Raw genomic sequence first — 144,179 nt, forward strand, 5'->3', positions numbered from 1 at the left:
ATTCTGTAGAATTGTGCTCAGTGCCAATTTGGTTTTGGCAAATATTAATGGAAAATAAAGCACTAATGAACCCTTTGCCTAGAATAATATTTGATGTTTATATAGTTTCTCTCATCAAAAGACATCAAACATACAACAAGCGAAAATCTCATTAACCTTCACAAAATCCCGGTGAGAAAAGTAGAGGTCATGGATTTCTATTCCAATTTCATGCATTTTCCATTCTACCTTTCTGGGGACAGAGGTAAAGATTTTACATAATGACATGCACAAAGCTGGAAAAGAAGCTCTCCCTCATCCACAGAAAAATTATTTAAACCAGATTTGGTCAAACATTGGATTCAAATTAAATTTTGATAGGGTTCTTTAGAGCATTTCACACATGAAGACAGATGTTGATGATTATACAAGTCTTTGAAATGTATTGGAAATTGATTAAATCTAATTTTGGTGAGGAAGTATTTTGTTACACATTTTACAGTCAAATACACTGTAGTTCCTTGAGTATATGTGTGTGTGTGTGTGTGTGTGTGTGTGTGTGTTTGTATAATCTCAAATCATTTACTTTCACAAAAAATAATTGTTTTAAAAATTCATAAATAAGAATTTTAGTTAAAAATTTATCTTAGACCTTGGAATCCTCTGCCCTTTTGCCTCCTCAGTTGCCAGTCACGGGCTTCCTCCTGGTCCCCATTGTGCCTCCTGTATCGCAGTACTCACTGTGTGGTCTATAGACCAGCAGCACCAGCATCCACTTGGCACTGGTTACAAAAGCACATATCAGGCCCCATAATGAATAAGAATCTCTGGAAATTAACTCAGAAACCAGTGTTTTGGATTGTGATTCTGATCCATGCAAATGTTTGAGGGTTATTGCTTTATATGATTTTTCTTACCAAACCCATGAAAGTCTTATGCTGGAAGCTTAGATGTATAAAATATACAGAACATATGGCATTCTATCCAATGCAGTGTTTAATGTAGCTATTTTCCTTAATTTTGAAATTTGTCTAGGTGTTGTTTAATTTCTTAATTGACATTTTTTCAAGTGATTGTATAGCCTGACTTGAGAACCAATATTCAAAAGAAGACAAATTAAATTATTCCTTAACTTAGGAAAAATCTTATTATATAATATTGATCTTAGAATATTTGTGACAATATTAAATTTATAGTTTTATTTTTAATTTCCATTACTGAAATATGGTAGAAGTAAACTAATAGAACATAGAAAGATTATAACAGAGTGTGATGTGGACAAGAACTGGGATGCTGATGTCAGGATAACGTCTCAAAGAATGCAGCATTAAATCAAGACTGGAAAAAAGAGAAGAAATCAGGCATGCACAGAACAATCAATACCATTGTTTATTTTTTCAAATTTATGTACATATTTTTCTGAACCACTTGAGAAGAGTTATACACATTATGCCTCTTTTCCTGATAATACTTTCTAAGAACAGAATATTCTCACATGTATCCACAGTATAGATATCAAATTGAGGGCATTTATTGTTCACACAGCACTTTAATATACAATCTACTGCTATTAAAATTCAGTATTGTCAATTATCACAACAATTTCCTTCACAGCAATTTTTCCTCCAGTACAATATGCCACTAGGAATCACTTGTTTTAGTTGTGATATTTCTTTAGTTGTTTTCCTTTGCTTTTGTGTCATTAATATATTTTAAAGACAATAGGCCACTAAAGTTAATATATTTTTTGTCCTTTTTATCGAATTTATTGGAGTGACACTAGTTAACAAAATTATACATGTTTCAGGTATGGAATTCCACAACACATCATCTGTACACTGTATTGTGTGTTCATCACCTTAAGTAAAATCTCCTTCTATCACCATTAATTCCCCCTACACCCTTCTCCACCTTTCCACATCCTACCCCCAACAATTACCATACTATTGTCCATGAGTTTTTTCTCTTTTTTTCAATCCCTCCAGCACCCCTCCAACACTGAAACTGTAATAGTTCAGGTGCATGAACCAGCATGTTGTATATAAGCAATGTAACAGATGCCAATGGGTGCTCAGCACACTGAACCAATAGGACAGATGAAAGAGATGAGAGAATAGGTGTGTAGGAGCCAGATCTGGCTCTTTTCATTTGGAATAAAACATACGAAATTCAGAAATGTTACATGGATTGATAGTTTGTCTTTCCTCTTACTTAACTGTCGTTCATTGTACCAATGTAGTGTGTGGTTTCTTTATGTAGGCCCAGAAGTCCAAAGAAAGGAGTTTAGATTTTATTGTAATAGATGAGAAAGGTCTTTGTTGGTGGCAAGTACAGGGGTGACATTATCAGCTGGTGTCTGTAACAGGTAGGGTGTTTGCACCATTATTAATATAGGGTTTTTTAACTTTTTTATTGTTGTTCAAGTACGATGGTCTCCATTTTCCCGCCACCACTTCCCCCCATTATTAATATTGTTTTGAATGTTCTATAATGTAACATGGCACAACAGGAGCAGGAAATTTGTTTAATAAAATACAAAATTTGCTAACACCTTCACTGTATCACAGAATTACCATTTCTTTTTTACGGTCAGAATATTCAAAATCTACTGTCTTAGTAATTTTCAAGTACAAAATATAATACCGGTAACTCTAAATCATGACGCTGTGCTTTAGAGCCCAGAACTATAATGCACCCCTCATGTTGCAATAAATAGGTGTATAAAATGTCATTTATATCTTAATAAAGCTAAAAAAATAACTACTTTCACATTAATAGTTTATGTAAGTATCTTTTCTTTGGGTCATGTTTCTCTATATTTAAAAAATCCTTCATTTAAAGAGTTAAATGTGAAAATAAAATGCATTTTTAAAATTTAATTTAATTCCTTAGGGTAATGCATTATAATAAAGAAAAATGTAAAAATAAAAAATAATAAATTTTATTACAACTCAGAAAATGTTTAAAACCTCAAGCAAATAGCACCTGGAATATGTATAGGTAATAATAACATTGTGATTGGAAAGAAAAATAATGCTCTGAAGCAGATAGTCCTGAATCCTGTCTGAGTGGCATCATTTGCAGATAGCACTTTTGACAGTTACTTAGTTTCAGTGGGCATCTGCTTTCTCTCCTGTTGAGAAGGGGAAATAACATGTATTTTTCAGGTTTGCACTGAAGATTAAAAATGACAGTACAGTAGTCTCGCCTTATTCACAGGGGATATGTTCCCAGACACCATGCATGGCACCAGATCTATATGTATTATTATTTTTCTATACATAGGTACCTGTGAAAAGGTTTAATTTATAAATTAGGTACAGATATTGATAACAATAATTAACAATAAAATAGAACTATTATAACAATATACTGTAATAAAGTTATGTTAGTGTTTTCTCAAAATATCTTATTGTACTTCACTTACCTTTTCAATAAAAGGAAACCCTTTATAGCTTCTCTTTGGCATATCCAAGTCACCAGCATCTCTACTATTGTGTTTTGGGGACTTTATTAAATAAAATAAGGGTGACTTGAATGCAAGCACTGCAATGACATGATAGTCAATTTGATAACAGAGCCAGCTCTTAGTGACTGACAAGCAAGGAGCATGGGCAGCATGAAGAAGCTGGACAAAGGGATGCTTGTCATGATGCTAATCAGAGGGCATACAGTTTAAAATTTGTGAACTATTTCTTTCTAGAATTTCCCATTATTATTTTCATACCACTATTGATCTCTGGTAACTGTGACCATGGAAAGTGAAAACATGGATAAAATGCAGGCTATGTGCAATTGAACAGCTTAATAGATAGCAAGCATCTCCAACTTAGCTACTAAAATTCTCAACAGAGTGAGAATCTTAATATTCTCACTCTGCAAAGATATGTGAGTGCTTAAGTATAGCAATTCTCCTGTACAACAGCAATAACCAATCAAAAAATACAACGGAAATGATAAGAAAGAACCCTATCACTTAATAAGAATATTAAAGTGTAAACTGTGGAGAAATCAAAGCATTTTAAAGAGTAGAAGAAAATATTCCATTATGTATACTAAGTATGTATTATATCTTTGAATAAGGTATGTTTTCTATATTTAAAAAAACAATCCTTTAATTAAAGGGTTAATTAAAAAGTTAATACTTGCCCTGGCTGGCATGGCTCAGTGGATTGAGTGCAGGCTGAGAACCAGGCATTGCGGGTTCGATTCCCAGTCAGGGCACATGCCTGGGTTGCAGGCCACAGGCCCCAGCAACCACACAATGATGTTTCTCACTCTCTTTCTCCCTCCCTTCCCTCTCTAAAAGTAAATAAATAAAAATCTTTTAAAAAAAGTTAATACTTTAATCCTTTAAGTAAAGAATTAACATAAAAAATAAAATTTAAATTTTAAAATTTGTTCCATAGACTAAAAATGAATTTTTAAATAAAAACCAAATGTAAAAGTAAAAAATGATAAATTTTATCACATTTTACTTAAAAAATTCTGTGAGGGAATGAAAAAATTTTTTAAATGTATTTGTAAATTCACATATGTTAAAATTCACTCTTTTTGATATATAATTCTATAAGTATTGACAAATGATAAAGTCATGTAACCACCACAACTGAGATAGAGGACAGTTATATCAGCCCCCAGGTACATTCAAGATATTTATTTATATTAGTAGCCATAGGAGTCCCCTTTTTCAGCCCTAATTACAAGTGATCTGTTTGTTCCTATAAATGTCATATAAATAGAATCATCCAATATACAGCTTTCAGCATCTGGCTTCTTTCATTTAACCTAACACATTCGCAATTCAGACATATTGTTCTGTGAATCCATAGTTTGTCATTTTCCATTGTTTAATAACAGTCCATTGTGTGGATAGAGCACAGTTTTTGGTTTTTGTTTTAAATCAAACACTATTGAAGTGGATTGTTTCTAGGTTTGGAGCAATTATAATAAAACCATTATAAACATTCACATGCAAGTTTTCATATAAGCATCAGTTTTTGTTTCTCTTGAATAGGTCTCTAGGTATGAGATAATTGGATCATGCAGTAAGTTCACATTTCAGTACATAAGACACTGCAACACTTCACAGTTTTGTATTTCTACCAGAAATGTATGAATTCCAACTGTTTCATGTTCATATCAGCACTTGGTATGGTATTCTCAGGATGTTTCTTTCTTTGTGTTTTTTTTTAACATAGCTATTTTAATAGATATAAATAGTATTTCATTGTGGTTTACAATTTCATAATAACTAATAATGAATCTATGTTATGTATGTAACTGCGGTCCATATTTTTTGGTAAACTACTCAGTACTATCATCTGCTTTTTAGTATTTGCTTTTTTTCTCATTATCATGTCTTAAGAATTCATTATGTACTCTGAATAAAAATCCATTATTTTGAATAAGTTTTTCTTGTCTGTGAGTTTTCATTCTCTAAATATTGTTTTCAAATAACAGAAATTTGAAATTGTGATTAAGTTCAATTAACCTTTTTCTTTTTTTTTCCAAGTCATGCTTTTGGTGCTGTACCAAACAAATTTTTGCCTAACCCAAGATCACAATAACTTGTTATCTCATACATTTTTGGTAGAAAACATATTGGTGGAAAAATGCTCTGGAAAACAGATTGACAGTGTTTTAAAAGTTAAATGCACCTTTTACATGATCTGGTGACTTGACTCAAGAAAAATGAAATCATATGTTCATAAAATGGCCTGTGCATAAATGTCCATATCAACATTATCTGTAGTAACCAAAAACTAGAAACAACCTGAATGTCTGTCAAATATAAATGTATATAAAATTTGTGTTCTTTCTACATATGGAACATTAACAATACACAGAACTTATTAAGTGACGTCAGAGGAATAGTGGCATGAGGGATCTCCTTGGTCTCTCACCTTGAAGTTTCAGCAATTTGCACAGCTATCTATATAACTCAACAAATGATGCCCTGCTCAGTGCACAAACACACCTGAGAGATGCACATATTGAAACATCTAAAAGTGAGCAAGTGATAGTGAATGGGAAAGGCAAAAGAGGGAGAAAAGCTGAGATAAGCCATCGCACAGCTCTACAGCCTAGAGCTCACAGTGGGGAAGAGAACTTAGGTTATGGCTGGCACTCCCTTCAGCTGAAAGTAGCAAAGAGATTCAATGAGTGAGCATTCCTGCAGGAGGGGACAGTATGAGCAGCAGCTGGGACCTGGGTAGTGACAGAAGAGGTGCAGCTGGGTTGTCTAGCTGTCAGCATTGCTGACAGAGGAGAAAACCCTTGGAGCTTGGATGTGCTATAACCTCCCAAGGCTTGCCTCCCTTCAACCTTGGTGTTGTGTTGCTGAACACATTATATGTAAACCTGAGAACTGGTACTAAATCTGAGAACAAAGGAAAAAAAAAGTATTTTACCAAAGAGATTGAAATGAAAACAGAATAAAATCACTTCAGCAGTTGAGGAACTCAGTAGAAGAATGAACTAGTGAACATAGACAATAGAGCTAGCAGGTGAAAGAAATGACTAGTGATATGAAAGATAAAAATTCAGAAATAATGCAGTAAAGAAGACAGAGCATAAAGAACATGAAAGAATTTACAATCTCACTCCAACAGAAAGAACAAGTTGGAATAGTAGATATACCAGAAGAATGTGAGAAGAAGCAGGTATCAGACAGCTTATTCAAGCAAATAGTTGATGGGAACTCCCCAAACCAAAGAAAGAGCTAGATCCTTGAATACGAGAAGCAAACATCACCTAATTATGTCAATCCATAAAAGCCTTCTTTAAGGCACAATGCATTAAAATGGTCACAAATTAATGACAAAGAAAGAATTCTAAAGGCAGCGAGGTAAAAGAAGAAAGTGACCTATAAATAAAAGCCTGTTAATTTATCATTGGACTTCTAAGCAGAAACTCTAAAAGCTAGAAGAGAGTGGACCCAAATATTCAGCTACTAAGAAAGAGAAATCACCAGCCAAAAATTAAATATCTAGCAAGGCTATTCTTTAAATATGAAGGAGATAACCTAGAATAAATGGATAAATTCCTAAAAATATGTAAACTTACTCAATTAAATCATGAAAAACTGGAAAACCTAAATAGACTAATAAACAGTTTGGAGATTGAAACAGCCATCAAAAACATCCCACAGAAATAAAAGTCCAGGACCAGATGACTTCACTAGTGAATTCTACTGAACAAAGACTTTATACCTATCCTTCTCAAACTCTTCCAAAAAAATGAAGATGAGGCAATATATCCTAATATATTTTATGATCTCAGTGTAACCTTGATACCAAAATCTGGCAAGGATGATACAAAAAATAAAACTATAGACCAATATCTCTGATGAATACACATGCAAAAACTCTAAATAAAATACTGGAAAATCAAATACAATACATTAAAAAAAACAACACATTATGATCAAGTGAGGCTTATTCCCGGGGCATAGAAATGGTTCAACAAATGCAAATCAAGCAATGTAATAGAACATATTCATAAAACAGGATAAAAATCATGTGATCTTATTAATATATGTAGAAAAAGCATTTGATAACATACAATATCCTCAATTAAATACTCATGATTAAATAGTCAATAAAATGAGTATAAAAGTATTATATTGAATATCTCAACATAATAAAAGTCATATATAATAAGCTCTCAGCCAATATCATACTCAGTGTTGAAATATTTAAAGCTTTTCCTCTAAAATCAGGAAGAAGACAAGGATGACCATTCTCACCACTCTTATTCAACATACTTGTGAAAGTCCTAGCCAGAGCAATCAGGCAAGAGAAAGAAATAAAAGGCATCCAAATTGGGGATAAAGAAGTGAAAGTGTCACTTTTTGCAGAAGACATGGTTTTGTATATAGAAAACCCTAAAGACTGCACAAAATAGAATTAAAAACAATAAATAAATACAGTAAATTTGCAGGATACAAAGTCAATGTACAAAATGCACTGCTATTGAATTTTTAAGTTCTTTATAAATTTTGGATATTAACCCCTTATCAGATATATTAGCAAATATGTTCTCTCATTCAATGGGTTGTCTTTTTATTCTGTTGATGTATTCCTTTACTGTGCAAAAACTTTTTAATTTGACGTCCTCCCATCTCCTTTATTCCTTTCATTTCCCTTGCCTGAGGAGGTAGATAAAATATTGCTTCAAGCAGTGTCTAAGATTTTATTGTCTATGTTTTCTTCCAGGATTTTTATGGCTTCAGGTATAATATTTAAGCCTTTAATTCATTTGGAATTTATTCTTGTGTGTGGTGTAATAAAGTAACCTAGTTTCATTTTTCTGCACATTTTACCAATTTTCCCAACACCATTTATTGAATAAACTATCTTTAGGTGTTGTATGTGCTTGTATCCTCATTTGAATATCAATTGGCTACTGGTATTGATATTGAATATTGATATCAAAAGGTGTGGGTTAATCCTGGGTTCTCATTTCTGTTCCATTGATCTATGTGTTTGTTTTTATGCCACTAACATGCTGTTTTGATTATTATGGCTTTGTAATAGTTTGATATTATGTAACACGATTCCTCCAAATTTGTTCTTCTTTCTCAGGGTTGCTGTTGCGATGCAAGGCCTTTTGTGGTCCCGTATAAATTTTGGAAATATTTTCCTAGTTCTGTGAAATATGCCAGCAAAATATTGATAGGAATTGTGTTGACTTTATTGATTACTTTGAGTAGCCTGGACATTTTAATGATGCTAATTTTTCCTAACTATGGAAAGGGTATGTGCTTCCACTTATTTGTAGAGTCTTCAATTTCTTTCTTTGGTGTCTTATAATTTTCTGAGTCATGTCTTTTATACCCTTGGTTAGATTTATTCCTAGGTATTTTATTCATTTTGAAGCAACTGTGAGTGTGATTGTATAATCCAATTTAAAAAATGGTCAAAGGACCTGAATAGACAGCTCTGCAAAGAGGACGTGCAGATGGCCAGTAGACACAGGAAAAGATGCTCAACATCACTAATTATCAGAGAAATGCAACTTAAAACCACAAAGAGATATCACCTCACATCTATCAGAATGGCTATCATTAATATATTAAGAAAAAACAAGTGCTGGCAAGGATGAGGAGAAAGGGGAAGCCTTACACACTGTTGGCAGGAATGCAGATTGCTGCAACCACTGTTAAATGTTAAATGTTAAAATTTTGGGGCTTTGAACATAAGGGAAAGAAAATCATTAAGGGGAGTACAAAACTTCAGCATTGATCTTTATCCTTTATGTCAACATTATTACTGAAATATTTAAGTTTTATATCTAGGTTGATAATAAATGTAAATTTCTTGACACTATTTAACATATCTTCTTAAAAAGTTAAAGTATAGGCATTTGTTTGTAAATATTCACCATCAATTTTCCTCTATATAGAAAAATTATAACATTTGCAATTTTCTGTACATTTATCTACATGTTAAGATTTTTTTATTTCTTCAATTCTAGCTTAGAAATGTAAATTTTTGGAAGAGCTAAAAATGCCTGAGGTGTGATTTTTTATTAGAAAGAAAGAAAGCCTGAATCTAGAAGCAGATTTTAGTTTGAGTTAAAAACGAAACATTGGAATGAAATTTGTTTTAGCATGATTCCTCTTGAAAAAATAATGTCTCATAAATAAAAATCCATGTATTACCTCTTGGAAAAAAACAAAGATGTAGACAAGTTACCTGGGGATATTTGTGATGCATGGCATCAAAATTAATACAACTAGAGACAATTGCCTTTTCCCACAAATCCCTTAAAAATGTTCTCTTTTACACTTCGGCTTTCAGTGGTATAACATCTGAATAAACAACCACATCAAGCTTTAAAATAAGCATGCTTAATCTGTCGGTGTACCTTTAAAAGTTCTAAATGTTGGTGCTTATTATTGATTGTTCTTAGTTCCCTAGTAATCAAGGGGATGGATGACTGATCATGGAAAGCAAGTGCCAATTCTGTCTCAGTAGTCAAAGTGTAGTTTGGAGCACAACATTGTGAGAGAGAATATGGTAGTAATAAGCAGGCCAAGAGCTGGACACCTTGTTTCTCAGGACATTCAATATATGACATTAGTATCCCAGTATACTTTCCCTCTGATTATATCTTCATTACTTTAAAAGTCCTATTCGTGGCTAAGGACCAATTCTTAAGCTTACTTATTGAACTCTAGATCTTTCTCAGGGTCACCAGGCATAACACTTGGAATTGTAATGTTCTTGCTTTCCCATCACTATTAGTATATTTGTTTATGTAATTTTAGAGTATTTGCCATTTTTTCTTGTCCCTGACACCTGTCTTGACTTCATGTAACTAGAATTTTCTTTTATCTATTGAGTATTTAAAAGATTTAATATTTTGATGTTATTTTGGATCCTCTGTTTTTTTAGTTTTCCAATATTATGTTGTCAATGTTATGTTTGTTGATTTCATTATCATTGGCCAATGTTGTTAAGCATTCATCATTAATTTTTTAGCATTATTCATCTTTCCTTGGATCATTTGATACTAGTAGAACCAGTAATAACAAAGGTTTCTGGATAAAAAGTATTTTCCAAAAATGCATTCTTGCTCAATTTTTAACATATTGTTACTTTTAAGAGTCAGGGCTAATTTAAGTGACAAAATGCAGAGTGTCATCCTCTTCACATCTTATCTTTCCCTCAGATCTTGAAGCATTTTTCTCAGTCTTTTAGTATCCTTGAGCCACACCCTGTGGACTTGTAGGTGATTGCATATGTTAATTTTTTATTTCAGTTATTCTTCAGAACATACTGCCACAAAATACCAATGGGAAATCATAAGGTATTTCTCACTCCCCCATGTAAGAGATGCCTATAGTAACTCTGCCCCATGTGTTTTGTTCTAGGACCAAGGATGAAGGGACAGGGGCTATTCAAGTTGTGGATTCCTATGACAACGGCAAACACCTAGGGAAGCAAGAACAACAGCACAGACACATTTAAAGCTCTGTGTGAACTGCATCTGCTGACCCCAGCTCAAGGCAAGAGGTGAGGAACTATACTCTTTCCATGGATAGGGTGAGGGTTGGGGGCTACATAGTGAGTATTTGCTGAAAAATAATCAGCCATACCCATAGAATGTTTGCAAACCCTTTCAACAGTCAAAAGTCTAAAGAAGTAAAACAATAACTAGTATGACACTAGTGCTTCTGTGAGAAAGACATATTGATTTATTTTTCCATAAAAATGTAGTTATATATGGAGATTAGAATCAAATTTTAAATTACATTTTGGGTTAAGTGAATTTGAAGACTTGCCTGAAATAAACCACCATGCATAACATTATTTGTGTTCCAAGACATAAAAGTTCAATTCATCTATGTATTTTTATGGGGAAAATGGTAATTTGGGAATGAACTTCATATGCCACTCTTTTATACCTCCCACAGAAGACCTAGATTTTTATTTTTGATTCAAATGATGGAAGTTTAGAATATAATTTGAGTTTATTCAAATGTGCATTTCCATAAAGTCTGCATAAAAACATAGACCAAAGCATATACTATATTCTGATACATTAATAAAAATATTATCTAAGAGTATCCTCTGTACTATCTGTTATTGGGTGTGAATGTGTAATATTGACTATATGGTTATCTTTTAAAACTACAATTCTCTACTTATGTTATATAATAGAACTTGGCAAAATAAATGGTGGTTAATTATACCTTAATAAACAAAAGCTCAAGTAGGACATGTAACTTTATACTTCTACAATAGCCAGGAGATTTATACTCATCTCACTATTCTCCCTCTGAGGCACCCAGGTGACCTAACTGCACACTTTTAAAAGGATGAGTAGGTGAGAAGAACATAGAAGCCCTACACGGACACACGCACAAGAGGCACACACACAGGATAAGCTCATATATGTATGAGTTTCCAAATCTGCCTTGGTATTTAATCAGTCTCTAGTCTGTACATGAACTAATTTGTTGTTTAGAAATTCCATTTATATATGTTTACTATTAATTAAGATTAAGATAGTAAAAATCAATATAGTTTGAATATTCAAAAATCTTAGAAAAGCTAATTAAAATACCTATTTTTCATATTTTGAGGTATAAATGGCATACAACATTGTATTTGAGTGTACAACACAATTCTATATTTTTAAATATTGTGAATGACTACCAGAATAGCTTCAGTTAACATGCATACAATATATAAATATTTTTGTGTGTGTACATTTATTTATTTATTTTTCTCATTGACTTCATCATTTTCTTTTTTTTTCAGTTGTTGATCAAGTACAGTTGTCCCCATTTTCATCAACCACTATGGAAAACAGTATGGAATTTCCTCAGAAAACTAAAATGGAACTGCCTTTTGACCCAGCAATGCCACTGCTGGGATTATGCCCTAAGGATCCTGAAACAACAATTCAAAACAACCTATGCACCCTAATGTTTACAGCAGCCCAATTTACAATATCCAAGTGCTGGAAGCAACCTAAGTGCCCATCAGTAAATGAGTGGATCAAAAAACTGTGGTATAATTACAAAATATATAAATGTTTTATTTATATATTTTATGCATTATATATATGTGTGTGTGTGTATATTCCTCAATATATAAATAGCCCTTTCAGAGTTTGTAATAGAAGTAGAGAGTTTATTCTCACTATAATAAAAGCTAATATTGTGCTTATTATTTCTTACTGACCTATCTTTCTTCAAGTAGATTGAGCTAATTTTAACATTGATATTCATGACAAAGAAAAATATGTTTAAAATTCCATGCTATCTTTCATCATCAGATTTTATTCTAAGTTACTACTTAATAACTAAGTAATTATAAAGTAACATTTTATAAACAGTCCATGGCATGGATAGAGGCTGAATTCCATGGAATTCATTTTGATATTTGATGCAAGATAAGTTAATGTAAGGTACTTTGGCACAAACTAAGTGTTGCTAAAACATACTGCATTACTTGGTTCCTAACATATTTTTATTATTCCAGCACATTGACACCTGTGGCAGACAATAATAGAGACATAAGGATGTATCAATAGTGTGGTATCTGATCGTGGCTACCTTCAAACTACACCATATTTACATCCACCCTAAGTTCCGTAGCGTCAGCATTTGGGGACCTCTGAAGCCTAGGCAGTGTGTTTTTATGTGGCTGTCAGTCATAATAGTAATTTTCATACTAAAAGTTATTACCTTGCAAAATGGAAGCAAACATTGATTGACCTGCTCAGGTTTTATAAATCCTGCAGTGTTTAATCTGGTCAGTTTTCTGGTCATGTCAAATGTGGTATTTTTTTACAAATCAGCAGTTGTGTAACTAGAACATAGGAGGCATGTCTTAAGTAAAAGGCAAAATTTGAAATATGCATCTTTTTCTCCATATCTCCAACTGTTAGCTGCTGGTGTGTAAGATTCCCAGTAGGTCAAATGTGGAATACATAGAAGGCAATGAAGATGGTAGAGGGCTTTAAATTAACGTATGGCCTTTGACCTGCATCAAAGACCTGTTTTCATCTATGTCAGTATCTAATATTCTGTGAAATCAAAATTATCCCAATTGTTGCTTATTTGTCCTCTAATTGAAGAGATTTCACCTCTATTTCTTTAATATAGTGGTACTATCAGAAGCACAGGAGGGAGATGAGTCTGTATGATCTGATCCAAGGTTTTCATTGCCCCACAGTGCCTTTCTGTAAGCATACATGTAGATCTCACTGCCCTGGGCACAAACGGTACACCCTGGCATGTTCACATCCCTCTCCTCTCAAAATGCAGCTCTCAAAAATAATTTATTGTGAAGTACAACCTCACCTCAGGACAAGAATGCACGCATCAGACAAAAGCTTTAAACTCGTGAGGCTGCCCCTTGGTACATTTCCAACCAATAGGATTGTACTTCTGATTCACATGCATTGACTAGGGATGAAAACAAATTATTTATCTATTAATAGAAAGATACACATACTACATTATAAAAATGAATATGACATAATGTTTTAACATTTTTGGAATTATCTCTCAACTTTCATATGTCTGTTAACTCATACTTAGAGTAGCACTGACCATGCACATTCACTAAGATACAGAACCTGGAGGAGGGGTGGTGCATTTGCTAGAATTAGATTCAGCAGATTCACCTGAAAGTCTCAGAAAACTGTTTTTTAAAAGTATCTCAAACAAGACAGAGTATTTCTTTGTCACAGAAATGAAGTAAAAAGTTCACTGATCCTGGGTTAGTACTCCCAACTGTGCAAGAAAGGAATTCTTAGGCTGCTACATATTCACTTATACCTTCTTGGTGAAAATTTAGTCACATGTTACTTATAACAACAAGGGAACACTGGAAATGTCATATTTATTCTGGGGAGCAAACAAAGATTTCTGAAAGAAGTACTTAAATACTTTAACAAAAGAAGATAAAGTCAAATCTGGAGCCCAGTTTTGAGAGAACAATAGAAAACTTAAAACAAACACTAAACAAACTAAAAAAAAATAAGAATACTTCATTGATCAAATAAGTATATTTGATTGCCTATTACACACCAGCATATTCCATGCACTGGGATTTATAAGTGAAAAAACACATGTGCACACAATCTGTGCCACTGTGTGGCTTACGACATTTTAGTAGAAGAAGACAGTTTTTTGTTTGTTTCTTTTGTTTTGTTTTGCTACACTGCCATAGGTAGGCTGATTTTGCTAAAATTGAGTAATCATCCAAAAACAAAAACCTCTAAGAAATCTAGAATTTTAATTTCCTAATTCTCTTCCTTTCTTTTACAAACATGAGATATTTACAAAATGCTGTACCTCTCTCACAATCAAATCCAACATTAGATTCTCAATTTTACTGAGATGAATTTGTTTGTTTAATTTTAGTGTGTGGCAAGGTTTTCTCTTTTATCTGTTTATTCAGTTTCCATAACCTATTTTAAATATCAATATGACATATTTTCCCAGCAGTGAGTCTTTTGAAAGTCAAGTGTCACTGTGCCCTTTAAGTGCACTTAAAAAAATTGAAATAACTCAAGAAAACCAGCTTTATTAAATTGTAAAGACTACCCAGGATGGTGCTTTGAAGAGTTAAATAAGCTACTACATAGCGGTGGTGGAAGTGTTTAAGATGCTATACTTTACTTTTAACACTTGTTTAAGGCATGTGAAATAAAGCATGTTCTACCTGATATGTTTTAGGAAATTCTTATGTTAAAATAATTAGTAAGGATGCCTTTACAGACAAGAAAAAAGAAGAAAGGATGCATTTTTCTATAAATATGGATTTTCAAGAGCAAGTAGAATAAACATATGTGTGTATTTCTGTGTGTATTTGTGTGTATCTGCATGTGTGTATATATACATATATACTATATATAGATGTATTGTGTTTATGTAACAGGGTGCAGCCAAGAGGGGGGCCCCAAATAGGGGTTTGAAATGGGGTCCAGAACTCAAAGTGTTCAGGAAATATTAGGATGTCCTCACCCCCTTCCCAACAGGTGTGGGTTGGGGGAAAGGGACAAATGCAGCAGGGCCATTGAGAGCTGTTTTGCATAGCAACAGCTTTGCAGCTAACCTCTGGTGTGGTCATTTAACATATCTATAACCTTTGGCTGGTTGCTTAGACATGTTAAATAGCTATGGCCAGTGCTCGGGAGGGGGGGCGGGAAATGGAAGTAACTTCCCCACCAAGACATAACTGGGGGGCAGGTCCTCCGAGTTACAGAGCCTGCAGAGCTTACAGAGCTTGGAGAAGACTGGCTCCATGATATGGGGCCACACCTGCCCAGACCCACATTGGTAGCCCAGTGAAGCTGGAAGGATATGAGAGTGCTGAGAGAACCACTCAGTCTTTACCAGAGTGGCGACTCCCGCAGCCCTGCAAGAGAAAATCACAATGCAGCTTTAGCAGAGAACCGCCACTCTGCTTCAGCAGAACGGCAAATCCCCTCCTTGCAGCCCGTGGACAGAGGACCACGTGGTTTTGCCAGAGTAGGGACTCCCTCGGCCCTGGGAGAGAGAACCTTGCAGCTGGGGCAGTGAAAGGAGAACCTCGTGGCTCTGGCAGAGTGGAGACTCCCGCAGCCATTGTGCAAAGAGGACTGCACAGCTGGGGCAATGGAGAGAGAACATCAAAGCTTTGCCAGAGTGGGGACCCCCACAGCTTTAGAAGGGGGAACCACCACCCGGCTTTAGCAGAGATCCTGGTGACACAGCTGATGGTGCTGGGAACCAAGGGAGGCCTACCAGCCGAGACAGATTACTGAGAAGAACTGGGGACTGTGTGAGCCAGTAATTTCTATTTCTTTTCCTGAGATATGGTACCCCAGACTGGGCAAAGAGGGGAAGGAAGGACTGTGTGTGTTTGTGGGTGTTTTAAGGGACTTTGGGATTTTGATGAAGACATTAGTTCACTACTTTAAGTCTATATAGCATTAAATAAACATTTCCTTTCCTTTCCATGAATCTCTGGCATTGAGAAATGTCTTTTCTCTGGCGGTGGACATAACGAACCTGGGGGGTTCCTTTTGGCTAATAGTATATTGTCCCAGGCCCCACCTTGTTGTTCTGTAACATTTATATATAAAATTTGTGAATATAGATGGAAGAAATAATAGAATTTTATTTATATCAATTAACTTATAAACATATCCTTTACATATTAAGTTGGTAATACATTGTTAAGTTCAGACTTGTTTATAAAGTATTAACATATTTATATAAAACAAAAATTCAAACTTCATGTGTATGTATATGCATGTATATATGTGTGTGTAAACAAGAAGAATTTGGTAAAAGTATGAAATAATGGGCACCAAGTGTCCTAATACTTATTAACAGTTAAGAGCACATTATGAAAAAAAAATAAATGCTGTTACTCATAAATTGCATTGTTTTATCTTTGATAACTTGTGATAGAAAGAAAAAAACTAACATTTTGAATTAGTATTTGACTGCTTCCTTTTTTAAGATTTTATTTATTTATTTTAAAGAGAGAAAGGGAGGCAGAAAGAGAGGGAAAGAAACACCATTGTGTGGTTGCCTCTTGCACATCCCCTGCTGGGGACCTGGCCCGCAACCCAGGCATGTGCCCTCACTGGGAATCCAACCAGAGACCTTTTGATTCCCAGGCCCATACTCAACCCACTGAGCCACACCAGCTAGGGCTGACTAATTTTTATTTGCATAAAATGATAGAAAATCATTTAGAGGCATAACTGCTTAGGCTCTGGTATATATTGAGATTAAATATGTTTCAAACATGTTCTTTCAGATTTCAATGTAACAAAATGTTTTGTACTATTGGGTAGTTCTTATCTTTTTCAGTTTTTGCTTTCTGAACTTGGCAATATTCTTGAGGAATATTAATTTATACAAAATTTTATTTTATAAAATAAGTCACCTATTAACCATAAATAACATTATGCCAGGCATTTTAAATTCAATTTCAGAATTTCAGCTGGCTGTGTCTGCCAAGATCATACTACAGCCAGGCTTGTTTCTGAGTTAGTGATGTGGCTTATTAGTTATAACACTCAAAATGAAGACATGATCCCCCACATACTGAGAGTTATTGGTCTTCACCAAGTTTTAAATTGCTACTGCAATTAGAGCAGAAAAGGCTTACTTTTTTGCCAGCTATGTTAATATGTGCGTATGAGAGACTCTATTAACTGGCTTCATATTTGAAGCATGTTACAATGATGGCTTGTAGACTCATGCCAGGCATCTGCCCAGCTGGCCCAGGCCTTAATAAAACACTACACTCAACTGCAGCAGGCAGTGCATGGACAGCTCAGGGTTGTGTCCACATGCTCACACACACTTCCTCCAAGGTGCTTCCTGTCTGCAATTCAGCATCTGTGGGACATCTCAGTCTCTAGCTTTGATTTTGATTTTCCCATATCACTCTTAAGTCTATGTGCATAAATAATCTCATTTCCACCAAATTCTGTATTATGATCTGCAAATCTTTCAAACAAGATATGCATGAAAATAGTCTTTGGACATTTCAATTCATTTCACAACATTGGATTAATAGCTGCATTTACCCACAACCTACCCTCATTTCAACAAGTTCCCCCTCCCAGTATTACTAAGATATCATTGACATAAAACACTGTCATTTAAAGTGTACAGCTTTTACTTATATTGATCATATATAAATATATACATATATAAATACATATACATATATGTAAATACATATATACATGCATATATATGTATATATATGACCAATATAACCATTTTATGAATGTGTGGTGAAGACGTTAAAGATTTACTTTTTCAGCAAGTTGCAAGTATACAATAAGGTACTGTTAACTATAGCCACCATGCCTTACATTAGATCCCCTGAACTTACTCATAACTGGAAGTTTGTTCCCTTTGACCACCTTCACCCTCCTCCCCATCTTCTCTCTCTTTCTATGAGATCAGCTTCTTTTAGATTCTACATATAAGTGACATCATACAGTATTTGTCTCTTTCTGTTTGACCTGTTTAAAGTTTTTAATATGGTTTAACATTTTGTTTTTTCTTTTTTAAATATATTGTATTGATTATGCTATTACAGTTGTCCTATTTTTTTCTCCCCTTTATTCCCCTCCCGCTATCATTCCCACAGCTTAGTTCATGTTCATGGCTCACATATGTAAGTTATTTTGCTTCTCCATTTTCTATACTATTCTTAACCTCCATTTGTCTATTTTGTACCTAACATTTATGCTTCTTATTCCTTGTACTTTTCCCCATGCTCCCCCTCCCTTTCCCTACTGATAACCTTTCATGTGATCTCTATTTCTATTAATGTTCCTGTTCTAGTTGTTTACTTAGTCCTTTTTATGTTTTGTTTTGTTTTTGTTTTTTAGATTTTATTTATTTATTTTTAGATAAGGGAGGGAAGGCAGTAAGAGAGGGAGAGAAACATCAATGTGTGGTTGCCTCTCACATGGCCCTCACTGGAGACCTGGGCCACAACCCAGACATGTGCCTTGACTGGGAATCTAACTGGTGCCCCTTTGGTTCTCAGCCCATGCTCAACCCACTGAGCTACACCAGCCAAGTCTTGTTTTTGTTTTTTTAGGTTCAGTTGTTGATAGTTGTGAGTTTTTTGTCATTTTATTGTTCATAGTTCTGATCATCTTCTTTTTCTTAGATAAGTCCCTTTAACATTTCATATCATAAGGGCTTGGTGATGATGAACTCCTTTATCTTGACATTATCTGGGAAGCACTTTATCTGCCCTTCCATTCTAAATGATAGCTTTGCTGGATAGAGTAATCTTGAATGCAGGTCAACCTTTCATGACTTGGAATACATCTTTCCAGCCCCTTCTTGCCTGAAAGGTTTCTTTTAGGAAATCAGCTGATAGTCTAATGGGAACTCCTTTGTAGGTAACTGTCTCATTTTCTCTTGCAGCTTTTAAGTTTCTCTTCTTCTCTTTAATCTTGGGTAATGTAACTATGATGTGCCTTTGTGTGTGCTTCCTTGGGTCCAACTTCTTTGGGATTCTCTGAGCTTCCTGGACTTCCTGGAAGTCTATTTCCTTCACCAGATTGGAGAAGTTCATCATTATGTTTTCAAATGAGTTTTCCATTTCTTGCTCTTCTTCTCTTTCTGGCACCCCTATGATTAAGATATTGAAGTATTTAAAGTTGCCCCAGAGGTTCTTAAGCCTCTCCTCATTTTTTGGAGTTCTTGTTTCTTCATTGTGTTCTGGTTGAATGTTTATTTCTTCATTGTCCTGGTTGATTTGAGTACTAGTTTCCTTCCCTTTATTGTTGGTTCCCAGTACATTCCTCTTCATTTCACTTTGCATAGCCTTCACTTTTTCCTCCATTTTGCAATCATATTCAATAATTTTCTGTGAGCATCCTGATTACCAGTGTTTTGAACTCCACATCTGATAAGCTGGCTGTCTCTTCATTGCTTAGTTCTATTTTTGGTCCTGCAAATGTGGGTCTGACTGCTCCACCAGCAACAGCCTTCCTCTCCACCCCTGCTGCCCACCTCTGCCCCTCCTACCAGTCTGGATGAACGTCTCTTCTTAACTCCTCAGTTGTAGGACTTCTACACAATTTGATTTTCTGTCAGGTCTGGTTATTTTTTGCTTTTAAATTTCTTGTTATCCTCCTTTTGGTTGTGTGAGGAGGCAAAGTGTATCTACCTATGCCTCCATCTTGCACGGAAGTCCTCCTTCACTAACATTTCATTTTGAAAGAGTCATAGTGTTCTGGGCTAGTCTCAGCCTATGGATAGTGATTTAATCAGCTAGAAATGCCTGGGGGCACTTTCCTGGGCATGAGGGAGCCCCCTCAGATTTTCAGTATAACAAAATATTTTGTATAATTTTTAAAAAATTTTTGTATTGTGTAGTTCCTTATTTTTTCAAGTTTTGTTTTCTGAAATTGGCAATATTTTTTGAGGAATATTAATTTGTATAAAATTTTATTTTATGGAATAAGTCACCCACTAATGATAAATAATATGCCATTCATTTTAAATTCAATTTCAGACATGTCCCTTTTAAGAGCCAATGTGGCTGCACTGGCCCTCATAGTTCTTATTACAATTGCAAGATGCACCTCAGTAACAACTATGGAAGATTTTTTGGGAAAAGTAAAAGATTTTTTACTCACATGTCCAGGAGGGATTCATAGCATGCTGGAGGCCACACAGCAAGGTTGGTAAGGTTGCAAGTAGAGATCGAATGAGCAGGCTCCAGGTTCTGCTTTTACTAAAGTGGAGGATGGGGGCAATGGTTTTCTTGGGTTCACTCATTATTGGTGAATTTAAAACATAAAAGCAGGATGTAAAGCCCCAGAATTAAATCAGGAAGGAGAAAAGAAGCAATCATACGTAAGTGGTGAGTATTCTCCACTATGTCGACCAGAGATCTCTAAAACAAAGGAGACCTCATGGGTGGAACACCCTGTCTCTTTATACAGTCCTGGAGCTGACAATTTGTTACTTCCAGTTATTCATGTTATAGAACACAAAGTGTCAACCCACTCCAGCTATCAGAGCACTAAACACCAAGCAGTGAGATAGGAGAAATACTAGCTATTTTATCATGAGTAGTGCCATCCAGGAGTAAAGGAAGCTAATCCTCAAAAGCCCAAATTCAGGATGGCATGTAGGTTACAGATTACAAAGGGCAAAATCACAAGGCACTAAGGGTTGTGCTGGGAGCTGATTGGTTACAGGGTGAGGGAAGGGTGTTGAATCTTTTCTTTAGATCTGGAGGACAGCTCTGAAGTTTTTTCTGGTGTCCCTCTGTTTGGTCATAGGAAGGTAGCCAGGGGGTCATTCCACCTTAGGACTCAGAACCTGAAACATAACTTAAATCAACATAGCCTGCCAGAGGTCAGACCCTGTGACAGTCAGTCAGATTCAGACTACTGTCTCCTATTGCCTGGGCAGGGTAGGGGTGGGGGTTTTGCTGATTATTGGTAGGCCATGCTAGATTTTATTTAATCAAAGTCATAAGGACACCTGATTCAGTAGTGTTTGAAAAGCCTAATATCAGGCACTTGCATTACAATAAAAAAAAGCTGTGTCATGTTCTTATACCACAGGTACTTTTACAGAGAATTCATTACAGGAAGGCCTCATTTAAAGTCTTGGATATCTTCTAGGACTTTAAGCTAAATGATGTGTAACAAATCTAGTTTTACTATAGGCTTATTGATATAAACAAGAGTTAAATTTTATGACATTTTACTAAAGTTATAACCTATAACCAAATGGAGTTGAATGAAATATTATTCAAGGACCTGCTGTACAAAAGCAATACAGAGAGATTCAGATACCCTCTCCCAGTTTGCCCTAACGGTCACCACCCACATAGCCATAGTACAAAATCAAAACCAGGAATTTGTCATTATTACAAAGTGCATGTACAGTTTTATTCTGTGCTGACCCATGTGTAAATTTGTGTAATCCCCAATTCAGTCATAAAACAGAACTATTTCATCATCACAAATCCCTCCTTTATTCTACCCTTTATAGGTACACCTGTCATCCTTCCCCACACCACCCTAACCCATGGCAACCACTAAATTGTTTTCCATGTCTATAATTTTGTCATTTCAAAAATGTTATGTAAATTGAACCAGAGAGTATGCAATATTTTAGACTGATCTTTTTTTACTCAGCATAATGCCCTAGGGGCATATCCAAGTCATGCTTATCAATAGTTCAGTCCTTTTTACTACTGAGTAATATTTCTTAGCATGGGATTACTATAGTTTGTTTAACCATTCGCTAGTAAGAGGATATTTTAGTTGTGTCCAGGTTTTAGTTATTTGCTGACATTAATATTCATATACATATTTTTGTGTTAATATAAGCTTTATTTCTCTGAGATAATGTCCAGAAGTACAATTTCTAGGTCATATAGTAAATATATGTTTATTCTTTGTTTTTTTAAGATATTACTACAATATTTTTCAGAGTGGACATAACATTTTACATTCATACCAGCAGTAGATGAGTGATCCAGTTTCTCAGTATCTTCACCAGCAATTCGTTCTCTCACTTAAAAAAATGTTAGCTGGTCTAATAGATATATAATGATATTGTAGACATGATTTCAACTTCCCTAGCCTAGTTATGTTGAATGCAGTTTCATATGCTTATTGCTGTTTTTTTTTTGTCTTCTACAGTGTAATGTCTCTTCATGACTTTTGTCCACTTTCTACTTGGACTGTTTGTTTTTAACTGCTGAGTTTTGAGAGTTCTTTATATATTCTAGATATGATTCCTTATCAGATATGCAATTTGCAAATATTTTTTCTCAGTATGCAGCCTGTCTTTTCATTTTATGATAGGGTCTTTAACTTTTGACGAAGTCTAAGTTACTTTTTTTCTTTTATGGATCATATTCTTTGTGTCAAGTCTAAAAACTCTTTGTCTACTGCTTGGTCCTGAAGAACTTCTGCTTCTTCTAAAAGTTTTAGTTTTACACTAAGTGTGCAATCTATTTTGAGTTGATTTGTGTAAATATAAGTTTTTATAAGTTTTAAATATAAGAGGTAAGGTTTAGGAGGTTCAATTTCTTTCTTTTTTAAATTTACTTCCACATTTTTATTCTAATTTTATTTTAACCATTGTTCAAGTACAGTTTTCTGTCCTTTACTCCCATCCTAGCACACCCACCCATACCTCCCCACCTCCCTCCCATTTCCACCGCCCTCTAGTTTTTGCCCATGTGTCCTTTATAATTGTTCCTATAAACCCTTCCCATTCTCCCCTGAAATTCCTCTGAAATTCCCTCCCCTCCCCCATCTGGTTACTGTCAGCCTGTTCTCTATTTCAGTGTCTTTGGCTATATTTTGCTTGTTTGTTTTGTTGTTTAGGTTCCTGTCAAGTGCTGGAAGCAACCTAGGTGCCCATCAGTAAATTAATGGATCAAAAATCTATGGTTCATTTACACAATGGAATTTTATGCAGCAGAAAGAGAGAAGGAGCTTCTACTCTTTGCAACAGCATGGATGGAGCTGGAAAGCATTACGCTAAGCAAAATAAACCAGGCAGGAGGTTCAATTTCTCTTGCTCAAACATTTCCAATTGTTCCCATACCATTTGCATTAAAGGGCTAATTTTGAATTACAATTATATCTTCATAAAAAATACCATCCAGCCATACTGTGGTGTGACACTATTTCTGGTTTCTCTCTTCTCTTCCATTGATCTCGGTATACACAGTCTTGGCTACTGTAGTTGTGTAATGTACCCTGAGATCAGATATGTATTATAGTATTTTTCTTTTTTAAATGTTTTTAAAAATTTTAGAAAAATTTTTGCCTCTAAACACAAAAACAATGCTGAAATTTTTATAGGACTTGGTGGGAGTGAAAGTTCAGACTCCTTGTGGTCACTACTTAGGCTATGAAGGATGGGGGCATCTTATGTACAGTGGGATGAAAGTCCCTCCTGCCCACTAATCCTTCTCTGAAAACACTGTGTGAAGAGTGGGGGATTGGGTTACCTCATTACCACCTGACAAAGGTGGGTAACTAGACTATCTATTTGGTCATTGCTGGCAAATTCAAAAGTAAGGACATAGATTTTTTTGTGGAGTTACCTTCAGTAGAGCAGTACTGTCCAAATGTTTTCTATCTTGCAAAGCTCCTTCCCTGGTTCTTTGGCCAGAGAGACCAGGTTTACAAGATTTTGTCACAATGCTTTTTATTTGTCATCTGGATTCATTCATTGGTGGTGTGGGGTTGCCAGCTCATCCAGCTGCGTGTCTGAGATATATGAGGCCAAAAGGTAACCCAACACAGTCACCACTCTGTTGTTCTTTGGGTACCCATTGTATTTCTCCTCTCCACCTTGCAGAGACTTCTTATGATTGTCTTATATATGATGTTCCAAAGTCATAGCTGTACCTAACAGTATGATTAAGGAAAGGTATATCTATTCCAATTTCCTGGAAGACACTGTCATAAATTTATAATTTAATTAATATTTTGCATGCCCTATACTGTGCTATGCAAGGAAAATTTAGATATCAAGGAAATTATTTTCTGCTAGAGAAGGAACAAGCCTAGTCAGACTATTTCTAAATGACATAAGTGGATATGCACACCTGTGCAGGAGAGCTCAGAGGAAGATTACACAGCTAAAACTAGAAGTTCAGGGACTAATTCCTATACGACATGGTGCCTGAAGTGAGTCTTAAAGTATAAGCAAAATTCACCAGATAAAAAAAAATACAAGCAAAAAAGTCCAACAAAAAGTATATTTACTTGAAAAACCATAATTTGCCATAATTTATATACTAAAAACTATTTTATGACATGAGGATAAAGAAATAGGAAGAGATCAGGCCTTAAAAGTCTTAGAGTTCTGTCATAAAGAATATAAATATTGCTTCTCTGAAAGAAAAGTGGAATTATATAAGTGCTTTATAAAAACTTAAGATAGAGGTAATTTTACCTCAAAAACTTAAGGCTTTGAGGTAGAATTGTCAAAAAATTAGTTAAAAAGTAAGTTGAAAGGAAATCATATTAATGGCAAGATGAAGCATAAAATCATTGCAATATCTCAAGATACAGATAATCATGGTCTTAAATATAGAAATGGAAGTAAGGATTGATTACTAAGGGAGAATAAAAATATTCTATAAATAAATTTATCAGTATTAATTATTGATTATTACCCATTCATTACTATAAAAAGTGTGATACAAAATGTGAAGCTCAGAGAGAGATCAAAATTTTGCAGGCTTTGATAATTTCAAAATATAATTACAGGGCAACACACATTTTTAAGGGGAATAAAACCCAGGCATCGTAGAATGAAAGAGTAAGCCAGGACAGAGAACTATGAGAGAATATTATCTCTGTGCTTGTGGATGTGCAGGTATTCCACATGGCAGTCAATATCTGCAACAGTTATGAAAGTAGAAGTCCAGTAGGAAACCTTAAAAACTATGTGTGCTTTTTTCTTCAGCATAAGGTAGTTATTGGTGTTCCTGATAAGAGAAATTTCTCTGGCATGTGTGTGCATATATGTGTGGGTGTTGCAGTGGGATTTACTTTCCTTTGAGAAGTATTAGGCATTTAGAAGACAATAATTTTGAATTTATGAAAATTGACTGATGAGGGACAAAAAGAGTCTAATAGTGTATGGGTAACCTGATTAAAATGTATGTTAAATCATGGGAAAAATAGGCTTATTTATAGGCTAATAACCAAAAAAGTAGAGGAATACTTAATGCTGAAGGCAGTGGGGAAAAGGCAATCGAGAGAATATAGTGGTAGCATGGCTTTAAACAGTGTTTCTCATTATGCTTGGCATGGAGCGAGCACTTTTAAATTTTTTATTCACTAATGGGAAGAAGTTCAGGCCTATGAAATGATAGGATAGAAAGTGTTTAAGTCAAGTGTCAAATACACATGTAAAGGTGAGCAGTGTGACCGGGAAGTTAAGGTTGTCATTATCTAGTAGTCTCAATTTCAGTGGACATCTTACTCATCTGTTAAAAGAGGCTTGGTCTTGGATGCTAGTCTTAAAGAAAGAGATTACATTTTATGAAAACTGAAAGGAGATTGAATGAAAAAATAATTAAAAAGCAGAAAAAAACTATACTAAATAACACTATTTTGTATAGCCATGTACAGAATCAGTTGAAATTGAGAATGTCCATTTGTAAGTAAACAATTCCACAGTATAATTTGTCTTTCCTTTATTCTACATTTTAACTAACCGAGACAAAATTTTGATAAAGTATAACCCTAAAGACACTGTCTTTAAGCAGAAACCTAAATTGTTGTTTTTTTAATTCCAAATATTCTCTATCACAAAAAACATTTTATTAAAAATTACCAGCACCTATCAACTGTCAAAGCATATTAATTATAGCCAATTAATATTTACTGAGGAAATGAGCCACTGAGTGAATGGGTTTTTGACATTGTGAAATGAACACAAATACCTGTCACACCAAAATACAGGATTTTCATCATGTTAATAGTTTCAAGTACTGTGCAAGCCTCCTTTTATCTATGTGATCTCTTCCTACTGTGCTCATTTTCCAGTGCCCCATTATCTTCTTCAGGATGACAACTTGCTACTGAATTATTACATTTATCAAAAGAGGCAAATATAAGAAGTCACCTCACCCATCAACCTGTCTCCTGATTAGATTACGTCTAAAATAATTCTAATTATAATACCTACAAAACAGGAGATTCCACAACTTTTCTTGACAGCCATTTAATAATTTATTCTTCTTTGCTATTAGAAATAGTTTGCTTAGATTTTCTTCAAATGCCTCATGCGCATGAAGGAGCCCCCTCTCTCTTACTCTCTGCTGAGTTTAAAAGACCAGGCCACAATTGTTACATACAAATCTTGAGTTTGTTCTCAGATATTTCTGATAACTGAAACATGAGCAGTCAAGCCAGGATCATCTTGACTAATACACAGCTGAATGAACACGTCTCAAGGACATATTTTTTATCATTGACATTCAATATTTTATTAATAGAGTTTGTATTTTTAAATATTTTAGGTCTACATAAAAATTGACCAGATACTACAGAGTTTCCTGTGTATCCCCTACATCCAATTTCCTTTATTATTAATATCTTACATTTGTATGTTACATTTGTTACATTAATGAGTGAATTTCAATCATTATTATTAAAGTTCCTTTCCTTTAAGTCCCCAATTCTCCTTTCTGTTCTAGGATTCCAACCAAAATACCATATTATATTTTATATTCATGTCATTTTAGGCATCTCTTGACTATGATGTGGTCTCAATTTTTCTTGTTGTTGATGATCTTGATAATGTAGGGGAGTAGCAGTCATATATATTGTAGACCCTTTTATTTAAATTTGTCTGATGTTTATCTCATGATTATACCAAATTATGTGTACCTGGAAGAACGATCACATAGAATGACATTTTCATTACATCATATCAAGTGTACATATTATCAGTAAAATTTATGACTGTTGATATTGTTAGAGAACAGAGACAAGCTGTAAGAGAGTGATCCTCTCTAGCCCTGATAATATCCTTTGTTCTGAAGTTGGCTTTATCTGAAATTAATGTAGTTATTTTCTCTTCTTTCTGAATGGTGTTAGCATACTGAATATTTCTTCATTTCTTTACTTGTAATCTATCTGTGCTTTTATATTTAAAATTGGTTTCTTGAAAATAATATATATTTGAGTCTTGCTGTTTTAGGCACTCTGCTAGTCTCTGTCTTTCAATTGGTGTTTTTACACCATTCACATTTAAGGTAATTATCCACACAATCATTGGCTCTGAGACTTGTCAGCTTTACCTTACCCTAGTACTACAATCCCAGAGCAGATTCAGAGGTCCACTGTAGCCCTTTACAACCTAAGGATCACTGACATGAACCCAGTTATTTTGCTTTTTAATGCCTTAAACCCAATGAAAGTGCACAAAAGTTAAAACCATTATCTTTCAGCAAAAAAGCTTTGTGCTCCCCTGAGAGTAAAGATCACCAGTACCTTGAAAATGCACAAGCCTGCTCATTCTCCTGTACATTGTGTTTGGCTGATACCTAGAGAAACCAATGACATGAACAACTCTATCCCAACTTAGGCAGTAGAACTTTCTAGAGTCTTTTAACTAAAGCAGTGAGAAAAAAAAATTAAATCATCTCTGAACTAATTTAGGGCTTCTGCCATCAAGGCATTGCCTGTGGTTAAACAGCACAACTTTAGTGATGCAGCTCTCTCCCTCACATTATTGCATACTTGTTTCTCAAGCTATTTTGCAAAAATATGACATTTAGAATTGCTTCTGCCTGGGCACAAGCACAAAAATCTCCTGCTACTATGTAAAACCTAACCTTATTTTCTTAAGGAGTTGGTTTAATTTCTCACTTTCTATTACTGAGTTAAAACTATCTATCATATTTTGCTCCTTAGCCAATCTCACAACAGAGCAGGTACAAAATGTAATTTGGCAGTAAGTGTAAACTTTTGCTTACTTCATATGTACTTCATATATTGTCTAACAAGCTAAGCAGCATATTTATTCAGTTTTATTAGTACAACTCTTCTATGACCTTTATGAAAAAATTATGTGCCTAACTTATATAGTAGGAACAAGCATGCTGTTCTTGACCATGCTACAAAAGCAGTGTTCTGCTATAAAATGAGAAGGAAATAAGAGAAAAGAAAGAAAGAAAGAAAGAAAGAAAGAAAGAAAGAAAGAAAGAAAGAAAGAAAGAAAGAAAGAAAGAAAGAAAGAAAGAAAGAAAGAAAAGAAAGGAAGGAAGGAAGGAAGGAAGGAAGGAAGGAAGGAAGGAAGGAAGGAAGGAAGGAAGGAAGGAAGGAAGGAAGGAAAGGAAGGAAGGAAGGAAGGAAGGAACAAAGATATATTTTGAAAGGCAAAAGGATACTTACTTCTAGGAAGAAGGGAAGCTAAGTCAAGTATGTATATACTGAAGAATGCTCTTGGATTTATCAACAAAGGTAAGGCCTAGAAAAGGTAGATTCAATATAGAAGTAGAGCAAGGGCAGATTATAGTAGAGAAATGAACATTCAATGAAGCAGTGAAGACATTGAATTTAGAGTTAGAAGTTTTAGTTTATAAGGATATTTCAAGAAGGTTATACATATTTAGGAACATCTCTCTATTTCTTCATGTTTCCATTTACTGTAGTCTCCATCATCTGTAGCTTTGATTTCTGAGGTTTCAGTTACCTGTGGTTAACCATGGTCAAAAATATTAAATGGAAAATTACAGAAATAAACTTTTTTTTGCATACCACTCTGAGTAGAATGATGACATCTCATGCTGTCCTTCATTCCACTTGGGATGTGGATTATCTGTTTTTCCAGGTTACCCATGCTGGACATGCTACCCACCAGTTAGTTACTAGTAGCCATCTTGGTTATCAGACTGGCCTCATCTCACAGTGCTTGTGTCCAAGTAATCCTTATAGTAGCCTAATGCTATGTCACCATGCCTATGTCATTCACCTCCCCTCATCTCATCACATATGCATTGTATCATATCATATCATCACAAGAAAAGTGAGTGGGGCGGAGGGTCTGCAGGCAGAGCTCTGGGTGCCACAGATGAGAATAATTCTACCAAGGCATGATCTGCTTGGGGAGGAAAGGTGGCCGATCTCTCAAAAGAGAAGGGCCAGGAGCCTGTTCTTCAATGAGCTTTTACTGGGTTTAATTTGCACAGAAACACAGGTAAAGCTCATCAATCATTGTCATTGTCAGGATCAAATAATAGATAACATACAAAGAACTATGAGGGCTTGTTTTGAGTCAGAGTCAGTTAACTAAAGGGCTATAAAACTTTGGGAAACAAACTCATTTCATGCTTTGACTCTTATCAGAAAATTGAGGGCATTCTTAGCAAAGCTGGTTTCACTGGATTTTATGTATTCTTTCTTAGGCCTGATTGCCCCAGGGAGCTGCCCTTTCCTGCCCAGGGCTGTACCGCCCTCCAGCATTGTTTCTGGCTTAAGTCAGGCAGGGGAAGTAAGGCAGCCAAGAGATTAAGAGATTTCTCACAGACAGAATGAGGACTCAGGCTATGTCAAGTCAAGGAGTTGAGGGTCCATCACCCCCTTTTTCTATAGCCTCCCAAGTCCTTCCCTGAGGGCCCCTTTGTGACCATGCCTGTCTTAGGTCATCCCTCCCTTGAGGAATCTTACCCATCTTTGGCTAACTGGTCATCTGCCAGGAGCCAAGCAGGGTGAAGTAAAGGGGGCAGAGGTGGCACCCCTGCCAGGAAGATAAGCTTTGTCTCCTTAGTGGCTTATGGTCCCAAGGTCTCTTCACTCAGCTTAGCCATGGGGGTTTGCAACTTATGAAAGTAGGCACAGCAGTTCCCAGCAAATGAGTATAGTATAATAAAACATTTTGAGAGAGAGAAATCACCGTTCTACAAATTTATTACAGTATGTTATAATAATTGTTTTATTTTATTATTAGATGTTGTTAAACTCTTACTCTACCTAATTATAAATTAAACTTTATCATACTAATGTATGTATTAGAGAAAACATTGTGTGTGTGTGTGTATATATATATACACACACACACACACTATATATATATATATAGTTTGGTATTAAACAAGGTTTCAGGCATCTACAGGGGTCTTGGAACATATGAGAGGATACCTTACCAAAAAAACACAGAATTTATTTATAAAAAATTGTGTATTTATTCTTACATGGTTAAATTTCAGTTACCTTTAAGGTACTCAAGACATTTGTTCTACTGCTCAAAACAGTTTTGAACTTGTCCATTTTTATGCCTTCTAGAACTTCTACTATTTTTTGTTTCACCTCTTCCACATCAGCAAAACATTCCCCTTTGAGGACTTTTTTTATCTGGGGAAACAAACAAAAAATGTCACTCAGGACAAGATAAGGTAAATAGGGAGGGTGGGGTATGGGGGCCATGCCCCCTTTTGGCCAAAAACTGCTGAACACTCAGCATGGTGTGGGCAGGTGTACTTGTAAATCACCCATCTTGAAGCAGACAAAGGTGTCGAAAGAATCTTCAAAACAAATTGGCTGAAGCTGCAGGCAACCTCTCACAATGATACCAGCTAGTACACTGATACAGATGGGTTCCTAGAATGCTCACCTAAAAGGGGAAGCCTGGACTACAAGGGGCTTGCCCTCTAGAAGATAATTCCACTTTGGGAGTCCCCTTTGTATACCCCTACAGATAACAGGAGAGTACTATATTGGTTATTTCCTTCAAAAACTGCACCATATATCTTTGAATACAGTCTGTCCCCAATTCTTTTCCACAATAAGCCCAGCATAACATATGAAAAAATATATGAGTTGAAATTGCCATTTAGTGAAAGTTGTAGTAACTGTAATGCTTCAAGTATTTTCTTCTTAAAATCTCTTGTCCATTCTCTTTATCTTTGAAGCTCAGCTCATACCTGTCTACATTAAGAGTATCAGAAATTCTTGAGCCCTGGCTGGCGTAGCTCAGTGGATTGAGCGTGGGCTGCAAATCAAAGTGTCGCAGGTTCGATTCCCAGTCAGGGCACATGCTTGGGTTGCAGGCCATGGCCCCCAGAAACCGCGAATTGATATCTCTCTCTCTCTCTCTTTCTCCCTCCCTTCCCTTAAAAATAAATAAATAAAATATTTTTTAAAAGTATCAGAAATTATTAATAACATCACATCACAATTTTATAATTATATCCTCTGGAGGATTTCTCTTGGGATGTCTAAATGACTTGTTTCACTCTCTAGGTCTGATTGATTCAACTGGAAATATGAAACAGACCTCATTTCATTAAGGCTAGAAACCAAACACCTCCCCTCTTAGCTACCTGAACATAGAAGCATAAATAAAGAATTTTTATTAAAATATTTGAAACTTTATTAATTGCTAAACTACTTTTGAGTGGTAATACATTACTCAAACATTCATGATATGATCAATGTCTGAAAGTTCGACTCACCACTGGTAGGGCATTTGGAATTATTTCCTCAGACAGAGTTTGTTGGCATGGGTTAAATTTCTTATTTCAATTAGTATTCAAATTGATTTTCTATCATTATTATTCAAATTGCTCTCACTAGTATGAGAGAAAGAAAAAGAGAAGTTGAAAAGATTTCTAATTCCTACTGTTACATATTTAAATAGATTTTACATATATAAAAGAGTTAAATATTTTACTTATTACTTATTAAACCAAAATTACTTTGTGCCAGTTACTAAATATATTTAGCAGAATTGGATGAACAGAAGAGTTTAACGTAATCGGAGTAACATTTATTAATTAAATAAATAACAGATTTTATTTCTTCCTGCATATTGAAGAACATAGGCAAAATCTGTTCCATGCAATTTGCATGATTTTGAATTAAAATTCAATCCTTAGAGCAATTAGATTCTAATTGTGTGAAGGCTCATTCTAAAGTCTATACAACTGAAGTTGTCAAGTACAGCTTTGTATTCTTAAATGCATAGTTTTTTTTAAGGAACAATGTGTGGATTTTGTATATTATCAAGGATTCATTTATTATAATTCACCTATTTGCATGAGCATTAAGATAATTAATGTATTCAAATGCTTGAGTTAATGGAATTCTTTACTTATCTTATTTTGCATTCTTTACCCAGAGTTTTCTCTAGGCATGCATTCTTTGTCAAATGAAGTGCTTGTTTTCTAAACGTGGAACTAACTGCCCTTGTCGTTTTATTTACTGCCTGACACTAATTCTGCAAATTATATATATTTACATATATATTTATATATAAATAAACATATAAACATTTATATATTTATTAATTATATATACACATTATTAATTTCATACAGGAGGGACTACTTTGAGAACTAAAATATAGAACTAATGGCATCTACATCAAACATAATTTAATAGTGTGCAAATAATACGTATTTGTTCTACTTTTACCCATTACTTGGCATTTATAAAGTAAAGGTATATGAATCAAAATTTGTAATTTGAGAGGTTGTAATAAATACACATTGCTTTAATTTAATAACAAAAGACATACAAGAGACCAAATGGTGATTAAAATTGTGAGGATCATTTTGTAAAGTATGTGATTGTCTAGCCACTATGCTATACACCTGAAACTAATAAAAATAATAATGAATATGAACTGTAATTGAAAAATAAAATTAAAAAAAGAAATGTGCACAGAAAAAATATTTCATTAAAAGTTCAATATAAAAGGTTAGTATATCATGATTACATAGTTTAGAGTTATTAGTTAGTTTTTCTCATTTTGTTTCAGTGATCTTTAACCATGTAAGTGTGATATTTCTACAGTACTCAAAACTCAAGTTCATGATTGTTTTGGGAATTTTCAGGCTGTATTTTTTTTTGCATTAAAAACCTGAAGTTCTCTCAGTGATTGGAAGAAAGGATATTCTGCTTTTTATTTTTTTATTTTCCAAGAGTAGCCAAAACATCCAAGTGCTCACCTTTCTACAGTCTGAGGATTTCATGAAGACACTAAAGAGTCACAGGAATCATAAGTGAGGCCTGGTCTTAAACAGCATGCATGCTCGCATCAAAATATCTGTATGAACACCAAAGTTCTCATAGGTGACTGAATAACTCTGAGGCCAATAATAGGTAGGTAGATATTGCCACTGAGAAAAAGTAAAGAGCAGCTTAAGAGACTAAAGTAATTTTTATTTTGTGCTGGTTGAGAATTCTCCCAATGGACTATTATTTAACTTGGTACTATGATCATATTTGGCATTCTATCCAGCCTTGTTCCACACAGCTTTTGACTAATAACATCCTGAGTTTGTCCAGACATTCATGCCCACTCTTGTAGGTAATGCTTGGTATTAATAGTGTGTGTGTGTGTGTGTGTGTGTGTGTATATATATATATATTTAACAAGTGCTATTGAATTTTAGAAAGGAGAGAATATTTCTAATAGGAAGAATTTAAGCAAGTATTATAAGGGACATGATATTTAATCTGAATGCTAAATAACTTATTAGACTTTTGATGGGAGGTTAAAGCGATTTCCTCTTAAAGGGGAGAATGCTGACCAAGGTATAATGCAATAAAAATATGAGCCTTCACCAGGAAATAGTAGATAGTCTAGTTTGTTTACATTAAATATGTCCAAAGAAAATACCTAGAGATAAGACAGATATTTAATTGCCCTTGGATAATTATCAAGGAAATTTGAATTTTGTGTAGTAAGCAGGAGCCATGTATTAAAAATATAAATATACCCTAAAGCAGTAGTATGAGACATGTTAACAATGAATTATTTTCTGAGGTTGGATTCTAGTCTGTCATCAATAAAGAGGTATACATGAGAAGTGCTGCTCTAAAAGTCTCTTTAACAAAATTCTATAAAATCATTCTGTCATTCCCTTGCTGCTAAAATGGTATATCTTTTGCATTGTATTCTTATAAGTACTTTTCCCTGAAATCAAATTTTAAGACTTAAGGATTGTTTTTTTGTTAAATATTTCTTTTTCATTTTAAACTGTCTTTAACACAATCATATATATATATATATATATATATATATGTGTGTGTGTGTATATATGACTTTCTCAATAATGGGATAAAATTGTCTCTGATTTATATTAATATCCAACTATGCATCACTCTACTTAAGGGTACAACTATTAGACAATGTTTTAAACATAGTACATGATCAGTAAGTACTTTCTAACAAGCTAAAGAAAGGCTCGAGGATTGTACTGGCCGTCCTTTATTTCACCTCTACAGAGATTAAATTTGAGTGAAAGGAGAAAGCTAAACAACCCGATTATATAAAATAACCCAAATATATAACTTAAAAGAGAAAAAGAACTTTTTTGGTGGGTAATTTAAGAGAGGAAAATAAAAACTCCCATGTTTATAACATGTTAGTAATAAAAATGAAAAAGTTGGTAACATTAGCTGTCTGGTTTGTTTTAGCACTCATTAAATTATACAGTCCTGTATCTATAAAAAGACATTTGAAATTGAATCAAACATCAATATTTTAGCTTTTAATATAGCTACATCATTATTCTTACTTATGATGAAAAGATATCTATATTTTCTTTGTCTACTGTACACTCAGCTCAACGTCATGCCCTTCACTTTATACACATTCAGTGTGTTTGAAATCTGCAAGCAACTAATCTGGTATCTATTGTGAAGAATTTGGCTTTTTCTAAGTTCTGTCCATCAGAACTACATCAGGCACAAGAAAAATAGCATGCCATTGAAGAGGCTAAATAGGATGCTCTGCCATGAAATTATAACCCGTGTTCAGCCACTGGACTTTAAATGATATTTGGTAAAGACAGGTTTCAACCATCTCCCATTTCACATGTCAAAATAATATTACACAGTTTCACAGCATTTTATTATGAGTGTTGTGATGTGGTAGATTTGATTTGCTAGAACAATCAAAATTTTAAAAAGACTACTTCTGATAACACATTTTAGCTTTTGGAAGAAAGTTATAGTCAAACCATTTGCTGGCCTTATGCCAAAAATTGATGCCATGAAAAAGGAGGGAATCTACTTCAAAGAATACAGGCATTTTTATTATAAATATTAAATACTTGGTGCAAATTATAAACAAAGATCTTTAGGATAATCATTCAACTCCAAATATGTATATAAACTTAGGAAATACTTATAAACAGTTATCCTCCAATTCTTTCTATAGATCAGCCTAGAGCTATCAAACTAATCACATTTCTCCCAAATTAAAATAAAAATTCATCTCTCATAAACTTGTAAGTACCAGCCTTTGCATCTATTACTTCTGCCAAATCAAATGTTTTGGCTGGATAAGTAATATATTGTGCTGATATGAACCTAATAAATAACCCAGCTAAAAGATCAGTCTCACCACCTTTGACAGCTAAGTCAATCAGCTGGATTCTCTCACTCCAAAAAGGAAATGCAAGAGCAAGATTATTAATTCCATGTTAATTTATATTTTTGTTGAACTGAAAGTATAATTTAGTTTATGTCTATTCCTTCTAGAAAATACTGACAAATAAGACAATATTTCTATAGAGTTTTTTAGGTCAAATATTTTAATAATTCAGTGATAAATGAGTATGTTTATTCAGGTAATAAAGATTGTGTTCTTTAATCTGATCATAAAGTAATTAGTAATGATCAGATGTTTGTATAGCATTGTGCATGAATAATGCATTCAACACCTTTATCAAGTCAGCAAATTAATAACTTTACAGTTAAGGATGTTGTCACATAAAGAAAAAATGTGTTTATTATTAAAGAATACATTAACATTTTTAGCTTACCAAGTCAATATCACATTTTAATATAGAATGATTATTTTCTTGAACTGCCTACTTTCAGAGTACCTGTGCATATTATTTATTATTGCGATATATAGCAGCAAATTCATGTTGGAAATACAGAAGTATAGTAAATACTGCTCATCATGGTTTCATAAGAAGATAGTTTTCCCTGTAGAGGGAAAGTAATCCCTGTAGAGCTATGGACAGATATGAAGAAACATGTGTGTGTCACTCACACATGCATGCACTCAAGCACAGGCGGTAATAAGTAGGAAATTTACTATTTTCTAGAGTGAAGGTAGATATTATAATGAACATGTTCTGAAATGAAGCATCTTACCATATTGAAGCTAGATAGTTTGGTATGAAATAAGAAAGTACAGTATGTTTAATACGGCATAGTAGAATTGAATAAGATATAGGATAAAATAAAATGGATAGGTAGAATAGGATGGTACAGTATAGCATAACATAGTATAGTATAGAAGAGCAAAATAAAGCATAATTAGAGCATAGCATTAAATTTCATATCAAAAATTTATATACAAACACAAAATCCAGAATATTATGATTGTGTTATATTGGGCAGATCACTTAATTATATTGAGTTTCAGGTTTCTTGTTTGTAGAATGAGAATTCAGAATAGTTTCTACACCATAACTTTTTTGTGGGGAATAAATGAAGCATAGAATATGACATGTTTAACATGACATCTGGTATAATGGATGTACAAGTATTATTTGTCCTGCTTTTCTATCATTTTCCTCTCCCTTAATTGATTTGATTCAGCTCACATATAAGAAAAAGAGATTATTTATGTCACATATATTGAAAAATTTTTCTAGTTTGTAGTTTTTCTTTTAAATTTTTAGGGTATTTACTGCTATACATATGTTTTTTTATTTGTACATTGTCAATTGTGCCCAAGTTTTTCTATAGAGCGTCTGTGGTTTTTTTGTCACAATTAGAGATGGTTTTCATCCAATTTTATAAAAATATCCTTCTCTATCTTCTTGTAGTTTTTAATTTTAAACATACAATCTTTAATCCACCTGAGATATAGAAATGATGTCAGGCAACTGTATAATTTATTTTTCTAAATCGTGAGTCAATTGTTCTAAGCCACTGAAGGGTTAATTTGTATGTCTTCACAGACCTGAATTGTCATTCTTATAATACACCAAATTACTCTAAATAACAGATTATCTTCCTGTACTTTGTATTCTAATTGTTCACATCTTCTTCTCCACAAGCGACCCATCAAAAATTACTACCAACACTACTTCTAAAATAGAGCTGGGCCCTGGCTGGGTAGCTCAGTTTCTTGGAGCATCATCCCCATATGCCAAGGTCACAGGTATGATTCCAGGTCAGGGCACAAGCAAAAATCAGTCAATAAATGCACAGATAAATAAAACAGTAAATTGATGTTTCACTTTCTCTGTCTCTTTTTTCTTCTCTCTTATTTTCTCTCTCTTTCTAAAATCAATAAATTAAAAAATTAATAAATAAATAAAGCTGGAATTCATCTAGATATTCACTGTTACCACTCTAGTTCTAACTACTATCTTCTTTTAAGTTAGAGTTCCCATTCCACTCTTGTCGCCTTCCCTCATGTCTATTTTTCACAATGAATACTATGTAGTTTTAAAAGGGGAAAAGTTAGATCCTTTGCTTACATTACTTCAGCGGTATATCATTACAAGCATAAGAAGATTCAAACTCTTTTACATGACCTGCAATGCAGGCCCTAAAGTTGAAACCCAGAATCACTCTTTGAATTTGTCTGGGGCTATTGCTTTGTCATTAAACTGGTCCTTTCATTGGTCCTTCATTGACTGTGTCCTGCTTATAGTTCTGGTTTTATTTCAGAGGCTCTTTTCTAACTCGTCCCTTCAAATCTAAATTAACATATGCCTTGTATACAGATCCTATTGGTAAATTTTTCCCTAAATGCCCAAGACATTTTAGTTAATTTTAAAAGTGTACTTGTTCTTTCTTTGTAGCTGAATATTTTGTTTTATGAGTATATTTTCCCTACATTTCCCTGAAAATACTTCTTATGATATGTTCAAAGTACTGGCTTATTTCCTGAGTTGTTTCTGCTTCAGTGACAACCATTTTTCTCTGAAGATTTCTTCTCCTTTTTTGGGGAGTTAATTTTCCTTAATTGTTATTTTCTCATAATCAAAAATTCAGGTTTAGATTAAAGACTAATATTAACAGAAATGGGCTTCCTCAATATTTATACAGCTCACCTTTTCAATTTCCCCAGCGGAATTCCTCAAAGCACTTCAGCTGCCCAGAGAGGACCACAGAAGGAACCTGCCCAAAGGGCTCTGCTTTCAGAAGTTGTGGTTCTCCTCCATATGGGTCACCCATGTGGGGTTTACCCATGCTCTCACTTCTATTATGGATCTAACAAAGGTTTGTTGAATTTCAGTTTCTTCGGCTTTTTACTTCGTTACGATGGAGTGGTGATTTGCTTTTATGAAATTTTGCTCCTGATAATCTGTGTGATTTGAGATTTCAGAGTTAGAATCCCCTATTATAAGTTTATTAAGCAAACAAATAGTCCTTAAGATAAAAAGAAATAGAGAAGTAGATCATCAAAGTATTATCGCTCCCTGAGGAGGGAGGGTGATGAGATGAATTTCCTGACAGAAGAAGCCATAAAACAATAAGAGAGCTTGAAACGCTTTTTATCACCTCTGTGGAAGCAGTCTCTGCAATGACAGGAGGACTGCCTTGGAAGAGCAGCAGTGACAGGCCGGGGAGCAATGCTTCTGTGACAATGAAAGGAGACCTACATGCAGGCAACAATGTCAAGCATGAATCGTGAGGCGGAACTTGTAACAGCTGGTGAAGGCCTAGGGGCAGACCTATGTAAATAAACAACGTGGATTGATAATTTTAATTGCTGTCAAGGAAAAATGTAGGTGTTCTGTTGTTTCTGTTTGTTTGTTTTTAGTTTCTTACAGAGGCAGAAAAATAAATTTGGATTTGAAATCTTACCAATTCTAAGTGGCATGGATTCAAAATAAGATTAGTAATAGTAGTAATATTACCAAAAGGAATATTCCCTACATATGAAGACTGGAATCAAAGGTTACGAAGGTGATAGGGAATGGGATGTGGAGAAAGGACGTTAGGGAAAACGTTCTGGCATTCAAACTATGCTGCAGCTCAATTTGGTTGTTTCAATACATTTTGTGGCAGCATAACTCAGTGAAATTTTTGGTATGATCTACTTTTCCTCAGCAAGAAGGAAAATTGAGCTTTTTCCTTGCAAGAAGGAAAATTAAGCTTTAAATGAAAAAAAGATAGGGTTCCTTTGTACTGAGAAGAAAGGTAAGAGGGTCTTGTTCTCCCATGACTCTGATCTGAAGGGCAAATAGTTTACTGTCCTAATTAAATAGGACTGTCCAACTAGCCAAGGATTCTGGATCATGAGAAACAGAAGGCCTTATTCCTTAGGGAGGGAAAACAAAAGCTCCAGGGTTTTTCTTTTGCGACAGAGACAAGGATACAACAAATCATAAACTGATTATTTTTGGATGTTGATAGGAAAAGCATCATGGACTTACTGATGTCGTTATGTCATTAAAGACAAGGACAGAGGGAGATTTTTGTAGTTCCTTAAACTTACACAAATTACAAGGGAAAACTTTAAAAATGGAAAATTATGAATAGAGTGCTAAAGACATGTTATTTAACAGAAAATCACAAATTATAAATTTTAAATAGCTAATAAATAACATGGTAAAAATTCAAAATAATAAAATAACATATTATTACCTATTCTGCCATATCTTTGTAATACATTTTGATCTTTATTTTTTGTTTTATATTCTGTAGACATATATTCTCCTTTTATTAAGCTATTTTGTAATATAAAGAAGAAAGTGAAAAGTTAATCTCTTTCCAAGATTATTAGCCAAAATTTATTTATTTTTTGTCATTGGTAGTCTAGAAAAGTCTTGAAAACTTGTTGGTGGTAATATCATGTGTACTTTTAGGATTATTGTCAAATTTGGGAGTCTTTTCTCAAGAAGTAACATATTCTTATATTTTAAGTTCATTTTGACAGTGACTAATTCTAAGTTGTCAATTTGGTAACATTCATTAACCTGTTTATCAAAGATATCTTTGTCATAGTCCCATTTTGTACTTTTTAATAATCTACATGTTACCATTTTATGCCAAATAATTAAGGATTTACATTTTTAATGTGTCTATGTGATTCACTCTTTAATATTAATTATATTATCAGATCTCCTATGACTTTATATTTTGCTTCAACTTGAAGTCAATTTCTCTTAGTTAATTATTATTTACCATGTGATATATGCTTTATCACAAGTCAATTCTTAGTATCTGTATGAATTTCCTAGGGCTACCATAACAAATTGCCACAAATTTGGTGACTTAATACAAATTTATTCTCTCATAGTCCTAGAGGCAGGAAGTCTAAAATCAAGTTTTCTGGAGGGTACTCCCTTTGAGAGACTTTAAGGGAGAATCTACTCCATGCTTATTTAGCTTCTGGTGGTTGGCAGCTTCCTTAGCCTGTAACCACATCACTCCAATCTATTTGTCCTCTCATTACCTTCTTCTCCTTGTCTGTCTTCCTGTGTCTCTTAAGAAAACTTGCCATTGGATTTAGGGTTCACATGGATCAAACAAGATGATCTCTTCACTTAAAAATCCTTAATTTAATTACACCTGCAAAGACTTTTTATTTTCCCAAATAAGGTAACATTCACCAGTTTCCAAGATTACAATGCAGACATATCTTTTGGGGGTAACAGGCAATGTGCAGGCAATGTAGTATCTGGATAATTTCAATTAATTTTATTGCTCATGTTGTTATGTTTCTTATATTTTACTAATTCTTATCTATATTCTCTTTTAGTTCTTTCACTAATAAAAATAAAAACAAGTAATGCACCCTCTGTGTCAGGCATTTATTATCATAACAGGCACAATAAACCCACCACAAAACATAGGTTGGATTATAAAAACAAAAACATAATTTCCTTTCTCACAAGTCTCTGCTTTAGCTACTTGTTTGTGTCGGTACAGGATGGGTTCTGCTGATCACTGTTGGACTCTCTCAGGTGTTTCCATTCAGCTGGTTTATCCACTGGGAGCTGGTTGGTCTGGAATATTTCCTAAAGGGAATGATGCGTATCGACTCCACATGGTTTCTTATTCTTCAACAGGCTTCAGAGGTATGTTTTCATGACAATGACAGAAGTCAAATAGATTCTGTAAGCACACAGAGCCTCTTGAGACTTGGAGTCAGAGTTGGCACACTGAAACACTTGCCCATTCTATTGTTCAAATCCACTCACAAGTCCAGTCCTCTTTCAAAGGGCTGACTCAGCAGACACTGCAGGTCACATGGCAAAGTGCACAAAAGCAGAGGGGTATGGAATATTGGAGCCTTCATGCTACCTACCTACTACAACTTCCTACCTTCAAGCCAGGTATCTGCAACTTCTAACATGGTCTATTGAAATTGTTCCAAATGTCATTCTAACTATATTTAAAAGAACATTCAAGCTTTATTAACTTTTTAAATATATAGTTTGCATTTCATTTATGAATGGACTCCTGTCTGATTCTGCAAAAATATATTTTAGAGTGTCACTTTACATGATTTGAACAGCTTTATCATGAATATTTAAATGATAAAAAATCAATATGCTGTGTTCAAAGCATTTTGCATAAGACACAAATTCTAAGACAAAATGTAAAATACTGCACATTACTGAAATAGTCAACACCATAATATACTGTGGTGGAAGCCTTTTCTTTAATGACAAAAAAAATTGAGCTACATTGGATTTAAATTTTGTGCCATTTGATGTCACAATAATGCAGAATAAAGCAGCACAGTGAAAAGGAGAATTTCTATAGCAGTTCTAAATAACTTAATACAGATGTGACTACAAACCACAAAAATAAATGCTTTAACCAAACATAATTATAACCTAAGTCAAGCTTTTATGCTAAAGTCATCTAATACAAGACAACATGTGAGGTAGGGAAAGTTGAAATGATAGATACAGAAGTCCAGCAACTGCACTTTTTAAAGTATTTGCAAAATTTAAAACAGAAAATGCCTATGACCAGGTAAACAAATTGCTAGAATCCACCCCAAAGCCCTTAAGAGGTGCATGCAAGTGTGGAGCCCTGAAGCTTGACCTTCATTAGCTCCATGAAAAATGCTTATGGTGATGGTTTATATGGGTTAATCTGCAGTCAGAGGGACTAGTCACTAAAGAGAATATTTCTGAAGTTTCCTGAAGTAGAAGACCACGTCTGTACCTCACTGTAACATAGCTATAGATAGAAGAGTCAATAGTAACAATAACGAACCTTATGGGTAAATGCCACATACCCCTCAGTCTTTCTCAACATCGTGAAAAGATCCTTTGAGTAGGCAAGACTCAAACTCCAGATCTCTGAGGTTAAATGTTTCACTGAATGATACAAGAGGGTTTAGAAAACAGTTTTATGATTTAGATACAGAATAAATAAGTGTAGAATATCTTACATACAAGTTTTTAAGCAAGCATTTATTTTATCTATAATCATTCTTATTATTAATGATCAGCAAATTTCATTTTTAATTAAATTTCAGAAATACTGTATATCCTCTTTGGAGATCTGTAGCATATAGTAACATAGTTACTATATGTGTTTAACTTGTTTAAATCTGTCCTACTAAAATTATTTGATACCGAACCATTACATGCCCTTGCAGGGAATCAAATCCTCAACCTTTTTGGTGTATGGGACAAGAATCCAACCAAGTCACTGGCTAGGGCTACATCACAGTCTTTAATGAGTTCATTGAAATTGCTTTTAAGCATTATCTTTTATAATGAATGTGGGGGATCCTCAAATTTTATAATTGTAATATTATGACTAGCAAAGGATTCACTTACTTATTTTAATTATTTTTCTAATATTTTGAACTTTAAAATTATTGCAAGTAAGTAAATCTAGCAAATTAATCATTCTTAAGTTTTGGAAAGGATATAAAATAAAGATTCTCTGAGTGCACTTATATTTTCCTTTACTATGAGAAGTAACTCAACATTGATTTTTTCATGTGCATGTGATTGGATGGTTTATTGTTGGTTTTTATTGTATATACTGCTGTATGTTTAACTACTAAATTAAAAATTATGATTCTTTTGAATACTTTTATTGTTTTATAATATAGTCCTATTTTAAATTGACTTAGTGACTGTTTTTAATATAATATTCACTTTTGTACAGTTTTTGAGATATAACTTACATATCATAAAATTCATCAATTGCAAGTATTTAATTTAATGATTTTTAATTTATAGAGTTGTGTAGCCATACTCAAAATTCAGTTTTAGAAGTTTTCCATCACACTCAAATTTTCCTCAATCTCCTTTGTAGGCAATTTCTGCCCAGGTCCTAATACCAGGTAAATATTAATCGGTTTTTGGTCTCACTAAATTTGCTTTTCTTTTCTAGATATTTCATGCAAATCAAATAATATTATAAATAGCATTTTTATCTGACCTATTTCTGTCACATAAATTTTTTGAGATATGTCTATGTTGTAGCACAGGTCACTATTTCACTCATTTTTACTGGTGAATAATACTTCATTAAGTAGATATACCACCTTTATCTGTTAATGGTTGAGGAATGTTTGAATTTCCCCAGTTTTAGCTATTATTCATTATATCAATATATGAACATTCATATGCAAGTCTTAGTATAAATATTTCTTTCTGTTTACCTTGGGCAGATTCCTACAAATGACATTGCTAGTAAGTCACATGAGACCCTTCCAGCAATATCAAAGAGGCTTCTGGTTTTCACAGCCTTCCCTGCCTCATTTAAACTGGCTACCAGCCACTCTAGGGAAACAAAAGCTGCTTCAGGCAAGAATGCCATACACTTCAAACTATTCTGATGCGAAGGTCAGTAGTTCACATGAATAGAGACTTCCCAACATGCTCAATGTCACCGATCAATTTCTAGGCCATCAAAATGGCTGATTTAACTGTTTTCTCCAGCAGTTGTTTTTTGGGGAGAGCATTTACTAACCTCTTCAGTCATTCTGTCAAAAACAATCTCCAACATTTATTTATCAATTTTCTATGTATTTTCCAGTGTTTCTAAAATCTTTTCTGATGCTCAGTATAACAGAGAGAGTTGTTATTTTGTTTAGTTTTTCAAGGACATAGATGTCCTAGGTCAAAAATTACATTTTTATTCTTTCAAATGGATAATTTAAGATTAAAATATATGCAAATGATTATTTACATTCTATAAAGTATTTCTTTATTATTTTAAAATAGGGTTGCTTATGTTCTTTCAAATTAGTGTTTTGGTTTTCTTTGTATATATTCCAAAAAGTGGGATCACTGGGTCAAAAGGCAGATCTGTTTTTAATATTTTGAGGTATCTCTATACTGCTTTCCACAGTGACTGCACCAGTCTGCATTCCCACTAATGATGCAAAAGGGTTCTTCTCTCTCCACATCCTCACCAGCACTTGTTGATTGTTGATTTATTGATGATCATCATTCTGAAAACTGTGAGATGATATCTCATTGTGGCTTTAATTTGCATTTCTATATTCTATATTCTAATTCTATAATATATCACCTGTATGTTGCATTTGGTGTTTACCATGTCAAGTTAAGACTCCTTCTATCAACATTTATCCCCCCTTTACCCACTTATACCTCCCTCACATCATTCCCTCTGGTAATCACCATACTGTTACATGTCCAAGAGTCTTTTATTCTTTGCTTAATCCCTTAACCCTTCTCACCCAGCCCCCAATCCCCTCCCTTCTGATAGCTGTCGGTCTGTTCTCTGTATCCATGAATATATGCACCCACTCTTATGTTCATAGCAGCACAATTTACAATAGCCAAGATCTGGAAGCAGCACAAGTGCCCATCAGTAGATTACAGATTAGTGAATAAAACAACTATGGAACATTTACACAATGGAATACTACTAGACTGTAAATAAAGAAGAAAACTTTACCATTTGTGACAGAATGGATGGACTTGGAGAACATAATACTAAATGAAATAAGCCAGTCAGAGAAAGACAAATACCAAATGATTTCACTCACACGTGAAATCCAATGATCAAATTAATTAACAAGGAAAATGGGGACAGACTCATAGACAAAGAACAGGATGACAGCTATTGGAGGAAGGGAAATTAGGAGGTGGAGGGATCAGGCAAAAAAGAAAAAGGACTCATGGACAGGGCCAACAGTGCAATGCTTACAGGAGAGAAGGGGGTAAGAGTGTTAAATGGTAATGGAAAAAATACAATACTTTTTTTAAATATGTATGACCATAAAGTATCAGTAGGTCCCCAGTTAGTTAAGTCATTAACCAATATCATCAAAATAAAATTTTATAATTTTTTGTTGATATAGTAGCTTCCTATCTCTGAACGCTTCTATCACTTTGCAGTTCAATTACAGATTTTAACTGGTCTCTAAATCATGTTATTTATGGAAAGCTGTGAGTTAGCAGATAATTTCCTTGAGTCTGAGGGCTATATCACTTATTTTTATCCTTGAAACACCTATTTTGTATCTTTATCAGGTATTACTAATTATTTTTTGACACATTAAGTATTCTGGGGCTGTGTATAATGTTACACATAAAATTAACCTGAAGAGAAATTTGTTGGGTTCATTGGTATGATTTATTAGTTTTTTAGCAAGTAGGTATTCAGCAAATAGTTTTCTTGCTATTATTTGTGATTCCTTGCTTACTGTGAAGTATTGCTGAGGGTCTTATAAATGACACTAGTACAACAATATCTAACAACATATTAGACTTACTGAAGTCTGGGACTTGATCTCAAACTTTATTAGCATACTTACTTTAGACATTAAAGGAATTCTAACAAAATTAGTAAATTGAAATGGAAACCTTCCGCATGTTACAACTTCTTTACATTTAATTCAAGGAAATTCAGGGGAGTCAATACCATAGATGCAATATATCTGATCTGATGAAGCACAAGAAGCCTGGATTATTGAATTCCAAGGAATTGCTCCCTTTCAAAGATTAGGTAAATCAGTGATGTGGGAAATAAATTTATAGCCCTTATTACCTCTACTGTTCAGTTTTCTGGTCCCTAACCCTAGGCTATGATAATAGAATAATACTGTATCCTTGAAAGAACACTAAATCAGGATTTGAAAAGTTCTAATGCAAGGTAATTCTAGCTAATCCAGAGATGAGAAAGTAAATACATTTAATAAGCATAAAAAAATTCAAAGGAAAGTAAAAGTACTTCCTTCCCGTCTTGTAAACATGATTGACATACACGAAAGTGTGGATTACAACTACCTGTGCTACATTGTGTAATGTTTTTTTTTCTGAAGGTTCATAAAACTCTGCTGTTTGGGTCAAAGTGAACAGTGTGAAATAAATCATATTTAATAAAATAAATTATTTAAGTGACCCCCTTCCATCCTTGTGTTAAACAACAACAACAATAAATGGTTTCCACAAGAGTTTCTCAAAAAATACAAAAGAAAATAAACAAGGTCTATCCTTAGTTTTGTTGATACCTTCTCTGTGTGAAAGAGAATCTTAATGCTAGACCACCATCAGTCAGCAATGCAAATTAACAGATTTTTGTAAGGATTTGAAAAACATAGTAAAAGAACTGTTAATGACAGGTATATACTCCTATATGTTTCTTTTGCAGTGAATGAAGTAAATAACGTTCCTCTCTAAATTATAAAAATCTGCCACAATGTCAAGTGCTCTCAGGAAACATGTCTTTATTTCTAAATATTTACTTTTTCAAGTCCCATGCAGTCAAGTTGTTTCTTCCTATTTACCAGTTTGCTTATTTTGTGATAACCTGACCATGCAAACTTAGCTAATTGGAAATGGATTGGAAATATTTTTGTGTTCATTGAGTGTCTGTTGTCTTTTTGTGAAGTTTTATTACCCTTTTGAGAATTTGATGAAAGCTGTGTACTGTGCCTTCTCAGAACAAGGCACTAAGGCTCCCATCTGCAAACTTCTGAACACAGTTTCAAGGGGTTTAGGACCTCTGATTTTGTTTATTCCCCTCTCTGATATACAAAGAAAAATAGTTTTCTACCATGTTCCTAAAACACTTGGGAAAAGATGTTTCATAACACTACTTAGTAATGTGTTCCAAACCTTTCTTAATCAGTTTCGTGTCTCGGAAGAGGTCAGACCTCATAAGTCAATGGAGGCAAAAACAAATGTCTTCCTTTTGACTGCCTCTGAGATAAGTTGGGGATACAATGATGGAAAATAACTAAAAGTAAAAATCCCCAAATCCACATTTTTGTGCCATTTCTAGTTGAATAAAATTTTCCATCTGAATTGTTGACAAACTTAGAAACATGGAAATTACATGATGAACTGTTTTTACAAAACAAATATCTGTATTCAAAATTTCTTTTAGTACATTTAGGAAAATCTGGAGGCATTGCCCAAGACTCCAGATCAGAAAGAACTGAAGGTTGAAAGCAAGGATACTCTCAACAGATTTGAACCTATGCTCACTGTTAATATTCTCATTCTCTCTGCTCTGAATTTCTGTTTTTCTTGGTTTTAGCTGATATGCGGATGGAGAGCAGCCTTGATTCATCATGTATTCTTCATTTTGTCTTTACACTTAGAAGCATTTTCAGCAACAGAAGTCAAACAAATGATAATTGTGTTTACATGTAAACTTAATACATTCTTGACCCCATGAATAAACAATAATTTCTTTTGTTTTTCCTAGTCTCTTAATCTTTTAATCACTGGTTCAAAAAGTCACAAATTATCCTAGATTCCCAACATTATTCTACAGAAGACAGTAAGAAAAGATAAAAATTCCATTACTATTATGGGCAGATACATTACAAATGAGGGTAAAATGATGGTGTAAAAAAGTGAAATATGTACATTACCATATGTTATTGAAATAGTTTGTACTATTGCTACCTTTACTTAAGACAAAATGAAGTATTCTAGAATGTTACATCGCATTCTTACCATTTCACCTATATTCTGTGTGATTCTATTAAATCATATTTTAAGCACAGTCAAAATACTTGTGTAATTATAATAAAGTTTAATTCACATACTAAATATGTATCTGAGAGTGGAGTAGAACATGATGCATAGCCAATGTGACAAACAGAAGCTGGTAATTCATGAGCTGTATCCAAAGGATTTATGCATAAAGGGATAAAATGGGATTAAAATCTATAAGGAAAATGAGTTTTCTTCCTCTTTTGAAGGCTGAAATATGAAAGATTTTTAGTTTCTGGAACAACAAAATCTACCAATAAATTATATTAAACCCTTTAAAAAAAGTAAATATAGAGCTTTGTTGAAAGTACAAGGAATCCTCTGGATCTCAAGGGATCTGAAAAGTAGAACGGGAAGCATTGGGTCCTAGACTGTGGCTGCTGAGCAGGGATGTCAGAGGAAACTAGACATTGGGAAAACTTGTTTCTACCACCGTTAGCTTGACATTGCCTCAATAGTTAAAGACACCTCTGGTAATATTAATAGTGATGTTTATATGATATTTTAAAAATTCATAATGAAATGTAGAAATATTTAGAAGAGGTACATAGTTCAGTACCAACATATTCTAAAGTCATACAAGGGTAAAGAATTAATTCAAAGAGCAACATGACCAATGGATTTTAATAAAACAGAGTAAGAAATGTTTCTTGATATAGTTTCCACATTGCAACTAACCATTCAGAAACAATGCATACTGAGTTAAGGTTTAGTATCAAAGAGGAAAATCCAAAATGATCTGATAATTATATGTCTGTGAGAATCTGAATATATTTCATACACTTAAAGCAAAATGATATTTTAACACAATAAAGCTAAAAACAAGTATGAAAATATATTAAACATTAAAGTAATTTGGTCAAAATAAAATGCTATGCCACCTTTCCCATTAAATATTTCTGGGTTTGGGAGAAGTAATTATGGTTCAACAAAGGTACTTATGTTAAAAGGTAATGGGTTTATTATGGTCATTTAAAATGAATTAACATATAAATATGTTAAACATGTATCTGTTTTAATTTCATTATAACTATCAGCATATGTACTCCACATGAACAAAAACTCTTTGGGGCTTTCGATAATTTTAATAGTATAAAAGAGCCTTGAGGGCAAAATTTGTGAACTCATGAAATAGAACAGCTAAGTGACTTATGCAATGACCTACAGAAACTAAAATTCATCTGCCCCTTCAACACTTTGATTTTCCTTTCTCTACCAAGCCATTCTCCCTCAACTCCTATTACTGCCCAGATGTTCTCAGGTTCAGACATCAATCAAAAAGAAAACTATTAATGTGTATATATTAATGTGGATACAATATTTTCTGTGTATGCCATGTGTGTTTATGTAGTTTGTGTGTGAGAACTAATAGGTGTTGATGAAGGTTCATGACTACTCAACTATTCTTATATCAGCAGATTATTCTGAGAAATCAATAAAATGTACGCATTCCATTGAAATGCCAATAATAAGTATAGAAAGTGAGATATTTGAAGATATATCTCAGAAGCTGTATACTATTTTCTTTGTTTATGCATAATGTAAGTTCCCTGAGTGTCAATTTCTGCCAAATTGTTTACTACCTTATTTCAGGTACCTAGAAAAATGCCTGGTAACAATCACTTTTTAATAAATGAACTAATGCTAAAAATATATACCAGATAAATTATAAAAGGTGACATTGACCATCCTCACAGTTAAGCATTTCTCCCTACTCTTTTCTTTCTAAAAATTTTATTTCCTTATTTAGGCCCTTTTCTCTTGCAACTCAACTCTATTCTCTCTTGATTATTTTCTTTTTCTCCATTTCCAGGCTCCCAAGCCTTGCTAATACAGCTTCTAAGGGGATAATCAAAATTCATACCCTAAATTACTATAGTACCAGTGAAATTTTCCTTTGTTTGTCTATGCCTCTCCAGTCTGGGCTTGCCTTTCATGACCAAAGACACTTTATAAAAGCGTTTTTTCTTCCCAGTGAAAAGAATAATTATCATTTCTCATATTGTAAAATACAGGATTTTATCTACAAGAAATGGAGAATCTCTTGAGAGTTTTAAGAAAAGATATGACATCACATGATATATCCTTTCAAAAGACAATCAGCAGCATTTGGAAGAGAGACAAACTGGAGACAAAGCCTTGTTAGTAAGTTATGGCCATCAACAGAGTAATAATATGAATGAAAACCAAAGCAATCAGCTAGGAGGAAAGGAGATAGAGCTAGAAATAAGCAAGAGAAGAAATACCATATTTACTTTAGGTAATTATGTGTGAGGTAAAGAAAAACTCATGGATGGCTAACAATATCATGCTCATTTTCTGGGAAAATGAAATGCATTATACTTGAGATAATGCCTATGAGGAAAAAAAAACATGTTTGCAGAAAGTAAATATTTGTTTGAAAATCTTGACTGAAGTGCCTGTTAAATGAGATGAAAATGTCTGTGTAGCATTCAGAATGATCTAGTGGTGATGTTTAAGAGAAAGAGCAGAGCTGAGGCACAGATTTGACAATCATAGCACAGGTGAGAGCAGGAGTTGATGAAAAGGATGAAATCAGTGAGGGAAACAGAGAATGAGTCATGAAAAGGCACCTAAGGGTAGAAGCCTATAGCTCAATGTTCTCAAGTATTTTGGGAAAGTTAAATAAGATAAAGAAATATATTTAAAAGAACAAAACTGCAACATGGTTTTTTTAATGTTTCCTATCCAATTGTCTACATTAATGTCCACCAAAAAAAATTAAGAAAATTGTGGTCAAAGATCATAATTGAATCATACAATGACTGATACTGTATATTCATAAGAAAATATTTTAATACTAGACTAGATATAAAAGTAAAATCATAAAACAATACATGCTATATAGTATATAATACTGACTAAACCAATATAAAAATGTTAGCATATAACTACTGGTTTAAGCAAGAGAAGAGCATTTAAATATGGGCTGAGTGATCAGATTGCCTGAATTTTAATCCAAGTTGTGAAAGTAGTTTTTGACTTTTGCAGGTTTTTTCCATAATTTTCCAAGTCTCATGTTCCTCACTTGTAAATTGGGAATAATAATAGTGCTTCCTTCTGCTTGTGGAGAGGATTAAATGTGATAACTCATGCTTAGAAAATGACTAAAACTTGATAACTGTTAGATATAATTTTAATTATTGGATAAAAATAAAGAAAGCAAAATAAATTTCCATCTTCAGATGGTTATTTTCTTCTAATAGAGACTGAAGTAGTGGACAATGTGGTCAGTCTCTGTTCGTTCAATTTTGGCAACATGAACAAGTTATTTAGTTTCTGTGCATAAATAACAATAGCACTCGCCCAACAGATTTGTTGTGGAAATTGAACTAGATAAAACCTAGAACAGTGCTTGCAAAAATTTAGACTGGAAACTTCTTTGTTAATATTCACAATATTAATTATTATTGTAAAATGCTCAGTTTATTCAGGTCTTTGAAATTTTTTTACTTAAAATATAGACGTTTAAAAAAATTCTCACCTGGAGATAGGTTTATTGATTTTAGGGAGAGGTGAAGGGAGGGAGAGAGCGAGGCAGAAAAACATTAATGTGAGAAACATTGATTGGTTGCCTCTCGTTTGCACACTGACTGCAGAACTGAACCCACATCTGAGGCATGTGCCCTGACCAGGAATCAAACCTGAGACCTTTTTGTTTGCAGGATGATGCTATAACTAACTGAGCCTCACAAGCCAGGGCTAGACTGTTACTGAAACACAAATTCAACACAGAAAAATATCCAGTGAAAATAAGATTGACATGGGCTATCTTGATCTGCAAAGTTAGACCATTTCTTTTCCCAATTGCATTAATCACCCATAAAAATAGTATGTAGCCATTGTATTGTACAATATTATGATATGATATTTAAGTTTATTTTCTGTATGTATTAAATATAAGCACTCTTCAATTTGGAAGATCACTGACCATTAATTTTCATATTCTTGACATTTTGTGCATTATATTTTGATCAATATTTATGAGTTCTATGATAGAAAGTAAACACACACCATCTTTAAAATGAGAAAGAATACTCAAGAAAAACACAGACTTGTATTTATATAATCTTAAGGTCAAACAATATAAATGCCTCATAACTTTCATAGTTGAATAAAAAATAAAATGAGAAATGTCAAGGGGAACTTCAGGTTTATTCACAGCTACTTGTAATAAACAAGATTCTTCAGGAATTGGAGATAATGAGGAAAACAATGACAAGTAAAAATATATCTGTGAATGCACAAAAAGCTCTATAAAACAAAAATAAGGCACTTTGTATCTCACATACTTAGGCTTTTCTTCACAGTAACAAGAATTCAATCATTTCATGACTGAATTATACAAAGAAACATTATTGTATTAGAGGATAATTTCCCATGTATGTCTTAAGAATTCCAAGTCAAAATTGGATATATTCATTAGTATTCTTTACAACTACTAAAATATTTATTGTGGTTATAATTTAAGTGTGGTTATAATTTATTGTGGTTTATTTAAGTAGTTATTGTGACAAATTTATAAATTCTATAATATAGTCAAACCTCAGTTATTATATGCCTTGGTTCTTGAACAATTCAGTTCTCTACCAAGGTGTTTATGAAAATATGTCTCAATTATCAAATAAAGTTTCTGTCTTTATTCTCTACCCAACAACCCTCTCATTACGAAACCTGTGTGATCAGTCACGTGCTTCTCATGCAACAAACAAGGGAGATTTGGCTTTTGAAAAAATTACTTCTTGAACAGTTTCCCAGAATGACTTAAGTTAAAGACGAAGGTTCCACTGTAATAGAATCTACTTTTCTCTTTGATGAGCAAGAAACCAAACAATAAGCACTGTGTAGTGCTTAAGAGTACGGACCCAAAGCTTGAGTAGTGTCTTCAATTTAACTCTGCCACTTATTATTGAATAGTTATGTAATCTTAGACAAATATTCTAGTCTAAAGAAAATTTAGTTTTCTCACTTATAAATTAAAATAATTATAATGACCTGTAACAGTAATGTGACTCTTGAGCCTGTTTTGAGTATTGAATGAATCAATGCACATGTAGCACTTAGAATAGTGGCTAGCAAACAGTAGCACACACTAAGCATTACCTACTATTAATATATAAATGTATGTCTTTATAGGCCTTAAATCTGTAAATGTTTCAGGTAATTTTTGTGATGATGAATCAATTATCCTCTCTTAATAAAATTTCCTCATCACATTTTAAATTGTCAACATTCAATATCAAATTTGTTATTCAGACCCAAATTCCAATTGTCTTCATTTACTCTTCTTTTTCCCAGGGCTGATATTTTTTGGATCTACCTTCAAAACATGTCTTAAACTCTACTTTCTATCACCATTTCTACTTTAACACCTTAGTTCAAGGTTTCCACCCCTTTAAGCTTGACTGCCTGCAAAGTTGTCCTTATAGGTCTTCTGGTCTCACTTCTTCACCCACCCAGCCCCTTCACAAACACTTCTCCACACACTAGTCAGAAAATGTTTTGTACCTGTAAGTTAAGTCACACAACTCCACATCTACTCACTCCCACAACTACTCATACACTCCAGTGCTTCTTCACTTCATTTGGAATAACATAGAAAATCTTGAACGATATGAGTCCTCTTCCACTTTTTCATGACAAACCATTACCTTTATCTTCTTGCTGTCTTGAATAAGTCAAACAAATTTCCTCCTCATGACCTCTGCACTTGCCACTTTTGGCTTGGTCAATTATTGCCTGGACATAATACATGCTGCAGTTCATTTAGGTCCTCACTGAAAATTCATTCACTCTCTATTCCTTTAGATTATCTGTCATCCTATTTCTATGTCATTACTTGACAACTAGCTTTACTCTGTTTTATTTAAACTTGTATCCCAGAGCCTAGAACAATGTCTGTGTGCAGTAAATACCAATATTAGTTAATTAATTTGATTACTATCATAATTATCAAAATAAGTTCCAAAGTACATACATTTCTTTTTTATTATTGCATATAACTGCTTATAAATTTATAAATTTCAGAAAATAAAATATTTGGCAAAATTTATATCAGTAAGAATCACCATTATCCACACTTACTTCAAGAGAAAATATCATTGGAACCTTTTGACATATTTTCTTTCATAGTATTTTTAGTACATTTCTGTTTTAAAGAATTGAGATGGAGAAAAAGTCAAGGTTGTATTAGTAAAACAGAAATGATTACAGAAATAGGTTTAACATGATACTTAGATGCTTATGAAATCATTGAGTAATGAATACATAAAGGTTCGAAAAGTCAGCATTGGCTCCCCATTTGCTGCCTCCTCCCAAGTTGTCAGGCATTTGCAAGAATCCCAGGGAACTTCAGAGTATGATCTTAACCATTTACAGCAGGAAGGTAGGTTGGTTATTCATAGGAAAACGCCTGGAGACATTACAAAAGTCACATCTGCCAAAGTCCATGCTTGTCCACTAATTCCTTGTCCACTAAGGAATATAACATGCCCCAAAGCGTTTCTCTCATTCTCTTCCATCTCAATAAATATTATCCACTTTTCCCAGTAGTTTACAGCAATAATCTAGATGATAATACTAACCTTTAATCTCTCTTCTCCCCAGATTTCAGTCCCACTAGGAGTACTGTGGGAGTACATTCTAATTCAAAATTATCTTAGATTGCCCCCTTCTTTTCATCTTTACTTTCAGCAACTTATATCATTCCTTGATTGCTATATTGTTGCTCCCCTCTGGCTGTTCTCCATATGGGAGTCAAAACTTCTTGTGTTATCTTAAACTAGAAGCACTTCCCTCACACTTAGGGTAAGGTTAAAATTTGGTTTGTGAGACATAAGATATAGCAACTGACTGCATACATGAAGTGAGTAAAAGTTTAAAAAGAGATGTGTGGCTTTATGCACTTTAGAGGGGGACTGGGTAGAGATGTCAAGCAAGCATTTGAGCTGTGTGTCTGGGTTTGGTCAGGAATTGAAAATAATTATTTAAACAATGGGAACACAAAATTATTTCTCTAAGAAGTCTATCTCACGATGATAGTTTTTCCAACACACTAAGTTCTTAAATAAATTTTGTGCATTGAAGAGAAAAAAAGATTCAATGATTAATTCACAAGATGGAACACAGAAAAACTATCTAAAAATGAAGAAAACAGAGCAACAGGAAAAAAAATTGTGAAAATTAAAAATAAGATTCAATGGTAGGCCTCTTTTTCAAATTAATTTAGGTACTAGAGAAAAATCCAAAACTTCATTCAGTGATTCTAGTCCTGAGCACTTCTCCATGCAGATAAATCCTCAAGGTTCTTAGATTCTTATTATTTACCAGTTGGATGTTGGGAATCTGCTATCACACAACACAGTTACACCACACACACACACTCACACACAGTCTGTTGTTACACAATGAATTCTAAAATCCTAAGACATCCTTAGATATTCAATCAGGAGTTTTAACACTCTGATTAAGTAACATGTAATTTTAATAACATGTCCATAAAATAATACATAAAAATTCAAGGTGATATGAAGTATACATTTGTTTACAAAAATATACTGACATAAATATAATTGCATTAAAATATTTTTCCTTCTTCAAACCAGCCCTTTTACATTTTTATTTTACAGAAGCAGTTTTTAAAATTCATCTGCTAATGCCTATAAGGTCAAACCAGTATTTTTTCCTCAACCCTTTGGCTTTAATATGTTATTTAAAGGAATCAGACATCAGCTTTAACATGTCAAATGAAGTCAACTGTGACCCACGTTTAGGTTCACTCTTTCATAGTCCCCAGTACTCCTATTTTATTTAGCTAGGAACATTCATCCACACATAATAACAGAAAACTGACAAATGTTAACTGATGAGCAACTGGTACTTATTAAACAGAATCTATAATTAATCATAGACTATGTTTCTTTCTTAGCAATAAAACTCAATACAAACAAACTCACTGAAGCACTTTTCAAATATATAAAATATTTATTATGATGGAAATATAATTAAATAACTCCATGATTGTTTTAAAATATAATTTAACAATGCTTATGTATTCCTCTTTTTAGCATAGGAACCATGTCTTAATTTCATCAGGAACATCACTGTCTTTAGTTCAAGATGGCAAATTCTTCAGCAACACATTGCAACCAACCACTATCCAACCAACCTAATCTAGTAATAAATCAATTACATGCTGAGATGGAAATCATCATCGCTGAGTGCTTAATTTTTCTTTTCTCTAATATGAAACAACCAAATTGAGATGAACATGCATTTTAAAAGTCGATTTCCTAATCAGAGACTTACCCTTTTAGTAAGTTGCATGCAGTTAAACAATAGCTTGATCTAACAGATTTAGGAGTAATGAGTACTAGAAAAAGAAAGGAGCAGAGAGTGGAAGTAGAACATAAATTTGCCAATGGCATCTAATTTACACATTTACGGAACATCTGCTGTCTGAGAGTTCTGCTCTTGCAAATGAACCCATGACTTCTGCTGAATTTTTTCAGATTGATTTTTTTTTTGTCAGTGGTGCAGCAGAAATGCAATCAGAAGATTTTAAAATGTATGCAGCAATCTGAATTGAGCCAGATTCCAGCAAATGTCATCCAGTGAGGGAAGGGGAACAGGGGAAGGACAATATATATTTTGTGCCCTGAATATTCCTGTGCAAAAATATTCCTATATATGGTACTTTTAAGATATTTTTGTTGCCTTCTATGTGATGACATTGTATTCAGTTACATATCATGTTTAGAAATTGGCCAGCTAACAGTTAAGACTTCTTTATAGTTACTGGTCAGTTCTAAGGTCCACATACATAAAGCTAACCATTTAAATAATCATAATTAGGTTTCTGTATAATCCATTCTCCCTCAATATTATTCAGTATTGGTGAACAGCTGACACCCTAACTCAGTGCCCTAATCTCAATGAAATATTGCTTTGGGAGGGTTTTTCTAAACATATTAACTTCAGAAAAACCCCAAGAAAAATACTGCATTAGTCAGCACAGGCTGCCATGACAAAATACCACAAGCTGGGTGGCTTAAACAGCAGAAGGTATTTCCTCACAATTCTGAAAACTGAAATTCAAAGATCAAGGTGCCAGTATAGCTGATTATTTGATGAGCCTTCTTTGGACTTGTAGGTAGTTGATATCTCCTTTTGTGCTCACACATACTCACTCTTCTTGTGGAGAAGTCAGTAAGATCTCTGGTTTCCCTTCTTAGAAGAACGTTAATTCTATGAGACAAGAGTCTCTCCTTTATGACCTCGCTTAACCTTAGCTACTTCCTCAGAGGCCCCAACTCCAAATATAGCCACTTTGGAGGTTACGATTTCAACCTATGAATTTTGGGGGCACACAAACCATTGGTCCATAACATGTATGTTACAAAATATGAAAGAAATGAGAGAAAAAATTCTGCAGTTCTGATTAATAATCCTTTTAAATAGTGCATACTTTCAAATGTAAGTATAGTACATTCCATTGTTAACACAAGAAGTGGAAAATAACATGTAAGCTTTGAATATGGAAACATTTTTACTCTATTAAATCTTGCCTCCTAACATATGTACTAGAATGAATTTCAGCACTAATAGACACTTTTGAATTTAAACATAGATATGCAGCATTTGTAATTTTTGAATTTTGTACTAGTTGTTTAAGTAACACAAGTCACCAAACTAAAATCATAATAAAACAAAAGCATGGATTTTTAGTTTATTATACAGCAAACTCAGTAAAAGTCCAGTTCGTGCTAAGGTCAGGTACAGGTTATTATGAACCATGCTGGTGCAGTTTTATTCATAAAATGACCTTCGACCTTCACATTTCCAGATGTTACTGTTTTGCTGTTTAATAGTCTAACCCACATAAGAACTGGCAGGAATAGTACAGTATTTTGGGCTATTGATTTTACATATGAACAGAGTTTGGGCGTGTCCCAGTCAGTATATTCTCATAAATCACTATTATACATGTTTTCTAAGGATTCTTTGAATTAATGAATGCTCGTTCCCTTTTTCTCTCTTCCTCTTTCACTGTGAGTAAATTGTTTTCAATGCTGTAGCAGAGAATGCAATTTCATTCCATTTATTTCAGAAAGACAGAAAAACAGTTACAATTAATACCTGTTCTTTGCTGTGTATTATAAGAAAAGTTCTAAGCACTCCACAAATGCAGATATAAAAAATTTAGAAGTGGTGCTAAGTGAATGTGACATAATACATATCATTTTATTTAGGAAATGGGTTTGAGATAAAATTATTATCATTTGCCTATTTAATGAAAAAAAATGCCTAAGAAATAGTTTTAAGGTTATCATTGACAGTCTTTAAATTGGTTTTAAAGATAGTCATATAGAAAATAAATTTGTTTAATCACTGATCTGTCTGTATTTAGGTATTTTTTTCTTTTTAACAATTAGCCATATCTTCTATATTCAATAACCTTAGACTGAAATCTCAAAATCCTGAAATATCAAGAAAGAAATGACTACTACATATTAACATGTAATATGTATACAATATATAAACCAAAAAAAATATTTTCACAATTTTTCCATACTTACAATTTATAACATTTTTATCTCAGTATACAAGGACATATTTACTTAGTATTTGATTTGTTTTAAATAACATATGCAATGTATTTGTTAGTTAAAATAAAAATGTTTAATCATTAAATATACTGTTATAAAAAAAGCTTTTATAATTTTATTAATACTATCATTTATTTTTAGAGTGAAAAACTGGATAAGAAATAATGAAAGTATTTCGTAGTATCTATTAAAGTTATTATATAACTTTGCAGTTACATGTGGCACATTGAATGTCATTCTTCCTGAAGCTCTATCCCCTTCCTCTTTTTTCCTTTCATGTTCTTTTTCTTTTTTCTATTCCTTTTGCTCTTTATCTTCTTACTAGTGATGGATTTTTACTCTGTTAGTAAACCTTATCACATGTACAAACTCTAACAATTCAGATGTGTTATCTTTCTTTTCTTATTGAGAAGGAGATCAAAATTTAGGGAGCCATTTGAATAGATATCAATTATAAATAAACTCAACTTTTGAGCCACATTGCCTCATAGGTGTTAACAACCTCCCCTTTGTAGAAGTTCAGATTATAAATTCTATGAGTAAAATATTCCAATAAAAAGACAAAAAAAAGAATGAATTATTGTGGTTCATATTTAGTGTTAGTAATTAATTATTTTTCTTGCTTAACTGATTCTCTAGATTCAGTTTTTTCTTCAGTATGTTTTTTTTGTTCCTTCCTGGAATTTCCTTTAATGGTGACCTATTGATGGTAAACATTTTTAGCTTTTAAAAAGCAATAATAAATAATGAAATAACCACTCTCAACTTCAGTAAATTAGCTCTTTGACACATAATGTTTTTCAGTACTTTGCATAGTATGTTTCCACACATGATGGATATTGTTGTTATAATGGAGAATCTGCTATTACTGTAATTTCTAATATGTCTTTTCTTAGTTTTCTTTTTCATTGATTTGAGAGAGAAAGAGAAACATTGATTTGTTGCTCCACTTTGATCAATGGTTTTTAAGATTATGTTAGAACTTTTAAAATCTTTAGCTTCACAGGTTTGTAAATATAAAGTTCTTATTACCTGTTTGGGATACATTGTGTTTCCTTAATATGATTCTTTCATCAGACCTGTTTCATGTGCTGTAAAATTGTGCCTCTCCTTTTCTCCCTCTCTCATCTTATTTAAGAGTTCCTATAAGAAGTATTTTGGAGCCCTGGCTGGCGTAGCTCAGTGGATTGAGCACGGGCTGGGAACCAAAGTGTCTCAGGTTCCATTCCCAGCCAGGGTACATTCCTGGGTTGTAGGCCATAACCCCCAGCAACTACACATTGATGTTTCTCTCTCTCTCTCTCTCTCTCTCTCTCTCTCTCTCTCTCTCTCTCTCTCTCTCCCCCCCCCTCCCTTCCCTCTCTAAAAAAAAAAATAAAATAAATAAAATCTTTAAAAAAAAAGAAGTATTTTGGCATTTCTCCATGTCTCTTTTTGTTTCCCTCTTAGCAGGTTTTTAATTATTTTTTTTATATTTTACAATTTAGAGCACATTTTTTATTGTTGTTAAAGTACAATTGTCTCCATTTTCAACCCACCATGCCCCCTCTTCACACCCATCCCTGCCTCCTACCTTCAAAGCCACCCCCTTTGGCTTTGTCCATGTGTCCTTCATACATGTTCCTTGATGCCCCCACATCATCCCCTATTATCCCTCTCCCCCTCCTTCTCTGATTACTGTCGTATTGTTGTTTATTTCAATGTCTCTAGTTGTATTTTGATTGCTTGTTTTTTGTTGTTGATTAAGTTCCACTTATAGGTGAGATCATATGGTATTTCTATTTCACTGGTTGGCTTGTTTCACTTAGCATAATGCTCTCCAGGTGCATCCATGCTGTCACGAAGGGTAGGAGCTCTTTCTTTCTTTCTGCTGCTTAGTATTCCACTGTGTAAATGTACCACAGTTTTTTGATCCACTCATTTACTGATGGGCACTTAGGTTGCTTCTAACACTTGGTTATTGTAAATTGCGCTGCTATAAATATTGGGGTGCATAAGCTCTTTTGAATTGGTGTTTCAGGATTCTTAGGGTATAATCCCAGCAGTGGAATTGCTGGGTCAAAAGGCAGTTCCATTTTTAGTTTTCTGAGGAAATTCCATACTGTTTTCCATAGTGGCTGCACCAATCTGCATTTCCACCAATAGTGCACTAGGGTTCCCTTTTCTGCACATCCTCAGTAGCACTTGGTTTTTGTTGAATTGTTTATGATAGCCATTCTGACTGGCATGAAATCATATCTCACCGTGGTTTTAATTTGCATCTCTCTGATGACTAGTGATACTGAGCATCTTTTCACATGTCTCTGGGCCCTCTGTATGTCCTCCTTGAGAAATGCCTGTTCAAGTCTTTTGCCTATTTTTTAATTGGGTTGTTTGTCTTCCTGGAGTGGATTCATCTGAGTTCTTTATATATTTTGGAGATCAAACCCTTGTCCAAGGTATCATTGGCAAATATGTTTTCCCATACAGTTGGCTGTCTTTTGATTTTAATGCTATTTCTTTAGCTGTGCAGAGCTTTTTATTTTGATGAGATCCCATTTGTTTATTTTTTTCTTTATGTCCCTTGCTCTAGGGGACATATCAGTGAAAATATTGCTGCATGTAATATCTGAGATTTTCCTGCCTATATTCTCCTTGTCTCTTAATCTTTCACTTTTCCACAACTTTATCTCTTTGTGCTCCATTCTGCATAATTTTTATTCTGGATAATTCTGCCAGTTTACTCTTAACTTCAACTTCAATTAATTTGAATAAAAAATAATTAAGTGCTGGATTTAATTATAATATCTAAAAGTTTAATTTATAGGTATACTCTTTGATTTTTTTCCAAATCTGTGTGTTCGTTACTGAAATAACTTTTCTTCACTTTAATTTTTTATTTAATCACTCATGCACATTTCTATGGTTTATTAATTTGTTTACTGCTAACTGTTTCTGTGAACACACAACCAATCTCTGTGTTGCATATTCCTTGCAAATGTAAATAAATAACATCAGTCTGGTGTTTGGGGCTGAGTGTTCTTGTCTATTCGAGTTTATAATCTCCTTCAGCATCTTGAGTCCCCTTCCTCCAAATGCATTCTGTCCTCTCTATTCTACAAGAATATGATAAAAAAAAAAAAAAAGAAAGAGTGGAAGGTGGCATGTTGGAAGTTGATATCAACTAGGCCTAGAAATGACATACATCATTTGTAAACACATTTCATAGACCAGAACTTTGTTATATGGCCATAGTCAACCACAAGGGAAACTTGGGCATGTGATCAATCTATTGCTAAATCAAAGAGGAAGATAAACTAATTTGGGAGAGCAACCAACCAGTCTATACCACATAACCTCCATTCAATAATTCTGTTCTGTATTAGTTTTGGAAGATTACAAAAAAATTTATCGTTGGCACTTTTACAGATGTCCTTATCCAACCACCTACCCCTCAGTTCTCAACAGATTAATCATGCTATTTGTTTCTCTCTGATGCTGATATTATGGTAGCTTGCTTCTTCTTGTACTTTATTAATTTCTATTAAAAGTTCATATTTGGTCAGACTTTTCCTCAGAAATTGTGTGTTGTCTGACTTCTTAAACATCACATGTAAAATAGTATAAATATTAATACAAAACCCATGTGACCTGAAACGTGGTAAAAAAAAATATCAGGGATACTTTTTTCTACCTTATCCACAACAAAACTGAAAAGGACAATAATTTCTTTTATTTTTCCATTGAAGATGGCATTTCCTTCTTTGGTCTACATTTATACAAAGGACAGAGACCCTGTCTTTATGCCAGAATTCATTTCTCGAATTCCTAATTGCTACCTTCACCCTGTACCTTCATGGCCATTAAAACTCAAGATCTTTGACTATCACTATCAACTAATGTCACTGAGCACAACTGAAGCATCAATAAACAGTTTTTGCCCAAGTTTGTAGCTTACACTTTGCCTTTTGGACCATTATCAGACAAAACTTTGGTTACCACTATCAAGGCATATCTCCTAACTCAGCTTCTACAGCTCTCCACACCTTCTCCTCTAGTGTTTGATTTACCCTTTGTTTTTTGAACCAAGATGTAGCACTCTGCATCCTGAGAACATGTCACACATTTGTAATGATGTTTGCTATATTCTATTCAACTTTCTGTTTTGTCTTCTGCATTTCTAAAATAAAGTTTCTTTCCCTGTTTTATTTTTTCTCTTATTTTCATGATATTTTAGCCACTTTAATAAGCATAAGTTAATACAGTGTAAAGTTAGTTGTTATGATTATTCTTCTACAAGGATATATACAATATGCTTATTATCCACTACCTTAAACTATTCCATTCCTTCCTGTCTTATACAACTTTCTTGTACATTATTTTATTTTATTTTATTTTTTAAAGATTTTAATTTAATGATTTAGAGGGGAAGGGAAGGAGAAAAAGAAGAAGAGAAACATCAGTGTGTGGTTGACTCTCACACAGCCCCCACTGGGGACCTGACCCACAACCCAGGTATGTGCTCTGACTGGGAATCAAACCCTTTGGTTCACAGCCCATGCTCAATCCACTGAGCCACACCTGCCAGAGCTTTTGTACATTATTTTATATATCCAAAATTTAGTAAGCCTTAATTGGATTTATACATATGTTTAACAGATTATTTGATCATGATATCATCTAGTATTCTACTCCATTCAAGTATGTGGAGATTTCTTTCTCCTAAATGATGTCATAAGATTTTTTAAAATTCTTTTTTATCTTCACCCAAGCACATTGTTTTCCATTACTTTTCAGAGAGAGGAAGGGAGAGAAAGAAACATAGATGTGAGAGACAAACACTGATTGGCCACCTCCAACCCCCCCCACCCCCATATGCACCCTGACCCAGGAATGTTCCCACTGGAGCCAGGGATCTTACCCAAAACTTAGGTATGTTTCTTGAGTGGGAATCAAAATCTACAACTTTTAGGTTATGGGAAAACACTCCAACCAGCTGAGCCATACTGGCCACAGCATCCTTAGTAAGATATTTTATGAATATCTATGAATGTGGACTCTTATTCATTGTTTCTTTAGAAAATGTCTATTTCATGCCCATTCCTAATGGTAGTGCACCTGAATTGTAAATCTATACTAATAATTATTTTCTCTAAAAACTGAATATTTTTTATTATGTGTTGATCTTGTGCTGATGACACATTTACAGTTTTTATAGTTATTTTGCTTTTTTCAGGCTGCTTATAAGATCCCTCAAACTCTGAAATTTCCTTTAGAATAGTTCTTGATATAAATATATTGTTATTTATCCTCACTGGGAACTGATTATATTTTTAGAATTCAAAGATTTAAGATAACTCTGGAATATTTTCAATCATTTTCACATTACATATTGCCCCTTTTCTCAAGGGGACTCCATTAGAATACATTATACCACATAATTTTGTCCCACAAGACTTTTAAAACTCACATATTTTTTACACTAATCTCCTTCAGTCTCCTTAGTTATTTCTTCAAGTTAACTAATTGCTTTCAATTTTATCTTAAACTGCTATTTTACCCATAAAATGCATTTTAAATTTTAATAATTTATTCCTAAAATTCTGTAGTTTTAAACCTCCATCCACTGCCTCATAGTACCTCATTTTTAAGATTTTAATTTATAATATATCTTAATCTTTTAAATATTAATTTTACTATTTATCATAACATAGATTCTTGACATTCTAAACCTACTTTTAGTTGAGATTTCATTATATTCAATCATTTTAGATTATTTCCTAATAGGCCTTCTAATTTTCTATTTTGAGGTCATAATTTGTAAGTGGGTGTGTCTATAGCAGGTATCCAATGCCTGTCTCATTGTAGGTGTTGCATATGTTTGAGAGAAGGGTTTGGACATAAGGGGCAGAAAAATGGTTTTTGTTTCACAGGTCTTCCTATCAGTAGTAAGGGAACTACTATCCCTGAGTAAGTTCATCCGACCTGGATGTGGTGTACAGCATGGGATCCTGAGCCTAATGCTCCAATGAAAGAAAACTTAGGAGGGATCTTAGAAGGTATGTTTTGCAAGTGGAAGGAATACAGGACATAATTTTTAGCCAAAATGCAGACCATGGTGGTTTTAACCTATGTCCACCAATTCTTTAACAATCTTTCTTATTAAGGTGGTTCCTCTTCTTCCTTTGACTCTTGCCTGATACAAATAACTCACATTTAACAAATATAATAGAATATAGCAGAAGTAATGGTTCAGGACTTCTGAAGCTACATCATAAAAGCCATGTTGATTCTGACTTGTTTACTGAGACACTTCACTTTGGAACCTTGGGGCCTCCATTCAGTGGAGAAGCCCAAATCACATGTAGATGCCACATTGTAGTGTTCCTGTGAGCTCTCTCTGAGTTCCCACACAGCATCTAATGTCAACTCACAGACATGTGAAGGCTCCTCTGGTTGATTTTAGCCCCCAGGCCTGGAATCATCTCTATTTGTCATTTTTTTCCTTTAAAAAATCTTCACCCAAAGATGTTTATTATTTTTATATAGAGAGGAAGGGAGAAAGAAAGAGAGAAACATTGATTAGTTGCCTTCCATACACACACCAACCGGGGATCAAATCCACAAACTAGATAGGTACCCTGGCCTAGGATCAAACCCACAACCCTTTGATATATGGAATGATGCTCCAACCAACTGAGCTACCTGACCATGGCTTATTTGTCAATTCTTCACAAGCATATGCCCAAGACATCATACAACAAATAAAACAGTCACACTATTCTCTTTCTGAAGTCTAAACCATAGCACCCAAGAATATGAGGTTGTTTTAAGCTGGCAGTTTTGTAAGGATTTGTTATTCATCAATAGTAATCCTAATAGGCTTTGTAAATTTATGAGCTAAAAATTTGAAATACTTTATCCTGAAACTCTTGTGAATCCTAGGTTTAGAGTTTATCTTGCCATACAAATGCAATTTGTTTAGAATATAATTTTATATTTATTTGTCAGCTAAAACCCAATCTTCTAGGTTATAAAACAGCTCCCATCCATCCTCACATACCCATCAACTTACAGAAGCCTCACTGTCAGAGGTTTGCTGAGCTTGTTTCACACTTTTCTTTAAGTTTAGAAATCCATATATTACATTATGGAAGTCAGACATCCATATATTACATTTTAATTTGATCTATAGCTTTTCAATTTTTTATTATACATATATGTTCAAATAATTATATTTTCTTTTAGCAAAATGAAGTCATACCAGATATAATGTTTTGTGGCTTATTTTACACAAATATACACCATGAAATATGTGGGCAATCAGAGGTGACCAAATTTATCCAGGCCGATGGGAGAGGCAAAAGCTCACCAGATACCTGCTCATGAGCAAGTTTTTATCCCAGTGTTACAAAGAAATCCAGCGGCCCCTCCAGGATGACCTCCAACAACCTGAAACCATTTACTGATAGAGCTGTGTTAAGTTTTCATAAGATTTGCTGTGGATGTTATGAAAGTAACATCCTGGGACTGATTGTTGATGCTACTTTCTATCATCTAAAAAGCCACCTCCTGGGAATCCAAAGTAGGGCTGGAGTGCTCTTCTTCCTGACCCAAAAAATCCAATGTTTTAGTTGCATAGCATGCCTGGAGCTACTTGTGGTAGAGCAGGAGCTCTTTATAAATGTATGTATCTGTGGGTACTACAGAGTGTCATTTTATTTCTCTGGGAAACTGTTATCTAATTTATAAACCAGGAGAACATTAGTATTTCCTTGTATAACATACTTCTTTCTAGAATTGAAACTAGTGGTGGAGGCCTTCATCATATTTACTCTTATGATGATGGCTTATTTGGCCAATTTTAAGCCACCAACCACACACAGCAACAGGTCAGACTGTGGTATCCATAGCAACACTTCTCATGAATATCTTACCTTTACATTGATACCTTTATTTTGAGGATGACTTTTTCAGGGCAGTTGGTCAATCTCATGCACCAAGGCTCTAGTATTTCATCACTCCACAATGTGGTTATATGCCTTTGCAACATAACGAATTTTAGGGACAAAACATCTCTCTGGGACTCACTATAACAGCAGACAATACCTGCAGCTTTGCAATATGTACTGGCAAATAATTTTTAAAAAAAATAGGGCATTGATCTCTCAACTTTAGGGCCTATGGAAGAATGGCAAGCCTTGTTATTCATGACTATTACCTTCCACAATTGCCTACCTATAATTATTACTTCTTTAAAATTATTCTTAAATCCCTCTCTAGCTTATATGACTTATGTACACTTTGAAAAGGGAGCATCTTGGTGAAAGTATTTTAAAATATTTCATAGATATCATATTCATGTTATTAAATATATATTGTATACCTATTTTATTGCTTCTATAAAGTTCTACTGTTGGATTGCATAAAAATTTTTTTGTTCTCTAATGTTTGATGTTATATTTCAAATATTTCAAATTAAAAGCAGACTTGTGATGATTATCTAAATATTTTCTTACGTGTGGTCTATATTTTGGTTTAACATGCATGCTTGATTTATCTCCAAGTACAAATGGTTATGTATTTTATTTAGCCATGCATCTTTATTACACATCTCAAATTATATAAAACCATTTTAACTGTGCACTTATCTTGACAGGGAAGATTGAAGTGTTTCTTTAGTCAACCTGAGACAGGATGGCAGCATCCCAGACTGAAGCTGGACTATCCAGTAGAGTAGCTACTAGCCACTATCATTTTTGAGCACTTTAACTACAGCTAGTCTCAACTGAAATCTACTCTAAAAGATAGATTTTGAAAACTTAATACAAAAAAAGTTTCATTGATAGGTTTACACTAAGCTCAGTGAAATGACAATAGTTTGGAACATTGGGTTAAACAAAATATATTGTTAAAGTAATTTTCACCTCTTTCATTTTATTTTATTTTTAATGTTTATTACCAGCATTATATAATAATCTTTAATACTGCAAGGTCCTGATTTATTTTATTTTATTTTATTTTACTCTATTAATTGTTGTTCAAGTATAGTATTCTGCCTTTTACTCCCATCCCAGCCCTCCCCCGAGCACTCCCTATCTCTCTCCCATTTTCACCCCTCAACCAAGTTTTTGTCCATGTGTCCTTTATACTTGTTCCTGTAAACCCTTCCCCTCCTCCCTTGAAATTCCCTATCCTCTCTTCTCTGGTCCCTGTCAGCCTGTTCTCTATTTCAGTGTGTTTGGTTATATTTTGCTTGTTTTTTTTTTGTTTAGGTTCCTGTTAAAGGTGAGATCATATGGTATTTGTCTTTCACAGCCTGGCTTATTTTGCCTAGCATAATGTTCTCCAGTTCCATCCATGCTGTAACAAAGGATAGGAGCTCCTCCTTTCTTTCTGCTGCATAGCATTCCATTGTGTAAATGTACCGTAGTTTTTTGATACATTCATTTACTGATGGGATTCTTGGTTGCTTCCAGCATCTAGCTATCATAAATTGTGCTGCTATGAACACTGGGATGCATAGGTTCTTTTGAATTGGTGTTTTAGTATTCTTAGGATAGAGTCCCAGCAGTGGAATTGCTGGGTCAAAAGACAGATCCATTTTTAATTTTTTGAGAAAAATTCCATACTGTTTTCCATACTGGTTGTACCAGTCTGCAATCCCACCAACAGTGCACTAAAGTCCCCTTTTTTCCACAACCTCTCCAACACTTGTTTGTTGCTTTGTTTATGATGGCCATTCTGACCAGCGTGAGGTGGTATCTCATTGTGGTTTTAATTTGCATCTCTCTGATAGCTAGCGATACTGTGCATCTTTTCATGTGTTTCTGGGTCCTCTGTATGCCCTCCTTGGAGAAGTGTCTGTTCAAGTCCTTTGCCCATTTTTTAATTGGGTTGCTTGTCTCCTTAGAATGGAGTCACGTAAGTTCTTTATATATTTTGGAGATTAAACCCTTGTCTGAGGTATCATTGGCAAATATGTTTTCCCCTACAGTTGGTTCTCTTTTTATTTTAATACTGTTTTCTTTAGCTGTGCAGAGCTTTTTATTTTGATGAGATCCCATTTGTTTATTCTTTCCTTTATATCCCTTGGGGGCATATCAGTAAAACTGTTGCTGCATGAAATATCTGAGATTCTCCTGCCTATGTTCTCCTCTACAACTTTAATGGTATTATGGCTTATATTTAAATCTTTTACCCACTTTGAATTTATTTTTGTGTATGCTATAAGTTGGTGCTTGAGTTTCATTTTGTTGCACATAGCTATCCAGTTACATTCTCCCAACACCGCTTGTTGAAGAGGCTATTTTTACTCCATTTTATGTTGCTGTCCCCTTTGTCAAATATTAATTGACCATAGAGACTTGGGTTCATTTCTGGGCTCTCTGTTCTGTTCCACTGGTCCATGTGCCTGTTTTTATGTCAGCACCAGGCTATTTTGATTACAGTGGCCTTGTAATACAATTTGATATCAGGTATTGTGATGCCTTCTCCTTTGCTCTTCTTTCTCAAAATTGCAGCAGCTATTTGGGGTTATTTATGGCTCCATATAAGTTTTTGAAGTGTTTTTTCTACGTCTGTGAAATATGCCATTGGTACTTTAATAGGTACTACACTGAATGTGTAAATTGCTTTGGGTAGTATGGACATTTTGATGATGTTAATTCTTTCAATCCATGAACACGGTATATGTTTCCATTTGTTTGTGCCTTCCTTGATTTCTTTCTTCAGTATTGTGTAGTTTTCAGAAAACTACAGGCCTTTTATCTCCTTGATTAGGTTTATTCCTAGGTATTTTATTTTTCTTTTTGCTATTTCAAATGGGATTTTTCCCTTGATTTCTGCTTCTACTGTTTCATTGTTGGTATACAAAAATGTCTTCAATTTCTGGATATTGACTTTGTATCCCACAGTTTTGCCAAATTCATTTATTAGGTCGAGCAGTTTTTTGGCAGAGTCTATAGGATTTTCTATGTACACTATCATGTCATCTGCAAACAGTGACAGTTTTGTTTCCTCCTTTCCTATTTGGATGGCTTTTATTTCCTTTTCTTGTCTGATTGCTGTGGCTAAAACTTCCAATACTATATTGAATAGAAGTGGTAAAAATGGACAACCTTGTCTTGTCCCTGATCTTAGTGGAAAAGATTTTAGTTTTTGCCTATTGAGTATGATGTTGGCTGTAGGTCTCTCATATATGGCCTTTATTATGTTGAGGAATGCTCCCTCTATTCCCACTTTGCTGAGTGTTTTTATCATAAATGGGTGCTGTACCTTATCAAATGTTTTTTTCTGCATCTATTGATATGATCATGTGATTTTTGTCTTTGCTTTTGTTTATGTGATGTATTACATTTACTGATTTGCTAAAGGTCCTGATTCTTGGAAGAATTTGGAGATCACTGAAGGGCCCAATGATGGATGCAAAGTCACACTTGATAGTGAAAGTGTACAACATTATATCAAAGGGAGGTAAAGATAGGGATTATAAACTAATCAGATTAAGTTTGGTCAAATTTGTCTTTCTCCTTGACATTGGGAATGGTTCACCAGAAAAGAGGTAATAGTTTGACCTAAGTATTTTAGCAATTATGAGCTCCTTTTTAAAATAAATGTATATCTGGCCAAGAAACTGCTTCTTTTTTATTACTATTTCATGGATATGTCTGGTGGATAAAATTAATAATAAAATGGTACATTAATTATACAGTGTTGTAGACATTCAAAATACACATGTAAAAAACTTACTAAAACACATTTAAGCCCCCTTTTTAAATAAAAGATCCAAAATTTGCTTTTTGCAAATTCAAAATAATACATTTACCTTAAATAATTTTATATTATTATTGATATCAGAGCAGAAAACCACATATCTTAAGTATAATAATAAACAATTATCTTAAATATATCAAACAGTTTTGATAGTATAATATGGTAATATTAATATAATTTACTTATATCTTTCAGTATTATATAGCTAGTTCACAATTAAATTTTCTGTTTTCCACTGCACAATGTTTTTTCACAGAACAAAAATTCATTATTATCACTTATCTAAAGTCTATTTTACTAACTTAGCAAAAAAAAAATTTAGTGTCAGTAGCAAAGATCAACAATAAAAGTTATAAAAATAGTAATGCTTGATAGCACATTAAACTCTTTGTCCTAAGCATTATGGGTGTACTAGTCCTTTTATGGTCTTAAAGAAACATTTTTAGACTTACAAATTTTCTATGAATATGTCTAGGCTGCAATACCTGCTTTCATAATATTTTCCAGAATGCCCAGGTATAGTTTTGGAAAGCACATTTTAAAATATGTACATTGCAAACTTTTATTAGAATCCCTTTTTGAAGTGGTGCTCCTTTAAAAGGCATTTTTAATTATTTTGTATTTATAAGATTAGTTACATCTCACTGTCTCAGCCTCATTGTCCTTAGAAGAGGTCACATGATATAGTTCTGGACCATGAGGTATATTTAAAAGCCTACAAGTGTTGCTCATGAGAAAGCATTTGCTTCCTTATAATAAGGAACATTAGAGCCTAAACCACTCTTACATTCTCTTTCTGCCATTTAAGGTTATTTCTATTGTAGGAACTTAGGGCAAGGCTGTTGAACTTGCTCATACAAAAGAATGAAAGATTATTGAACTATTGTAACTATGACCATCACCACCTCTTTTTGTAACTGATGAAAAGAAGAAAAAACTGATTTGTTTAAGCCATTGCTAAACAGAGTTTATATGATAATGATCACTATAATAAATAATATGGCCAAGAGAACAGTAATATAATAAAAGATTTGAAAGCCAGGTTGCAGAAATTACTCAAATGCAGTGACTGCACCAGTCACCTCGTATTGCCTCTTCTAATCCTCTGGTCTGGACCTCCCTCAAAGGAAATAAGAAGTAAATAACTGTGAGACATCTATGGTCACAAGTGTTGCTTACTTTTATACATTGAGCAACATATGCAATTTTAGCCCCATATATAAAAATATGTATGGCAAAGAGCTAAATCTATTGGATGCTTAGAGAAACACTTTGTTAATATAATTTGAACACATGCTCTAATCCACTTAACTCATAGTCTTCAGATGGTGTGATTTTTATTTTTAGGAATGGTGAGAGAAATGTAATCCAATAATTTGATATTTTTATCACTCACTTTTTGTCTCTATTACAAAAGAACTGCACTAAGAAATGGAACATGAGTAATGTTCTAGAAACCAATCGCGTTCATAATTTCAGTAATAATTATGCTTTAATTTTTGTCAAGGTCTTTCTTATGTGTTTCTTTCTAGGGCATGATAGCTAAGGTGTCTGAGATATATTGTGCAATGTTTAAAATATAATTTGTGGACACTGACACTTTTTCCCATGTACAGCTGCCAGCTGAGTGGTTTACCCCCAAGATGGATTTCCCAGACCTCTTGTAGGCCTATGCATTATAAATTGGTCTCCTCCAGGTATTTTAGCAAATTCAGGAAACAATTTTGCCACCATTAGTTTCACCATGTTGGGTCAGAGGCGCTTCATAAACCTTTGCATGGTCATTTTAATTTTATGGTTTTTATTGAGAAAAAGTCATAAAGTCGTCAAAATCATAAAAAGAATCAAGGACTAACATGCCTGTGCTTTACAAAGGCATATTTTCCATTATTTGAATGTTTCAGGGTCTGAACAAATTTATTGAATATGTCATAACTCCTTTTAAATTTTGGAATCATTAAGACAAGGCAGAACAATAAAAAATGCCCACTAAATAAATAGGAAATTGCCTGAGCAAAGTGAAGAAATATTAAGTAATATTAATATTAAATATTGAAGTATGGTTATTTTATTTTATATCAAATTATTATTGGATATTTATATAAAATATCTTTATAAAATATGATTTGATATTTAGGTGGGTAAAAGTTTATGTTTTCATTAAATTAATCTCTTTTTTTTAGTAAAGAAAAGTTGTATGATAGAATACTTGTAGATAAATGAGGACAAATAAATGATAAAGATAAAGATATCCTCCTCCTAGATAAAGGAGGACAAACTCCTTCCATCATAATGCCTGCATAAGAAGACTTGAACAGCTAGGGGTTAGAACAGCTGGGCATCCTCAGTGAGCTCTTTGTGTATGTATGTATGGTTTTTTCCCAGCTAAAAGTTGTGATATTCATATTTCTTATATTGCAGCACAGAGCTCCAAAGGCATTTGTTGTAAGCAAGAGAGAACTAGGTACTACCTTTTATGACTTCCCCTCAAAAGTCACATAGTCATTTCTGTCATGCCTTATGGCATGAAGTTTAAGACATATACCCAGGTTTAAGAGGAGGAAGCTTTTTTAGAAGAGGATGTGACACAAGATATATAAAATTAGCCAAAGTTTACAGTTGTGAGTACATTAAACAGAATTTAGTCTTGTATTATTTATTAATTATTTTATTACTTTCCACATGAACAATTGTAAACCTAATTTTGATCACCCTGGTGTATTGGTGAGGTCACATTTGGAAATTACAGTTCTGCTACAGGATACAAACCCCCTGATAACTCCAGAAAACATTCTTGGCTTTAGCTTATTTGGAAAATTATGTAACATGGATATGAACTCTGAACCCTCATGAGGGGTACTTATGATTTCAAATTTTCAAACAAGTCTCATTCTTAGTTCAAAACCAGGACACATAAGTTTCCTTGGTGGATTGGACCTTGTGGCAGTGGTCAAATTTATCACTTCATTGAGCAAGCAGTCCTTGAGATGAGGTCACCTACTTCAACTCTCCGCCCCTTCACTCACCAAACTGTAGACTGAAGGCCCTGCTTTTCATCCTTTTCTTCCTTCTGTAACCTAAACCTGGTAGATTTTACCCTTGGAGAGCAGTGGAGTAGGAAAAAGACGTGGTAAAGAAGCTTCTAGGGTTTTATAAATGTTACATTTCTGGTTATGGGTACTGATTAAATAGCTAAGTTCACTTTATAAAGATTGATGAGTACATCTGTAATTTGTACATGTATGTCTTATGATATATATCAAGAGAATGTAAAACAAAAACAATGAACAAAAATCTGTGGGAAACAAGAAAGTTACAAATGATCTCTTACAGCTATCTCCTGTTTCACATTTTAATCCTTTGTGGTTTTAATATTTTCATTTTATAATCTGCTCTATGCTAACAATGCAAGAATGGAAGTATAGAATCTCATACTATTTTTTTAAATATACCATTGTTTTCAATTTAACCAAGTCCATCACAATTTAAATTAGTGCATCATCTGTGTAAGAAGAAATAAAAAATTCATAGAAAGTTTGCAGGCTATCAAGTGTGGTGACTGACAGAGGGAGGTGGGTATACGGAGAATAAATGATAATGGAAGAAATATAATAAAAATGTAAAAAATGAATAAGCCAAACAACCAAACAGCATTGTAGTTTAAACTGCAACATTCTTGTATCAATGATAGAAGCAAGACTCATCACATTAAAATCAAAGCATGGATCACTTATTTAAAAAAAGAAAGGAGAAATTTGGTCTCTCAAAAATATGACACAAAAATGACTGCATTCTTATGGATAAAATTTACAAAACAATTTCAAACAATGTATTTGATTTTAAACTATCATGCAAAAGTGTACAATATAGATCTTTTTAAAATTTTTTTAATCTTCCCCTGAGGACATGCTTATTTATTTTAAAGGGAGAGAGAAGGATAGAAACATTGATGAGAGAGAGAAACAGCAGTTGGTTGCCTTTTTTACATGCCTCTGCTGAGGAACAAACCCCCAAGCTAAACATGTGCCCTGACTGGGGATCGAACTCATGACTTCAGGTTTACAGGACAATGCACTGGCCAAGGCTAGACATTTTTTCCTAAATCTTTACTTTATATATTTTAAACTTTAAATATTTTTTAATTTTTTAAATTACAGGTGGTGTACAATATTACATTAGTTTCCGGTGCACAACCCAGTGATTAGACACTATATAACTTACTAAGTGACCACTTCTATAAGCTAACTACATACCTGACATCTGTTATTGACAACATTCCCTGTGCTATACTTTCCATCCCCACGATTGTTCTGTAACTGCCAATCTGCACTTCCTAATTCCTTTGTTTTTTCACTCATCCCCTCAAACATCCTCCCCTCTGGCAACTGTCAGCCATTCTCTGTATCTATGAGTGGTTTTTTTTTTAGGTTTTTATTTATTTGTTTTTAGAGAGGGAAGGGAGGGAGAAAGAGAGAGAGGGAGAGAAACACCAATGTGCGGTTGCTGGTGGGGCCATGGCCTGCAACCCAGGCATGTGCCCTGACTGGGGATCGAACCTGGGATACTTTGGTTCCCAGCCCGCACCCAATCCACTGAGCTACACCAGCCAGGGCTCTATGAGTGTTTTTTATCTGCTTGTTTGTTTATTTTGTTTTGTAGATTATACATATAAGTAAAGTCATATGACATTTGTTTTCCTCTAGGTCCATATTTGTTGCAGATGGCAAGATTTTATTCTTTTTTCTATGGCTGAGTCATATTCCATCATATATATATATATATATATATATATATATATATATGTGTGTGTGTGTGTGTGTGTGTGTGTGTGTGTATAAATGTACAAAGGTATATATGTATATGTATGTATATAAATATACATATGTATATATGTATATAAATATACATATGTATATATGTATATGTGTGTATAGTACAAGTATATATGTGTATATATTTGAGGGGGAACTCCTCAAAAACAGAATTTATTTATAAATATTTGTGTATTCTTCTATGTTTAAACTTCAATCACCTTCAAAGTACTCTTCATTTGATGCAATACACTTATTGAGATGTTTTTTCCACTGCTCAAAACACTTTTTGAATTCATTGATTTTGGTGCCTTCCAGTGCTTTAGACATTTTTTGTTTCACCTCTTCCACATCAGGAAAACATTTCTGTTTAAGGACTTTTTTCATCCAAGGAAATAAAAAAATAAGTCTCTTGGGGCAAGATTGGATGAATAGGGAGGGTGGGGGTTGTCATGTCATTTTTTATTAAAAACTGCAGAACACTCAGCGCAGTCTGGGCAAGTGTACTCATAAATAAAATGGGCAAATGTGTAGAGTCTTCACAAAACTTCACTGAAGACAAATGCCACCTCTGACAACAATGCCAACTGGCATACTGACAGAGACGGGCTCCTAGAACACTCACCTAGCAGGGGAAGCCTGTACTACAGAGGGCCCACCCTCCAGAAGATACAGAAGATAATTCCATTTTTTGGAAGGTCCTCTCATTATATATATAATATATATCATTTCTTTATCATATATATCATATGTATATGCATATATCATTTCTTGATCCATTCATTTACTGAGAAACACTTAGGTTGCTTCTCTGTGGTGTACATGACTTTTCAATTTAGTGTTTTGGGTTTCTTAAAATAAATACCCAGAAGTGGAATTGCTGGGTCTTTCTTTGGCTTTTATTATATAGCCTTTGTTTTAAATTCTATTTTTTCTGGTATAAGTATTACTATCTCAACTTTTTATTTGTTTATTTGTATTCATTTTCATAAAATATCTTTTTCTACCTTTTAAGTCTGTGCATGTCTTTTAATCTTGAAATGAGTCTCCTACAGACAGCATATGTAAGGTCTTATTTGTTATCTATTCAGCCTCCATATATTTTTTGATTGGGGCATTTAACCATTTTCATTTAAAATAATTTTTGAAAGATATGCATATACTACCATTTTATTATGTACCTTTTTGTCTTTTTCTTTTATTCTTCTTAAAGCAAGCCCTATAATACTTCATGTAATACTGGTTTGGTGGTGATGTATCCCTTTAGCTTTTTCTTGTCTGGGAAGTTCTTTATCCTTTGATTCTAAATGATAGTTTTGCTGAATAAAGCAAACTTAGTTATAGGTCCTTATTTTTCATCACTTTGAATATTTGTTGTCCATCTATTTTGACATGCAAAATTTCTGTTGAGAAATCAGCCGACAGTTTTCTGGGTGCTCCCTTGTAGATAACTAACTGCTTTTTTCTTTCTACTTTTAAGATTTTTTCTTTGAGATATGCTTTTGCCTCCTTGCACAACCAAAAGAAGGACAACAACAAATTCAAAAACAAAAAACAACCAGAACTGCCAGAAAATCGAAGTGTATGGATCTGACAACCAAGAAGTTAAGGAAGAAACATTCATTCAGACTGACAGGAGGGGTGGAGACAGGCAGCTGGGGCAGAGTGGAAGCATAGCAAGGCGGTGGCTGGAAGGGTGGGTGGTCCCACATTTGGGTGCAGATAACCAGGAAGAACAACTGGGGAGCGAGGGTTCCAGCATAGGGAAATAAAGCCTCAAAATCTGTGACAGTAAAAACCTGTGGTTGTTGCAGCACTGGGAGAAACTCCCAATCTCACAGGAGAGTTTATTAGAAGGACCCAAAAGGTCCTAGAATGTTCACAAACCCACCCACCAAGGAATCAGAACCAGAAAGGCCCAATTTGCTTTTGGGTAGCAGGGGAAGTGACTGAAAGCAAGGTGAGAACAGAGCATGCAGAATTGTTGCCTCTCAGACCCTTCCCCCACATATGGCAACACAACACAGAGATGTGAGTTATTCCACTCTGACAAATACCTAAGACTCTTCCCCTTACAATATAGCAGCTGTGCTGAGACAAATATATATACATATATATATATAGCCCTAATGAAAGAACAGATCAAAGCTCCAAAAATAGAGCAAAGCAATGAAGAGATAGCCAACCTATCAGATGCAGAGTTCAAAACACTGGTAATCAGGATGCTCACGGAAAATGATTGAGTATGGTTGCAAAATGGCAGAAAAAGTGAAGGCTATTCAAAGTGAAATAAAGAAAAATGTACAGAGAACCAACAGCGAAGGAAAGGAAACTGGGACTCAAATCAACCATTTGGAGAGGAAGGAAGAAATAAAAATTCAACCAGAACAGAATGAAGAAATAATTCAAAAAAAATGAGGAGAGGCTTAGGAACCTCTGGGACAACTTTAAATATTCCAACATCACAATCATAGGACTGCCAGAAGGAGAAGAGGAAGAGCAAGAAATTGAAAACTTATTTGAAAACATAATGAAGGAGAACTTCCCCAATCTGGCAAAGGAAATAGACTTCCAGGAAGTCCAGGGAGCTCAAAGAATCCCAAAGAAGTTGGACCCAAGGAAGCACACACCAAGGTACATCATAATTACATTACCCAAAATTAAAGATAAGGAGAGAATCTTTACAAGCAGCAAGAGAAAAGGAGAGTCTTACCTACAAAGCAGTTCCAAAAAGACTACCAGCTGATTTCTCGATACCTTGCAGGCAAGAAGGAACTGGAAAGAAGTATTCAAAGTCATGAAAGACAAGAACATCCGAGATGACTCTATCCAACAAAGCTATCATTTATAATGGAAGGGCAGATAAAGTGCTTCCCAGATAAGGTCAAGTTAAAGGAGTTCATCATCACCAAACCCTTATTATATGAAATGTTAAAGGTACTTATCCAAGAAAAAGATGATCAAAACTATGACCAGTAAAATGACAACAAACTCACAGCTATCAACAACTGAACCTAAATCAAAAACAAAAACAAAAACAAACTTAGCAAACAATTAGACCAGGAACAGAATCCCAGAAATGGAGATCACAGGGAGGGCTATCAATGGGAAGAGGGTGGGGGAGAATGGAGGAAAAGGTACATGGAAAAAACAAAATTTTTCCTCTCTTGTTTATAATTTATTTATTCATAATCAACATCAGAAAATCTCCTGAAGTTTGTGAATGAATTTTGAGGAGTACTTACTTGCTTTGTGGTACCCTTTTTTTTCTCCTTTATTCTTCTTTCTGAATCAGTGAGTGTTTTTGTGATTCATATCTAGGAGGATCTCATTACTCTGTGATTTCCCTTAATGTTGCCATACTCAAGAGTCTCTTGGGCCATGTAAATTATTTCAAAAACACATATAGAAGTGTTTCTATTGTTAATGGGTACCTGGTGCTTCCAGATTCTACAACCTATGTAATTTATATATGTTATTATTACCTATGTAATAAAACCATGTTTTCCTTCTCCTAAAAGAAAATTACCAATGGTCTTCAATGTGACCTCATTTGAATGGCTCTAGAGATTCATGTGTTCCATGAATAAAACCTAGGAAAACATAATCTTACTATTCCCTACTGGATATCATAGACACAACATTTTAAAATCAAATGTTTCCTGGAATTAAATATTTGGGAAAGACTCTGAAATATTTCATTGATTTTTAAAAATTCAAATTAATTATGCAACTGCTGAGTTGTTTTATTCAGCTTCCTATTTTATGTCCCAGCTTTTTTAAGTGATAAAATTTACTAAGATTTTATAAAATGTGAAATGTTCTTATTTGAATCTGCATATTTCCTTTTGTACTTAAAAAGCAAAACACCATCATAAAAATACATAAATGAAGGTAAAAGGAAAACACTAACATTATACTGAATGCTGGAAACTAGCATCTATGTTCCATCATGGCATGTCCTCCTCGAGAGAAACCATTCAGTAATGGAGAGAGTGGAGTAACAGAGGGGTTTAGAGATGAAAGTTCCAGAGTCAACTTGCTGTGTTGAAAGGATCCAAAGTTCATGGGACTTGGTGTCTTTTTATTTTATTTTATTTTATTTTATTTTATTTTATTTTATTTTATTATTTTATTTTATTTTATTTTATTTTATTTCAATCCTCACCCAAGGACATCTTTTTCATTGTTTTTTTTTTTTTTTAAGAGGAAGAGAGAGGTGGGGAGAAACGTCAATGGGACAGAGAAACATCAATCAGCTGCCTTATGCACATTCCCCACCAGGATTAAAACCATGACCTAGGTATGTGCCCTAACCAGGAATTGAATCTGCAACCTTTCAGTGTATGGGATGATGCTCCAACCAACTGAGCCACACTGGCCAGTGTAGACTTGGTGTCTTTAAATATTGGCTTGAACTTCCTGATATTCAAAGTGTCACAGTCATGAAACAGATAATTAGCTATTTACTTAACTAAAACATCAATTTTTAGCCCTGGCTGGTGTAGCTCAGTGGATTAAGCATGGGCTGGGAACCAAAGTGTCCCAGGTTCGATCCCAGCCAGGGTACATGCCTGGGTTGCAGGCCATAACCCCCAGCAACCACACATTGATGTTTCTCTCTCTCTCTCTTCCTCTCTTCCCTCTCTAAAAATAAATAAATAAAATCTTTAAAAAAAACATCAATTTTTATATTGACATCCATAGTTTGTCTACAATGAAGTAACTTATATAAAAACCTTTTTTTAGGCAATGTGCCTATTACAGAAAGCCAGTGCATCTTCTCATCACCCTGCAAACTTTCTATTTTTCCTTAATAGTTTGGCAGATACTTGGAAACATTTTTAATATAATAGATAATTTCATCTGTAAATATTCACATGCAAAAGCAATTAATGCCTCTATTTCTCAAATGTTCCATTTAGCCATTCTTTCCTCAACTATTAGTTACTTGTTGGTGGAAACTTATATTTTTTCTTTATCTATTTTAGTTTTCTAGAGCAGCAATTTTCAACCTTTTTCATCTCATGGCACATGTAAACTAGTTACTGAAATTCTGCAGCATGCCAAATTATATATATTTGACAACCTGACAAAAAAATAGGTATAAATTTAATTCATTCACACTGGACACTGGATAGCTATTGCTGTGTTGGCTGTTGTCATTTTAATTTTATTTGACAATCTAAGAGAAAAGAGGTCAGTGCCCCTGAAAAATAGTCAGGTATTACATGTTCTAAAAATTCTTGCTCTGGAAAATTAAAAAACATAATCAAACAAAAGAGAAAAATATTTCTGATAACCAAACACTGAATGTATGATAAATATTTTAATATATTTTATCAGGCATTTTCTTGGTACTAATATTACATTATAGGATTAAAATAATAGGAAGGAAAGAAAACCTTTGTACTCTGATTTTGGTGGTGGTGGAGTGGTGGGGAAATAGGTTGATAAGAGGTGTGAAGCTTTGTTTTACAAGTTATTTAATCTTATACAGACTCTTGTCTTCTTGCTTGAAAAACTGAAAGGATAAAATATATTATAGATGTTTCTTAACTTACTGTGGGGTTATGTCTTGATAAACATCTTGTAATTTGAAAATATTGCAAGCTGAAAATGCCTTTAATATACCTAAACTACCTAATGATATAGCATCATCTAGCCTGCTTTGACATGTTTAGAACAGTTATATTAGCCTACATTTGGGCAAAATTATCTTGCTGCTGCTGCCCAGCATCAGAGGACAATATCATACTATGTATTACTAGTCTAGGAAAACCTCAAAATTCAAAATTTAAAGTGCGGTTTCTATTGAATGCCTATCACTTCACACCATTGTAAAGTCAACAAACATAAACCAAACCATCATAAGCCAGACACTGTCTGACTATATAAGTCTATGAGAATGACTCTATACACAAATATCATGAATGTAGATACATGTAAAACTGTTGGCATAATAACTACTCTAAGTATAAGATAATTATTACTATTGTTTTTCACCAATATTACACTATAACATGTCTATGTTGTTAAATACACTTTGAAACATGCATAAAACCTATAGCTTACTTTATTAAGTGGTTAAAGATACTTTACCAAATCTCTGAAATGCATCCATGTAGACTCGGCATTATTATACTGACTCATATTCACCTTTAATTATCACCTCAGAAAAATTGCTGAGCTGTAACTGTATAATTTCTGTCTATTCTGTTCCACATTTTTATTGATGAGTTTTGGTTTAAAACATGCATCCTTTTAATTACTATAAAGCATTAAATGATTTTAAAATATATGTGTCAAATCAGATTTCCTATCTTTACTCTGATTTTCCAAATATTTCTTGGCAATCTCCCTGTGAGATTTTCCTAATGTGTTCTTAAAATTATTTTATGTCCTCTATACATAATAATCCTGATTTCTAATTATCTTCATATTTTATCACTTTTTAAATTATTTTTATGACAATTTGTTGAGAACATATTAACTGATCATTAGAAAACAATATGCTATGCATCTTATATCCTATTTTGATAGCTTTTATGTTATACAAACATTTTACTAGACTGCAGTTATGGCTAGAAAATTTGTTAATGGTTTTGATTTTATTGTGACCTATTATAACTTTTTAATTTCTTTTTTTCTTTTTCTTCAAGTACAGTTGTTTGATAACTTTTTAAAATTTCAAATAGTGAGAAATAGCAACTTAGAAATTTCCTGCAAAGTGACTGATTCTCAAACTGAACAGATCCCTTACACACGTCATCTGTCCCATGTCCTACAGGCATGTGCCTGCTGCACCCTCTCTCACAGCACTCAACCCAGCCATGAGGTGATAGTAAAGCAGCCTGCTTCCAACCTCGCCCCTTGTTCTCATTCAGGCAGCCATAGTGGTTGTTTTAAGATATAAAATAAGTTAACCTACTCCTTTGTTCAGTCTCTAGTGCCATTTACCATTTCACACTAAGTAAAATCCAAAATTACTGCTTGAATCATCTGTCCCCCAATGACTTCATTGATGTGATAATCTATTATCCTCAATTTTCCTCCTCAGTTGAAGCCTTCCAATTCATCAGACAGGTAAAGGACTTTGTTTTCTTGGAAATCTTTACTAGCTTTTCCCAGTGTCCAAGTTGTGATTCCTTCATATAACCACATACTTACTTCTTCACATCCATGAAATTTTCCCTGACCACCCATCATAAAATAACACCCCATTCACCAGCACCTTATATATCTTTTATTTTGATCTGTAAAATTTATTGCCATCTAAATATATTTGTTTGTATTTTTAACAGAAATTAAATATTCATTTAATTTTTTTGTTTCTAAAAAATTATAACCTGAAATAATGATTTTTATGAGAAAAATAGTGTTAGGAGCAGATACTCAAAATCTATACAACTTTTTAACTAAAGCACTAACAAAAATTATTAATAGCAAAATGCAAGAAGTGTTTTAAAATATATTTGAAAGTTTAAAAAGTAAAATGAATATTAATAAAGCTTTTGCTATAAAAAGTGAAGACAACTTGATGGCAGGGAGTATAAAGGAGACTCAGAGCTCCAACTTATAAACACACAAAAAATGCACAAATATTCTCAGGAAATGAAAAATAAGTTTTTCAAAGAGTGTATGTGGCCAGACTAAACTAAAAGAAATAAAATGAGAAAATGAGCACTCATGGCATACTGAATTTGGCTATATTAGTGTGTTTTCATTTTGCACCTATAACTTAGTTGAATGGTTTATAAAGTTATTGTTTCTTGATGCTATTTCCATCTTTCCATAATCAGCTCAGTAATGCAGATGCTGGGCCTCTGACAACTGCAGTTCTCCTTTGCCACCTGACTTCTTGCTATGTTCACAGAATAGGGAGCACAAAAATGAGGCTTGAAGGTAGGAAGGGAAAGAGTACTTGCTTCTTCCTCTGTGTTTGCTGATTCTTCCTAGCTAAGGCAGTATACTTTGACAAAGTCAGTTGGCTCCAGCTTGGAGCTTTTAGTAACATTCACAGAACCAACTGGTTGAGGCACCAGTAAGATACTGGAACCTTTGGCCATATCATCTCCCCATTGGGATCCATGGTGCCTATTCCCTGAGTTCTTGAGATAATAGCAGTAAGTAGCAGAACATATTTAGTAAGTGTATGCTTATTTACTTGTTTTTTACTTGCTAGAATTAGGAAGAAAAGAATATATATAAGAATATATAGTGTCGCAGGTTCGATTCCAAGTCAGGGTATATGCCTGGGTTGTAGGCCATGACCCCCAGCAGCCGCACATTGATGTTTCTTTCTCTCTCTCTTTCTCCCTCCCTTCCCTCTCTAAAAACTAAGTAAATAAAATCTTTTTTAAAAAAGAATATATGCTTATTAGAATATATGCCAAGAAGAAGATATGTTTTTCCTATTGTTTTCCACTCTTGAAATCTAGAGCATAGACAAGATATTACAATGAAGTCCAAAAGATGCTCAATAAATATGCATCAAATAAGAAAAAACTGACTGATTATTATTAAAGAAAACTTCTAACCCCCTCCACATATTCACCTGTATACTCAATGCTCACAACAGTTCCATTAGCTACTCTCTTCTTAAGGAATACAAAATCAAAGATAAAAATAGCTGACATATAATCAATTGGGGAAGGTAAATCCACTGAGAGAAAAATAGAAAGTAATATTTTCAAAGCCAAGTCAAGTAATTTGTTTCATTGTAATGTTGTTTGGGATTTTCTGTCTCTTTTTATTGCACAGATAATAAAAGCTGTGTATTTAATTGGTTTACTTGGGAAAGGATCAAAGAAAATGAATTGCTTTTGTAAACTAAAATCAACATTTATGTAATGTTAAATATTGAATAGTTTTAAAGAATCTTATTAAATCTCCTTATAGAATTTTTATTCCTATTAGAACAATTCTTAAATTAAATTATTCTCCATAAATATTATTGAACCATTTGACTTTATAGTAAGAGAACATACACATATAGAAATATATATTCACTATTCACCCTGAGAAAAAGGAAAATGTGAGGGGAGAAGAATAAGTGAGTTTCGAGCTGAAAATTTCAAATGGTGTATTTCATGATCACTTCAGAGTACACATAAAGATGAGATAGATGAAACTGAAGAAAATAATCTTAGTTTAAATTGATAGTTGTATATCAAAACAAGCCATGATTTTTACTTTTAAACTAAGGTGGGACAATGCATATCATATTAACTTAACAGATGAGACATTAACTCATCAAGAAACCATACTAAATATAGTCTGGATACTTAATAAAAATCTAATATCCCAGTCCACTCTGACTTGTTTTAAATATTTTAGTCAAAAACATATGTACTGATTTCATTTTGGAGAAAAATTGTATCTACACATCCTGATAAATATATGTTTATCATAAAACTAGGCAAACTGCAAAAAAAAAATAAATAAATAAAAATCTTTTTTAAAATGCCACATTATATATAGAAAACCTAAATACAAATTAAGGCTGACATCTTTTCAAAAAACAGTAGGGTCTGAAAGACAATACAATGTGATCTTTAAATGTCTGAAATAAAACAAAAATTATCTACTTAAAATACTATATTGAGCAAAATAATCTATCAAAAATAAAGGCAAAGCACAGGCATTCTCACATATACACAAACAGAGAATTTATGCCATCAGAGGCATTTGCTGAAGGCAAATAACAGTAGAAATTTGATATATAAGAAACACAAACAATAAAGTGGTGATTTAACTACTATATTTCTTTAAAATTTTTATTTATTTATTTTTAGAGAGGGGAAGAGAGAGAGAAAGAGAGGGAAACATCAGTGTGTGGTTGCCTCTCATACGCCCTCTACTGGGGACCTGGCCCAAAACCCAGGCATATGCCCTGACAAGGAATTGAACCGTTGATCTTTTGGTTTGCAGGCTGGTGCTCAACCATTGAGTTACACCAGCCAGGGCTTAACTACTGTTTTAACTAATATGAATGACATGACTGGTCAAAGCAAAACTGCACAGTGTACATTATGTGTATAGATTTTTGTATACTTTATATAGAGTTTTGAAGGCAGTAGAAAGGGGAGAGGAGTAAATGGAACTTTATTATTGAAAGTTTTCTATATGTTACTCTCAGAAGTACCATATGAACTACAAAGAGAATATAAGGAGAGAACTACAAAGAGAAAAGACATGACTATTGCAATACCAAGAAGTTCTAAAACATAATGCACAAGGTAATATCTAAAATTTCAATATACATTTTAAAACTAATTATTTTACACAATGGAATTCTATGCAGCAGAAAGAAAAAAGGAACTCCTACCCTTTGCGACAGCATGGATGCAACTGGAGAGCATTATGCTAAGCAAAATAAGCCAGGCAGTAAAAGACAAATACCATATGATCTCACCTTTAACAAAAACCTAATCAACAAAACAAACAAACAAGCAAAATATAGAGAGACACTGAAATAAAGAACAGGCTGACAGTGACCAGAGGGGACAGGGGAGGGAATTTCAGGGGAAAAGGGGAAGGGTTTGCAGGAACAAGTATAAACGACACATGGACAAAAACAAGGGGGGAGGTGGAAATGGGAGGGAGGTGGGGAGGGCTGAGGGGGTGGGCTGGGATGGGAGTAAAAGGCAGAAAATTATACTTGAACAACAATTAAAATTAAAAATATATATAAATAAATAAACAAAAAGTAATTATTATAACATATTTCATTACCCAAAAGGAAATTAAACAAAAGGGGACAAATAAAAACAACAACAACAAAATTGTAAGAAAAAATCTAAAGCAGTGTAATATATTAAATCCCACACTATCAATATGTACATTAAATGTATATAATATAGATTACATATTCCATCTAACGTGAGAAATATGAGACTCAAAAAGGGTAACACTTAACTAAATGTTATTGTGATGGTTAATTATATGTGCCAATTTGACTGGGCCACAAAGTGCCCAGAAATCTGGTTAAACCTTATTTCCAGGGACACCTGTGAGAGTGTTTCTGGAGGAGAAATAGCAGTTGAATCAATGGGCTGAGTAAAGCTTGCTTCCGTCCATTACATGGGTGGGCATCAACCACTCCAGTGAGGGCCTTTGTAAAATGAAAAGGGAGAGGAAGGAAAAAATCTTTCTTTGCCTGACAGTTAAACTAAATCAGGCAGTCTTTTCCTGCCTTTGCACTAGGATTTTCACCATCAGCACTCTTGGTCTTCAGGCCTCAGGCCTGGGACAGGAGCCCCACCACCAGCTCTCCTAGGGGTCCCTCTTACAGATGGCAGTTCACCCACAGCTTCCGTAACTGTGTGAGCCAGTTCTTTATTGTTAGTTTCTCTGTCTTTCTGTCTCTGTAATTATTGGTCTATCTATCATCTGTCTAAGTGTCTATCATCTAACTCCTACTGGTTCAGTATCTGGAAAATCCAACTAACACAAATGTCTATTAGACACAATTTAAATGGAGAGGAATATATAAGATTAAAAGTAAAAGCATGGAGAAATAATATAATAGTAAAAGTGTGGAGAAATATTTATGTTACAAACAAGATTATAATAATACCAGATAAAAGACTTTCAGGAGAAAAAAGTATTCCCAGAGATAAAGATGAGAATTTCATGATGATAAATACTTAATTTATCAATAGGACATAGAAGTCTTTAAACTCTAAGTACTTAGTAACAGAGCTTGAAAACACCCGAAGTAAAATCTTACATAAAGAAATAGACACATCTAGCATAACTGGAGGCAACATCCCTCTCTCAGTAATTTATAAAACTACCAAAGGAAAAAAAAACAAGACTTATAGAACTATTAATTGTCTTAATCTAATAAAACAGAATACAAAGTCTAAGTACTATATGTACAGTGTTAACAAAGATATATGCTAAGTTATAAAAAAGTTTAAATCTTATAGCATATGTTCTATAAACACAAGTTAGATTAGAAATCAATAACAATGATATATCTAGAAAACAAATATTTGGGCGTTAACAAAATGCATTTCTAAATCATCTATGAGTCTAAAAAATTCAAGGATAATCAGAAAATATTCTCAGGTGTAACAATGAAAACAATATATTGATATTTGTAGAATACTGATAAAGCAGTATATAGTGGAAAAATTATAGCTTTCCATGCTTATGTTAGAAAAAAGGATTAAAAATCAATGATCTAAACTTCCACCTTATAAGCTAATAACAGGAGTAATTTATTTTTCTATTTATTTATTTTTTACCCTTATCCAAGGACATGCTTATTGATTTTAGAGAGAAAGGAAGGGGGGAAAAGAGAAAGGGAAAGAAACATTGATGTGAGAAAGTAACATCAACTGGTTGCCTCTTGTACGTGCCCAGACCAGGGACCAAACCCACAACCTAGGCATGTGCCATGTCTGAAAATCAAACCCATGACCTTTGGTTTATGAGGTGACATGCCCAGCAAGTGAGTCACACCAGCCAGGGCTACAGGAATAATTTAAACCCAATGTATATATACTCTATAGCATAAAAAGATAGCAGCTGTCCTGACGGGTGTGGCTCAATGGATTGAGTGTGGGCCTGTGAATCAAAGGATCACAGGTTTCATTCCCAGTCAGGTTAGATGCCAGGGTTGAGGGCCAGGTACCCCCCACTGGGAGGTACCACACATTGATGTTTCTCTCCCTGTCTTCCACCCTCTCTTCCCCTATCTGAAAAATAAATAAATAAAATCTTAAAAAAAAAAACAACAAAGTGAAAAAAATACTTTGTGTTTTCTAGTGCATTTAGTTCAAAGTACTTTTTAATAATATTTTTTCCTCATGGGCTACTTAAAAGTGTATATTAATTTTTAAGAATTTAGCCCTGGCTGGCATAGCTCAGTGGATTGAGCATGGGCTGTGAACCAAAGCATTGCAGGTTTGATTCCCAGTCAGGGCACATACCTGGGTTGCAGGCCATGGTCCCCAGCAACTGCACATTGATGTTTCTCTCTCTCTCTCTTTCTCCCTCCCTTCCCTCTCTAAAAATAAATAAATAAAATCTTAAAAAAAAAGAATTCTGTATAGAATACATTTATCTTTCAGCTTCAACTGGAATAGCACTATGGTTCTTCACAGGGACATTTGAGATTCAGGTACAGACTTTTGGTCAAGATAAAGCTGAGATGGACTCCAAATAACCTATAATATGCTTTTTTAAATCTGAAATTATCCTAGTGATACCCATGGAAATTTATTACATTGTTTAAAGATATGTCAATTGATGCCTTAAAGCTAGTTTTAATTGGTTTGCTGATAGGTTTGGTTACTTGACCTGTGGGTAAAGTTGCCAGATAAAATATAAAATACCAATGAATTATTTGGTACTAACTTACATTTAAAAAGTTGTATTTCTGAAATTCAAATGTAACTGGGACCCTGTGCTTTATTTACTAACTTGGCAACCTTACCCATAGGGTGTCAAAGACCCAATATGAAATATTTGTCTTATGAAGTCCTTAAGAAACAAAGATTTTGCACACTCATCCTTTTTTATTTCTTTCTTAAATCAATTACAGTTGATAGTCAATATTATTCTATATTAGTTTCAGGTATACAGCATAGTGGTTAGACAATCATATACTTTACAAAGTGGTCTCCCTGGTATTTTAAGTACCCACCAGGCATATTTCATATTCAGTAATTGTTGATTATCCAGCCACAAAGTTCTTTTTTTGTAACTACATAATGACTCTAGGGAGATACTAAGATAAGTGCCTTGGGACCAAAATATTTCTCTGTACATTCTCATGCTACATATATTTTACATTTATTAAAGCTTATATAAATATGCTCTGTGTAGTCTTGTCAGGGCTTTCAGTTATTTTAACCTCTGATCTTTTGAAATTCTGTATAAAGTTATCTATATCTATATCAATCTATTGAAACAAAAAGAAATTAGTGGGATCAACTTGAAGGGGCTTTCGCTGGCCAAAGATACATTGGAAAACACTTTCTTGGAATGGTAAATAAGTGTAGAAGGAATAATATGGTTAGATGATCACTGTTAGATGCTAAAAGTAATTGATAAAAGTTTGGTTAGAAGCAAGATATTAATTTAGTCTTATTAATTTTAAAAAAACATAGTATTTCTTCAGTGGAGACATTTGGTAGGCCACACCTTAAAGAGATGGTAAAGTCAAACACTCTCCATAATGGGACAGATGCTCATCCTGTGACTTCTCACGGGATGCCTTGAGGTGGACACACTACTGCCATGTGACTCCTGACAAAGAGCCCCAAAGAGTCCAGGACTTCCACAAAAACAGGGTGTTCGTTCGTACTCCTTAAAAATACCAAATGTAAGAAGGACAACAAAAACTGTGAAGTGTTCCAAAATAAAGGGGACTAAAGGTGCATAAAACTAAGTAAAATGCATGATCCTGAATTTGATCCAAAAACTGGTGAAAAAATTGCTATTGGTTAAATATATTAAAAATGTGTATCTAAGAAATGTATATTATTTTGTAAATAATGTCTGAAATATGTAGGGGTAAAGGTACATTACATTCCAACTCATTTTTAAATATTTCAGAAAAATATTTCACCTATTTTTATATAGAAATAGGTCTACACTAGATAGATAGGCAATTAACATGCTAGATAATGGATAGGTAGATATATAGACAGATTAAGTTATTTTATCTTTATATATCTATCCATGTAGATAATTATGTTGTATATACAATTATCTAGAGAATTTGAATAAAGAATATATTGTAGTTTATTTATTATTTTTGAGCCAGTGGAATTATATTCAACAAAATAAAAACATAACACTAGTACTTATCTACAATTTTATTTAGTTCAAAAAATTCAGTACTAATATCAGAAAGGATTTGTTTTATTGGTTCTGTTATATTGGTCTCTTATTCCTTTATTTTTTTTAATTTTTTAATTATAATTTATTCATTATACATTTACAGTTGTCCCATTGTTTCCCCTTTTGTCCCCCCTACCCAGTAACCCCCACTCCCTCAGGCAATCCACAAGACTTTGTTCATGTCCATGGGTCATACATATAAGTTCTCTGGCTTCTTCATTTCCTATACTGTATTTTATATCCCCATGTCTGTACTGTCACTACCTATTTGTACTTCTTAATCCCCTCATGTCTTCATCCATTCAGCCTAAACCCCCTGCTCATCTGGCAATCAGGAAACTGCTCTCTGTTTCTGTTCTTCTTGTTTGCTTAATTTTTTAAAATTTAATTGTTGATAAGTATATGTTTATTATCATTTTATTGTTCATAGTTTTGATCTTCTCCTTTTCCTTTAATAATTCCCTTTAATATTTCATATAATAAGGGCTTGGTGATGATGAACTCCTTTAACTTGACCTTATCTGGGAAGCACTTGATCTGCTCTTCCGTTCTAAATGAAAGCTTTGCTAGGTAGAGCAATCTTGGCTATAGGTCCCTGCTTTTCATGATTTGAATGTTTTTTGTCAATCCCTTCTAGCCTGCAGAGTTTCTTCTTAGAAATAAACTGACAGTCTTATGGGGACTCCCCAGTAGGTAATTAACAGCTTTTCTCTTGCTGCTTTTAAGATTTTCTCTTTATCTTTAACCTTTGGCATTTTAATTATGATGTGTCTTGGAGTGAGCCTCTTTGGTGCCTTTCAAGCTGCTACTCCAGTGCTGGGTCTCAGAGGGAGTGAGTCTGCCTATGTTCATGTGCATCCCCTTCAAGAGGAACTGATTCAATTTTCCATAGTTACTTTCATTGACTCTAACCCCGCTGGTTTTTTATAGCTAGAACTTACAGGGGCTTATCTTCCTGGCAATGGAACCCTAGGCTGGGGTGCCTCATGTGTCACTGGGACTCCTTGCTCCCAAATTTTTACCCACCACATGTGGCTATGAAACCAGCCCATTCTATGTCCCTGCATCTCCACATCAACTACTTAGATAGGTGTGGTTTCTTTAGCTTGTAGTTGTCAGATTTCCATTCCTCTCAGTTTCTGACAGTTCTGAGTGATGGTTGTTTTAGTTATAATTTTGATGCGGTTATTCAAGGAGGTGAACAATGTTTGCCTACACTGCCATCTTGACTGGAAGTCTCCCTTAATGTTAATTTTGATAATCCCTTGTGTCCTGGCATGCTTCACTAACACTGGTCTCCTTGCCAAAGAACCATATCCCCCCAACCTCTCTTCTTCCTTTATTGAAATTAGAAACAATACAGCTTCAATTGCATCAGACTTCATGTTAATGTGAATTTGGTTACATAAAAGTTGGTCAACTCAAAAAAATACTTTTTGCCTTAATATTGTCTAATTCTGTTATCTACCACGAATTTCATAAAAGTTAATGTAATTCTTTTAAATGATTCACTTCTTAAAACATGAGCTGTTATGCCACTTAAAAAGGAAATGAAAGAAATAATTCAGTAAATGCTAATTCAGACAAGTTAGGAATGTCAATTTCCCTTAAAACAATAGTAATTTTTCAGCTTCTAAATTGTTATCATTCATGGACTTTTCTTCCTGGGGTTTTATATTCAATGATCTTCCCCTAAACTGCACAAAAGAGACATGATACTGAGGAAATTTTTTCATAATTAATCATAAATTATACTTGCTACTCTAAAGGCAGTGATCTGTAAAAATTAGATTAAGAAATGAATAATACCACATCTCAGTCCTGATTCATGGGTTTTTTATTCATTTGTTCTAATGTATTTGTTTAAATATATGTCTTGATGATAAAATGGAGAGATCATAGTGGCTGTCTCAAAGGTCTAACTCTTTATTCCATTCAGAATAACCTACTTAGAATTCAATAATGTCATATAATTATCAAGATCTCACATACGTAAATCAGCCTTTGCCAACTTCTCAATATGGAAAAGAGTTTTTCATTCTACACTAGAAAATAATCATATTGTTTCCACTTGACTCTAGGGTTTTGAAGTCCAGGACTACATCTCATATTTACTTTATTCCTGATAAACTTAGCACAGACCCCTCATAACTCATAGCAAGTTTTGATAAATTCTTAATTAATTAATGAACTATGAGTGCAAGGACAACATAATGAAATTCATACAATGATAATTATTTGAGTATCTACCATATAATACATATTAGCAATTGTGTTGGGAATATAATGATGAAAAATACTTTGACAAACTCAGAGATTAACTCAAATAAAGACAAGCCTCTCCCCTTGACTGAGAAAGTAGGATCCATGATGAGATATAAAGATAGACTCCAGTTTTAAATTACATCACATAGGACAAGGAGGACAGCATTAGAATGCTCAAGACACAGGAAATAAATAAAAGACATAAAAATAGAGTAAATGGTATTTTCTGTGAATTGAAAAACCTTCAAGGAGTACTAAGAGATGAGACAAAAGAATTAAATTGAGGCATCTGTATATTAAAAATGATAAAATAAATATTCCAATAGAAGAATGTATAAATTAATTATTTAAAAAATATTTTTTGAATAACCTGTAAGGATATCAGATGATGTTCAATCTCACTTTAAATTGAGAACAAAGCTGATTTAAGATGAAATTAAAGTAACAATAAAAGGTCACTTAATACCTATACAAAAAACTGTTAATAGATATTACTGGCAGTACTATGTGGAAAAATGAACTTTCATATGTTAGTCAGAGAAATTTCAATTATAACTTTAAGTGAAACAATTTAGTAATTTTAATTGTAGTCGATTATAGCCTGAATATATTTTTCTTTATTTCTGGTTATTCATGAGCATATAACTCAGAAAAACAAAAGCATGAAAATGCATAAAAATGTAAAAGGTACTTGATTGTAGAATTGTTCGTTGAAAGCAAAACTTAGAAACAAAATGAATGGCTATCAATAGTAAAAGTGTGGAAAACATACTGGTACAGTATTTAGTAACAGGAAGTTTATAAAACCTATAAAAATCATATCTCTGCCATTGATTTGAAGAGATTTCTATGAGGGACTTTTTAAAATTTATAGACAGATGAAGGGAGGGAGAAAGAGAGAAAGAGAGAAGTAGGAATGTGTGGTTGCCTCTTGCACATCCCCCACTGGGGACCTGGCCCCCAGGCATGTCCCTCAGCTGGGAATAGAACCAGCGACATTTTCGTTCACAGGCCTACACTCAATCCACTGAACTACACTAGCTAGGGCTCCATGAGGGACTTTTAAAGTTAGGGAAAGTATTGCTTCAACAACATATATTATTGTTGTTAAAAAAAAAAGCAGTCACAGTAAATCCTCTACAAGTATGCGTGTATGTGTGTGTTTGTGTGTGTGTGTGAAAGAGAGTTTTTGAGTGTGATTATATGGAGAAATGTGCAGAAGGAAACTTACTTATTTGTTTACTTTCCTTTGGTTGGGATGGGTTAGGCTAAGAAAGCAGATAGAAATGGCTTCAAAAATCTGTGCATTATAAAAATATCACAAATGATCTACAAAGAGAGGTGTGAGAATGTGACAATAGAAAATAAGAATAACACAATTAACTAATAAAAAACTTTATTTGTAGTCAAGTAGTAGTTTTTTTCCTGTTTTTCACCAATGTGCTTTCTCTTTTCCAAGACCAGCCAGTATCATACATTTCATTTAGTCCTCTTGTCTGCCCACTCACTTACAGTTCTCAGTCTTTTCTTATCTTTCAAGACATTCACATTTGTTAGAAGTATTGACCAATTAGTCTTAGAGAACACTCCCCAATTTAGAATGTTCAATGTATTCTCATAACTGGATTGAGTTTATATATTTTAACAAGAGTACCACAGGAGTGATAGGCCCTCTCAGTATGCTATGTAAATGGGCACATGATGTCACTATGATGCATGAAAAGTTGGATTTCAATATATACTTTTATTTTGTTAAATGTTTCATGTAAACTGTTATTATGAATGTATACAAGTCAGATTATCAGTGAAAACAAGGGAGCAATAAATGGATTAGGTAGATGGTGCAGTAATTAAGTTGCTACTAATAACTCTGGATACTAAATAGGTTTCTAGTTTTGTAGATTATTTTCTTTTTTAATTTTCTTATTTGAATATCAGTCTGACTAGTGTATGTCTTGGGAATAGAAGCGTTAATGGCAAATAAATTGATTCGTGGCAAAAAGAAAAGGATTCCCATTTTTAAGCCTTCTAAATCAGTGCAATAACTTTCCAACTAAAAATAAAAATACATACAAAGAAAAATAGTGATCTACAAAAACACAGTGAAATTATCTTTTTGTGCATAAGAGCAAGGTCATCAATTTAATACTCGTGTTAATGGAGTATATAAGAAAGCACCATTTTCACTCATGTTTTATAGAATAATGATGAAGGATTTTTGGAAACCACTTTCCAAAAAAAAAATCTTAAGCATTCTTTTTAAAAGAAATGACTAGTGTTTAGTGACCAACCTGGCATTCCTTCTTGATTTCAGATGAAATAAAATAGGCTGTCTTCCAATTCATTAAAAATCTCTGATGCTAGCCAACTTTTTCCACTATTAATGTGTTATAGTTCTCAATTGCACGTCAAAACTATATTATATAAATATTACAGTAATCAACTGTGAAGGTCCCAGATGCATTGTGGAAGAGAAAGGGAAGCCTTTTATCAAAGGCCAGTTCCTGCTTCCTGAACAATGATACAGTTTCTGCAGTTCTTCTCTAGAGAATTGAATTTACTTAGTATTCATGCAATGGGAAAATGAAATTTTACAACACGCACACAGAGTACGCACTCAAACTTTTCAATAACCTTAATACGTCTTTTTGTTTTTCAGATGTTTGTTTCAGTGATTCTTTGAGACATATGTTTCTATGCATTTTTAAGGCAGCAATGTTATTGTGCTTCAAGGAAGGGTTTTATTGTTGTTTTATTTTTCTTTTGAAAAAAGATTTTATGTTCTGCTGCTCATCTAGAGCATAGCATGAAGTTATATAATGACCAGATGTTATGCTAATTTAACCTGGCCATCTTTAGTCTGCCACTCAAATTACTACAAATTTATTTCTCAAACAACAAGAAAGTTTATAGCACTCGTGTTGTAACATTAACTTTAGTTATTAAATGTGGAAGCTTAGGGCAATAGCTTAAAAAATTAAATTTGTTATTATGATGCTAATAAGAAAAGTCATACCATCACTTAGCCTGATAATCTTTTGTAACAATCTCAAATGTATCTTACTCCCTTAAATATATTTGTTTGGTTTCAGGCCTTGATCCACAACATATTTGTTTCCTAAGTGTTCATTTGGCAAGTACCTAATGTCCTACTACAGTGTGTTAGAGATATGTCAAGAACATGGTGTCTGCCCTGGAGAAGCTTTTTCTTTTCAGTTTGTGCATAACAATATAATAAAGTCGCCTTTTTTAGGGTTTTTTTTTTACCCCCTTGACTTTCTTTAGCATGAAAGCAAACTTTTTGCATTACAATGTGTGCATGTGTGCATATTCAGGGGTCAGACACAGTATTTTTCTTTTGTTTTCAGGCTTGTTTGCGCATATGTAGCCCGTTAGGTCCTTCACCCCTTGAAACGATCATGGAATTTTGCTTCTCTTCTCTTTCCTTGCTGTATAATCAAAGCCAAAAGCTCACATTATGCTATATATGTCAATATCCATGTGTTTAAACGTGTTCCCCAGGAAAGAGACTTGGAGATAGATTTTTCTTCAGGGTATTTATAGAAGAGTGCTGTAGGGAGTACTACATATAAAGAAATTAGGAAAGCAAGACTTGGCCTAATGCCCCGCGATGCTTTTAAGCTGCAATAGCAAAACGTTGACAAGAGAACAAGGGTTTGTTATCTTCCCCCACTGGTTAGTAGGAATTGTACCCAGGGAAGGTTTAATGTTGGGCAAGACAGCTCTACTAGCAGTTGTGGAACGAATGTTTTGATCCTTAAGTGGTGATCTGGGGCAGACCTACCACTAGTGTTTTGTCATTTTAAATATTTTTCACCAGCATGATTGGTCCAAATAATCTTGGTTACCTGACTCCAGCAGAAATATGTGTGTGTGTGTGTGTGTGTGTGTGTGTGTGTATAATTATGTGATTACATACACACATATATATGTGTATATCTAATTACATATATATATTTCTGCCCATATTTTTCCATGTGTAATGTGCACTTTTTTGCCCAAATTTGCCAGGAAAAAATAAATATGTGCATTATACATGGATAGTACCTGAAATGCTTTGTATCTGTCCTTGTGTTTTATAATTATTTGTTTCATAAAATGTCTTGTATCATAATATGTTCAAAAATAAATGTTACAATTCCTTTAAAATTTTAAAACAAGTACTTAAATATAAATAAATAAAAGATTGAATTAAAAAATTAAACCAAGATTTTTTTCCTGAAAGTTTGGGCCTAAAATGTGGGTGTGCACAATACTCAGGAGCACATTATACACAGCAAAATACAGTATATACGACCTAGGCTAGACTAGTTTAAACCACATATATACACTGGAAGCAAAGTAGCCTAGATTATATATGACAGTGTATTATTTATATGTATGTATTTTGGATGACTTGTTCTCTTTCACATCTAAGTAATCCAAGTTTTTATATGATGAATGTTTGATTAAAATAGCCACATACATACAAATGCACACACACAAAAAATATGAATAGCAATACACATGAGAAAGCATCTAAATATATGTAGACCTTTTTAAAAAATCTTCCAAAAATCACAGTACTTGTATTAATATTATAAAGTTACAAGTTTACCATACATCTCTGTTTAAATATAAATATAATTCCAATTAAAAGCATAAAATTGTTCTAAAGGCCATTAAAACAATAGCTATTAAATTAATTTAAAAAATAAGGAGTCCTCCCTGACTGGTGAAGCTCAGTTAGTTGGGTGTTTCCTGCAAAGCCAATGGTCAATGGTTAGATTCCCAGTCAGGGCACACACCTTGGTTGCAGGCTGGACCCTGGTTGGGATGTGTGTGAGAAGCAACCAATCGATGTTTCTCTCACACATTGGTGTTTCTCTCCCTCTCTTTCTCCCTCCTTTGCCTGCTCTCTAAAATAAATGAATAAAATTTTAAAAATAAGGAGTGTAAATATAGGATTTTTACAAAATATAAAGAATAATTTCTGTATTGTGCAATTGAAGAAAAATCCATAAAAAGAAAAGAAATCTGAGTAAAATTCATACTGTAAATATTTAATTTAGTAAAAAATTGTCTAGGGAAATGTATCTATAAAACAAGGTGGGAAGAAGTAGATTTATACTTATTTGTAAATAACTATTTACAATGTAAATAGTGTAAATAACTATTACTACAATGATTAATAAATAATAATACAAGGATAAACTGTGTTTTGTGTACTCACAAATGTAAATTTACTTTTGCCCACACCTGTAAGTTAAAATAAATTATATAATCTCACTGAATATATTAGTGTTGTTAGAAGAAGAAAATACAAGGACAGCAGTAAAAAACATATCATATTAAATACAAAAATATAATCTAGTATAAAGTTGATAGCATGAATCACAAGTAAAGATAATTTGATATAAAAGAATTATTTAGCCCTGGCTGGCGTAGCTCAGTGGATTGAACGCGGGCTGGGAACCAAAGTGTCCGATTCCCAGCCAGGGTACATTCCTGGGTTGCAGGCCATAACCCCCAGCAACCGCACATTGATGTGTGTGTGTGTGTGTGTGTCTCTCTCTCTCCCTCTCTCTCTCACCCTCCCCCCTCCCTTCCCTCCCTAAATATTAATAAATAAAATCTTTTAAAAAAAGAATTATTTAACAAGTTAAGAAACTTAATGGAAAATTTTAATTGAAACTTTAACATTTCCTATAAACAATCTCTACAGCTAATTTAAACAAAAAGTATTTATCAAATATGGGTAAGCAAAAAGAAAACAGTAAAAAATAAGGTTAGGGGAAAATAAGTCTAGGAAAGCTCTGCAATTGAAGTAGCAGAAAGTTATGACAGTCACTTAGTATGCCACCATCAATTTGAGTGACTCCTATATTTTTTAGTGTTTGCCTCTTCCGTTCAAAATTCAAAATTCAGAGCAAAAGCTCCAGTTGCTCTGCCTGAGTCACGTATCTTGCTTGGGAAAAAACAAAGTACCTTGCTTATTAATTACACTACAGTGGAGACAACTGCAGAACATCTAGTTGTCTAAAAGAAACTATGGCACTCAATACAAAAAGAGAAAATAAAGCATCATTAGCCAAAATAAGAAATAGTCAACACTTTAAAAATGAAAACATTCTTTCTGCTAGTGAGAATATTCAAAGCCATGCTTACAAACAGGTCATGAACAGTAAATTATTACTATTTTGGAAAAGTGAAAATGTTCATTTGAAGCAACTCAGTTGGGAATCTGTCAAAAGAAACTAATCTGAAACTTGAGCAAAAAAAGAATAGGCTCTGTTAAATTTTTATTAAAGATTTTAAACCTCAGATTTACAACTTACAAAACTGTGATGTTTTGGCAAGCCTCAGCTTTATCTACATAATTGGAATAAATGCACTCATGGAGTAAAGTGGGGAAAGTGAGCCGTCAATAGGTGAAAGTCATCTGTATTAAAGATATTCACTATATCCTTCTTTATACTAGCAAAAATGTAAAAAGAACTTGGTTAAATGAATTATGATATATACAAATTACAATACACTATCCCACACAGGAAAAAAAATTAATTAGCTAGTTATTCCATTGGAAAACATGTACGATATGTTAAACTCCCTCCCACAACAAAAGTAGAAGAGCAGAATATAAAACTATAGATATGTAGCCTACTCCCAATTATGCAAAGCAGCAATTTTCAACCGGTATTCCATAGCCACGAGAATTTTTAAAACATGCGATACCTGGCTATTTAATCAGAGACACTGAGCTCATTTGCCTTAGGTTGTCAAATAAAAAATTGACAACAGCCAACACAGCAATAACCATCCATGAATGAATCAAAATTATGCTTATTTTTTGTCAGATCGGCAAAAAGTATAATATATTTTTTGGCGTGTATAGAGTTTTAATAATTAGTTTATACATATGTGTGTCATGAGATAAAAAAATGTGAAAATTGCTGATGTAAATACAGAGAAAAATTGGAAAAAATATATAAATGCTTGTAGTAATTTTCTCTGAATTTTAAAATTATGAAAATTTGGTGATTTTTTCTCTTATCTGTGCTCTTTTAATTAAGATAGTATGCTTCATTTTATCAAATAAAAAACAATGGCCTTGGCTGGTGTGGCTTAATGGATTGAGTGCTGACCTGTGAACCAAAGAACCTCTCTTTCTACCTCTCTCTAAAAATAAATAAATAAAATCTTCTTTTAAAAAACAAGTCTATTTATTTATTTATTTATTTATTTATTTATTTATAGAGAGAGGGGAAGGCACGGAGAAGGAGAGAGAGAGAAGCATCAGTGTTTGGTTGCCTCTCGCCCCCTACTGGGGATCTGGTCCACAACCCAGGCTTGTGTCCTGACTGGGAATCAGACTGGCAACCCTTTGATTCACAAACCAGCACTCAATCCATTGAGCCACAACAGCCAGGTTCCCAACTGTATAAAAAATATATTGGTTCCAGCCCTGGCTGGCGTAGCTCAGTGGATTGAGTGAGGGCTGCAAGCCAAAGTATCACAGGTTCGATTCCCAGTCATGGCTCCCAGCAACCGCACATAAATGTTTCTCTCTCTCTCTCTCTCTCTCTCTCTTTCTCTCTCTCTCTCTCTCTCCCCCCTCCCTTTCCTCTCTAAAAATAAGTAAATAAAATCTTTTAAAAATATATATTGGTTTCTACTATTGGGCAAAAATATGTGAAAAAAAGAAAAACGTACTGAGAGATATCACCAATAAAAACTAAAATTGAGAATAGAATGCACAAATTAGCTATATGAATTTGCCTTTATTACAATATGAAATAGTTTTATCTTTTTAACAATATTATTTTACTAAATGGGAAGCTTTGGAATTTATTTTGTTCAAACTTTATATAATAGTTTCTTAAAATATTTTATTTAAAAACTACACTAAATGAATTTTAACTTACCAATCTTGAACATTTTGTTCTATCTAAACTACTAATGATTAAGATAATTAAGCACTATTTTCTATAAGTTACTGATATGAGCCTTTTTTAAACAAATTGGAAGCTTCTTATTTTGTAAAAAAAAGCTTTTTAACTATATTGTTATTATTTTCTCTCCAAGATTTACTCTAAACACTTAACATAATGTTTATTCCATACCTAAATCTGTTGGAAAAGTTCTATCACAGTAACAAAATACTAGAAATGAAAATTTTTTAAAAAATTAATCATATACTTAATTGAAGATAAATAAATGTTATAAATGAAGAATTGGAACCAATAAATAATATAAAAGTTTTGAAAATAACAGTCCCAACATTTACCTAAGTTTATTTTAATAATGAGTAGATTTGGATGAAGGTACGTTTTAAAACACTTCATATCAGTATGAGAAAAGGAAAGTATTTTTAATGGGAAACCATAAAAATTAACTTCTTAATACAAATAATACAACAGATTTTATTACAATGCCCAATAATTTTATTAATGTTAATCAGGTTCACATTTTATCAAATATTTATCGAAAATGGATTACTATAGGTAGCAGTTGAGAACACAGCATCTTGACAGTTATTTATTCTAGTGAAACTCATGAAAATTTAAATATATGTTACTCAGATTGTTATTAAACTTTGGATTTGCCTTAAGCATGGTATTTATTCATAAATAGATCCAAGGCTTAGTAGATAAAACAGAAAGAACCTGGGAACTTTAATCTCAGTTTTACTTATATAAAGCCTTTGTTGCTGTTGCTATGAGGGAGTTCCTTGAGCATCTAATCAGAGATCCTATTCCTAGAAAATGAGAAAGCATTTAAAATATTTGAGATTTGCAGCACATAACATATACTCTGAAGAGGTCTTAAACCACTTGGAACTAGTTATTATTCTTAGGTGATTAAATGTATGTATGAAAATAAAATATGTACTATAATTACACAAATACTTTTTTTAAAAAAGCATTTAATCAAAATGCTTAAAATAAGACTTAGAATGTCAACATTTTTAAAAATTCTTATGCACAAAAGGTGCTGGTGCAAGAAGGTTTATCACTGCATAATTTATTATATGCTTTAAAGTCACTTATCTAGTGGGGAAAGGCATCCAGTTAAACCTAGAGGATTAAATAAGCACTTAATTCTAATCCTTCTCATAACTCCATTAGAACAGCAGTGAGGACATTCTTAAAAGAAATAGCCCACATTAACACACAGTAATGGTAGAAAAGGTAATAACAGAGGAGGGATGTCAACAAATTGTAGAAAGATGAAATACAGATGGAGTAAGGACAGTGAGCATAGGGAGCTGGAACCAAAGTTCCTACAGCAGAGCAAAGTTAGCAAGAAGCAAGTAGATATACAGCATAAAGCTCCAGGAAAGATGAATAACTGATGATAATAAATATCTCTGGAGAGTGAAAAGAAAATGGAACTAAAATCAAAGCATATCAAAAGTTTGTATAAGGATCAGCTAAAAAACTCAGATCACTTCCATTAGCTCCTACAACAAAGAAAACTCCTTGTCCACCTGCACTTTGCAAATGGAAAGAAGATTCATCTCTGGACAGGTGCTTCAGATGGATATAAGCTCATTTGACAAAAGAACATATCAGAATGCAAATTCACCTAGTCAACTCACTGTACAGCCAATTCCGTAATAGTCAATTCATGGAAAACCAATTAATTGCTCCAGATGGTCAATGTACTAAACAGTCAATTTGTGGAATAATTACTTGGTTAAATTAAGTTGATTTTTTAACTATTTACTTTAATAATACTTCATATAAATATATAATTATAGCATACATGAGGTATGTCCAGGAAAAGTCCAGCTATTTATTATAATGAGAATGGTTTGTGTGACACTGAAGTAACCTGCCAGCCAAATAGAGTGGACTAGAATGTATGTGCATGAACAATGATGACTTCACTGAACTAGTCAATGAGGGCCATAGAAACCATTGTGTGAGCTTCTGTACTGTGTGGATGTCACACAGAAAATGATTGTGTAGAGCAATGAATCTGCATCCAAATTTGCATTAAGCTTGAACATTCTTCTGCAGAAACGATTTGGATGATTCAGAAGGCTTTTGGGGATGATGCTATGAGTGCAGTGGAAATAAAAATTGCTTTAAAGATGGTTGAGAATAAGTTGAAGGTGATCCAGGTTCTGGAAGGCCTACAACAAGCAGGACACCTAAGAATGTTGAATGTGTCAGAGCTGCAATCAACAAAGATCAGTGATTGACAGTAAAAGAACTGGAAGCTGATCTGGGGATTCCAAAAACTACTATGTCCAAGATTGTTATGCAAGACCTTGGCATGAAATGTGTCATGGTAAAATTTGTTCTGTGGTTTCTGCTACCAGAGCAGGAGGACCATCGTGCTGCAGCTACTAATAACTTCATTCAAACCAGTGCCATAGAACCATATTTCCTCAAGAAGGTCATAACCAAAACTGAATGGTGTGTCTACAGCTGTGATCCAGAAATGAAGGCCCAGTCAACCAATGGCAGACACCTGGTTCACTACACCTGAAGAAGGCATGGCAAAATTGCAGCAATATTAAGACCATGTTAACTGTGTTTTTTTTTATTGGGAAGGTGTTTTCCATCACCAGTATTCCCCTCCAGGCCAAACAGTCAATTAATAAGGAGGACAACCTCAATGTTTTTCATCAGTTGAGAGATCAATGTGACTAAAATGGCTGCAGCTATGGGCAGCTGGTGATTGGCAGGTCTGTCAAGACAAGGTGCCCACTCATGTATCACACCTCCTGCAGATATTTTGGTGAAATATCAAATTGCCTAGGTGACTCAGTGCCCCTACAGCCCAGATTTTGTGCCCTGTGACTTCTGGCTTTTCCCAAAAATAAAATTACCTTTGGAAGGGAAGAGATTTCAGACCAGGAATGAAACTCAGGAAAATGCAGCAGGGTAGCTAATGGCGGTTCCAACAAAGAATTTTGCAGAGTGTTTTGAACAGTAGAAGAGATGCTGCAAGAACTGTGTGAGGTCCCAAGGTGCCTACTTTGAAGAAGACTGAAGTATCATTGTCCTATGTACAATGTTTTTTGTATCTTGTATCTTTTTCAATAAGTATTTCTATTTTTTCACAGTATGTGGCTGGATACTTTCTGAACAGATCTCAAATATTATATTTATAATGTGAATTATTGTTATTGAAGTGCATATTTGAAAATACATTCATAAATATATTATTTATAATTTATTTTTAAAAATTATGTACAAAATATAGACTTCAGAAAATATCTATTTAAATATTCTGGAAGCATATATGTTTAGACACAACTATAAACATTGGATAAAATATGGTTTTAGCCCTGGCTGCTTTGGCTCAGTGGATCTAGTTCTGGCCTGCTAACCAAAGGGTCATTAGTTCAATTCCAAGCCTAAGTCACATGCCTGTATTGTAGGCCAGGTCACTGGTAGGGGCTGTGCGAGAGACAAACACACATTGATGTTACTCTCCCTCTCTTTCTCCCTTCCTTTCCCTCTCTCTAATAAATAAATAAATATTTAAAAATAAATAGTTTTAAATATAGCTATATTTTAAAATATTTTTCAATAGTTTATTTTAATTTTTATAACTAAACTTACTGGGTTTCTATTGGTTAATAAAATTTTATTTCAAGTGTACAATTCTATAACACACCTTCTCTTTATTACATAGTATGTTTAGCAGCTAAAGTCAAATCTCCTTTCTTCATGATATATTTGACCCTCTATACCTTTTACTACCTTTCTCTCATCCACCTCCCTTCTGTTAACCACCATATTGTTTTCTGTCATGAATTTTTTTTGTCATGTTTGTTCATTTGTTATTTTTAGGTTCATATCCCACATATGAGTGGAACCATGTGGTTCTTGACATTTTATGTTTTATAGCTGTTAGAATGGCTGTTATCAACAAGACAAGTAACAACAAGTTACTCATTGGAGGAAAAGATACCCTCATTAATTGCTGGTGGTAATGTAAACTGGTACAGCCACTATGGAAAACAGTAAAGAAGGTCCTTAAAAAATGAGAATAGAGTTAACATATGACCCAGCAAACCCTCTTCTGAGTATCTACCCCAAATTTTTAAAAACCTTTACTTGTAAATATATATACCACCATGTCTACTGCAGCATCATTCACTGTGAACAAAACATGGAAGAAGCCAGAAGTGTCTTTTGGTAGTTTGTTGGGTAAAGGTGATGTGGTATGAGTATACAATGGAATACCACTTAGCCATAAGAAAAAAATAAAATATTGCCATATGAGACAATATGGGTGGATCTTGAGAATATTATGTTAAGTGAAATTAATCTTCTTTAGTTTTAAAATATAGTTTATAGTCCCCATTTTTGTGGACATAAATAAGGAATATTTGCTGCAGTCATAAATGATAAGAAAGTATAAATCCATAGGAGTAAAGAAACTTTGGAAACAGTTATCACCTTCAATGTATCTATCCAGCCCTGGAGCATTATAATGTGCCTTTAATAAACCAAATGAACCTAGGAGACGACAGAAGCCTGTCACCTGAGCAGGTGGTGAGCAGAAGAGAAAAGTTTCACACAGAATCACTCACAAAAAGTCAAGATCTGTAGAGAAAAACTTTAGTGGGTACATCAGAAAAATGCCTGCCACAGAGAGGGAGCCCACCTACCTACTAGACCTTGGCTCTGGGCAATTCCTTAAAACAGTACTGAGATTTTAAAAAAAAGGAATGACTGTCAAATAAAATGATTACTTAACCTGTAGGTAAACTAAATAAACTTTGACCCATATAAAACAATATGAATAATATCCAACTTAACATGTTTAAAATGTTACGTTAGAATTGAAATAATCCTGGATAATCATGCTATGTTTATATAATTCATGGGTGAAAAAAATAATCAAGTTAATAATTAAAAAATAAATATGAAAAATGTATACTCAAATAAAAAAATGAGGGCAAAAATCTATATTCTTTTCTAAAGACTAATATTTAAATTAATTAGGGATGTATCTTGAGATCAAATGACCAAAGTAAATTATTCATTTTGGTTCTCAGGAAATATTGGGATTGGAATGTACTATTGAAAACAGCCATTTCTATTTATATTCACATATGACCTATTTTACAAACCAATAATAATACAGAATCCATATTGCATATTTTCATGTGAGTCAATCTCTTCCCTTTTAGTGTTCAGTTTTGTTTCTACTATTGATAAGTGCTTAAAAGTTCCAAAAGTAATTTCTGAAAAATCATTTCAGGAGCAAACCCAAAGTTCTAAGTAAAATTCACAGATGGCAAAATAAATTCACACTCACACACAAAAAGTCCAGTTTTGATCTCTGTGAACCAAAGCCTCTAAGGTTTTGTTTAAGTTAGTTCAGTGTTCAGATAAAATCTGAGCTCATAGTCTCTAGCCAAATCAAATAAAAGGCAAAAATGTTGACATTGTCAGAATACTCTTAATAATTTCAACATCTGTTGTTCCATACCCTTCTGTCTGCAAAATGTGTAAGATTAATGAGATTTCTTATAAACATGTATTGCCTTTATAACTACATTGATATTTGCACTTCATAAACAATATTCTAATTACTACTTTATAAAATTTTATATATGATTCTTAAAATCAAAATTAATATTGCTAATTCTACTATATTCTGGAGGAATCAACCTCAGTATATCTGATAGTTTCAAAATATTAAAGAAAAGCATAAAAATTCAATTACATTAATTGAGTTTAATCACTTTGCTTTTGTTAGTCTTTTAAACAACCAATTCAAAACATATGGTGTTTTTACATTAAGATGGAAGAAGGTTTAAGGACAATAGATTAATTACATTGGTATAAGTAGAATATACAGAAAGTTAAAAAGATAGTGCAGAAACACAGAGCTAGCAGAAATAGGCTGCCATCACTCCTAGGCCCAATGGACAGAGGGGAAAAGATGTTATTGGAAATTGGAAGAAAGAGATCTGTCTAGAGCTGACTTCACTAAGAGTGGCAGTAATCTCTCCTGTTAGGAAAGTCAGTCCTGGTGACCTCAAGGAACCAGGAAATAAGTACCTGACTTCTCTCCCCTCCTTCCCAGGTGTTATGGTCAGTGTCCCCACTGACACAACTCAACTTGAAGGCTAATGGTCCAGAATATAGAGATGTAATTTATAAATATCAACATCCTGTTTAGGGTTCAGAGTGGGAACTGGTAAAACGTAGCTTTGGAGAGGCAAAGGAAGAAATTCAACACACTTTCTTATTCTAAGTTCTACATGATGCACTTAGAGGAAAAAAAAATGAAATGTTGATTACATTACTAAAATTCTCTGATTTGAAAAATCACATTAATGAAAAATTCCCAAACTTCCAAAGGTAATTGCAAATGACAATGAAAAACTAGAGTATGATAAATTAGTTGTACCACTTCCTTTCATGTATGTGTGTGACTATATTCATGCATGTATTTCACTTTTCTTTAGACGTAAAGTTAATGAAATAATGTTTTAAAATGCTTTAAATATGTAATATCCCCATAAAATTGTGTGTATAACTCTAACACTCTAAGCATTCTTCTGTGATAATAAAAATTCCATTGTAATGAACTTTTCATAACAAAATTAAATACACCATTTTTCCTAAATAATTAAATTCACATAATAGTCCTCATAGGTATTTTTTCAGAAATTTAATTTTTCAAGTAATATAAAATTTAGATAATAAAGAGTTAATATTAAAACCTGCATATAAATTTTAAAGGTTCATTTTATTGTATCTCCTTGATTCTAAAGACATTTATAAGAGTATATAACTTTATTTCCCTCTGGAGAAAGTCAGGATAACTTTTAAATGATTTATATTTTTTGTAAGTTTATTTTTATTTTTTTACAGCTCCTTCCTTTTTTAAAATGAGAAACAAAATTGAAGTGGGGGAATTTTGTTTCTTGATGACAAACAGATATGTAGCACCATTATTTACTTGTTTTTGTTAACTTGGTGTGGCTGTTAAGAGCACTACTTCTGTAATCACAAAGACCTGGGTTAAAACTCTGAATAGGGCAATTATTTGTAATAAATCAGCAAGGTACTTTATAAACTCATTCTTTATTTTTAAAATGAAAGTAGTAAGTATATTGATTATAATAATAATAATATCTACCTACCTCATGTTTTAAAAAATGAACAACGAAAGAAAATCTCTTAGGTAGACATTGCTCTTTCAGCCCACAACCCCATCAGACATAAAAGATTCAAACATCTACAAGCTCCTAACAGGGAGATTTAAGCTGGATTCTGAATAGGAAGAAATTACCATAAAATCTTTTTTTAAAATACTCAAAAGTTCTTTGTTTGAAATATGGCATGTGAGGCAAAGTGCTAAGAAAGAATTACATGTTCTGACCATACGTGAAAAAAGTATGGTATATACAGTCAGATCAAGAATCCACTTTCTCCCACTTCATCTGATAAATTATTTTATGAAGTATATCTGTATTAGAGTTCTCCAGAGAAACAGAACCAATGATATACATTATATATAATATAATCATTTCATTATATAAACATTATTTATATTATAATATACATTTTATAGACTAAAATAATATGCAATTATCCAGTTGAATTACATATGTTTAAAGTAACTCTTAAGACACATATTTATAAATTTAAGTATGAAAAATTTTTTCTTTTAGCAAATGATTAGGTTTTTGCAAATGATTCATGTTGCAACAAAATGAAATCCATATATTTTGTGTCCTTCAGAAGGAGAGATATTGATTGATTATAAGAATTAGCTCTAGAGCTTATGAAGGCCAAGAAATCCCAGGATCTGCCACCTCTAAATTCTGCAAAATAAAAAACCAGGAAAGCTGGTGGAGTAATTCAGTTGGGGTCCACAGGCTTGAAAACTAGAAGCACAGATGTCCAAAGGCAGGAGGAGACAGATGGACCTGCTTAAACTGAGAGAACATTTTCTCTTCCTTCATCTTTGTGTTCTCTTCAGGCCCTCTGCAGATTGTAGCAGTGAGGTGGATCTTTACTCAATCTACCAATCCCAATTTCAGTCCCTCCAGAAACATCCTCACAGCCACAGCCAGAAAGAATGTTTACCAGCTATTTGGTTATCCCTTTGTCCATTCAAACTGACATGTAAAATTAACCATCATAACATCCAATTAGCACCTCCATCAGTTTTACCCTATTCCAAGGCAAGAAGACCATTGCTTGATGGATTATTTTTGTGCTCTCCTATCAGTTTTTTCTCACCACAGCATATAAAGGGATTCTGTTAAATTGTCATGTCAATCAAGTCAATTCTCTACTCAACACCTTGAATTGTTTCCTATCTTACTCAAAATAAAAACCAAATGCTTTTAGTAACCCCCAAAACTCTGGGCCCCAAAAGGCAGACAGAAAGTGGATTAAGGAATGCCTAAAGCTAGGAGATTAAGAACACTGAGGGGTGATAGCTGAAAGTGTATATGGAATTTGGGGAGGAGGGTGTTAGAAATGCTCTGAAATTTATTCTGATGATGGCTGCACAGCCCTCTAAATATACTAAAATGATTGAATTGTACACTTTAGGTGGGTGAATTTATGATATGTGAATTGTATTTCAACAAGCCTGTTACCGAAAAGAAACAAGACTTTGTCCTCATCTCCTATGACCCTACCTCTAATCACTCTGTTCCAGCCACACCAGGCTCCTGGCTGTTCTTGGAAGAAACCAGACAGAGCAAACATCTTAACATTTCCACTGGCTGTGCCATTTATCTATAACACTCTTTTCATTTCTACAGTCTTAGTGATCAATGGGCATCTTTAACTTAAATTTGCACTGCAATAAATTTTTGAAAATCATTAAGTCCCCATTTCCCAAAATAATTCTGTCTGACACTGATCCAATGGACTCTTACTTAAGAATAGTATGGTGATTTAAATTTGGAAATGCTGCTTATAAAGTCACCTCTTTCAAAATTTTATGCAAAACATTAACATATTAAAATCTCTAAGAAAAATTCCTGTGGTAAAGGAATCAATTTAACTGTAATTGTTTCTGCAGTTTCAAAATGTATTCAGTCCAAGAATACTCATTTCTGTATTACCTTCCATATAACATGTGATAAAATATCCCTTTATGTAAATGCTCTATCAAGCAAATTCATTTCCATGCCCTTGAATAAAGGTTTATAATTACAATCTTTACTGGCAATGCCAACCTTAATACATCCCTACCTACTTCAACCGTCAACCTAAACTTCTTGAGGTAAACTTAGGGTATAAATTTAACAAATAAACTTTCTTCTATAAAATCACAATTGTTTATGTTTGCTAAAATTGAATTTATTATAAAATGATTAAGAGGAATTGGATAATTCTATAAATGAAACAATTTAGTTCACAGAATACTATGGATTTTATTTTGTTGATACATGAATTATTTATAAAACCTAATTATTTATTAAAACAAGGACATTTTATCTTATGTGAATTTATAAATATCTTTCTTAAGAGTTACCTTAAACATTTATAGTTTACTAAGGAAGTGTGTATTGTCTTTGGTCTAGAAACTACATATTAGTTTATATTAGTAAGAAAAAACTGCATTTTAATAGTCAAAAAATGGAGGTTTGTCACACATCAGCTGAAAATTTTACTGTAAAATGTCAATTCTGTTTATTGTGTAACTCAAAACAAAGATATGAATATGAGTCATATGTTAAAAATAAGCAATACAATTCTTTTCTTATTTAAGAGCCTCTATCTTGAATTTTTCTTAATTCAAATAATCTGGCAAATAGTTATTGCCCACACATACTTGGTTTGAAAAATGTTGCCATGGATTGCTAAAACAAAGATTTAGAAGCATCAGTATATCCACAATGTTCTCAACTTTCTTTTCCTTTACATCCAACTCTCTTTCATTTATCCTTATGCCTTCTTGGTTAGATTATCCTTGTCTTGTGAATTTCAAGTTGGATATATTTTCCTGAATACATATTCTAAGTATATTCCCTTTAATTAAAACCACTCAGTCTATAATATTGATTATAGTTAAATCTGTGTATTGTGTAGATTGCCTCTAATTCTTACTAAAATATAAAAATATATGGCCAAAAAAAAGAGATTTTGCAAATAGCAAGTGATGCATGGTTTTAACATGCATTACATTCAGAGTATAAATTTGTGACTATTCTATTTTAGGAAGTATCACAATCATCCTTTAAAGTTATTTCCTGTAGGTATTTTACAGAACTTGAAAATCATAAGGAACTGCTCATTTTTACCACTAGCACTTGGAAAATAGTGGTTTATATTCTAAATAATTTTAGATCCTTATGCTATGATGAATATCTCATAGGTGCTAGTTGTTTGCCACATCTGTTTACTTCTATTTTTTATGTGCACTTAATCAGTTAGCCTGTGCTATCTAACAATTTACCCTAAAATTAATGGTTCAAATAAACAACCATTTTTTGTTGTTGTTCCTAATTCTGTGAGTCAGCAACTTGGACTGAGCTCAGCTGAGAGATTTTTATGGTCTGTGTTGGATTTACAAAGACCCTTGATCAGATGAGAGGCATCCTGGGGCTGGATGGCCTAGGATGGCTTCACCTCCATGTATGATTGTTGGCAAGCTGTTGGCAGGATTCTCCATGTGGTCTCTCCATCCACTTTACATTGATTCTGAATGCAGGCAATAATCAGAGAGGGACAGAGAAGAAACTGCAAGTCTTTTGAGTTCTAGGCTCACAATGTGCACAAGTAACACATATCATGTTCATTTGGTTAAAACAAGTAATTTGAGCAAAACCAGATCAAAGGCATGAGAGAAACACCCTCATTAATGTGAGAGGTTGCAGAAATGTGTGGACAGTTTTACATCTAACATCAATGTGTTATCAGTCTACGTTTCCCACCCTCTGACCCAATTGGATGTGGCCATGTGACTGAGTTACAGACTGAAATATTGCATGGATGCTTTTCCATGTTTTTTTCCTTTCCAATTCACTACATCACAATGCCTAAGGTACCATGAAAACTAACTGAACAACCAGTGGGGACCTACCACTCATTGCCAATGGGCAAAACTCTAGAGGTAGAGTTCAGTGGAAAGGGAAAGGAATCTTTTATTCAAAGGATATAGAATTTAAAATAATGATAGGTTTCATCTTCAAAACCCATTTCCTCTAAGACATCCAAAGAAAATCATCCTGCTACCTTCTGCCAACTCATTTCAAAGCTGCACCAGGAACCTCTTCTCTCACCCAAAAGTACCATCCTTTAAGAAACCAACTTAGCTGGTTCCCAGTCACTGTCTGGCTTCGGGCATCTTTCGGATGTGCATCTGAGCATCCTATTCACGGTGTGCTGCCCTCTTCATCTAGCCACTGCCATCTGGTGCAGGGCTCAGGGAGGGCATGCTGGGAATGTTTCTGAACCAGGAGTTCTCTAGGACCTACCAGCCTGGGAACTTGAGCCCCCAGCACCAGGGAAAGAGAAGAGGACAAAGAGAGCAGTGTTTCTGCACTCTCCACTTCATAGGGACTGGCCCAACAGATATATTTAAGAGTAAGAAGTCCATTCTTAAATGCAAATTTCTACACTTTTACTAAAGGCATAATTTCTATGGTGAATGTGAAATGTCTTGATAAAGTTATTGCATGTATGCAGAACATCTGCAAATTTGTCATATAGGCTATATAGTATTCTAATATCTTTGTAGAGAGACTCCTTAAGTCTAGAGTTCAGTTATGTATGGTTCAGTCTCATCCTCAGCAGAATCTACAGATGATGAAAGATCCTTTGTGTTATGCATAGTAGTGTTTCAACTTAGAGATTCAAAAATAACAATTTCAGGAAAGAAAGGGTCATTCAATAAAATAGAAAATGCTTGGTAATCAAAATTAATTTATTTAAAAATATTTTAGCAATCTTGAGAATAAATCAGATTACCAAAAAGAAGACTCACCCCAAACAATAATATTATCAGTAGCATTGAGTCTCGGGAACAAAACTTCACATCCTCTAGTATTTTTCTAATTGCATTTTCTTCCATTACAATTTATCCCTCTTATACCCCCTCCACCCCCACAATCACCACACTGCCATTCATTTCCATGAGTCCTTTTTCGTTTTTGCTCAGTCCCTCCATCCCCTTACCCTACTCCCATAGCTGTCAATCTACTCTCTGTCTATGAGTTTGATTCTATTTTGCTTTTTAGTTCACTTTGTTCATTAGATTCCACATACAAGTAAAATCATATGGTGTTTGTCTTTCTCTGACTGGCTTATTTCACTTGGCATAATGTTCTCTTGGTCTATCTATACTGTTGCAAAGGGTAATATTTTCCTTGTTTCATGGCTGTGTAGTATTCCACTGTGTAAATATCCTGTAGTTATTTTACCCACTTATCTACTGATGGACAGTTGGGTTGTTTCCATATCTTGGCAATTGTAAATAAAAAATTCCCTAATATTTTATGCATAATGTTGTTATGACAAAATAATATAGATTACCATCAATAAGTATATCTATTTTTTTGTTAAAGTAATGTGTGATCATGCTAAAATCTGGATATTACAGAAGTTAACATAAAAATTAAATAACTCTCCCACTCCATGACCTCAACTTCTTACAATATTAAATGAAAACTATTCTTTACAAGTTATGTAATTCTTCAGTAATTTTTACTAGTCTTCTTTTCACCTTATTCTATATCTGGGATTTTCATGTAATAATATAGTTTAGAGATATTTCTATTTAAAATATATATATAAATTGCTATTTTATGACTTTCTGATTTTAGGCAGTTTTTGTTGATTCCTCCATGAATTATAAGAAAATTAGCATACTTATGCACTTCTGTCATTTCTCTTTCAACATCTTTTTCTAGATATTCTCACTTATTATTTTTATTATTGAGATTTAAGAAATTTGCATTCTGCTTTATACACAGAACTTTGAGAAATGTTTACAGTTTTGTATTTAAATCCTTTGATGCAAATTGTCATTATTTTACCATTATTTTTCTAAAGCCAAGGTATTATTATTATTTTGTTGTATCTAGAGTTGGCTGAATTTAAATCACAGGTTTTATTCATCTACATTTGAAATTGATAATAACTTCAGAGGAATAAAATTATACTGTCATGTCTTCTACCTCAAACTGTTATAGACCTGGCAAACAAACCAGTGTTCACTAATAAATCCTATGCAAAAATTTGAAGTCAGATTGATTTTTGTTGTATTTTTTATTAATGAGTGGTTGGCTTTTTGAATGTGAAGGTCATAGAATTTTTCTTTGCCTTTGAAGTAAAAAGAAAAAACAGCCGTAAGAAAATATGTCATGTTGTTGATCATTCTATATCAAAGTTTCTTGGGACTTGGTTTACTCTTTCAATTTCAAAATGCAGATTGTAGTAAATGTTGTGTTTCATCTTTATCATTTCAATTACTTTTACATTTTTATGCACCAACCCCAAGTATGCTCTCACAACAATGAGTACCAGAGTCTCTCTGTTAGAAGGCTGTTCTCAGGTTACCAGATTCATTTTCTCTGCTCTTGAAAAACCAAAAGTCCTGAGAATTTATATCCCCATTTGGCCTGGGAGTAACTGTTAAACAATGACTACAGCATGCAGGGTATAACTGCTACAATTCCCTTGCCTCTGACTGGGATAACTCTCAGGTATGAGCTATTCTGTCTCCAGAGCTGTCCTGGGATTATGTTCATATTCCCATGTTCTGGTATTTTACTAGGAATCATACCACTGTTTGGCTTCCTTCCATTTTTGTTCCCATTTTTTACTTCCCCACTGGTTTTGTCTTGGAAAAATCATAAACCTATTTCTGCATTCTTCAACTCAATATCTGCTTCTCGTGTATTACTTTATTTCAGGAATGATTTCTCTTTTTATATCAGAATACTTTTAGTACATTTATCATTTTCCAATTTTAAAGAATATTAATGACACATGGATTTTCTATTTCCTTTTTAATTATCTGTCATCATTTCTTTAATCACATTCCACTCTATTTTCTTTTCCATTTTATTTCATATAGTTTATTTAAACCTGTAATATGTATATTTGACTTTAACTTCCATTGCTTATTTTATATTTTATTATTCGTAGCATAAATTTTATTTCTAAAATATCTTTATTATTATATTTATATATTTCCAAATCTGTCAGTTCACTTTTTCTTCTCCTTATTGTTCTTATCTTTTCTTTATTACATTGCTATTTCTTCATTTTTTAAAACTCATTCTCTTTTTCTATCTCAATTGCTCACACTCTCTCTTCCTTAACACTTTGAATGTGTTTCTCTTTATTTCTTTAAAAATGGGAAAGATTTTTAAATGTCCACTGTTTTTTGAAATAATTCTTCCTTGTCTACATATTGTGCTTGAGCTTTCTGTTTATATATTATTTTACTCCTTTTTAAACATCAATTTTAACATGTTTGCTTAACACATAAGGTTTCGAGGTTGAGTTAAATCACTTAATTACAAAACAATAGTATGTTAAGTTGCTTTTGTATGTTTGCTCACTTAATTCCCATCACAAATATAAGTTTATTATTATCCTCAATTTATAGAGTAGGGAACTAAATGTTAGGTAATAAGATTATATATACTGATGAGATAGTTGATGAGAGCTTCCCAAACCTATGAAAAGGGCTATATACTGCAATCTAAGAAACAAACAGATCACTTAGTTACCTCAATTCAAACAAGCCTTCTCCAAGGCATATTTTATTAAAATTGTCAAAAATTAATGACAAAGAAATAATGCTCAAGGAAACCAGGGTGGGGAGGAGTAACCTGTAAGTAAAAGCCAATTAGGTTATCATTAAATCTCAGCAGAAAATCTAAATGCCAGAAGAAAGTGGAAGCACACATTGAAGCTACTTAAAAAGTAAATTACCAGCCAAGAATAATATATCCAACAAAGTTAACTTTTCTATATGAAGGAGAATTAAAGATTTTTCCAGACATACAGAAGCTGATGGAATTTATCACCAGAACACCTCCATTGCAAGTAACACTCAAGGGGGATATTCTACCTGAAACAAAAAACAAAAGGTCACAAAGCTATGAGTAAGATCACCAACAAACTTACAGTATAAACATGGATAATTTATGACAACAAGAATATAAAAAGGGTGTGGGTAAAGGTCTGAACTGCCCAAGAAGTATGGAAATCAGATGCATTCAAAAGAGAAAGGACTGCTGTATAAATAAAGCAATCTTTTTCATAAACCTAGTCATAACCACAGGCAAAAATATCTGATAAACATAGCTTAAAAAAAACAAAACAGAAGTAAGAAGTAAGGAATTACCACTAAACAAAAACACCAGACAGAAACACAAAAGAAAAGAACCAATGGATGCACAGAGCTACCAGGGAATGAATGATAAAACACCTGTGGAAAATCTTTATACATCAATAATTACCCTAAATGTCAGGGGCTCAATTCACCAACAGAGAGGCCCAGAGTAGCAGACTGGATCAGAAAACAAAACCCAACAATATACTGCCTTCAGGAGACACATCTATGCTGCAAAGACAAAGTTAGATTCAAAGTCAAAGGGTGGGAAATGCTTCTCCAACAAATAATACCCACAAAAAAGCAAGTGTAGCCATAGTTATGTATGACAAAAAAGATTTCAATATAACAAAAGTAGCAAAAGACAGAAAATGAACATTTTATAATAATAAAGGGGATACTACATCAAGCAGATATAAGACTTCACAATATATATTCACATCATCAGGGCACATTAAAATACATAAAGCAACCTCTAACAGAACTAAAAAGAGAAAATGACAAAAAACACAATCATAGTTGGGAAACTTAATACTCCATTGAAAGCTCTAGATTGATCACCAAACAGAAAATCAATAAAGAAATACAGGCATTAAGTGAAACATTAGACCAAATGGACATAATTGACATTGAGAGCTTTTCATCCCTGAATATCAGATTATACATTTTTCACAGTGCACATGAAGCATTCTCAAGGATAGACCATATGTTGGGTCACAAAATTACGCTCAACAAATTCAAGAAGATTTAAATTATACTAAGTGTATTCTCCTACCACATTCTTTGAAATTAGAAATCAACTGCAAAAAAAGTAAGAAACCCACAAATATGTGGAGATTAAATAACATACATACTTCTTAAAAATGACTAAGTCAAAGAAGAAATAAAAGGTGAGATCAAAAGCTATATAGAAACAAATGAGAATGACAATGAGACATACCAAAACTCCTGGGATGCAGCAAAAGCAGTAATAAGAAGGAAGGTTATATGATTACAGGCCTATGTTAAGAAACAAGAGAAATCCCAAGTAAACAACTTAACTTTACATGTTAAATAACTAGAAAAAAAAAGAACAAAAATAACCCAAAGCCAGCAGAAGAAAAGAAATTATAAAAATTAGAGCAGAACTGAATGAGAGAACAAAAAATACTATACAAAATTAATATAACAGAGTTGGTTCTTTGAAAAGATTAATAAAATTAGCAAATCCCTAGTTAGACTCCCTACAGAAAAAAAAAAAAAAGAATTTTATAACCAAAATTTGAAATGAAAGAGAAGTTACCAGAGACATCACAGATGTAAAAAGAATCATACTAGAATACTATAAAAGACTATATGCCACAAAATTCAATAACCTAGGAGAAACTGATAAATTCCTAGAAAGATATACCTTTCTATACTGAATCATGAAAAACTGGAAAGTTTAAATAGACTAATAAACAATGAGGAAATTGAAACAACTATCAAAACCCTTCTAAACAATAAAAATACAGGACCAGATACTTCACTAGTGAATTCTACCAAACATTCAAAGATGATTTGATACTAATTTTTCTTAAACTTTTCCAAAAATGTGAGGAAGAGGAAATACTTCCTAACATACTTTATGAGGTCAACATAATCCTGAAACCAAAACCTGGCAAAGATATCACACACATGTACACACAAACACACACAAATAGACCAATATCTCTGATGAATATAGATACAAACATTCTAAACAAACTACTAGCAATTCAATTAAAATAATATGTTTTAAAAAGAATACATCATGATCATGTGGGGTTCATTCCAGGAGAAAAAGGATGGTTCAGGATAAGTAAATTGATCAGTGTAATACACAGAGTTAAGAAAACAAAGAATAAAAATCACATAACCTTATTACAGAAACAGAAAAATCATTCAGTAGGCTACAATATCTATTAACACTCAATAAAATGGGTGTAGAACAAAAGTACCTCAACATCAGAAAGCCCACATCTGAAAAAACCTCAGACAATATGATATTCAATGATGATAAACCAAATGCTTTTTCTCAAAATCAGGAACACAAGGATGCACACTCTCACCACTCCTCTATAACACAGATCTGGAAGTCCTAGCCAGGGCAGCCAACTAAAATAAAAGGCATCTAAATTGGGAATGAAGAAGTAAAAATGTCACTTTTTGAAGATGATATGATTCCATCTATATAAAACCCTAAAAACTCCACCAAAAAACTATTAGAAACAATAAACAAATACAGTAAAGTTGTAATATACAAAATTGCAACTAAAAGAATAAAATACCTAGAAATAAGCTTAACAAAAACTGTGAAGGACTTATATACTGAAACTACAAAGCAATATCAAAAAGGATTGAAAAAGACAAAATGAAATAGAAAGATATCCCATGTTCAATAGATTGGAAAAATCAACATAGTTAACATGGTCATGTTACCCAAAGTGATATACAGATTTAATACAATTCCCATCAAACTCTCAATGTCATTTTTAAAGAAATAGAACAAAAAATCATCATATTTGTATGGAGCCACAAGAGACACCTAATACCAAAGCAATCCAGAGGAAACAAAACAAAGCCAGAGGTATCATACTACCTGACTTCAAATTGTACTAGAGTTACAATAATCAAAGCAGCATGGTATTGTCATGAAAACAGACACACAGACCAATGGAACAGAAATGTGAGCCCAGAAATATAACCACATATATGGGTTATATGTGGTTATATATAACCCATATATGTGGTTATATAACCCCCTCCCCCCAAAAAAATAACAAGGGAGGAAAAACACACAATGTGAAAAAGAAATCCTCTTCCATACATTGTGCTGGGAATTTAGGAAAGCCACATGCGAGAGAATTAAACTAGATTACAGTTTGTCCCATGGAAAAATCATTCAAAATAGACCAAAGGCCTAATTATAATATTTGAATTAATAAATTACACAGAAGAAAACATAGGTACTAAACTTGTGGACCTTGCTCTTGGAAAATGTTTTATGAATTTAACTAAATAGGCAAGGGAAGTAAAGGCACAAATAAATGAATGAGACTGTATCAAACTAAAAACTTCTGCAGAGCAAAAGAAACTGACAACAATGAAAAAGGCAGCCAAATGAGATGCAGATGATATTTACAAACAGCTCTGACAAGGGATTAACATATGAAATATATAAAGAACTCACATAACTCAACACCAAATAAACAGCCCTATTAAGAAATGGGCAGAGGACTTGAATAGACACTTCTCCCAAGAAATCATACAAATGACCAACAGATACATGAAAAGATGTTTAACTTCACTAGCTTTTAGGGAAATAAAAACTAAACTGCAATGAGATATTACCTCACACCTGTTAGAATGGCTATTATTAACAAGACAAGTAATAAAAAGTGTTGGGGACATTGTGGAGAAAAAGGAACCCTCAGTCCCTACTGGTGTGAATATAAACTGAAAAAGCCACTACTGAAAACAGTAGGGAGTTTCACAAAAAAAATATGAAGAGTTACTATGTAACTCAGGAGGTTTATCAACCTGAAAAAACTCAGAAACATTTATTTGCAAAGATAAATGCATCCTTATATTCATTGCAGCACTGTAGACAAAACATGGTTGAAACATTGTTTTCAAATAATGCAATACACTACATAAACAAAATGAAAAAACCAAAACACATAATCATATCAATCAATGGAGGCAAAAAAAGCATTTGACCAAATCTAGCACCCATTTATGATAAAAATTCTCAGCAATGTGTGAAGAGAGGGAACATACCTCAAAGTAATAAAGGCCATAGATGAAAAATCCACAGCCAACATCATACTCACTTGGCAAAACAACAAGTGTTTTCCTTAAGATGGGGAATAGGACAATGATACCCACTTTCATCCCTCTTATTCAACACAGTACTGAATGTCCTAACCACAGCAATCAGACAAAAGGAAGAAATAAAAGGCATCCAAATTGGAAAAGGGGAAGTAAAACTGTTATTATCTGAAAATGACATAATATTGTAGACAGAAAACCCTGAAGTTTCCAACAACAAATTACTAGAACTAATAAATGAATTCAGTAAAGTAGCAGATTACAAAATTATTGTAAAATAATTGCAGAAAACAGTTGCATTTTTATACACCAATAATGAACTATAAGAAAAGGAGACTAAGAACACAATCCCATTCACAATTGCTTCATAGAGAATAAAATGCCTAGGAATACATTTAACTAAGGATGGAAAAGACCTATAATCAAAAAAAATATGAGACACAGATGACAGAAATTGAAGATACAAACAAGTGGAAGCACATACCTTGTTCATGGATAGAAAGAATTAACATCATTAAAATGTCTATACTACCAAAGCAACCTATAGATTCTACTCAATTCTCAACAAGATACCAATGGAGTATTTTATGGAACTAGAATAAATATTCCAAAAATTTATATGGAACAATGAAAAAAACCCAAATAGAAATAGTGATCCTGAGAAAAAAGAACAAATTCTGATGAATCACGCTACCTAATATCAAACTATACTATAAAGCCATAGTAATCAAAACAGCATGATACTGACATAAAACATATATAATGTAACAGAATACAGAGCCTAGAAATAAGCTCATACTTTTATAGTCAATTAATATTTGATAAAAAGCAAAAAATATATACAACAGGGTAAAGATATTCTATTTATTAAATGGCATCGGAAAAATTGGACAGACACACAAAAAATGAAAATAAACCACCTTCTTACACCATTCACAAGAATAAATTCAAAGCAAAATAAAGATGTAAATGTTAGGACTCTAAACCATAAAACTTGTAGAAGAAACCATAGGTCATAAAGTCTCACACATTTCTCACAACAATATTTTTTCTGATATATCTCCTTGGGCAAGGGAAACAAAAGAAAAAATAAACAATGGGATTATATCAAACTAAAATGTTTTTTTCACAGCAAAGGAAGCCACCAACAAAATGAAAAGACTACCCACTAAATGAGAGAACATACTCACTGATACATCTGACAAGGGATTATATATAATATTTATAAAGAATTTATAAAATTCAACACAATAAAAAAACATCCAATTAAGAAATGGGCAGCCCTGGCTTGTGTGGCTCAGTGGATTGAGTGCTGGCCTGCAAACCAAAGGGTCACCGGTTTAATCTCCAGTTAGGGCACATGCCTGGGTTGTGGACCAGGTCCCCAGTAGGGGTGTGTGAGAGGCAACCGCACATTGATATTTCTCTCTTCTCTTTCTCCCTCCCCTCCCCTGTCGCTAAAAATAAACAAAATCTTAAAAAAAAAAAGAAATGGGCAAAGGATCTGAATAAATATTTCTCCAATAAGAGCGTACAGATGGCCAATAGGCATATGAAAAGATGCTCAAGGTCACTAATCATTAGAGAAAAGCAAATTAAAACTATAATGAGATATGACCTCACAACTGTCAGAATAGCTACCATTAATAAATCAACAAACAACAAATATTGGTGAGGTTGTGGAGAAAAGGGACCCATCATGCACTACTGATGGGAATGCAGATTGATGCAGCCACTGTGGAAAGCAGTATATGATTACTTCAAAAAATTAAAAATCAGCTGCCTTATGACCCAGCTGTCCCACTTCTGGCAGTATATCTGAATAAATCCAAAACACTAATTTGAAAGAATATATGCACCCCTATGTTCATTGTGCATTTTTTTTTTTGCAATATCCAAGATTTGGAAACAGCTCAAGCACCCATCTGTAGATGGGTGGATAAAATAGCTATGGTATATTTACACAACGGAATACTTCTCGTCCATAAAAAGGAAGAAAATTTTACTCTTTGTGACGGCATGGATGGACCTGGAGAACATTATGCTAAGTGAAATAAACCAGTCAGAAAAACACAATACCATATGATTTTACTTATGCATGGAATCTAATGAACAAAATGAACTAACAAGCAAAATGGAGTCAAACTCAAAGATAAAGAGTGGGTGGACAGCTATTGGGGGTGGGGGGATGGTCTGGTTGGGGCTGGAGAGATTGAGTGAAAAGAGGAAAAATGAAAAAATTTTAAAAACTCATGGACATGGATAGCAGTGTGGTTACTGCCATAGAGGCAGGCAGCAACTGGAGGAGTGTGTAGGGGGGATAAATGGCGATGGACAGAGACTTGGGGTGGTGAACACACAATACAGTGTATAGATGATGTGTTTTAGAACTGTGTACTTGAAATCTGTGCAGTTTTGTTAACCAGTGTTGCCCCAATAAATTCAATAAAAAGGAAAAAATAAAATAAGACAGCTCTGTATCATACTTAAACCCTACTTAGTGATTATACCATGCTATAATGATGTATTGATTTAATAATCTAAATTAAATACTTATTAATCTTCATTTTCTGTCATTTATTAATATGGCTTCAATAATCTCCACCTCAGTCATAGTGATATGGGTCACCATTGGTTTAGAATAAAACAATGTCTTAAAATTATATTGTTCTCCTGACTCATGTCTACATTCACCTTTTTTCTGATGGCATGATGTTTTACACCTACTTTTCTCATTTTATTGTTTAAACTCTTCCTCATGTATTGCCTCATGTTAAAAACCCCAATTATGTGTGTATAGTAAATCTCCAAACTATTTGCAGTTAAGTTCCTATGAGCTGTCTATGCCATAAATTACATTTTACCATGTGGTATTATACTGTTATTATACTTTACCTGAAACTTTGTTCTGGCTATTGAACATTTGCTAACATTTGCTTATAGATTGTGTAGATCAAGCATTGTTTCTTTGTTTAATATCTCTATAATTGTAGTAGAAAATAATATAATTGAATGTTTGGAAGTTCCTTAAGGAAGGGAACACACAACCACTTATTCTGCTTTTCTTCCTGAGGTAGTATATTAACTCACAATCCTGGTATTTTTTTTTAGTAATTTTGATGTATATTGGAAAGTTGTTCAACTGACTTTTTGTTTTGTTACTGATGCTTCAAAGTGCATTAAAAATCATAAGCATTGCCTATGTCTGGTTAAACCCAACTATATATACATTGACAGTAGGCTCTAATAAACATAAAAATTACCCAACCAGTTTGACCATTTGTCCACTCTTTACCCACACGGTTAGATATTTAATTTTGGAATTCATAAGTTATATTTTCTAAAATTAAGACTTTGGAAGAGTTACTGTTTTTCATTATTTTGTTTATATTAAGAAAATTCTATGTTGACATTTTTAAATTCTTTTAGTAAATATGGATTTTATCCTTTTCATTTTTACATTTTTTAATTTTCTTGGCAAAGTAGGGTTTTTTATTTATTTGATTGTTAGTGTGTTTGATGGGCAACATCCATGGGCTATGGGAGAACAGTGGTAAAATTAACCAGTGAAATCTTTTCTAAGCATACAATAGGTCACTTAAAAATCTCAGTTCATATATCTGAGGATTTACTGTACAGGTTGTATTTTTCAATTCTTGTGAAAAATAAAGATCTCTTTTTTACTCAATATCATAATACTCAGGAACAATTTCCTTGCTAATTCTGTGGTTTTGACCTCTTAAACTAGTCAGTGTTTAGGGAAAAAAAAAGGAGTAATAACTCCAGACCTATGAGAACTGAGGCCCAAAAGACTCATGTGGTCATCAGAAGGGGGTATAGTGTGCTAATAGCAAATGGTCGCACTTACATGATACCATCTGCTATAGCCAAACCATTGGAGGGAAGAAAGGAGATAGTTTGTAGTAAATAACATATAAGTGAGTTGCTAGTCCACACAGAATGGGGTGAGAGATGTATCTCACCCATATTCAGTTCAACTTAATATTGTGGATAGTGACATTATGAACTGAGTGATGTATGGCATAAGTAATAAATATTCAGGAGAAAATCAAGCTTTCTCCTGAAAGTATAAGCCAAAAACCTTAAGGACTTAGAACAATGAACTTACTTGGTCTTTAAATACAATGACCACCTGGTTAATTAAGGCTTAGAAAGTAATTAATAACTCCTTTTCCAAGATAATATCACCATCAAAAATGCAATCTATTTTCTCTTAAAAGTATGTAAAAGGTTTGCAGAATTTTTTCTGACACATTCAACATTTCTGGCAGAATTTTTTTTTAATTACCTGAGTGTTGACCCAGCTCCATTTGGACTGTCTAGCCATTTCAATATGCGAAAGTTGAGGTATGTTATCAGAAGAGAAAAGAATCATTGAGTACCTTGGAACAAAATAAAATTGGAAGCATTGTCTTCTTGGACATTATATTAACAGTTCTTCCAGTGAATAAATTTGTTTTGAGCTTAAGAAATTAAGATCAGCTAAAGCTACTTGTTTCTGCAACAGTAATTGTTAGGCCTCAATATTCTTACATCTGTAAGACTCAGTGAAAGTTAGAAGATTGTACAGAGTCATTTTTGAGTTCACCAAAAGAAATTGCAAAAGACCCTCTGCCATTGTAACAGTAGTGATTGACATTGATCGATCATTGACTGAAGCTTCCTACATGTATGTAATCATATTAACTACTCACAAAACATTACTAGAAGTCTAGTATTAGGACTCTGGCAACAAAAAAATTAGAATTACATTGATTATTTTTTCTCCTATTAGCAAGTAATTGCTCATTTCTTATTTTCTTGATTCATATCACGAAATTGCCTCTGTATATCGCTCCATTAATCTGTAGTGAAATATGATAATCTTTGAAATTAGATAGCCATGCTGATTACATGATTTATTCACAGATTCCTGCACACTAGCAGAAAGCAAGAGCCCTCAACATTTTATCTTTAAGACTGTTTAGCCTCACCTTATTTTTTAGAAAGACATTGATATGTAAAGGGAACTTGGACATTTTCTTGAATTGTACATAATTATTTCTTTTGCATTTTCTTATAGAACCAAATTCATTGCTTAGCTAGAGATAGGGCATTTTGAATATCTGTAAACTAGTCTTCCTTTGCTTTTTATTTAATGTAATTTCATTTAAATTCTTATTTATTTGCTTAGGCTAGTGTGGAAAGATTAATTTCTCAATATTCATTAAAAATTGAATTATTATTCAAAGATAGGGGAAACACAATGTCCTTGAAACAATTATTGCTCAGAGGATCTAAAATACTGTAACAGCAGTTATGTCGCTGGTATTCTAAGGTTTCTATTTAGTGAACATATGTAAAAGCACATGAAACCACTATAATAACATACAGGCACACACTAGAAAAAATTCACATTTATATAGAAGACCAGGAAGAATTTAAATTTGTAACATTTTTGAATTGAGAGTATTTTTAGAGATAGGTAGCAAATTTGAACATGTATACATATGATTATCAATGGCAACTTTTCCAAGTAGCAATGTTGTCGTTTTCTATTTTATGCATGTGTCTGGCAATAATTTTCCCCTAGCTTTTTATAGTTGCTAAAAATACATCTTGAGATTCTCAAAATACATGAAAGTGAACTCCCAGCCAGTTCCTTACTTGAACAAATTTGCATTAGTGGTATGATTCTAAAAATAATATTTATATTTAATGTATCCTGCTTTGAGATTTGTATAAGAGGTTTTATAGCTTTGTGAGTTGTTAGCATACATGATTATATAAATTTGAAAAGCTGAAGCCAATATTAAATAAATGTCAATGTGGCTGTGAGTAAAAATGTAATCGTTTATGTTAGCTTCCAAGTCCAAACATTGTATAAATATAGAAAAAACTTTAAGAAGTGCTCCTGATAAGGAGATTGGATTTGGGAGCTGTAGATTCTGCAGAGGATGAAATAAAGAACCAAATCAACTTTCCCAGATTTTGAAGCTTTGGCAAGCTCAAAATGTCAACTTGTAAACATGGAGACAACTAAACCTCGATGAAATTTGAAAAATAATTCTAGTTTCATATGCTTACCAAAGAATAAAGTGCATCACATATTCTTAAATGCCACATATTTCCATGTGTAACTTTATCCTGGCCATTTTTATTTCCCTATTTTTATTCATTTCTTTTGTTGGATAAGTTTTCTCTCTTCATTTTTAAAACTTAACAATAAGAGAAAAGTAGAACTTATTGACATCTTTAAAAAAAAATGGGCAACATAATTATTACTAAACTTAAAAGTTAATCTGTTCATTATATTCTCCTTGCCAAAAAACAAAAAATTTCTTTTTTCATTGATGATGATGTTTCATGTTACTTTTTACTTGTTTATTTTGAGGCATGGTTTCTCAAGCTCATCACTGTTGTTACTGAAAGCCAAATAATTATTTACTGTGGCAGGTAGTCTTTTACTGTAGCATGTTCAGCAGTACCCTGGCCTTTACTCAATAGATACCAGTGCCACAAAATTGTGATAATCAAATAATGTCTCCAGGTTCTGATACAAGACAGTGATGAAGTAGGTAAAAACTCCATTCAGCTCCTTGCGGGACCAAATCAAAATTACAACTAAATTATAGAACAATCAACCTGAATAATCAACAAAAGACTAGCTGAATAGAAGTCTTATAACCAAGGATTTACAGAAGAAGCCACACTGAGTGTGTTAGGAAGGGCAGAGATGTGAATAGGGCAAGCCCCACACCTATGGCAGTTGAGAATCCAGAGGGATAGCTCAGCTACAGAGGTCCTCCAGAGGAGCAAAGGGTCTCAACCCTACCCTAGGCTCCCCAACCTGGGGCATCAGAGCCTGGAAAAGGAGCCCACATAATATCTGGCTATAAAAATCATCAGAGATTCTGCCAGCCAGGAAGAGACAGAATTTTGCTGGACACTCAGGTGCTCTCTTAAAGGGCCAGCTTACAAAATCTTGTTCAGAGCCACTCCAAAGGCTATCATGGAAGGAATGCAGCTCAAGAGTTGACTAGAGTTAATACAAAAGGGAGAGACTGGCTTGTGTGGCATCTGGGAGAAGGCCGAAGGGGCAGCCACAAAGTTCCCTATGCTGAGTCCCTCTCCCACATTGCCCTTAGACACCATCTTTCCTGGGTCAAGAACTCTTCTCCATTCTGCATTGTTCTGGAGGAATGCACTAATCCCACCTTCCCAATTCTCTGTGACCCTGCATCGTTAAGCTCACACCTGCCAAAACCGGCTGGCTACAGACAGCCTGGGCCTGCATGCACAGTTTCTTAGGGGCTCTCAAGCAAGTCTGAGAAGACAGACTCAGGGAGTGGCAGAGATGCAAAGGGAAGGATTGGGTGGTATGACTCTAGGGCAAGGGTTAATTTTCCTCCTCCTGTCCAATTGGCACCACCATTTTTATGCAGAGCCTACCTTCTGCAAGACTAAATCTTTGTCTGTTTTAGCCAGATAAACTACTGGCTTCATCCTGATGAGATCCCCATCTACCACAAAGTCTGTGGGCCCCAGATGAGTAGCAGCTGGCTGACTTTGATGTACACTGAGACTTTTGCTGAGTGGCTTTAGACTGAGTACTGGTGCCAAGTTTGAATCTGTATCACCTATTCACTCCAACTGGTACCTCACTGAAAACCTACCTCAGAGGCTCTTTCAGAGACTGAGCTTAACAAGCATCACAGGCAAATCTCGGGCTGCCTTGAACCTTTTGCCAACCTTCTCCCGGGCTCAGCACTGGTGGAAGTTAGCCTTGGTACACAGCTTGGCTCATCCCACATGCACCCAGCCCTTGTGGCTTCTGCAGCCACCAGGTACAGATTACTTTGTAGCTGCAAACAGATAGCACAAGACTGATCACAAACAGCATCTGATATTGACCTTCACTGGAGTCTCTCCCAAGAAACTCAGAACAAACACACCAGATGACACACTTCAGCACATATAAGAACATAACCCAATTAGCTCTATTAGTTGCACACCCTAAAAAAGATCTCATCAGGCACCAGACCCTGCCAGGCAAATCTACTTTTTGAGGTCAGCTGCATCACAGTAGCTCATACACTATGGCAGGGTTCAATCCTCATAATCAGCCAGCATGAGGGTAAACCCCACCCATGATGAGGCCAACAGCAAGCAAGACCCAATTACAACAGGAAGAATCACATAACTCACATAAGAGGCATTCCTGGAGCACCTTCCTCAGGTGATCAGAGAGATTATGCCACTGAGTCCAATTACTACATAAAGTCACCATTCCAAGATGAAGACATATAGCAAGTCTACCTAATACACAAACACAAATTCAGACAAGCAGCCAAAATAGGGAGACAAAGATATATGCCTCAAATGAAAACACAGGAGAAACGTCCAGAAAAAGAACTAATAAAATTGAAGCAACCAAGCTACCAGAAACAGAGTTCAAAACAATGGTTATAGAGATGCTCAAAGAACTAGGGAAGAATGGATAAACTCAGTAAGAACTGAAATCAAGAAATAGTAAGCATAAAAAAAATGACATAGAAATCATAAGAAAGAACCAGTTGGAAATAAGCAATACAATATCTAAAGTAAAAAAATACACTAGAAGGAATCAACAGCATATTGGATGAAATAAAGGACTGAATCATGAATTTTAAGAAATGGTATCAGGGGAAAAAAGCAATCGAAGCAACAAAAATTAAAAAAATTAAAAATGAGGATATTTGAAAAGACTTCTGAAACAACAAATATTAACAACATAGGATCACAGAAGTACCAGAAGGAAGAGACAGAGAAAGAAAGGGATTGAGATGCTATTAAAGAAATAATGGTAAATATTATCAACTGATATAAAAAATAAAACATTTAAAAATTTTTATTTGAAAAAACAGTTTTATATATGTATATTTATTATTGTTCAATTACAGCTGTCCCCATTTTTTCCCCATTACTCTCCTCTGCCCTACTTACCCCCCACCTACCACTTTCAACCTTCCCTGCATTGACTTTGTCCATGGGTCCTTTATATATGTTCCTTGTCTTGACCCTTCCCCTTCTATTCTCCCATTATCCCTCTCCTCATCCCCTCTGGTTACTGTCAGTTTGTTCTTTATTTCCAAGTCTCTGGTTCTGTTTTGCTCATTTGTTTGTTTTGTTGATTAGGTTCCACTTACAGGTGAGATCATATGACATTTATCTTTCACTGCCTGGCTTATTTCACTTAGCATAATGCATTCATGCTGTTGTGAAGAGTAGGAGCTCCTTCTTTATTTCTGCTCCATAGTATTCCATTGTGTAAATATACCTCAGCTTTTTGATCCACTTATTTACTGATGGGCACTTAGGCTGCTTCCAGCACTTGGCTATTGTAAATAATGCTGCTATGAACATTGGAGTGCATAGGTTCTTTTGAATTGGTGTTTCAGGATTGTTAGGGTAGAACCCCGGCACTGACATTTCCAGGTCAATTCTGGGTAAACTACCACAAGTCACAATCTTACAGAGGCCATGTAGAGAAGTGTGAAATGGAAATACGAAATTTCACTTTCCAAAAATAGTACATAGGTAATTCTAAAATGGCAATGAAACTGCAAACCCAATATATTCCACTATGAGAAGGATTTTAAACATTAGGTATAAAACTTTATCAAACACTTCAGTACTTTTCAAGTACTTGCCAAACTATTGACAGTTTTTCTCAAACGACAAATAGTTTTGTTTTCTCAAAACCAAACTGGGTGCTGGAAAACTATTTCCCCAAAAGTGCATTCAAAGAAATGCAGAACCAGGCATAGAGAAAGATAACCCTGAACCTAGAGTTAGAAAACCCTCTGTGTATGTGTGTGTGTGTTAATTAGCAGATGTACCAGGCATTTTCAGAATTATTGAAAAAGAAAAGCTTATATTCCAATGTTCTAAAATGCATGAATAAGTTACAGGTAGACAAACAGTTAAGTAAAGCTGTATTTAAAATCAAGAATTGAACTGATAATATGATAGTGAAACAGAATAATGTGCAAATGATATTAAAATTTCTGCTATAATTTTTTTCTTACAATTTCCTGCCCTCCTAGAAACAGACAATCACTGACCTATTTACTGTCAATAATAGAGTAGTTTGCATTTGCTGGAATTTGATATCAATGCAATTGAATTGTATATATCCTTTTTAAGAATCATTTTGATGTATGATAGAGTTGGGATGTAAATAATGTGGACCTAAGTCTGTGTATGTCAATATAGATTGCAAAAAACATATGAGAACAAGACCAAGATATGGAGATATTATCTGAATAAAAAATTCCACCACTCGCTAGAAAGGAGTAATTAGAATTTAATGTCAGAACAACATTGTATATTGTGTTTACCTTGTTTATAAATATTTACACATCTTTTTATTATACATTGAAATATACATTAGATCCCCTTATCTGTGATTTCACTTTTCACAGTTTCAGTTCCATGTGGTTTCAGTTACTCTCAATTGCTGTCAGAAAATATTAATGGAAAATTCCAGAAATAACCCATTCATAAGTTTTAAACTGCATGCCATTCTGAGTAGTATGATGAAATCTCACAACATGCTGCTCCATCCTGCCCTGTACATGGATCATCCCTATGTCCAGCATCTCCATGCTGTGCACTCCCTGCACATTAGTCACTGAGTAGTGGTCTCCGTTACCGAGTGACTGTGGCAATATCACAGTCCTGTGTTTAAGCAACCCTTATTTTACTTAGTAATGATCCCAAAGTGCAAGAGTAGTAATGCTAGTGATTTGGACATGACAAAGAGAAGCTCTAATGTGCTTCCTTAAAGTGAAAACTTGGGTACAGGACATATTATTTTGAGAAAGAGGCCACATGAACATAACATTTACTATCGTATATTGTTACAATTGTTCTATTTTATTATTAGTTATTATTATTAATTTCTTACTGTGCCTAATTTATAAATTAAAGTGCATCTTAGATAATGTATGTGTAGTACATATAGGCTTTAACACCTTCTGTGGCTTCAGGAATCCACTGGAGGGCTTGGGACATATACCCTACAGATAAAGGGGAACTGCTATGTGTATTTTCATTTTTTGGTGTAGGTTCCTAGGTCGTTGGCTTGCAGGTGGCTGCTTTTCCTGTGTCCTCTCATTGTCTTTCCCCACTCTGTTGTGTCTATGTCTATTCTCTTCTCTAAGGACACCAGTGACATTGAATTTTAGGGTCCATCCATGTGTTTAAATATAGTTTAAATACTCCATGTTTTGAAGTACTAGGGATTAGGACTTAAACTTGTGAATCTCGAGGATCCCAATTCAGCTCAAAAAAGTCTTCAATTAATCCTTTTTTTAATGTTTAAAGAACCCCAACTTAAAGTAACCTGAAGGTAGACTGCAACTGAAAAATTCAATTGAAAATCTCCAGGACTTTTACAGGATGCTCCGGAGATTTGGAAAAGTGATATGTATTACAATGAACACTTCTGGTATTGAAAGTACTTGTAAACTGTAAGATGATATTTGTATAACTTCCATTTAACCACAAATAAATTTTGTGTTTTAATGAGTAATATGTAAACATATTGCTTTGTTTCATATTTGTGCTGGCAAATGCTTCACAGAGAGAACATAGTTTTATTACTAATTTGGTAAATTATGACTATTTGTAACATATCTAAATATTTTCCATTGCATTTTCATGTAAAGTCATTTTTATTTCTGCTTATAACCATAAATGTGAATTCTCTTATATTGGGAATAGATTCTGGTTTTTGTTTAATTTTTTATATTTTAAAAGGTTTTATTTATTTACTTTTAGAGAGAGAGGAAGGGAAGGAGAGAGGGAGGAAGGAAAGGAGAAAGAGAGAGGGAGAAACATCAATGTGTGGTTGCCTCTTGCACAACCCTTACTGGGGACCTGGATCATAAACCAGGCGTTGGCCCTGACTGGGAATCAAAACAGAGACCTTTGGCTCTCAGGCCCATGCTCAATCCACTGAGCTACACCAGGCAGGGCTGGATTTTAAAAATGTATTTACCAGAAATAATTAAAAATTATTAAAAAATTAAAAATTAAGCCCTGGCTGGTGTAGCTCAGTGGATTGAGTGAGGGCTGCAAACCAAAGTGTTGCAGGTTCAATTCCCAGCCAGGGTACATGCCTGGGTTGCGGGCCATAACCCCCAGCAACCGCACATTGATGTTTCTTTCTCTCTTTCTATCTCCCTCCCTTCCCTCTCTAAAAATAAATAAATAAAATCTTTAAAAAAAAGAAATCCTATCTCTAAAAAAATAAAAAATAAAAAAATAAAATTTGTGTCAAGTGCTTAATTTCATATTTTATGAAACTTAGACACAGAAATTATGATCTCTGTAAACAGTATGGTGCCTTATTGAAATAGTACAATTTATTTAAAAAGAAGACATTTTACATTGTTTAATATCTGTGATTATATAATATCAAAAATCATCTAACATTGTGATGTCTTTTATAATGATTGCCAATTTTTTTACATTCTATAGAAAAAGTAATTTTAAGTGGGTAAATAAAGCTCTTTACTCCAATGCATTGTTTTGAATATGCTTAATGACATATACAACACATTTATTTAGAAATCGTTTTTCATTTTTTCTAGGCATTGTGCTTTATAATCTCATATGTTTGTATATAGCACATGTACACAGCATATGTATCATATAACACTGAAATTAATACAATCAAAATTTGTGTTAATTTAAACACACATAATCTTAAAAGATCAATTCTTAAACTTTGTTTTCTTTAAGCTTAATTAATTTACAATCTTTTAATCTTGGGCCCTATAGAAATAAATGGTTACTATTTATTGTAAAAATTATATACAAAAGCAATCATTTAGTATAGTGTACATTACTAGGTTTAATCTACAAAACTTTGAATACCTAAATGTAATACTAAAGTGATAGATGCTTAACAACCACATGAATTATAGTTGCATATTGCAAAATAGAATAGAAGAGCTGCATATTGTGAAATAGAATGAATACTGTAATGCATTCACTTTGCAGTAGATTTTTTGTTATGAGATGAGTTGTGTCCACCCACCCCCCCATATTCATCCATTAAAGCTTCAATCCCTAGTACTTCATAGTGTCACTGTATTTGAAAATAGAACCTTTAAAGAGGCAGTTAAGATGAGGTCATTAGGGTGGAGCCTAATCTAATATGATTCCTCTTCTGATAAAAAGAGGATATTAGGACACAGACACACGTACAAAGAGAAGGCCATGTGAAAACACAGTGAAAAGACAGCCAGTTGCAAGCCAAGGACAGAGGCTTCAGGAGAAACCAGCCTTTTTGTAACTTGACCTAAGACTTAAAGCTTCTAGAACTGTGAGAAAAAGAATTCTGTTCAAACCACACTGTCCATAATGGTTTGTTAAAGAAATCCTAGCACAATGGAATTCTATGCAGCAAAAAGAAAGAAGGAGCTTCTACCCTTTGCGACAGCATGGATGGAACTGGAGAACATTATGCTAAGCGAAATAAGTCAGGTGGTGAAAGACAAATACCATATGATCTCACTTTTAACAGGAACCTAAACAACAAAACAAAGAAACAAGTAAAATACAACCAAAGACACTGAAATAGAGAACAGGCTGACAGTGACCAGAGGGGAGAGTAATTTTATTTTTTTAATTTGTTTAATTGTTTTTATTTGTTTAATTTCAGGGGGAAAGGAGAAGGGTTTACAGGAACAAGTATAAAGGACACATGGACAAAAGCTAGCGGGTGGGTGGAAATGGGAGGGAGGTGGGGAGGGCTTGGCGGTGGGCTGGGATGGGAGTAAAAGACAGAAACGATACTTGAACAATTAAAACAAAGTTAAAAAAAAAGAAATCCTAGCAGAATAATACAGATTTTATGTAATCCTAATACATACACTTTGGTGAGAAAATTGCATATATTTCAGCTTCACTTCGTCCACTTATGCATTTATTAAACACTTATATCAGGCAGGTCCTTGTGTACTCTTCTATGTCCAAAGCATACAGTTTAGATGCTAAATGAGCTCCACACTTTTAATCAAAGTGTCATTAGTCTAGTGTTAGGAGAGACAGACAATAAATAAACAATTGTATAAGCAAAAGAATATCATGAAGTTATTTTTTCTCTAGTAAAAAAATTAGATTGAAGCCCTGGCTGGCGTAGCTCAGTGGATTAAGCGCAGGCTGGGAACCAAAGTGTCCCAGGTTCGATTCCCAGCCAGGGTACATTCCTGGGTTGCAGGCCATAACCTCCAGCAACCGCACATTGATGTTTCTCTCCCTCTCTCTCTCTCTCTCTCTCTCTCTCCCCCTCCCTCCCTTCCCTCCCTAAAAATAAATAAATAAAATATAAAAAAAATTAGATTGAAATGTTGGTAATAGATTTTTTCTGTAGCAGTGGGATATATGCAAACTGATTTGGCTTAAGCCAGTAAAAGAACCACTTATGTTTATTGAACATAATATATATATATATTTTAGGTTGTCATTATTTTAAATAACCCTTTTAATCAATATCTTCATCTTTCTAATGGCTGATTTTGAGAGGTTGAAGGGGAAGCCTCTAATTAGAGAGAATGTGCAAAGACGAATAAACAAACCAGTCTTTCTTTGCCAAAGGCAAGGGGTTATGCTTTGCTAGTGAATGATGCTTGAGTGTCTGCTTGAGCCAGCCCTCTCTCTGACACTGGTGGTCTTGACCCTTTGTTTGAGTGCTGAGTCACACTGCTCTGAAGGTGCTTGCAGGGCTGCCTAATCTGCTCTTGGCATCAGTAGGCAACTGCAGATTTAGTAGCATAAGTGCCTCTACACTTTCCAAAACTGAGCACAGATTTCCTATACCAAACAACCTTCTGTTTGTGCTCATAACACTTTTCATCCACTTCTTACATGACTGAGTCACTTATTCACAATCATAAATAGCAGGAAAAAACACAATTGTTTCTAAGCCACTGCTTAGGCTTGAAATATGTGTGATTTTTCCATGATAGTTTATAGTAGATGATTGCTTTTAATTTTTATGGTTTTTATTCTTTCTGTTGTTCAGGCAACCATATTTGTCTTTTTAATTGTTGTTCAATTACAGTTGTCCCAATGTTTCCCTCATTGCTCTCCCCTGCCTCACACAGCATGCACCCCCAACCCCCAACTCCTGCTTTCACAGTCAGTCTCCACCCTGTTGTCCATGTCTATGGATCTTTTATACATGTTCCTTGACGAAACCTTTCCCTTTCTTTCCCTCATTATCGTTCTCCCCCTCCCATCTGGTCACTGTCAGTTTGTTCCTTATTTCCATGTCTCTGGCTCTATTTTGCTCATTTGTTTGTTTTGTTGATAATGCTCCACTTACAGGTGAGATCATGTGGTATTTGTCTTTTGCCTGGCTTATTTCACTTGGCATAATGCTCTCCAGTTCCATCCATGCTGCTGTGAAGGATAGGAGCTCCTTTCTGTCTGCTGCATAGTTCTCACTTGCACTTTCACAGATATGAAGACTGACAATTTCATGTTCAGGTCATCTGTATGGCAAAGTTAGAAATTAATCTTAAAATTAATATGCACTTTCCTATAAAAATCTTAATCTGTGAATTTACTCACAGAATGCTAGAGAGCCTCAGAACAGTTCTTAGGAAAGTGTTACGAAATGAAATAATTTAAGTGTTATTTGTATACTCTTTGTATGTCAACAATACATAGTGATATGTGTACTGCTTTTATTCTTTTAAGTATTCTAAGGCTCAGTTTCTTAATTATGTCATAGTTGACATTTTGGACTGGGTAACATTTTGTTGTTGAGAAATTGTTCTGTGTATTGTAGGATGTTTCATAGCATCCTTGTACTCACTTCACTAGATGCCAGTAGGACACCCCTCCCAAACACACAGTCACACACACACATACACACACACACACATAATGCGTGGAAACAGCCAAAAGAGATTCCAGATGTTGCCAAATGGTTCCTGGGGAGTAAAACCACACCCAGTTTAGAAGAAAGGCTCTAAGGAATTTATTGAAATGTCATAGCATATTAGAAAACAAGAGTTTTTAGTCTGTATACCAGAATTTAAATCCCAACTTTGCCACTTGCTAACTTTGACTTCTAGGTCTCTTAATTCTCTGGGATTCTATTTCCTCATTTGCAAATTGAGCAGCATTTTCACCTGCCACTTAAAAACTTAGCATCAAATGCCACCTTTCTAACAAGGCTCTTACAGAAGTAAGTCTATGATTAGCAAATCTAATCCAAGAAAACTAATTTACTTTGGTGGGTCAGAAATACCTCCCAAAGGTGACAAGTGAAATAATATATGCAAGAATAAAAATCCATGTCTTGGGATGAGAGGGATGAAAAATGGTTTTGTAAAGGGAATAATAAACAAGGACAAGGACCCCAGGGTCTAAAATGATAATACTAATATTTATTTCTAGGCCTGATGTCCAAGTAGTCACTGCCTATGAAAGAACTACAAAAATCACATAGTGTCATACATAGCTTATGGTTATTTTCACTACATTTGTTTTCATAGTTACTATATTCATATTATATAAGCCAGAAGAAAATTATATTTCATTAAGTTTGGATTGGCATAACTTTTAATTTAGGATTACAGATAGTATCTTACCCTTCCATGTAACTTGGTTCCAGCCACATGCCCCTTATATTTCATTCTTGATCTCTATATGAACAACTCATCAAAGTTTATGCTTATGATATGATGCCCGTATTCCAGAATAGGCATATTATAGTTGCTTTAATTCAAAAAACTGGAAACACACTATACTTCATAAAAGGCATGAACCAAATTTTGGTTCTTAAAGACTATGTTTTGGTAAACAAAGATTCCAGACACTTCACAAACATTACTTTTACTTTACATAGTTAGAGAATTAACTCTTATTAGCTATATAATATTTTACCTCATAGGATTAAGCAGGATTACTTGAGTTGAAACTATAATTCCATGAAACTTTATCTTTCATACTAAGTTTACTTTGACCACCTCTTTTGATAATGACTGAAGTTTTATTTTGCTCTAAACTCTTGACATTTTTCTGCATCTTTTCTCCTTGGTTTTATTATGTCAACATTTTCAGCTGTTGATAACTTTATATAAGCATTGGAATTAAGATATGTCAGTTTATAAATCTTAATGATAACAATTATTTCAATTAAAGCTTTTTCTCTTTATGTTGTGATACAATCATTGTGTAATATTCCCAAGCAAAATCTTATGAAAAAAAAAGAATAAAATATGTTATGCAGCCCATTCAACAAAAAAAATTTTTCACTTCAGTCACAGTGGTTATCTAAACATTCTGTTATATAACACTGGCAAACTGAGGCTAATCTATTCCAGAATCTATATACTGCAATACCATATTATTTGTATCCAGAAGTAATTAAGATGATGGACCATAACTACTGCTTTGAGACTCTAGGGACAGTTAAGGAAAACTAATTGTCATGCTCCCAAACAAAAATATTTGTTTAATAATATAACCTGTATACCCTGAGCCCAAATGGAAACCTCAGAAAGATATAAAGTCACTAATTAAACAGAAGGAGACGTGCAAAATTATTTATCTTCTTGGCCAAAAATTCAAAAATAAATACAATAAAAAGAGTCAAAGGATAAGATTTCAGATTTCTGATGTCTCATCTCTTTAGCCATTGTTATGAAAAGTACCTGATCACCATCTAGTTAGTTATATAATTTACCATGATTCTCCATAAAAGAAAATGAGATTGCTATAATAATTTTAAGCTTTACTATGTCTTTCTTAATTCTTTAGTTATGTGAGAATAAAATCATGGGTACTAATTTGTTTTCATAGTTACAAAAGATTTTCTATTTTCTTGTGTAAAATTGTCCAGTTCACATCTTTTTCACCTTGCCAAAATTTTATCATATTATCACACATATTTTTTGGTGTCCCTGTAGGCAGAAATCTATGATGACCCAAGTTTTCTGTCCCCTTGTGTAATCACCTTTTTCTGACTTATCCGTGTGATGAGAAATCACTCTGGTGATTATATTAGTTTACAGGCAGAAAGGATTTCACAGATGTAACTAAGGTCCCAAATTGGCTCACTTTAGTGAATCAAGGGGGGATTATCTTGGGTAGCTTGACCTACTCAGCTCAGCTCTTAGAACTGAAAGAGAGATCGAAAGTGAGATTCTCCTGATGGCCTTTAATGAGCAAAATGCCATGTTGTGGAGAGGACCATGTGGCAGGGCCTCTAGGACTGAGAATGGTCTCTAGTTGACTCCAGGGAAAGCAAAGACCCCAGTCTTACATCCACATGGAACAAGTTTCTGCTTATGACCAGCGAACTTGCAAATGAACCCTGAGCTTAAGGTGAGAATGCCATTAGACTACACTGTGTTTTCAGCCTTGTGAGGCCTAAAAAGAGAACTCAGTTATAATATGCCCAGACTTCTGATCTACAGAAAATGAGATAATAAATGAGTATTTTTTTAAGATTTTATTTATTTATTTTTAGAGAAAGGGGAAGGGAGGGAGAAAGAGAGGGAGAGAAACATCAATGTGTGGTTGCCTCTAATGTGCCCCTACTGGGGACTGTGCCTGCAACCCTGGCATGTGCCCTGACTGGGAATCGAACCAGCGACCCTTTCTTCGCAGTCCAGCACTCAGTCCACTGAGCCACACCAGCCAGGGCTAAATGGGTGTTGTTTTAATCCACTCTGTTTGAGGTAACTTGTTTTAAGTCACTAGGTTTGTGGTAGTTTGTTACCCAGCAATAGAAGACTTATGTGGTATCTTTTCTCCAATAATGCCAATTTCTAAAGTGTAACAAAAACTCAGAGTAATTTGGCATTTTAAAGTAATCATTAGCCCTGTCTGTTACCAGTTTTATGTTCAGTCCTAAACATATATTGATGTATAGTAAACCAGAGAATACAAGGCCTGGGTCTATCCTGCTGGAAGTATATAAACACCCTAGACTTTTTTAAAGGGTCTTAATTTCTATTGAGTCAAACACTGACTTTACAAAGAAAAAGCTGAGGGATTTGACTATTTTTTTAATTAATACATCAAAAACTGAGGTAAAAGTGTAAGGTAAAAATAGTACAGATAACTAAGTAATGTACTTACATTTTTCCAAATACAGTTGAATTCTATTATATGGTTTACCTATGGGTGGAAATTCTGATCCATTTTTTCACACCCTTGTATTACTTCTTATTTCTTTCTTTCTGATTTTTTATTATATCATTGTCTATGAGCAGAGAATCAGAAGTACCAGAAAACATTTTCATTGATTAACTCTTAAAATTTATTAGCATCTGTAATCAAGATTTAGTGATAGAAAAGGATGAAATTAATGTTTAAAAATTGAACTTCAGTACTTTGGTAACATTGCAAGTTAAAAACAAACACAATAAAGTATAAAAATCTTAACTTTGAAGCATGGTACTACAAATTCTTTTTATAAGAGCTGCAAAATAAGATTTTTTAGCTAATGAGTAAGACTTGGCAGAACATAAGTGGAAATATGCTTTATTGGCCAACATGCTCTGGAGGCATATGAGTGTCTAAATACATGATGCTGCAAAGAGTATTTTTGGCATGAAAGTGCCTCCAAACATTTTGATCAGGAACTTGATTGCCATATGTCCATATCCTCCAATTTAAATGATGAACATAGTTCATGTCTCTTGGGATTTCCTACTTCCTGGCAATACTGACTCTTCTACCATTAAACATTGTGGCTTCCAAAATGCGTTGTTGTCCTCTCTTTCATAATTACCCCTGTATATTGATCATTTCAATAAAAACTGTCTGAAATTTGAGCTAAAGTGATGATTTAATTGAAGCTCAGTGTTGAGAGAGGCAGGCATGTTCAGTGTTTGCTCTTGAGTAGTGCTTATGAATTCCATTGTCATAACACTGAACCACTAAAGCTTCCCTGTAAAGACTCATGTCTAGTCATAGATTTTAATTTGTCATCTAATTTCTAGGATACAAACTTTTAGAGTCCATAATATGTCATTTCCATCATTGTTTCTCCAGAGAACCTTTCAAGAAGATATAAAATATATTTGCAAATACACTACTGAATAACATGCTAGGCATTTTATTTGTTTCAGTCAAATCACTTTATCTTAACAAAACATGCAAATGCCACCAAAAGTAGAAATCTTAGTATTAGGGGGAATATTTGACACTGAAACTGTTCTGGCATCATATTTGCCTCACTACATGTTTCCATTTTTTTTCTGATACTGTGAATGTGTTTAAAATTTGTAAATGTGTGCACACAAGTAATAATGCAATATAGAAGTTTAAGAGTAGCTATTTTTTTTTCACTTGAATTAACTTTCTAGATCTGACCCTCCTGGCTATTCATTGTAGGCAATGATGGTTGCATGTTTCTTAAATTAATAGACTTTATTTTTAGAACATTATAGGTTAACAGAAAAATTGAAAGTACAGAGAAAATAGTTGCCACATTTTTGCTATCCCTATCTTCCATTTTATTTCATTTATTAAATCAAATTTTTCACTGTCTTATTTCTTTAATGTTCACTCTGAATATCTGAGCCTTTAATGTCAATGTCTTGTTAAGGAACCCCAAGAATCATGATAAAAAAAACATCAAAATGAAATATAGCTGATTGATTTATATTGCAGGCAAAGTTGGCATGCCTCCCAAGCAGCAATAGAAAGGGTTCACTAGAAAGAGCTCAAGTGCTGTAATTGAAAATCAAGGTTTTTATATTTAACACCTCACCCACAGAAGAAAGAGGAAATTTCTCTTCTTGTATTAGGTAGATTGAAGCCTCAATCTCATATCTGATGGTGTCTGGGTCCATTTAAGTTATATATCAAGTTAAATAGCTCCCTGACTGTCAGACATTTATAAGTAGAATTTTGAATAATCTCAATTTTTCAATTTAATAAGGGAGATACACATCTTAATAGTTTCTCTGTATTCAAAGGACCTTATAGAATTCAGCAGTGACTGAATACAAAGCAGTATGAAGACAAGAAGAATGACTGGTTGAATCAGAGAAAGATTAAGTTGTCTACTTAGTCTATGCACCACAATTCTGATAATGGTGTACAGAATGACCTTGTTTCTCCCTGTGGCAAATTACCATGCCTGACATTCATGGACATTGTCACATGCCCAATTCCCTAAGTCACTCTTTAGCAATTTCCATCCCTTTGCAGGACTTCTTTATCCAAACTCAAGGGCTGGGAGTACACCCAAAAGGAATTGTAATTTGGAGAACAATGTCTGACTGCACAAAACACAACTCAGTATGGAAATTGAATTCAGAAAACAGAATCATTCTATTACCCAAGTGAGGACAACGTACTTAAACACTTATCCACTCATACTCAAACCAAAATTCGAATGAAAATACAGTCTGTCCTGATTCTATGAATCTCACCTTAGATTCTAGACAAACTATGAGTGCAGTACTTCCTATGACACTCTGGTAATTGAGCCAATTATTCTCTCAAATAAGAGAGTCTGCAGGCTAAATGTATGTCCATCTAGCCATCTATCAATCTACCTGTATCTATACCCATCAATCATTTATTTACCTATATTTATTTTTTTTTAGAAACACCGCCTATAACACCTATATTTGAGTGTTTCTCTACTACTACATATTCATCTTAAAATATTTGTAAAGATTTTTGCTGCATAGTGCTAATGGAAATGACACTTTTTTTCCAAAAAGATTCACCATTTTCTCAAGTTTGATTTTATTTCCTCAGGTCTCCATAGCTCCTTCCTTTTACCATGTTGAAACTATCTGTCTGGTGTTTGTTGTCTAATTTCCTGACTTCCCAAACATTGTAAGATTCTTCCTATCAGAGACCATATTTTTATTCACTTCTGTATATTTTATTTTTCCTAACTTAGTACCTTGTGAATAGTCAGAGCTAAATAAATGTATGATCCATAAGTGCTAGAGTATCTTTTATATTTTTGTGCTAGCCCACTTCAGAATATTAATAGTTGGTGTATTTATTGTAACTCTTAGTTATAAATAAGACTAATAATCACAAGGTCACTCTACATGCCAGGCACTGTTCTTCATATACATTCCTGCATTGGTTTCGGACAGTAGACCTGGGAGATTTGATGTGGTGAGGAAGCTGAAGGTTATGAAGGTTAAGTGACTTGTCCAAATTCAGAGAGTTAGTAAGTGGTACAACTAGGATTAATATCTGAGCTTTTAAACTGCCCACATGGGGTTTGTAAGTACTAGACTCTGTTATAACTGCTTGAATTTGGCATGTAAGGTAGTGATTAAAATGTTCATTTGCTGGCTATACTTCTTGTGGACATACGATCTAATTGAATTTTCCCGCTCCTTTGATTTTAGCATAGCCATGTGATTTCCTATGGCATAAAATATAAGCAGAAGTGATGGTGTCTTTTCTGACAGAAGCTTTGTGTCAATTTGTGATTTTGATACAGAGAGATCTAATCAGATCACAGGGGAGCAGTAGGAAGAGGTCATAGGAGGAGGTTACAGTAGCCAATGGTAAACAGTCTGGGATGAGATTGGCTGAGAAGCTGAACACCCCTGCTGTGCATGGAATTATGGGCCAGAAGATTTAAACAGAAAGAAGGGAAAGACTGGCTCTCCTTCCCTTCCTCAAGGATGCCTGGATGATCATACTGTAGTCACCTGCATCTCCTTAAAGGACAGTGTTTTAAATACAAGAAGGAACTCCAGGCACAGCCTAGAATTAGTCTGGCCTGGCAGCGGGTGAGAAGCTTATTTTTCTTTGGATGTTCTAGAGGGGATGGAATCTGAGGCAGAAGCCTGCCATTCTTCCAAAATTGTGTAGCTTTTGTATCTTATGCTGTTTTAGTTTGTAAACTAATCTTAAGAAATAAGGTAATTAGAAACTAGCAAGGGGAGTGATAGGGGAACTCAAAAGTTAAAGATTTTAGTCTTAATTGATAAGTTTATGTGATTAAAGCTAGAATTCAAGGGTTAAATATTTTAGCCTTTGTCAGTAAGCTTAGGTGACTAATGCCTGTGAAAAGCTGTTGTTCACAAATCATGTAGCTTTTGAATAAAGACTCCTTTCCTTTTTCACCAAATCTCTGCCTCTGGAATTTTGCCTAGAAGGTAGTGGCTGACACCAGGATCCTGCTTGCTGTTTGGTAATAATTTGCCATGTACTCTTGCCACTGCTAAGGTGATTCTGGAAATTTCCAACACTCTGATATTTTGAATGACCACAAGAATAGCCCTAATGCTATTCTAAGTTATACCTATATTGTAAATGAGGAAAACAATTATCATGTTAAGTAAATGACATAGGGGGTTGCTCATTACTAAAAGTTAACCAAGGCCATTCTAAAAATTATAATAATGACCTATTCTTGAAAAATGTACTTTCTATGATTTTTCTTCAGTTACCTCTGTCTTCTGTTTGAACAGCAATCTATTGATACATGGATATAGCATGGAACATCATATTTACTCATATACCACAATACTCGAATGGCCAGTTCCTACAGAGCGAAGTTTTAGTGAGAGACCTGAGAATTCTTTTACCATTCGCACCTGGGAGCTTTTTAAAACTGTTGAGACAGGAATACACCTGAAATCTACCAAATCAAAATTTCTGACAATAGAATCTGGATTTTTACTGCTATCTTACAGGAGTCTTATTTACAGTAAAGTTTGAGAATTAATTCCAGGGACAAGAGAAGGCAATATTTGTTTTTCATAGCTAAGTCTTGGGCTCAGTTTTCCCTTTGCACCATGGAAAAAACTATCCCTAGGCATTGCCTTAATGTCTTTTTAGTAATGATCGTAAGCAGAAAAATAATTCAACTTGCAATTCAAATGAGAAGTTCATGGACATTTTAATTTTCAAGATAAAATGAGCAGGATATAATGAAAAAAACATATTTAGAAAAATAAAATTGAGACACAGAATGTAATTATTTTATATAATGTTCTTTTAGTAAAAATCCAAGTAATATAGTTTCATTATGGAAAATGTATGGATACAAAATATGTATAAGAAAATAAATAAAAATCAAATATAATTTGGTATGTCTTTTCAGAATTCTTTCTTTTTCTATAATATAGCACATGTATAGTATAAGTGATATCTTGCTGTTACTAGGTATTCTGGGGAAACACTGTTTCCTTTTATTATTTTCAAACAATATTGTCATACTTATGGTATTGAGCAATATCTAACATTAATAATGCTTTCCATAATTTACTATTACTCTCCATGTCTTTTCAATCAGACATATGGAAAATATGGTTTTG

Source organism: Phyllostomus discolor, chromosome 2 (genome assembly GCF_004126475.2).
Source record: "Phyllostomus discolor isolate MPI-MPIP mPhyDis1 chromosome 2, mPhyDis1.pri.v3, whole genome shotgun sequence".
Lineage (NCBI taxonomy): Eukaryota > Metazoa > Chordata > Mammalia > Chiroptera > Phyllostomidae > Phyllostomus > Phyllostomus discolor.